The 142,125-nt window shown below is 56.0% G+C and overlaps 6 protein-coding genes and 1 long non-coding RNA gene across 7 annotated transcripts in view; 5 read left to right on the top strand and 2 right to left on the bottom strand.

Annotated features, from left to right (window-relative positions):
* Positions 1-19,021, top strand: part of PHF1 (PHD finger protein 1) — a gene marked incomplete at its 3' end in the record, with an annotated part of 27,144 nt that extends 8,123 nt beyond the window's left edge. Inside the window, exons 5-11 of the mRNA XM_058040525.1 lie at positions 1,336-1,424; positions 3,863-4,011; positions 8,303-8,398; positions 9,957-10,025; positions 13,479-13,602; positions 15,198-15,265; positions 18,778-19,021. Coding sequence (XP_057896508.1) covers positions 1,336-1,424; positions 3,863-4,011; positions 8,303-8,398; positions 9,957-10,025; positions 13,479-13,602; positions 15,198-15,265; positions 18,778-19,021 — 839 coding nt within the window. The remainder of the gene's footprint in view (positions 1-1,335; positions 1,425-3,862; positions 4,012-8,302; positions 8,399-9,956; positions 10,026-13,478; positions 13,603-15,197; positions 15,266-18,777) is intronic.
* Positions 19,022-31,800: 12,779 nt separating this feature from the next.
* On the bottom strand, positions 31,801-40,597 carry LOC131093374 (protein CutA homolog). The gene is made up of 5 exons (XM_058040523.1): positions 40,386-40,597; positions 39,020-39,079; positions 37,105-37,150; positions 35,047-35,096; positions 31,801-31,973 (listed from the first exon to the last, which is right to left on the bottom strand). Exons 1-5 carry the CDS (start codon positions 40,595-40,597, stop codon positions 31,874-31,876), a joined length of 468 nt encoding a protein of 155 aa, XP_057896506.1. The 3' UTR covers positions 31,801-31,873.
* A 26-nt stretch (positions 40,598-40,623) lies between these two features.
* Positions 40,624-55,293, bottom strand: LOC131093465 (uncharacterized). Its single transcript, XR_009115578.1, has 3 exons — positions 55,239-55,293; positions 51,264-51,297; positions 40,624-40,702 (listed from the first exon to the last, which is right to left on the bottom strand). It is a non-coding gene; the product is annotated as an uncharacterized LOC131093465 (long non-coding RNA).
* Positions 55,294-56,009: 716 nt separating this feature from the next.
* LOC131093320 (ras/Rap GTPase-activating protein SynGAP-like) lies at positions 56,010-113,188 on the top strand. The gene is given in 18 exon segments (XM_058040480.1): positions 56,010-56,070; positions 64,095-64,219; positions 64,320-64,403; positions 64,405-64,426; positions 74,847-74,944; positions 78,990-79,111; positions 84,395-84,548; positions 84,657-84,755; positions 89,854-90,408; positions 91,471-91,615; positions 94,358-94,502; positions 94,656-94,892; positions 98,725-98,926; positions 100,936-101,111; positions 102,237-102,278; positions 105,952-106,849; positions 110,488-110,661; positions 113,040-113,188. Coding segments are annotated over 18 exon segments (3,366 nt in total). The 5' UTR covers positions 56,010-56,048; the 3' UTR covers positions 113,106-113,188.
* On the top strand, positions 110,680-113,170 carry LOC131093322 (collagen alpha-3(IV) chain-like). The gene is made up of 7 exons (XM_058040482.1): positions 110,680-111,059; positions 111,363-111,418; positions 111,580-111,664; positions 111,743-112,396; positions 112,465-112,506; positions 112,549-113,039; positions 113,102-113,170. The coding sequence occupies exons 4-6, from the start codon at positions 111,778-111,780 to the stop codon at positions 112,803-112,805; spliced, it is 918 nt and encodes a 305-aa protein (XP_057896465.1). The 5' UTR covers positions 110,680-111,059; positions 111,363-111,418; positions 111,580-111,664; positions 111,743-111,777; the 3' UTR covers positions 112,806-113,039; positions 113,102-113,170.
* An 11,190-nt stretch (positions 113,189-124,378) lies between the features above and the next one.
* Positions 124,379-125,948, top strand: LOC131093321 (uncharacterized). Its single transcript, XM_058040481.1, has 2 exons — positions 124,379-124,552; positions 124,616-125,948. The coding sequence occupies exons 1-2, from the start codon at positions 124,380-124,382 to the stop codon at positions 125,535-125,537; spliced, it is 1,095 nt and encodes a 364-aa protein (XP_057896464.1). The 5' UTR covers position 124,379; the 3' UTR covers positions 125,538-125,948.
* Positions 125,949-133,712: 7,764 nt separating this feature from the next.
* On the top strand, positions 133,713-137,972 carry LOC131093391 (uncharacterized). Its single transcript, XM_058040543.1, has 5 exons — positions 133,713-133,869; positions 134,285-134,586; positions 134,967-135,093; positions 135,515-136,492; positions 136,895-137,972. The coding sequence occupies exons 1-5, from the start codon at positions 133,855-133,857 to the stop codon at positions 137,123-137,125; spliced, it is 1,653 nt and encodes a 550-aa protein (XP_057896526.1). The 5' UTR covers positions 133,713-133,854; the 3' UTR covers positions 137,126-137,972.
* The last annotated feature ends 4,153 nt before the right edge of the window (positions 137,973-142,125 follow it).

The following is a 142,125-nucleotide window of genomic DNA, read 5'->3' as shown; positions in this document are numbered from 1 at the left end:
AATGGGAGTGGGAAAATTGGGAATTGAGGGGGAAAATGGGAATTTTAATGGGAAAATGGGAATTTTAATGGGAAAATGGGGGGGAATGGGAAAAATGGGAGAATCCCCTCAAAAGTGGGAAAATGAAGGAAAAAATTGGAAAAAATGGGATTGGGGTGGGAAAATGGGAGTGGGAAATTGGGAATTGAGGGGAAAAATGGGAATTTTAATGGGAAAATGGGAGAATCCCCTCAAAAGATGGAAAAATGGATAAAAAATTAAAAATAATTGGATTTGGGTGGGGAAATGGGAGTGGGAAAATGGGGGGAAAAGGGAACTAAAGGGGGAAGGGTGGGAAAAAAAATGGGAATTTTGGTGGGAAAATGGGGGGGAATGGGAAAAATGGGAGAATCCTCTCAAAAGATGGAATAATGGAGAAAAAATGAAAAATAATTGGATTTGGGTGGGGAAATGGGGGGAAAAGGGAATTGGGATGTGATGGGTGGGAAAATGGGAATTTTAATGGGAAAATGGAGGGAAATGGGAAAAAAGGGAGAATCCCCTCAAAAGTGGGAATAATGGAGAAAAAATGAAAAATAATTGGATTTGGGTGGGGAAGTGGGGAGTGGGAGTGGGAAAATGGGGGGAGAGGGAATTGAGATGGGATGGGTGGGGAAAATGGGAATTTTAATGGGAAAATGGGAATTTTAATGGGAAAATGGGAAAATCCTCTCAAAAGTGGGGAAGTGGAGGGAAAATTGGGGAAAATGGGATTGGGGTGGGAAAATGGGGGAATGGGAATAGAGAGTGGGGAAAACGGGAAAAGAGTGGGAAAATCCCCTCAAAAGGGGGAAAAATGTGAAAAATGGGGGGGAAAAATGGGATTGGGATTGGAAAATGGGAATGGGAAAAGTGGGAATTAAAGGAGGAAGGGTGGGGAAAATGGGAATTTTATTGGGAAAGTGAGGGAGGGGTGGGAAAATCCCCTGAAAAGTGGGGAAAATGGGGAAAAACCGGGATTTGGGTGGGAAAGAGGATGGAAAATGGGGAAAACCCGGGATTTGGGTGGGAAAATGGGAGAAGTGGGAAAGAGGATGGAAAATGGGGAAAAACCGGGATTTGGGTGGGAAAATGGGAGAAGTGGGAATGGGGGTGGAAAATGGGGGGAAAAACCCGGGAGGAACGGGAAAAATATAGGAAAAATGGGGGGGGGAAAATGGGGAAAAAAGTGGATTTTGGCCAAAAAACCACCCAAAAAAAGGGGAATAATGGTGGGTGAAGAGGGGGAGGGGCTGTGGGTGCGGAATTCCCGGAATTCCCGGAATTCCCGGAATTCCCGAATTCCCGAATTCCCAGCGTACCACCAGCGCTGCCACGTGCCCCCGGCCCCGGGCGGCGCCGGCCCCTGGAGCTGCCGCCGCTGCGTCTTCGCCGTGGCCACCAAGGTGAGGCCAAAATTGCCAAAACATCCCCCAAAAAATTGCCCAAAAAAAATTCCCCCAAAAAATTCCCCCCAAAATTGCCCAAAATTTCCCAAAAAAAATCCCCCAAAAAATTCCTCAAAAAATTGCCCAAAAGATTCCCCAAAAAATTGCCCAAAAAATCCCCCAAAAAAATTGCCCAAAAAATCCCCCAAAAAATCCCCCCAAAAAATTGCCCAAAAAATTGCCCAAAAATTGCCCAAAAAAATTCCCCAAAAAATTGCCCAAAAAAATCCCCCAAAAAATCCCCCAAAAAATTGGCCAAAAAATTCCCCAAAAAATCCCCCAAAAAATTCCCCCAAAAAAATTCCCCAAAAAATTCCCCAAAAAATTGCCCCAAAAAATTGCCCAAAAAAATTCCCCAAAAAACCCCCCAGAAAATTCCCCCAAAAATTCCCCCCAAAAATTCAACAAAAATTTAAAAAAATAAAATTTCCCCAAGAAGTTGCCAAAAAACGTCCTGAAAGTCACTCCAAAATTCGACAAAAAATAAAAAAGAAATTCACGAAAAAGTCCCCAAAAATTGCCCCAAAAAGGTGCTGAAAATCCCCAAAAACTCCCCCCAAAATTAGACAAAAATAAAAAAATAAAAAACCAAAAAGTCCCCAAAAATTCCCCAAAATGTAACAGGTTTTTCCTGCTGATTCCCGCTGGAATTCCCGGGTTTTCCCCATTAATTCCCGCTGGAATTCCTGTTAATCCCCGGTGTTTATTCCCGTTCATCCCCACTGGAATTCCCGTTCATCCCCACTGGAATTCCCGTTAATCCCCACTGGAATTCCCGTTAATCCCCAGTGTTTATTCCCGTTAATCCCCGCTGGAATTCCCGTTAATTCCCAAAGGAATTCCTGTTAATCCCCGGTGTTTATTCCCATTAATCCCCACTGGAATTCCCGTTAATCCCCACTGGAATTCCCGTTAATCCCCACTGGAATTCCTGTTAATCCCCGCTGGAATTCCCGTTAATTCCCGGTGTTTATTCCCGTTAATCCCCGGTGTTTATTCCCGTTAATCCCCACTGGAATTCCCGTTAATCCCCGGTGTTTATTCCCGTTAATCCCCACTGGAATTCCCGTTAATCCCCGGTGTTTATTCCCGTTAATCCCCACTGGAATTCCCATTAATCCCCACTGTTATTCCCATTAATCCCCACTGGAATTCCCGTTAATTCCCGGTTTTTATTCCCGGTGTTTTTCCCAGTGAGGTGACACCACTCCCGGTGTGAATTCCCGGTGTTTATCCTGGTTTTTCCCAGTCCAATTCCCATTTTTATTCCCGTTTTTCCCAGGGGGGCGGGGCCCTGAGGCACGGCCATTCCCGGTGTAATTCCCGCTGTAATTCCCGGTGTTTATTCCCATTTTCCCCGTTTTTCCCATCCCGGCAGGGCGGGGCCATTCCCGCTGTAATTCCCGGCATTTATTCCCATTTTCCCAGCGGAGCTCTCCGGGTGGGGCCATTCCCGGTGTGAATTCCCGATGTTTATTCCCATTTTTTCCCATTTTTCCCATTTTTTCCCCATTTCCAGCGCGGCGGCGCTCTGCGGCGGGGCCATTCTGTGTGAATTCCCAATGTTTATTCCCATTTTTTCCCATTTTTCCCATTTTTATCCCCATTTTTCCCAGCACGGCGCCGCTCTCCGGCGGGGCGATGCTGAGGATGCAATTCCCGGTGTTTATTCCCATTTTTCCCATTTTTTCCCATTTTTCCCCCAGCGCGGCGGCGCTCTCCGGCGGGGGCATTCCCGGTGTGAATTCCCGGTGTTTATTCCCATTTTTTCCCATTTTCCCCGTTTTTTACCCAGCGCGGCGGCGCTCTCCGTCGGGGCCCGCAGGCTGTGGATGCAATTCCCGCTGTTTATTCCCATTTTTTCCCATTTTTCCCGTTTTTCTCCCAGTTTTTCCCCAGCGCGGTGGCGCTCTCCAGCGGGGCGATGCTCGGGATGCAATTCCCGCTGTTTATTCCCATTTTTTCCCATTTTCCTCGTTTTTATCCCCATTTTCCCCAGCACGGCGGGGCTCTCCGTCAGGGCCCACAGGCTGTGGATGTTTATTCCCATTTTTTCCCATTTTTTTCCCATTTTTTCCCATTTTTCCCATTTTTATCCCCGTTTTTCCCCAGCGCGGCAGCGCGCTCCGTCGGGGCCCGCAGGCTGGGGATGTTTATTCCCATTTTTTACCATTTTTTCCCGTTTTTCCCGTTTCTATCCCCATTTCCAGCGCGGCGGCGCGCTCCGTCGGGGCCCGCAGGCTGGGGATGTTTATTCCCATTTTTTCCCATTTTCCCCGTTTTTTCCCCATTTTTCTCCCCAGCGCGGCGGCGCTCTCCGTCGGGGCCCGCAGGCTGTGGATGTTTATTCCCATTTTTTCCCATTTTCCCCGTTTTTTCCCCGTTTTTCTCCCCAGCGCGGCGGCGCTCTCCGTCGGGGCCCGCAGGCGCGGGCGATGCTCCGCATGAAGTCGGTTCTCCCGTACGCGCTGGGGGCGCTGGACTGGGACCCCCCGCACCTGCACAACCTCCAGCACTGCTACTGCTACTGCGGCGGGCCCGGACAGTGAGTGAGAACCCCGAAATTCCTGAAATTCCCCCAAAAAATCCCGGAATTGCCAAAAAAATCCCACCCGAAATAACCCCAAAATGGCCACAAAACCCCAAAATCTGCCCCAAATTCCCCCTGCACGACCTCCAGCACTGACACTGCCCCTGCGGCGGGCCCGGACAGTGAGTGAGAACCCCAAAATCCCTGAAAATTACCCCAAAAAATCCCGGAATTCCCAAAAAAATCCTGAAATTCCCCCAAAAATCCCACCCGAAATAACCCAAAAATGGCCCTGAAACGGCCCCAAACCCACAAAATCTGCCCCAAATTCCCCCTGCACGACCTCCAGCACTGCTACTGCTGCTGCGGCGGGCCCGGACAGTGAGTGGGAACCCCGAAATTCCTGAAAATTACCCCAAAATCTCGGAATTCCCAAAAAAATCCTGAAATTCCTCCAAAAATCCCACCTGAAATAAGCCAAAAACGGCCCCAAAACCCCAAATCTGCCCCAAATTCCCTCCAGCACCGCCCCAAAACTGCAGGGAGTTTGAACAGTGAGTGACGGTCCTGAAAATCCTGAAATTCCCCAAAAAATCTGGGAATTCCTAAAAAATTCCTGGAATTCCCAAAAAAATCCCACCCGAAATAACCCAAAAATGGCCCCAAAACCCCAAAATCTGCCCCAAATTCCCCCTGCACGACCCCCAGCACCGCCCCGAAACTGCAGCACTGAGGGTCCCAAAAATCCTGAAAATCCCCCCAAAAAATCCCAAAATTCCTCAAAACGAAATTCCTGAAAATCCCAAAACTCCCCAAGAAATCCCCAAAATCTGCCCCCCAAAAAAATCCCGAAATTCCCCCAAAAATTCCACCCAAAGTGCCCCCAAAAAGGGCTGGAAAGGCCCAAATCCCCCCAAAGTTCCCCCAAATCCCCCAAATTTCCTCCAAATCACCTCAAATCCCTGAAATTTCCCCAAATTCCCTCAAAATCCTCCCAAATCCCCCCAAAAATGCCCCACACAAATCCCCACGTTTCCCCCAAAGTTCTGGAATTCCGTGCCCTGGGTGCTCCCAATAATCCCCCAAAATTCCTCCCAAAAAACCCCAAAATTTCTCCCCCAAATGCCTCAAAAATCCCCCCAGAAAAATTCCTGAAATTCCCAAAATTACCAAATCCCAGCTGGAAAATTTTTTTTTTTTCCTGAAACCTGAGGGTGTTCCCAGGGTTCCCCCACACCTCCCAAAATCCCCCGAAAATCCCCAAAATCCCATAAAAATCCCAAATTTCCCAAAACCCCCTGAAAATCCCTTTAAAACTCCCCAAACTTCCCCCAAATCCCATAAAAATGTCCCCCCAAAATTCCCTGAAATTCTCAAAATCCCCAAAAATTCCCCCAAAACCTCTGAAATTCACCCCCGAATTTTCCCAGCTGGAACCTGAACATCGCTCCCGGTGCTCCCCCAAAGCCCCTCCAAAAACCTGAAAAATCCCCCATGAAATCCCCCAAATTTCCCCCAAATCACCACAAAATTCCCCAAAATCCCATAAAAATCCCAAATTTCCCAAAATCCCCGAATTTTCCCCCAAATTTCCCAGCTGGAACCTGAAGATGCTGCAGTGCCGGGGGTGCTGCCACTGCTCCCGGGGCTCCCCAAATCCCATAAAAAATCCCATAAAAATTCCCTAAAATCCCCATAAAATTCCCCAAAACCCCATAAAATCCCCCAAATCCCATAAAAATCCCAAATTTCCCAAAATCCCCGAATTTTCCCCCAATTTTCCCAGCTGGACCCTGAAGCTGCTCCCAGCGCTCCCCCAAACTCCTGAAAAATCCCCCCAAAATCCCCTGAAAAAATGGCCCAAAATCCCCCAGAATTCCCCAAAAATCTCCAGAAAAATTCCCATAAAATTCCCCAAAATCCCCTAAAATCCCAAATTTCCCAAAATCCCCGAATTTTCCCCCAAATTTCCCAGCTGGAACCTGAAGCTGCTCCCAGCGCTCCCCAAAACCCCTGAAAAAATCCCTTCAAATCCCGCTTGAAATGGCCAAAATTTACCCCAAATCCCCTAAAATTCCCCCCAAATTTCCCCTAAAATCCCCCAAAATCCCCTAAAATCCCAAATTTCCCAAAATCCCCGAATTTCCCCCCAATTTTCCCAGCTGGACCCTGAAGCTGCTCCCAGTGCTCCCCCAAACCCCTGAGAAATCCCCCCAAAATCCTCTGGAAAATTCATGAAAATTCCCCAAAATCCCCCAGAATTCCCCAAAAATCTCCGGAAAAATTCCCATAAAATCCCCCAAAATCCCATAGAATTCCCAAATTTCCCAAAATCCCCGAATTTCCCCCCAATTCCCAGCTGGAACCTGAAGATGCTGCAGTGCCGGGGGTGCTGCCGCTGCTCCCGGGGCTCCCCAAATCCCATAAAAATCCCCCAAATTTCCATAAAAATCCCCATAAAATCCCCTAAAATCCCATAAAAATCCTAAATTTCCCAAAATTCTCGAATTTCACCCCAAAATCCCTGACTGGAACCTGAAGCTGCTGCAGTGCTCCCCCAAACGTCTGAGAAATCCCCCCAAAATCCCCTGAAAAAATGGCCCAAAATCCCCCAAAATTCCCCAAAAATCTCCGGAAAAATTCCCAGAAAATCCCCCAAAATCCCATAAAAATCCCAAATTTTTCCCAAATCCCGAAATTTTGCCCCAATTTTCCCAGCTGGACCCTGAAGCTGCTCCCAGTGCTCCCCAAAACCCCTGAGAAATCCCCCCAAAATCCCCTGGAAAATTCATGAAAATCCCCCAAAATCCCCCAGAATTCCCCAAAAATCTCCGGAAAAATTCCCATAAAATCCCCCAAAATCCCCTAAAATCCCAAATTTCCCAAAATCCCGGAATTTCCCCCCAATTCCCAGCTGGACCCTGAAGATGCTGCAGTGCCGGGGGCGCTGCCACTGCTCCCGGGGCTCCCCAAATCCCCCAAAATCCCGCAAAATTCCCTAAAAATCCCCATAAAATCCCCCAAAATTCCCCAAAAATCTCCAGAAAAATTCCCAGAAAATTCCCCAAAATCCCATAAATTCCCAAATTTCCCAAAATCCCCGAATTTCACCCCAATTTCCCAGCTGGAACCTGAAGATGCTGCAGCGCTGGAGGAGCTGCCGCTGCTCCCGGGGCTCCCCAAATCCCCCCCAAACCCCTGCAAAACCCCCTAAAATCCCCCCAAATTCCCCCCAAACCCCCCCCAAAATCCCATAAAATCCCCAAATTTCCCAAAATTCCCGAATTTTGCCCCAAATCCGCCAGCTGGACCCTGAAGCTGCTCCCAGTGCTCCCCCAAAACCCCTGAGAATTCCCTCCAAAATCCCCCGGAAAAATGGCCCCAAATCCCCCAAAATGCCCCAAAAATCTCCGGAAAAATTCCCAGAAAATCCCCCAAAATCCCATAAAATCCCAAATTTCCCAAAATCCCCGAATTTTCCTCCAAATTTCCCAGCTGGAACCTGAAGCTGCTCCCAGTGCTCCCCCAAACCCCTGAAAAATTCCCATAAAATTCAAGAAAATCCCTCAAAATCCCTGCGAAACCCCCTAAAAATCCCCAGAAAATCCCCCAAATTTCCCCATAAAATCCCCCAAAATCCCCTAAAATTCCCAAATTTCCCAAAATTCTCGAATTTTCCCCCAATTTCCCAGCTGGAACCTGAAGCTGCTCCCAGTGCTCCCCCAAACCCCTGAGAAATCCCCCCAAAATCCTCTGGAAAATTCATGAAAATTCCCCAAAATCCCCCAGAATTCCCCAAAAATCTCCGGAAAAATCCCCAGAAAATTCCCCAAAATCCCATAAAAATTCCAAATTTCCCAAAATTCCCGAATTTTCCCCCAATTTTCCCAGCTGGAACCTGAGGCTGCTCCCAGTGCTCCCCAAAACCCCTGAGAAATCCCCCCAAAATCCACCAGAAAATTAACGGAATTTCCCCAGAATCCCCTAAAAATCCCCCAAATTTCCCCATAAAATCCCCCAAAATCCCATAAATTCCCAAATTTCCCAAAATCCCCGAATTTCACCCCAAATCGCAGCTGGAACCTGAAGATGCTGCAGTGCCGGGGGCGCTGCCGCTGCTCCCGGGGCTCCCCAAATCCCCTGAGAAATCCCCCCAAAATCCCCTGGAAAATTCATGAAAATTCCCCAAAATCCCCCAAAATTCCCCAAAAATCTCAGGAAAAATCCCCATAAAATCCCCCAAAATCCCATAAATTCCCAAATTTCCCAAAATCCCCAAATCCCCGAATTTCCCCCCAAACCGCAGGTGGAACCTGAAGATGCTGCAGTGCCGCCGCTGCCGGCAGTGGTTCCACGAGGCCTGCACGCAGTGCCTGACGCGGCCCCTGCTCTACGGGGACAGGTCGGGTTTGGGGGAATTTGGGGATTTGGGGTGAACTTGGGGATTTTGGGGGGAATTTGGGGTTTTGGGGGTGAATTTGGGATTTTTGGGGGTGAATTTGGGGTTTGGGGGGATTTTGGGGTGAATTTTGGGGATTTTGGGGTGAATTTGGGGGTTTGGGGAATCTTGGGGATCAATTTGGGGTTTTTTGGGGTGAATTTGGGGATTTTGTGGGTGAATTTGGGGTTTTTGAGGGAATTTTGGGGTGAATTTGGGGATTTGGGGATTTTGGGGGAATTTGGGGTTTTCGGGGTGAATTTGGATTTTTTGGGGGTGAATTTGGGGTTTTGGGGATTTTGGGGGATTTTGGGGTGAATTTGGGGTTTTGGGGTGAATTTGGGGATTTTGGGATTTTGGGGATTTGGGGATTTGGGGGATTTGGGAATTTTGGGGTGAATTTGGGGTTTTGGGGGGATTTTGGGGATTTTGGGGATTTTGGGGATTTGGGGAAAATTTGGGCGATTTCGGGGTTTTTGGGGGTGAATTTGGGGTTTTGGGGTGAATTTGGGGCATTTGGGGGATTTTGGGGATTTGGGGATTTTGGGGTGAATTTGGGGATTTTGGGGGATTTTGGGGGATTTGGGGATTTGGGGGATTTTGGGGTTTTTGGGGTGAATTTGGGGTTTGGGGGATTTGGAGATTTTGGGGATTTGGGGAAAATTTGGGGATTTTGGGGAATTTGGGGGAAAATTGGGGGATTTCGGGATTTTGGGGGATTTTGGGGGATTGTGGGGGTGAATTTGGGGGTTTTTGGGGTGAATTTTGGGGATTTTGGGGTGAATTTGGGGGATTTTGGGGTTTTTGGGGTGAATTTGGGGTGAATTTGGGGATTTTGGGGATTTGGGGATTTTCGGATTTTCAGGATTTGGGGGAAAATTTGGGGCATTTGGGGATTTGGAGTTTTGGGGTGAATTTGGGGTTTTGGGGTGAATTTGGGGATTTGGGGATTTGGGGATTTTGGGGATTTTGGGGTGAATTTGGGGTTTTTTGGGGTGAATTTGGGGTTTTTTGGGGTGAATTTGGGGTTTTTTGGGGTGAATTTGGGGGTTTTGGGGATTTTGGGGGGATTGGGGGAAAATTTGGGGAATTTGGGGATTTTGGGGATTTGGGGATTTTGGGGATTTGGGGGAAAAATTGGGGGATTTCGGGATTTTGGGGGATTTTGGGGGATTGTGGGGGTGAATTTGGGGTTTTTTGGGGTGAATTTGGGGTTTTGGGGAAAATTTTGGGATTTTGGGGATTTGGGGATTTTGGGGATTTTGGGGTGAATTTGGGGTGATTCTGGCTGATGTTGGGGTGGATTTGGGGGTTTATTTTGGGGTGATTCTGGCTGATTTTGGGATGGATTTTGGGGTGATTCTGGCTGATTTTGGGGCGATTTTGGGGTGATTTTGGGGTGATTCTGGCTGATGTTGGGGTGGATTTGGGGGTTGATTTCGGGGTGATTCTGGCTGATGTTGGGGTGGATTTTGGGGGTGATTTCGGGGTGACTCTGGCTGACGTTGGGGTTCCCGTGCAGGTTTTACGTGTTCGAGTGCAGCGTCTGCCGGGGCGGCGCCGAGAGCGTCCGGAGGCTGCCCCTGCGCTGGTGAGGGGAGACCCCAAAAAACACCCCAAAATAACCCCAAAAAAACCCAAAAATAACCCCAAAAATACCCCCAAAATACCCCAAAACACCCCCAAAAATATCCCTAAAAACACCCCAAAAACAACCCCAAAAACACCCCAAAAATAACCCCAAAAACACCCCCAAAACAACCCAAAAATACCCCAAAAGTACCTCAAAAATAACCCCAAAAATACCCCAAAACACCCCAAAAATAACCCAAAAAAACCCCCCAAAATACCCTCAAAAACACCCCAAAACCACCCAAAAATACCCCAAAAGTACCCAAAACACTCCAAAATAACCCCAAACCCACAACAAAACCACTTCAAAAATAACTCAAAAACACCCAAAAAATACCCCCCAAAACACCCAAAAATACCCCAAAAACAACCCCAAAACCAACCCCAAAACACCCCAAAAATACCCCAAAACCACAACAAAAATACCCCTAAATACCCCAAAAATACCCCAAAAAAACCCCCAAAACACCCAAAAAATACCCCCAAAATACCCCCAAAGCACCCTAAAAGTACCCCCAAAAACACCCCAAAACATCCCCAAAAATATCCCAAAAATACCCCAAAAATACCCCCAAAATACCCCTAAATAATCAAAAAATACCCCAAAAATACCCCCAAACCACCCCAAAAATAGCCAAAAAACCCTCAAAGCACCCCAAAAATACCCCCCAAACACTCCAAAAATAACCCCAAAACCACAAAAAAATACCCCCAAATACCCCCAAATACCCCAAAACCACCCCAAAAAAATCCCAAAAATCCCCCAAAATACCCATAAAATACCCCTAAATACCCCAAACCACCCCAAAAAACCTCAAAATCCCCCAAACCACCCCCAAAAAAACCCCAAAACCACAAAAAAAAACCCCCCAAAATACCCCCCAAAACTCCCCAAAAAATACCCCAAAAATAGCCCAAAACCACAAAAAAAACCCCAAATACCCCTAAACAACCCAAAACCACCCCAAAAAAACCAAAAATCCCCCAAAACACCCCAAAAATCCCCCAAACCCCCAACCCCCCAAACCATTTCCCCCCATTTTTTTCATTTCTTCCCAGTTCCCCCTCCCTTTTTTTATTTTTTATTTTTTATTTTTATTTCCCCATTTTTGCCCCATTTCCCCCCACGGTTTTTGTACTTTTCCCAAATTTTCCTCCTTTTTTCAGCTTTTCCTCATTTTTCCCATTTCCCCTCCATCCCCGGGTGTGATGCCCCCAAACCCCCCATCCCTCCCCATTTTATTCTGGATTTTCCCCTTTTTTTTCCCTTTTTTTTTTGGATTTTTCCCTTTTTGTCTCATTTATCCCATTTTCCCCATTTTTCCCAATTTTTCCCCCATTTTTTCCCCATTTTTCCCCATTTTTTCTCCATTTTTTCCCAGTATTTTCCCAATTTTTTCCCATTTTTCCCCATTTTTCCCCATTTTCCCCCCATTTTCCCCCAGTTTTCCTTGGATTTCTCTACAATTTCTTCCATTTTTCTTTTTGCATTTTCCCTTCATTCCTGGCTTTTTCCCCATTTTTTTCCCATTTTTTGCCCTTTTTCCCCCATTTTTTCCATATTTTCCCCCATTTTTTCCATATTTTCCCCCCATTTTTCCTCATTTTTCCCCATTTTTCCCCATTTTCCGCCATTTTTCCCCCATTTTTTTCCCCATTCTTCCCCATTTTCCCCATTATTTTTGTATTTCCTCTCTTTTTACTTCTCATTTTTTCCCATTTTTAAATCTTTTTCCCCATTTTCCAGGATTTTCCCCCAATTTCCCATCGATTTCTCTGGAATTCCAGCCCCCCTCTTTTTTTTGTTAATCCTCCCCCTTAAAAAAAAAAAAAAAAAATCGAATTTTCCCCCCGTTTTTCCCCCATCTTTGCCCATTTTACCTCATTTTTTCCCCATTTTTTCCCATTTTCCCCATTTTTGCCATTTTTTCGCCATTTTTCCCCATTTTTGCACCATTTTTCCCCATTTTTTGTCATTTTCCCCCCTTTTTTTTTTGTCATTTTTTCCCCGTTTTTTGCCATTTTCCCCATTTTTAGCTTTTCCCCATTTTCCCAGGATTTCCCCCAGTTTTCCATTGGTTTCTCTGGAATGCTCCCCATTTTTATTTTTGCATTTTCCCCTTTTTTCCTGTTTTCCCCCCATTTTTTCCCATTTTTGGCACATTTCACCCCATTTTCCCACTTCCCCCAATTTTCCAGTGATTTCTCTGCAATTCCTCCCCCCTTTTTTTGGATTTTCTTCTCTCCCCCCTTTTTTTTTTTTTTTTTTAATTTCCCCCATTTCCCCCCAATTTTTCCATTCTTCTCCCAATTTCTTCCATATTTTTAATTTTCCCCATTTTCCCAGGATTTCTCCCCAGTTTTCCATTGATTTCTCTGGAACTCTCCCCCATTTTTTAGATATTTTTCCCCATTTTCCCCACCTTTTTTTTTCAATTTCCCCCCTTTTTTGCCAATTTTCCTCCTTTTTTTTTCTGATGTTTTCAATTTTTCCCCATTTTGGTGAATTTCCCCATTTTCCCGTGTTTTCCCCAATCCAGGGCTGGCCGTGTCTCACCCAACCCTCCATTCCTGCCCCATTTTAATTTACATTTTCCCCATTTTTCCCCCATTTTTTGACCATTTTCGCCCATTTTTTCTCATTTTTTTCCCATTTTTATTCCCAATTTTTCCCATTTTTGTTCATTTTCCCAATTTCCCCATTTTTCTCCCCAACCCAGGGCTGACGTCGCCCACCTGCTGCTGTGCCCCAATTCCCCCTTTTTATTTTATTTTTTCCCTGTTTTTTTTTTTTCTTTTTTTCCCCCATTTTTCCCCATTTTTTCCATTCTTCTCCCAATTTTCCCAATTTTTGTTCATTTTTCCCAATTTCCCCATTTTTCTCCCCAACCCAGGGCTGATGTCGCCCACCTGCTGCTGCACCCCAATTCCCCCTTTTTGTTTTCTATTTTTCCCAGTTTTTTTCCTTTTTTCCCCCATTTTCCCCCATTTTTCCCCAATTTTCCATTCTTCTCCCAATTTTTTCCCATTTTTTTTCCCAATTTTTGTTCATTTTCCCAATTTCCTGATTTTTCTCCCCATTCCAGGGCTGACATCGCCCATTTCCTCCTGTACCCCAATTCCCCCTTTTTGTTTCTACTTTTTTCCCCATTTTTCCCCAATTTTTTCCCCATTTTTCCCCATGTTTTCCATATTTTCAATTTTCCCATTTTCCCAAGATTTCCCCCAATTTTGCACGGATCCCTCCCCCATTTCCCCTGATTTCTGCCCCATTTTTTTTAATGTTTTCCCCATTTTTCCCCATTTTTCCCCAATTTTTTCCGTTCTTCTCCCAATTTTTCCCAATTTTCTCCAATTTTTTCCCAATTTTTTGTTCATTTTCCCAATTTCTGGATGTTTCTCCCCATTCCAGGGTGGACGTTGCCCACCTCCTCCTGTACCACCTCAGCGTTTGCTGGCGGCGCAAATATTTCGACCTGGAGCGGGAGATCCTGCCCTTCGCCAACCGGCACTGGCACGCGCTGCGCCTCGGAACGGTGAAAATTGGGGAAATTTTGGGAAAAAAAATCAAATTTTGGGAAAAAATGGTAAAATTGGGATTGGGGGTGATAAGGAAAAAATTGGGGGGAAAAAATCGGAATTTTTAGGGGAAAAAAATCGGAATTTTGGGGGGGAAATTCTGCCCCTCGCCAAGCGGCACTGGCACGCGCTGCGCCTGGGAACGGTGAAAAAATGGGGAAAAAAAATCAAATTTTGGGAAAAATTCAAATTTTGGGGAAAATGGGGAAATTGGGATTGGGGGGAAAGGAAAAAATTGGGGAAAAAAATCAGAATTTTGGGAGGAAATTCTGCCCTTTGCCAAGCAGCACTGGCACGCGCTGCGCCTGGGAACGGTGAAAAAATGGGGAAAAAATCAAATTTTGGGAAAATTGGCAAATTTGGGATTGGGGGGAAAGGAAAAAAATTGTGGAAAAAAATCGGAATTTTTAGGGGAAAAAAATCGGAATTTTTGGGGAAAATTCTGCCCTTCGCCAACCGGCACTGGCACGCGCTGCACCTGGGAACGGCGAGAGAAAAATGGAGAAAAAAATCAAATTTTGGGAAAAATGGGAAATTGGGACTGGGGGGCGAAAGGAAAAAATTGGGGAAAAAATTGGAATTTTGGGGGGAAATTCTGCCAAAAAAAAAAAAGGGAATTTCCACTCACAAAATTCGGGGTTTGACCCCAAAATTCGGAGTTTGGATTTCAAAATTCCGGGTGTAGACACCAAAATTCCAGGTTTAGACCCCAAAATTCGGGATTTGCGCCCCAAAATTCGGGGTTTGGATCCCAAACTTTGGAGTTTCGACCCCAATTTTGGGGTTTTTTCCCCAGAAATTTGGGGTTTTTTTCCCCCTGAAGTTGGGATTTGTCCCCAATTTTGGGTTTTTTCCCCAGAATTTTTTTGTTTTCCCCAGTTTGGGGTTTTTTTCCCCCCAATTTTGGGATTTTCCCTCAATTTTGGGTTTTTCCCCCCCCAGAATTTTGGGATTTTACCCAATTTCGGGATTTTTCCCTCCAGAATTTTGGGGGTTTCCCCAATTTTGGGGGTTTTCTCTCCCAATTTTGGGTTTTTCACCCCAGAATTTGGGATTTTTTCCCCAGACTTTTGGGGTTTTCCCCCAGAATTTTTGGGTTTTCCCCAGTTTCGCGTTTTCTCCCCAGAATTTGGGTTTTCCCCCAATTTTGGGGTTTTTTCCCTCCAGAATTTTGGGGTTTTCCCCCCAATTATGGATTTTCCCACCAGAATTTGGGGGTTTTTTTTCCTCAATTTTGGTGTTTCTCCCCAGAATTTTGGGTTTTCCCCCAATTTTGGGGTGTTTTTTCCCCCAGATTTGGGGTTTTTCCCCAATTTGTTGATTTTCCCCAATTCCCGTTTTTTCCCCAATTTGTTGATTTTTCCCCAATTTTGGGATTTTCCCCCAATTTATTGATTTTTCCCATTCCCGTTTTTTCCCCACTTTGTTGATTTTCCCCCATTCCCGTTTTTCCCAATTATTGATTTTCCCCAATTTATTGATTTTCCCCAATTTATGATTTCCCCAATTTATTGATTTTCCCCAATTTATTGATTTTTCCCCCTTTCCGCAGCTCTCGGCCACTCCGCGCTCGCAGCGGCAGCGCCGCCTGCTGGGGGCGCTCAGCAGCCACAAGGACCGGTCAGACACGGGGGGGGACCCCAAAAACCCCGAAAAGCACCCCAAAAAACGGGACAGGGACCCCAAAAACCCCGAAAAGCACCCCAAAAACCCCGAGAAACACCCCAAAAACGGGGACAGGGACCCCAAAAACCCCGAGAAACACCCCAAAAACCAGAGAAACAGCCCAAAAACCGCCCCAAAACCACAGAAAACACCCCAAAAACCGGGCAGGGACCCCAAAAACTCCAAAAAACACCCCAAAAACCGGGCGGGGACCCCAAAAACGGGAACAGGGACCCCAAAAACATGGAAAGCACCCCAAAAACCAGACGAGGACCCCAAAAACCCCACCCCAAAACCACCCCCAAACTGGGCAGGGACCCCAAAATTACAAAACCGCCCAAAACCCGAGGGGGCCCCAAAAACCGGGCGGGGACCCCAAAATCCAGAGAAAACGCCCCAAAAACCCCAGCCCAGAACGGCCCAAAAACCCCAAACCGAAGGGGGACCCCAAAACTGAGAGGGGACCCCAAAGGGGGAGGGACCCCGAAACCGGGGGAGGGGGACCCCAAAAACCACAGAAAACACCCCAAAAACCGGAAAGGGACCCAAAAACCCGAGAAACACCCCAAAAACCGGGCGGGGACCCCAAAAACTCCAAAAAACACCCCAAAAACCAGAGAAACACCCCAAAAATGGGGACCGGGACCCCAAAAACCCAGAAAACACCCCAAAAACCGGACAGGGACCTCAAAAATGGGAAAAGGGACCCCCAAAATGGGACAGGGACCCCAAAAACCCCGAGAAACACCCCAAAAACCGGGCGGGGACCCCAAAATGGGGGGACCCCAAAAACCCCACCCAAAACAGCCCAAAAATGGGGATAGGGACCCCAAAAATGGGGATGGGACCCCAAAATCAGGGGGGGACCCCAAAAACGGGGACAGGGACCCCAAAAACATGGAAAGCACCCCAAAAACCGGACGAGGACCCCAAAAACCCCACCCCAAAACCACCCCCAAACTGGGCAGGGACCCCAAAATTACAAAACCACCCCAAAACCCGAGGGGGCCCCAAAAACCGGGCGGGGACCCCAAAATCCACAGAAAACGCCCCAAAAACCCCAGCCCAGAACGGCCCAAAAACCCCAAACCGAAGGGGGACCCCAAAAATGGGGAGGGGACCCCAAAATCAGGGGGGGGGACCCCAAAACCCCACCCCAAAACAGCCCAAAAACCCAAAACCCACCCCAAAAGCAGAGAGGACCCCAAAACCGCGAAAAACACCCCAAAAACCGGGCGGGGACCCCAAAAATGGGGACAGGGACCCCAAAAATGGGGACAGGGACCCCAAAAATGGGGGGGATCCCAAAAACGGGGCAGGGACCCCAAAAACATGGAAAGCACCCCAAAATTGGGGACAGGGACCCCAAAAACCCAGAAAAACACCCCAAAAACCGGACGGGGACCCCAAAAACCCCACCCCAAAACCACCCCCAAACTGGGCAGGGACCCCAAAATTACAAAACCGCCCCAAAACCAGAGAGGGACCCCCAAAAACCGGGCGGGGACCCCAAAAATGGGGACAGGGACCCCAAAAACATAGAAAAGCACCCTAAAAACGGGGCAGGGACCCCGAAAATGGGAAAAGGGACCCTCAAAATGGGACAGGGACCCCAAACACCCAGAAAAACACCCCAAAAACCAGGACAGGGACCCCAAAAATGGGGACAGGGACCCCAAAAGTTGGGGGGAACCCAAAAACCGAGAGAAACACCCCAAAAACAGGGACAGGGACCCCAAAAATGGGGGGACCCCAAAACCCCCACCCAAACCAGCCCAAAAACCCCAAAACCCCCCCCAAATCCCAGGGGGGACCCCAAAACCACCGGGGGAGGGACCCCAAAACTGGGAGGGGACCCCAAAACCGGGGGGGGTGGGGGAACCCCAAAGAGGGGAGGGAGAGACCCCAAAATCCCAGAAAACGCCCCAAAAATCAACCCCAAAACAGCCCAAAAACCCCAAAACCGAAGGGGGACCCCAAAACTGAGAGGGGACCCCAAAACTGAGAGGGACCCCAAAAATGGGGAGGGGACCCCAAAATCGGGGGGGGACCCCAAAATCCCACCCCAAAACAGCCCAAAAACCCCAAAACCCACCCTGAAATCCCCCCCAAAAATCCCCCCAAACTCCAAATTTCCCCCAAAATTGCCCCAAATCCCCCCAAAATCCACTCAAAATCCCCCAAAATCCCCCCTAAATCCCCCTAAAATCCCCCAAAATCCCCAAAATCCCCCCAAAATCCCCCCAAAATCCCCCCAAATTTCCCCCAAAATCCCCCCGAAATCCCCCCGAAATCCCCAATTTTTTCCCTCAAATTCCATCGAAACCTCCCCAAATCCCCTCAGGACCCCCCAAATCCCCTCAAATTCCCCCCAAAATCCGATTTTTTCCCCCCTTATTCCCCCTCAAATCCTCCCCAAATCCCACCGGGACCCCCCAAAACCCCCCCAAAATTGACCTCGGCATCCCTGAAACCCCCAAAATCCCCCAAAATCCCCCAAAATCCCCCCAAATCCCCCCAAATCCCCCCAAAATTCCGATTTTTCCCTCCCAAATCCCCTCAAATCCCCCAAAATTCCCCCCAGGACCCCCCAAAATCCCCCCCAAAATCCCCTCAGGACCCCCAAAACCTCCCCAAACCCCCCCAAATCCACGCAGGACCCCCTAAATTGCCCCCGAAATCCCCTCGGGACCCCCCAAATCCCCCCCAAAATCCGATTCTCCCCCCAGAAATCCCCCTCAGATCCCCCCAGGACCCCCCAAATCCCCTGAAGCTCCCCCCAAAATCCCCCCAAAAACCCCAAAATCCCCTCAGGACCCCCCAAAATCCCCAAAATCCCCCTAAATTCCCACAGGACCCCCCAAAATCCTCCCCAGATCCCACCAGGACCCCCCAAAATCTGCCCCAAATCCCACCTGAAGTGCCCCAAACCCCCCAAATCCCCCCAGGACCCCCCAAATCCCCCCAAATTCCGATTTTTCGCCCCCAAATCCCCTCAAACTCCCCCCAAAAATCCTCCCAAACTCCGATTTTTCCCCCCCAAATCCCCCCAAAATGGCCCCAAATCCCATCGAAACTGCCCCAAATCCCCCCAAATCCCCCCAAAATCCTCCCCAAAATCCCCCAAATTTCCCCCAAATCCCCCCAAAATCCCCCCCAGGACCCCCCAAATTCCCCCCAAACCCCTCAGGAACCTCCAAATCCCCCCAAAATCCGATTCTCCCCCCAGAAATCCCCCATAAATTCCCCCAGGACCCCCCCAAATCCCCTCAAATTCCGATTGTTCGCCCCCAAATCCCCTCAAACTCCGCCCAATAATTCCTCCCAAACTCCGATTTTTCCCCCCTAAACCCCCCCAAAATCGCTCCAAATCCCATCGAAACTGCCCCAAATCCCCCCCAAACCCCTCAGGACCCCCCAAAAATCCCCAAAATCCCCAAATCCCCCCAAAATTTCCCAATTTCCAGGTTCGTGTCGGGCCGGGAGATGAAGAAGCGCCGGGGGCTCTTCGGGCTGCAGAGCCGCGCCCCGCCCCCACTGCCCCCGGGGCTGGGAGACCCCGCCCACTGCGAGACAGGCCACGCCCACTGTGAGACAGGCCACGCCCACAACGGGACAGGCCACGCCCACGAAGGGACAGGCCACGCCCACAGCGGCACAGGCCACGCCCACAGCGGGGCAGACCCCGCCCACAGCGGGACAGGCCACGCCCACGAGGGCACAGGCCACGCCCACAGCGGCACAGGCCACGCCCACGCCCCAGGGACAGGCCACGCCCACACCGAGACGGGCCCCGCCCACAACGGGACAGGGGGCGACAGGTGAGCGGGGGGGAGAGGGAAATTTGGGGAGATTTTTGGGGTCCCGGGTGGGATTTTTGCGGTTTTGGGGAGATTTTGGGGGGATTTTGGGGAGATTTGGGGGATTTTGGGGGTCCTGGGTTGGATTTTGGGGAGTTTTGAGGGGATTTTGGGGGTCCCGGGTGGGATTTTGGCGGTTTTGGGGGCATTTTGGGGCGATTTGGGGGAATTTGGGGGGGTCCTGGGTGGGATTTTGGGGGTGATTCGGGGGATTTGCGGGAGTTTTGGGGGATTTTGGGAGATTTACGGATTTTTGAGGGGGGTTTGGGGGGTCCCGGGTGGGATTTTGGCGGGTTTGGGGGGATTTGGGGGGATTTGGGGGAATTTGGGGGGGATTTAGGGGGTTTTAGGGGAGATTTTGGGGAATTTGGGGAGGATTTGGGGGATTTGGGGGAGATTTAAGGGGATTTGGGAGAGATTTTGGGGTCATTCGGGAGGATTTGGGGGGATTTTGGGGTGATTTTGGGGGGATTTGGGGGATTTGGGGGAGATTTTGGGGGGATTTGGGGGATTTTGGGGTGATTTTGGGGGGATTTGGGGGAATTGGGGCCGTTTCCTGGGGTTCCGGGAGGATTTTGGGGGGGCTTTAAGGGGATTTTTGGGGGGACATTTTGGGGTTCCGGAGGGATTTTGGGGGGGATTTTGGGGGAGTTTGGGGTTTTCGGGGGGATTTTGGGGTTTTGGGGGGGATTTTGGGGAGATTTGGGGGGATTTTGGGGGATCAAAGGGGGATTCTGGAGCGATTTGGGGGAATTTAGGGGGGCTCGAAGGGGATTTTGGGGGGTCCTGGGTGGGATTTTGGGGGTGATTTGGGGCGGATTTGGGGGAATTTTGAGGAGGATTTGAAGGATTTGGGGGATTTGGGGGATTTTGGTGAGAATTTGGGGCCATTCTGGGGGGATTTGGGGGGATTTTGGGGATTTTTGGGAGATTTGAGGGGATTTGCGGGATTTTGGGGGGGATTTTTGGGGGGTTTGGGGAGGATTTGGGGGGCTCAAAGCGAGGATTTGGGAGGTTTTGGGGCCATCTGGGGGAATTTTTGGGGGGCTTCTGGATTTTGGGGGGCTTTGAGGGATTTGGCGAGAATTTGGGGGCATTTTGGGGGGATTTTGGGGGGGGATTTGGGGGGAATTTCGGGGAATTTTGGGTGAATTTGGGGGGATTTGGGGGGGGATTTTGGGTGGATTTTGGGGAATTTGGGGGATTTTGGGGAATTTGGGGGATTTTGGGGGATTTTGGAGGAATTTTGGGGGGATTTTTGGGGATTTTGGGGGATTTTGGAGGAATTTTGGGGGGATTTTTGGGGATTTTGGGGGATTTTGGGGGGATTTGGGGGTGATTTTGGGGATTTTGGGGGGATTTTGGGGGATTTGGGGCCATTTCCGGGCGGTTTTGGGGCTCCCCCATTCCCATTCCCCCCGGGGGGGTCCCCGAATGTTTTTGGGGTCCCCCCCCAACCCCTCCCCTCCCCCCCCGCAGCCTCCGGGCCAGGCGGCGCCCCTCCCCCCGCGGGGCCCAGGTGAGACCCAAAAACCCAAAAAAATCCCAAAAAATCCCCAAAAACCCCCCAGAAAATCCCCCAAAAATTCCCCCAAAAAACCCCCAAAAAAATCCCCAAAAAAACCCAGAAAATCCCCCAAAAATCCCCAAAAAAACCTCAGAAAATCCCCCAACAAATTCCCCAAAAAAACCCAAAAAAAGCCCCCAGAAAATCCCCCAAAAAAACCCCCAGAAAATCCCCAAAATGTCCCCAAAAAATCCCCCCCAAAAAACCAAAAAAACCCCAGAAAATCCCCCAACAAATCCCCCCAAAAAAACCCAAAAAACCCCCAGAAAACTCCTAAAATATCCCCAAAAAGCCCCAAAAAACCCCAAAAAATCCCCCAAAAAAACCCCCAGAAAATCCCCCAACAAATCCCCCCAAAAAACCCAAAAAATCCCCAAAAAACCCGCGGAAAATCCCCCAACAAATTCACCAAAAATCCCCAAGAAAACCCCCAAAATTCCCCAAAAAATCCCCAAAAGAACCCCCAGAAAATTCCCCAAAAAACCCCAAAAAACCCCAAAAATCCCCCCTAAAAATCCCCAAAAATCCTCCAACCCCCCCCTAAAAAAACCCAAAAAATCCCAAAAAATCCCTCAAAGCCCCCCCCTAAAAAATCCCTAAAAAACCCCAAAAAATCCCCCAACCCTCCCCCTAAAAATCCCAAAAGAAATCCCCAAAAATCCCCCAAAATCCACCCTAAAAAAAATCAAAAAACCCCAAAATCCCCAAAATCCCCCTAAAAAACCCAAAAATTCCCAAAACACCAAAAAATCCCCAAAAATCCCCCAAACCCCCCTAAAAATCCCCAAAACTCACCCAACCCTCCCTAAAAAAAACCAAAAAAAAACAAAAAATCCCCGACCCCCCCCTAAAAAAACCCAAAAAATCCCCCCCAAAATCCCCCCAAAAACCCAAAAAATCCCCCAAAATCCCCAAACCCCCCTAAAAATCCCCCAAAAAATCCCCCAAAATCCCCCAACCCCCCCTAAAAAACCCCAAAAACCCAAAAACATCCCCAAAAATCTCCCAAAACCCCCAAAAATCCCCAAAAAATCCTCAAAAATCCCCCCCAAAACCCCAAAAATCCCCCCTAAAAAAAAAAAAAACCAAACAAAAATCCCCCCAAAAATGCCCCAAAGCCCCCCCAAAAAAACCCAACCCCCCCCCCCCAAATCCCCCAAAACCCCCTCTAAAAAACCCCAAAAATCCCAAATCCCCCAATCCGGGGTCCCCCCAAATCCCCCCAATATTTTGGGGTCCCCCCAAATCCCCCCAATGTTTCGGGGTCCCCCCCCAAATTCCCCCAATAATTCGGGGTCCCCCCAAACCCGGGTTCTCCCCCAAATTCCCCCAATATTTCGGGGTCCCCCCATTAATTCGGGGTCCCCCCCAAATCTCCCCAAACTCGGGGTCTCCCCAAACCCCCCAATGTTCCGGGGTCCCCCCCAAATCCCCCCAAACCCGGGGTGCCCCCCAAATCCCCCAATAATTCCGGTCCCCCCAAATCCCCCCAATATTTTGGGGTCTCCCCCAGATTCTCCCAAACCCGGGGTCCCCCCAAATCCCCCCAATATTTCGGGGTCCCCTCTGATCCCCCCAATGTTTCGGGGTCGCCCCAAATCCCCCCAATATTTCGGGTCCCCCCAATATTTCGGGGTCCCCCCCAATATTTCGGGTCCCCCCAATATTTCGGGTACCCCCAATGTTTTGGGTTCCCCCCAATATTTCAGGGTCCCCCCTGATCCCCCCAATGTTTCGGGATCTCCCCTGATCCCCCCATGAATTCGGGGTCCCGCCCCCAAATCCCCCCAATATTTCGGGTCCCCCCAATGTTTCGGGGTCCCCCCCCTTTAATTCGGGTCCCCCCAAATCCCTCCAATGTTTCGGGGTCCCCCCCAATATTTCGGGGTCCCCCCAGATTCCCCCCAATGTTTCGGGGTCCCCCCCTTTAATCCGGGTCCCCCCAATGTTTCGGGGTCCACCCTGATGTCCCCGATGTTTCGGGGTCCCCCCCCTTTAATCCGGGTCCCCCCCAATGTTTCGGGGTCCCCCCAAATCCCTCCAATATTTCGGGGTCCCCCCAATGTTTCGGAGTCCCCCCCCAATATTTCGGGGTCCCCCCCCAATGTTTCGGGGTCCCCCCAATATTTCTGGGTCCCCCCCAATGTTTCGGGGTCCCCCCAATCCCCCCAATGTTTTGGGTTCCCCCCAATATTTCGGGATGCCCCCAATCCCCCCAATGTTTCGGGGTCCCCCCAATGTTTCGGGTCCCCCCAATATTTCGGGGTCCCCCCCAATATTTCGGGGTCCCCCCAATCCCCCAAACCCGGGTCCCCACAATCCCCCCAATGTTTCGGGGTCCCCCTAATTCCCCCCAAACCCGGGCTCCCCCACAAATCCCCCCATTAATTCGGGGTCCCCCCCTTTAATTCGGGGTCCCCCCCTTTAATCCGGGGTCCCCCCCCAATATTTCGGGGTCCCCCCAATATTTCGGGGTCCCCCCAATGTTCCGGGGTCCCCCCATTAATCCGGGTCCCCCCCGATGTTTCGGGGTCCCCCAGGCGCCCCCCGGCGGCCGCTGCAGCTCCGGGCGGAGCCGGGCCCGGACCCAGCGCGGGTGAGAGCGGGGATGGGGGGGATGGGGGAAATTCGGGGATTTTGGGGAAAATTCGGGGAAAATTTGGGGATTTTGGGGGATTTGGGGAAAATTTGGGGATTTGGGGATTTTGGGGATTTTGGGGAAAATTTGGGGGAAAATTTGGGGATTTGGGGGATTTTGGGGGATTTGGGGGATTTGGGGGATTTGGGGATTTTGGGGATTTTGGGGAAAATTTGGGGGAAAATTTGGGGATTTTGGGGATTTTGGGGGATTTGGGGGATTTGGGGGATTTGGGGATTTTGGGGATTTTGGGGAAAATTTGGGGGAAAATTTGGGGATTTGGGGGATTTCGGGGATTTGGGGATTTGGGGGATTTTGGGGATTTGGGGGATTTTGGGGAAAATTTGGGGATTTTGGGGATTTTGGGGATTTGGGGATTTGGGGATTTTGGGGATTTGGGGATTTTGGGATTTGGGGATTTGGGGATTTTGGGGGATTTGGGGCATTTTGGGGATTTTGGGGGATTTGGGGGAAATTTGGGGATTTGGGGGATTTTGGGATTTGGGGATTTTGGGGGATTTTGGGGAGATTTTGGGGATTTGGGGATTTTGGGGCATTTTGGGGGATTTGGGGGATTTGGGGATTTTGGAATTTTTTGGGGATTTCAGGGATTTGGGGATTTTGGGGGATTTGGGGATTTGGGGGATTTGGGGGAAAATTTGGGGATTTTGGGGATTTTGGGGATTTGGGGTTTGGGGGATTTGGGGATTTTGGGGATTTGGGGAAAAATTTGGGGGATTTGGGGATTTTGGGATTTTTTGGGGATTTCGGGGATTTGAGGTTTTGGGGGATTTGGGGCATTTTGGAGATTTTGGGGATTTTGGGGAAAATTTGGGGATTTGGGGGATTTTTGGGGCTTCTGGGGACATTTTGGGGGAGTTTTGGGGTTTTGGGGGGATTTTTTTGGGGGGAATTTTGGAGATTTTGCTGGGATTTGGGGATTTTGGAGGCATTTTAGGAAGAATTCTGGGGCATTCTTGGGGGGATTTCGAGGGATTTTTAGGGGGGATTCGGGGGATTTTTGGGGTTGTTTTGGGATTTTTTGGGGTTTTTTAGGGGGGTTTTGGGGATTTTAGGGGATTTTTTGGTTTTTTTGGGAGTTTTTTTGGGGGGGGGGTTGTGAGATTTGGGGATTTTTGGGGGATTTTTTGGGGGTTTTTAGGGGGGATTTTGGGGATTTTTGATGGTTTTTTGGGGGGATTTTTTTGGTTTTTTAGGGGGGTTTGGGGGATTTTGCGGGATTTTTGGGGTTGTTTTGGGATTTGTGGGTTTTTTTAGGGGGGGTTTGGGGTATTTTTGGGGATTTTTTTGGGATTTTTAGGGGGGGTTGGGGGATTTTTTGGGGGATTTTTTTTGGTTTTTGGGGGTTTTTTAGGGGGTTTTTTTGGTATTTTGGGGAATTTTTGGGGTTGCTTTGGGATTTTTTAGTTTTTTTTAGGGGGGGTTTTGGGGAATTTTTGGGGTTTTGGGTGAATTTTTGGGGTTTTTTAGGGGCGTTTTGGGGGATTTTTGGTGATTTTTTGGTTTTTTGGGGTTGTTTTTAGGGGGGGTTTAGTGAGATTTGGGGTTTTTTGGGGGATTTTTTGTGGGTTTTTTTGGGGGAATTTTTTTGTTTTTTAGGGGGGGTTGGGGGATTTTTGGGGATATTTGGGGATTTTTTGGGATTTTTAGGGGGGTTGTGGGATTTTGGGGTTTTTTGGGGTTTTTGGGGGTTTTTTAGGTGGGTTTTGGGGGATTTTGGGGGGTTTTTGGGGGGATTCTTTGGGATTTTTAGGGAGGTTTGGGGAATTTTGGGGATTTTAAGGAGTGTTTTGGGGTTGTTTGGGGATTTTTTGTTTCTTTTGGGTGGGTTTGGGGTTTTGAGGGAATTGGGTGGATTTTGGGGGGTTTTGGGTGAATTTTTGGGGTGGATTTTGGGTTTTGGGGGAGATTTTTGGGTGGATTTTGGGGAGATTTGGGGTTTTTGGGGACCGATTTGTGTGGATTTCTGTGGTTTTGGGTGACTTTGGGCATTTCAGGGGGGATTTTGTGTGGATTTGGGATTTTGGGGGGATTTTGGTGCTTTTGGGGGAATTTGGGGGGATTTTGCTTTGCTCAGGGGGTTCTTGGATGGATTTGGGTTTTTTTTTTTTTAATTTTGACCGGATTTGGGGGATTTGGGGGGGATTTTGGGTGGATTTGGGGGTTTTTGGGGTGGGTTTTTGGGTTTCGGGGGGGGTTTTTGGGTGGATTTTGGCAGTTTGGGGTGAATTTTTGGGGTTTTGGGGGTTTTGGGGTGAATTTTTGGGGGGATTTGGGGTTTTTAGGGGTGATTTTGGGGTTTTGGGTGGGTTTGGGTGGGTTTGGGGGTTTTTGGGGTGGATTTTGGGGTGGTTTTTGGGGTTTTGGGTGGGATTTTTGGTGGATCTGGGGTTTTTGGGGTGGATTTTGGGGTTTTTGGGGGGATTTTCATTGATTTGGGGTCCGGGGTCTCTCCCCAGCGCCCCCACCCGCGCGTGCGGCTCCCTGTGCCCCAGAGCGGCCCCGGGTGCGACTGCGGGGACTGGGAGGGACTGGGATAAACTGGGAGGGACTGGGATAAACTGGGAATGAACTGGGAGGGACTGGGACCAAACTGGGACAAACTGGGATCAAACTGAGAGGGACTGGGGGGGACTGGGATCAAACTGGGATGCACGGGGATCAAACTGGGACAAACTGGGAGGGACTGGGAGGGACTGGGAATGAACTGGGACAAACTGGGACAGACTGGGAATGAACTGGGAGGGACTGGGAGGGACTGGGATCAAACTGGGATCAAACTGCGATAAACTGGGACTGACTGGGGGGGACTGGGGGGAACTGAGATCAAACTGGGACAAACTGGGAGGGACTGGGACCAAACTGGGAGGGACTGGGATCAAACTGGGACAAACTGGGAATGAACTGGGAGGGACTGGGATGGTCAAACTGGTTTGGGCTGGGGCCATACTGGGAGCACTGGGATGGACTGGGAGGGGTCCACACCGGTCCACACCGGTCCATACTGGTCCATACTGGTCCATACTGGTCCATACTGGTTTATACTGGTTTATACTGGTCCGTACTGGTTTATACTGGTTTATACTGGTTTATACTGGTCTGTACTGGTTTATACTGGTCCATACTGGTTTATACTGGTTTATACTGGTTTATACTGGTCCGTACTGGTTTATACTGGTCCATACTGGTTTATACTGGTTTATACTGGTCTGTACTGGTTTATACTGGTCCATACTGGTTTATACTGGTTTATACTGGTCTGTACTGGTTTATACTGGTCCATACTGGTTTATACTGGTCCTTACTGGTTTATCCCAGTCCTTACTGGTCCATACTGGTTTATCCCGGTCCATACTGGTCCATACTGGTCCGTACCAGTTTATCCCAGTCCATACCAGTTTATACTGGTCCATACTGGTTCATCCCAGTCCATAGTGGTCCATACTGGTCCATACTGGTTTATACTGGTTTATCCCAGTCCATACTGGTCTGTACTGGTTTATACTGGCCCATACTGGTTTATACTGGTCCTTACTGGTTTATACTGGTCCGTACTCATCCATACTGGTCCATACTGGTCTGTACTGGTTTATCCGAGTCCGTACTGGTCCATACTGGTTTATACTGGTCCTTACTGGTCCGTACTGGTCCATACTGGTTTATCCCAGTCCATACTGGTTTATACTGGTTTATACTGGTCTGTTACTGGTTTATCCCAGTCCATACTGGTTTATTCCAGTCCGTACTGGTCCATACTGGTTTATACTGGTTTCTGGTTTCTCCTCCTCCCCAGCTCTCTCACGCCGGACCCTGACGCCGAGGCCCCGCCCATCGGTCAGCCCCCGCCCCCCGGGAAGACCCCGCCCCCTGGACAGACCCCGCCCCCCGGCGAGGCCCCGCCCCCCCGCGTGCTGGCGCGGCGGGTGACGCTGGACGGGACCGTGCAGTACCTGCTGGAGTGGGGGGGCGGGGCCGCGCTCTGACCACGCCCCCTTTATCTGGGACACGCCCCCTTCAAAATCCAGGGGGTGCCACCCAAAACCACCCGAAATTTTGGGTGGAAAATCGACATTTGTGGCACTTTAGGGGGGATGTAGAGAGGGGGAGGGGCCGCTGGTGTGGGCGGGGCCAGCTCTGACCACGCCCCCTTTACTTGGGACACGCCCCCTTCAAAATTCTGGGGGTGCCACCCAAAAATCCCCAAATTTTGGGTGGAAAATCGACATTTTTGGCACTTTAGGGGAGAGTTGAAGTTGAGCTGGGGGCGTGGCCTCTTCTGACCACGCCCCCATATTTTAGGGGACCCCACCCCCCAAAAATGTGGGGTCTCAGCCCCAAAAACCCCGAAATTTTCGGGTGGAATATCGACATTTTTGGCACTTTAAAGGAGGTTTAAAATGGGAGAGAGGCTGCAGGAGGGGGCGGGGCCGCGCTCTGACCACGCCCCCTTTATTGGGACACGCCCCTTCCAAAATTTCGGGGGTCCCAGACCCAAAAATCTCCAAAATTTTGGGTGGAAAATGGACACTTGTGGCACTTTAGGGGAGATTAAATGTGGGGGAGGGGCCGCAAGTGTGGGCGGGGCAACCTCTTACCACGCCCCCTTTATCTGGGACACGCCCCCTTCAAAATTCTGGGGGTGCCACCCAAAAATCCCCAAATTTTGGTGGAAAATCGACATTTGTGGCACTTTAGGGGGGACGTAGAGTGGGGGAGGGGCCTCTAGTGTGGGCGGGGCCTCTTCTGACCACGCCCCCAATTTTGTGCGAACCCTCCCTAAAAATTTTGAGGTCCCAGCCCCAAAATCCCCAAAATTTTGGGTGGAAAAATCTTTATTTTTGTCACTTTTGAGAGTATTTAACAGGAAAATAGAGAAGGGGCGTGGCTTAAAAGGGGCGTGGCCTCATCTGACCACGCCCCCAATTTTAGGGGACCCCACCCCCAATAATTTGGGGGGTCCCAGCCCCAAAATATCCCGAAATTTTGGGATAAAAATCTTTATTTTTGTCACTTTTGAGGAGATTTCAGGGTTAAATAGAGGAGGGGGCGTGGCCTGGAGGGGCGTGGCCTTGTGTGACCACGCCCATAATTTTTAGGGGACCCCACCCCCAATAATTTGGGGGTCCCAGCCCCAAAATATCCCAAAATTTTGGGATAAAAATCTTTATTTTTAGAGATGATAGAAGAGATACAGAGAGAAGGGGCGTGGCCTGGAGGGGGCGTGGCCAACTCTGACCACGCCCACGAATTTTAGGAGCCCCACCCCAAAAAATTTTGGGGGTCCCAGCCCCAAAACCACCGAAATTTTGGGATAAAAATCTTTATTTTTGTCACTTTAGAGGAGATTTAAGGGTTAAATCGAGGAGGGGGCGTGTCCTGGAGGAGGCGTGGCCTTGTGTGACCACGCCCACAATTTTTAGGGGACCCCCAGCCCCAAAATATCCCGAAATTTTGGGATAAAAATCTTTATTTTTAGAGATTATCGAAGGGATAGAGAGAGAAGGGGCGTGGCCGGGAGGGGGCGTGGCCAACTCTGACCACGCCCACGAATTTTAGGAGCCCCACCCCAAAAAATTTTGGGGGTCCCAGCCCCAAAACCACCGAAATTTTGGGATAAAAATCTTTATTTTTGTCACTTTAGAGATTATTGAAGTGGGAATAAGAGAAGGGGCGTGGCCTGGAGGGGGCGTGGCCAACTCTGACCACGCCCATTATTTTTTAGGGAGCCCCACCCCAAAAATTTGGGGGTCCCAATCCCAAAAACCCCCAAAATTTTGGGTGGAAAATTTTCATTTTTGGCACTTTGGAGCAGCTTGAGGAGGGGGCGGGGCCTCAGGAGGGGGCGTGGCCACCTCTGGCCCCTCCCCCAACATTTGGGGGCCCCTCCCCCACCCCCCAAAATTCCAAATTTTGGCGGGAAATTTTTGAATTTTCTCATTTCCGGGTGGGTTTGGGGTGGGCGTGGCCTCGGTGGGCGTGGCCTGTGTGGGCGTGGCTTCACCCGTTCCTCCAATAAACGGCTCCCGCAGCGGCTCCGCTTCATTTTTGGGGTTCATCCCCAAATTTTGGGGTCCCCCCCCAATTTTAGGGACGCCCCTCCCCCTCCTTTTAGCCCCTCCCCCACAAATTTGGGGTTCCCGCCCTTTTCCTCCCCCCCCCCCCCCAAATTTTTGGGGTCACCTCTTGAACTTTGGGGTTCCCGCCAAAATTTTGGGGTTCCCGCCCTTTCCCACCCCCCCCCAAATTTTTGGGGTCTCCCCCTGAATTCCCTCCTCAAGTTTGGGGTCTCTCCCTCTCCCCCCCCCCCTACAAATTTTTGGGGTCACCTCCCAAATTTTGGGGTTCCCGCCATTTTCTATCCAAATTTTGGGGTTCCTGCCCTTTTTCACCCCCAAATTTTGGGGTTCCCGTCCTTTACCCCCACCCCCCCAAAAAATTTTGGGGTCCTCCCATTCCATTCCCCCAAAATTTTGGGGTCCCCTTTTCACATCCCAATTTTGGGGTTCCCCCCATTTAATTCTCCACAAATTTGGGGGTCCCCCCCTTGATTCCCCCCCAAATTTTGGGGTTTTTCCCCTTTGACCTCCCCAAATTTTGGGGTTCCCGTCCTTTTTACCCCCCCAAAATATTTTGGGGTCCCCTTTTCACTTCCCAATTTTGGGGTCCTCCCCATTTAATGCTCCATAAATTTGGGGTTCCCCTCCTTTACCCCCCCCCCCCCCAAAATTTGGGGTTTCCCCCCTCAAATCTTCCCAGATTTTGGGGTCCTGTCCTTGATCCCCCCCAAATTTTGGGGTCCCCCCCACTTCAATCCCCCCAAATTTCGGGGTCCCCCCGACCCCAAACAAATCCCCCCCAAATTTGGGGTCTCTGCTCTTTATTGCCACACCCGGCCCCTCCCCCCTGCGGATTTTGGGGTCCCCCTGGAAATTTTGGGGTTTTGGGGTTTTTTGGGGGAATTTTTTTTTCTGATTTTGGGGGATTTTGGGGTTTTTTGGGGGGATTTTGGGGATTTTTTTGGGGGTGTTTTGGAGGGGATTTTGGGGGGATTTTTGGGAGGTTTTGGGGGGACTTTTCGGGAGATTTTTGGGGAGAGTTTTGGGGATTTTGGGGGGATTTGGGGTTTTTTGTGGGGAATTTTTTTGGGGTTTTGGGGGGATTTTTTTTGTTTTTGGGGGGATTTTTGGGGCCTTCTGGGGGAATTTTGGGGATTTTTTGGGGGGTGTTTTGGGGGGACTCTGGGGAGATTTTTGGGGAGATTTTTGGGGGGACTTTTGGGGGATTTGGGGTTTTTTGTGGGGAATTTTTTGGGTTTTTTGGGGGATTTTTTGTTTGTTTTTGGGGGGATTTTGGGGGGATTTTTGGGGCCTTCTGGGGGAATTTTGGGGATTTTTTGGGGGTGTTTTGGGGGGTTTTGGGGAGATTTTTGGGGAGAGTTTTGGGGATTTTGGGGGGATTTGGGTTTTTTGTGGGGAATTTTTTTGGGGTTTTTGGGTTTTTTGGGGGAATTTTTTTCTGTTTTTGGGGGGATTTTGGGGGGATTTTTGGGGCCTTCTGGGGGAATTTTGGGGATTTTTTGGGGGTGTTTTGGAGGGGATTTTGGGGAGATTTTTGGGGAGATTTTTGGGGATTTTGGTGATTTTGGGGTTTTTTGTGGGGAATTTTATGGGGGGCTGTTGGGGTTTTCTGGGGCATTTTTGGGAGGTTTTGGAGGGATTTTTTTTGTATTTGGGGATTTTTTGGGGGGTGGGTTTGAGGTGGGTTTTGGGGGGTTTTGGGGCTGTTTTTGGGGTGTTTTTTGGCTGTTTTTTTGGCTGTTTTTTTGGCTGTTTTTCGGGTGTTTCAGGGCTGGTTTTTGGGGTGTTTTTGTGCCATTTTTGGGGTTTCTCAGGGGCGCTTTTTTGGGGGGTTTTGGGGATGTTTTGTGCTGTTTTTGGGGTGTCTCAGGGGTGCTTTTTTGGGGGGTTTTGGGGCTCTTTTTGGGGTGTCTCGGGGGATTTGGGGCGGGTTTTGGGGTGTCTCGAGGGCGGTTTTTGGGCTGGTTTTGGAGTTGTTTTTGGGGTGCCCCAGGGGCGCTTTTTTAGGCTGTTTTTGTGCCGTTTTTGGGGTGTCTCGGGGGGATTTGGGGCTGGTTTTGGGCTGTTTTTTGGCTGTTTTTAGGGTGTCTCAGGGGTGGTTTTTGTGCAGTTTTTGGGGTGTCTCAGGGGCGGGTTTTGGGGTGTTTTGGGGCGGTTTTTGGGGTGTTTTGGGGTGTTTTGTGCCGTTTCTGGGGGGTCTCAGGGCGGGATTTGGGGCTGGTTTTGGGCTGTTTTTTTGGCTGTTTTTAGGGTGTCTCAGGGGCTGTTTTTGGGGTGTCTCGAGGGCGGTTTTTGGGGTGTTTTGGGCTGTTTCTGGGGTGTCTCAGGGGCTGTTTTTGGGGTGTCTCAGGGGCTGGTTTTGGGGTGTTTTGGGCTGTTTTCGGGCCGTTTCTGGGCCGTTCAGGGGGGCACGCTGTCGCGCACCCAGCGCAGGTACGGGGGGTTCCCCTGCGCCACCGGCAGCGCCACCACCTCGGGCACCTCGTACGGGTGGTGGCTCCTGGGGACACAGAGCGCCAAAAACACAACTCAGGAACCCCAAAATCCCAAAAACACAACTCAGGAACCCCCAAATCCCCAAAAACACAACTCAGGAACCCTGAAATCCCAAAAACCCAACTCGGGAACCCCAAAAACCCAACTCGGGAACCCCAAAATCCCAACTCGGGAACACCAAAATCCCAACTCGGGAACCCCAAAAACCCCCAAAATCCCCCAAAATCCCCCTCAAAATCCCCAAAATCCCCCCAAAAACGGCCCCCAAACCCCCTTGGGCACCTCGTACGGGTGGTGGCTCCTGGGGACACAGAACGCCAAAAACACAACTCAGGAACCCCAAAATCCCAAAAACTCAACTCAGGAACCCCGAAATCCCAAAAACACAACTCAGGAACCCCAAGATCCAACTCGGGAACACCAAAAACCCCCAAATCCCCAAAAATCTCCCTCAAAATCCCCCCAAAAACCACCTCCCAAACCCCCTTGGGCACCTCGTACGGGTGGGGGCTCCTGGGGACACAGAACGCCAAAAACACAACTCAGGAACCCCAAAATCCAAATCGGGAACCCCAAAATCCAAATCGGGAACCCCAAAATCCAACTCGGGAACCCCAAAAAACCCAAAAATCCCAACTCAGGAACCCCAAAACTCAACTCAGGAACCCCAAAATCCCAGCTCGGGAACCCCAAAGTCCCAAAAATCCCAACTGAGGAACCCCAAAACCCAACTCGGGAACCCCAAAAATCCAACTCGGGAACCCCAATACCCAAGTTGGGAACAGCAAAAACCCCAAAATCCCCAAAATCCCCCTCAAAATCCCCCCAAAAACGCCCCCCAAACCCCCTCGGGCACCTGGGACGGGTGGGGGCACCTGGGGACAAAAATCCAACCCAGGAACCCCAGAAAACCCTAAAATCCCAAAAACCCAACTGAGGAACCCCAAAACCCAAATCGGGAACCCCAAAAACCCCAAAATCCCCCTCAAAATCCCACCCAAAAACGGCCCCCAAACCCCCTTGGGCACCTCTTAGGGGTGGGGGCACCTGGGGGACAAAAATCCAACCCGGGAACCCCAAAAATCCAACCCGGGAACCCCAAAACCCAAGTCGGGAACAGCAAAAACCCCAAAATCCCAAAAATCCCAACTCAGGAACCTCAAAACCACAACTCAGGAACCCCAAAATCCCAAAAATTCCCCCCAAAATCCCTCAAAATTCCACCCAAAAACGCCCCCCAAACCCCCTCGGGCACCTCTTAGGGGTGGGGGCACCTGGGGGAGCCCAAAAATCCAACCCGGGAACCCCAAAAATCCCAAAATCCCCCCCAAAAATCCCCAAATCCATCCCCAAAACCGGCCCCCAAACCCCCCTGGGCAACTGGGGGACCCCAAAATCACCTCAGTCACCCCAAAATCCCAAAAATCCAACTCAGTCACCCCAAAACCCAACTGAGGAACCCCCAAAACCCCAGAATTCAAGCCAGGAACCCCAAAATCCCCCCCCAAATCCCAAATATCCCCCCCAAAAACGGCCCTGGGGGACCCCAAAACCACCTCGGTCACCCCAAAATCCAACTCGGGAACCCCAAAATCCAACCCGGGAACCCCAAAAAGTCCCCCCAAAATCACCCCGGGACCCCCAAACCCCCAACCAGGACCCCCCAAAAATCCCCTCTGGGACCCCCAAAATCTGCTCTGAATCCACCCAGGACCCCCAAAAATCCCACCCGGGACCCCCAAAATCCCCCCAGGACCCCCAAATTCCACCCGGGACCCCCCAAATCCCACCCGGGACACCCCAAAACCCCCCAGGGACCCCAAAATCCTCTCTGGGACCCCCCCCAAATCTGCCCCAATTCCCCCCCCCCACCCCGGACCCCCAAAATCATCCTGGGACCCCCCAAATTCCCCCCAAATCCCACCGAGGGCCCCCCAAAATCTGCCTCAATTTCCCCCCAGGATCCCCCAAATCCCCTCTGGGACCCCCAAAATCTCCCCAAAATCCCCTCAGGAACCCCCAAATCCCACCTGGGACCCCCCAAAAATCTCCCCAAAATCCCAGCACCCCCCCAGGACCCCCCCAGATCCCTCCAGGACACCCCAAAATCCCCCAAGGAGCCCCCAAAACAGCCCTGGGACCCCCCAAAATCCTCTCTGGAACCCCGAAATCCCGCCTGGGACCCCCCAAAATCTCCCCAAAATCCCACCTGGAACTCCCAAAACAGCCCTGGAACCCCCCAAAACCCCCCAGGAACCCCCAAAGCCCCCCAGGACCCCCCAAAAATCCCCCCTGGGACCCCCCAAACCCCCCAGGACCCCCCAAATTCCACCTGGAATCCCCAAAACAGCCCTGGGACCCCCAAAATCCTCTCTGGAACCCCCAAATCCCACCTGGGACCCCCCAAAATCTCCCCAAAATCCCCTCTGGAAACCCCAAAAACAGCCCTGGAACCCCCAAAATCCCCTCAGGAACCCCCAAATCCCACCTGAGACCCCCCAAAAATCTCCCCAAACCCCCAGCACCCCCCCCAGGACCCCCCAAATTCCACCTGGAATCCCCAAATCTCACCTGGGACCCCCCCAAATCCCGCCTGGGACCCCCCAAAATCCCACCTGGAACTCCCAAAACAGCCCTGGGACCCCCCAAAACCCCCCAGGAACCCCCCCAGGACCCCCCAAAATCCCCCAAGGACCCCCCCCAAAGGCCCCCAGGATCCCCCAAAATCCCCCCTGGGACCCCCAAAACAGCCCTGGGACCCCCCAAAATCCCACCTGGAACTCCTCAAATCCGACCTGGGACCCCCCAAAATCTCCCCAAATCACCCCTGGAACCCCCAGAACAGCCCTGGGACCCTCCAAAATCTCCCCAAACCCCCAGCACCCTCCCCAGGACCCCCCAAAATCCCCCCAGGACCCCCCAAAATCCCAGCTGGAACCCCCCAAAGCCCCTCAAGGCCCCCCCAAAAATCCCACCTGGAACCCCCAAAACAGCCCTGGGACCCCCCAAAATCCCCTCTGGAACTCCCCAAAGTCCCCCAGGACCCCCCAGGCCCCCCCATCCCGTCCCGTCCCCACCGCACGAAGTCGCTCAGCGCCGGCACCCGGGAGCTGCGGGTCTTGATCATCTGGGGACACAGGGACAGTGAGGGGACATCAATGGGGACACTGGGGACACTGGGGACATTGTGGGTGTTGGGGACACCTTGGGGACATTGGGGACAGTGGGGACACTTTGGGGACAGTGGGGACATCAGTGGGGACAGTGGGGACACCTTAGGGACACCTTGGGGACATTGGGGACAGTGGGGACATCAGTGGGGACATCAGTGGGGACAGTGGGGACACCTTGGGGACACCTTGGGGACATTGGGGACACTGGGGACATCAGTGGGGACATTGTGGGTGTTGGGGACACCTTGGGGACATTGGGGACAGAGAGGACACAGTGGGGACACATTGGGGACATTGTGGGACATCAATGGGGACACATTGGGGACACTGGGGACATTGGGGGTGTTGGGGACAGAGGGGACACTGGGGACACCTTGGGGACATTGGGGACATCACTGGGGACATTGGGGACAATGGGGACACCTTGGGGACACATTGGGGACACATTGGGGACATTGGGGACATCAGTGGGGACATTGGGGACACAGTGGGGACACCTTGGGGACATTGGGGGGACATTGTGGGTGTTGGGGACACTGGGGACATTGGGGACATCACTGGGGACACTGGGGACATCATTGGGGACACCTGGGGGGGGACATTGGGGACACACTGGGGACATTGTGGGACATCACTGGGGACATTGGGGACACTGGAGATGTTGGGGACACATTGGGGACAGTGGGGACACATTGGGGACATTGTGGGTGTTGGGGACATTGGGGACACTGGGGACACCTTGGGGACATGGGGGGATTGGGGACATTGGGGACACCCCAGGGACATTGGGGACAGTGAAGGGACATCATTGGGGACATTGCTGAGGACACCTTGGGGACACTGGGGGCACCTTGGGGACAACACTGAGGACATTGCAGGGGACAGTGGGGACACCTTGGGGACATTGGGGGACATCACTGGGGACACTGGGGACATTGGGGGGACTGGGGACATTTGGGGACATTGGGGACATTGGGGACATTGGGGACACCCCAGGGACATTGGGGACATTGGGGACATTTGGGGACATTGGGGACATTGGGGACATTTGGGGACATTTGGGGACATTTGGGGACACCCCAGGGACATTTCGGGGACACTGGGGACATTGGGGACAGTGAGGGGACAGTGACAGGACATCGTTGGGGACACCACGGTGACATTGGGGACATTGAGAGGACACCTTGGGGACATCACTGGGGACACCTTGGGGACATTGGGGACACGCCGGGGACACTTTAGGGACAGTGGGGGACATTGGGGACACCTTGGGGACATTTGGGGACATTTGGGGACACCCCAGGGACACCCTTGGGACATTGTGGGGACCTCAGGGACACCTTGGGGACACCTTGGGGACACTGGCGGCACTCTGGGGACACACTGGGGACATTGGGGACACACTGGGGACACCACTGGGACAATGGGGACACTGTGGCAACATTGCGTGGACACACTGGGGACAGTGGGGACAGTGAGGGGACATCATTGGGGACACCTTGGGGACATTGGGGACATCGCCGGGGGGATTGGGACAGTGAGGGGACATTGGGGACATTGAGCGGGACATGGGGGACATTGGGGACATCCTAGGGAACATTGGGGACATTTGGGACACCTTGGGGACATCACTGGGGACACTGAGAGATTGGGGACACATTGGGGACATTGGCGGGGGACATTGTGGGGACATCATTGGGGACATTGGGGGGGCACCGGGGACATTGGGGGGGGACATCATTGGGGACACTGAGAGATTGGGGACACATTGGGGACATTGTGGGGGGACAGTGGGGACACACTGGGGACATTGTGGGGACATCATTGGGGACATTGGGGACACCTTGCAGGGATCAAGGACATTGAGGGCACCTTGGGGACATTGGGGGGATTTGGGACATCACCCTGGGGACACCCTGGGGACATTTGGGGACATTTGGGGACACTGGCGCTGTCACTCACCAGCAGGACCTCGCTGTCCTCCTCCAGCTTGCCCTGCCACGTGTACCTGGGGACAGCGGGGACAGTGGGGACACCGTGGTGGCACCGCCCCGCGCCCTGTCCCTGTGTCCCCAATGTCCCCAACACCTTCAATCCCCCAGTGTCCCCCCAATGTCCCCCCAATGTCCCCCAGGCCCAAATGTCCCCCCAGTGTCCCCCGTGTTCCCTCAATGTCCCCAGTGATGTCCCCGATGTCCCCTCAATGTCCCCCTGTCTCCTCAGTGTCACCCCCACTGTCCCCAATGTCCCCCTGTCCCTGTTCCCAGTGTCCCCAATGTCACTGTGGTGTCCCCAATGTCCCCAGTGTCCCCAATGTCCCCCTGTCCCCATCCCCAGTGTCCCCAATGTCACCGTGGTGTCCCCAGTGTCCCCGTGCTGTCCCCGCTGTCCCCAATGTCCCCCTGTCCCCAATGTCACCGTGGTGTCCCCAATGTCCCCCAACATTCTCCATGTCCCTGCTGTCCTCGATGTCCTTGATGTCCCCTCAGCGTCACCCCCAGTGTCCCCAATGTCCCCTCAATGTCCCCTCAGTGTCCCCAATGTCCCCAGTGTCCCCTCAGTGTCCCCCCTCTGTCCCCCTGTCCCCAATGTCACCGTGGCGCCCCCAGTGTCCCCGTGCTGTCCCTGCTGTCCCCAATGTCCCCCTGTCCTCCCTGTCCCTGCCCCTCAGTGTCCCCATTGTCCCCCAACTGTCCCCAATGTCCCCAATGTCCCCCCAGCTGTCCCCAATGTCCCCAGTGTCCCCCCAGCTGTCTCCAATGTCCCCAGTGTCCCCAGTCCCTGTTCCCAGTGTCACCAATGTCCCCTCAATGTCCCCAGTGTCCCCCTGCTGTCCCCAGTCCCTGTCCCCTGTGTCCCCAATGTCCCCCTGCTGTCCCCACAATGTCCCCTCTGTCCCTAATAGCCCCAGTGTCCTCCCATCTCCCCAGTGTCCCCAGTGTCCCCAATGCCCTGAATGCCCCCAGTGTCCCCCCACTGTGTCCCCACTGTGTCCCCCAGTGTCCCCCAGTCCCCCGGTGTCCCCCAGTGTCCCCCCGCTGTCCCCACTGTCCCCGCTGTCTCCAGTCCCTCCTGGTGTCCCTGCTGTCCCCACTGTCCCCCAGTGTCCCTCAATGCCCTGAATGTCCCCAGTGTCCCACCAGTGTCCCCGCTGTGTCCCCAATGTCCCCCAGTGTCCCCCATTGTCCCCAGTGTCCCCGCTGTGTCCCCATTGTCCCCCCAGTGCCCCCATTGTCCCCAGTGTCCCTCAATGCCCTGAATGTCCCCAGTGTCCCACCAGTGTCCCCGCTGTGTCCCCAATGTCCCCCAGTGTCCCCCATTGTCCCCAGTGTCCCCGCTGTGTCCCCATTGTCCCCCCAGTGCCCCCATTGTCCCCAGTGTCCCTCAATGCCCTGAATGTCCCCAGTGTCCCACCAGTGTCCCCACTGTGTCCCCCATTGTCCCCACAGTGTCCCCGCTGTCCCCAATGTCCCCCAGTGTCCCCCAATCCCCTGAATGTCCCCAGTGCCCCCCCACTGTGTCCCCACTGTCCCCAGTGTCCCCCCGCTGTCTCCAGTGTCCCCCAATCCCCCGTTGTCCCCAATGTCCCCGTGTCCCCACTCTGCCCCCGCTGTCCCCAATGTCCCCAATGTCCCCAGTGTCCCCCAATGTCCCCAGTGTGTCCCCCCGCTGTCCCCAATGTCCCCCAGTGTCCCTCATTGTCCCCAATGTCCCCCTGCTGTCCCCCTGCTGTCCCCAGTGTCCCCCTGCTGTCCCCCAATCTCCCATTGTCCCCAGTGTCCCCCAGTGTCCCCCCAATGCCCTGAATGTCCCCACTGTCCCCACTGTCCCCACTGTCCCCAATGTCCCTCAGTGTCCCCCCGCTGTCCCCACTCACACCGAGGTCACTCCAGGGATGACGTTCACGCAGGCGGCCAAACGGCGCTGCACCAGGGACCTGGGGACAGGGACAGTGTCACCTGAGTGTCACCTGTGTGTCACCTGAGTGTCACCTGTGTCACCTGTGTCACCTGTGATATCTGTGTGTCACCTGTGTGTCACCTGTGTCACCTGTGTCACCTGTGTCACCTGAGTCACCTCTGTGTGTCACCTGTGTCACCTGTGTCACCTGTGATATCTGTGTGTCACCTGTGTCACCCCCTGTGTCACCAACCCCACCCAAACGCTGCTGCACCAGGGACCTGGGGACAGGGACACCTGTGTGTCACCTGTGTGTCACCTGAGTGTCACCTGTGATATCTGTGTGTGTCACCTGTGTCACCTGTGTCACCTGTGTCACCTGTGATATCTGTGTGTGTCACCTGTGTCACCTGTGTGTCACCTGAGTGTGCCACCCTGTGTCACCAACCCCACCCAAACGCTGCTGCACCAGGGACCTGGGGACAGGGACACCTGTGTCACCTGTGTCACCTGAGTGTGTCACCTGTGTCACCTGAGTGTCACCTGTGTGTGCCACCCTGTGTCACCTGTGATATCTGTGTGTCACCTGTGTCATCTGTGTCACCAACCCTGCCAAACGCTGCTGCACCAGGGACCTGGGGACAGGGACACCTGTGTCACCTGTGTCACCTGAGTGTGTCACCTGTGTCACCTGTGTGTCACCTGTGATATCTGTGTGTGTCACCTGTGTCATCTGTGTCACCTCACTGTGCCACCCTGTGTCACCAACCCCACCCAAACGCTGCTGCACCAGGGACCTGCGGGGACACCTGAGTGTCACCTGTGTCACCTGTGTCACCTGAGTGTCACCCTGTGTGTGTCACCTGAGTGTCACCTGAGTGTCACCTGTGAGTGTCACCTGTGTCACAAACTGCACCCAAACACCGCTGCACCAGGGACCTGGGGACAGGGACACCTGTGTCACCTGTGTCACCTGAGTGTCACCTGAGTGACCTGTGTGTCACCTGTGTCACCTGAGTGTCCCCCTGGTGTCCCCATCTGCCCAGCTCGGTGTCCCCAATGTCCCCTCAGTGTCCCCATTGTCCCCGTTGGTGTCACCTGGCCAGCTCGGTGTCCCTGTTGTCCCCTCAGTGTCCCCCCGCTGTCCCCTCAGTGTCCCCACTGTCACCTGGCCAGCTCGGTGTCCCCAGTGTCCCCGCTGTCCCCTCAGTGTCCCCACTGTCACCTGGCCAGCTCGGTGTCCCCGCTGTCCCCTCAGTGTCCCCTCAGTGTCCCCATTGTCACCTGGCCAGCTCGGTGTCCCCTCAGTGTCCCCAGTGTCCCCTCAGTGTCCCCATTGTCACCTGGCCAGCTCGGTGGCCACGCTGAGGTTGGGGCAGGTGACGAAGGCGGCCGAGAGCTCCCCGGTGTCACCCGCGCTGTCACCCGCGGTGTCCCCTCTGTCACCCCCGGCGGTGCCGTTCCCGGAGCCACAGCCACCGCCCGCGGCTGTCCCTGCTGTCCCTGCTGTCCCTGCTGTCCCTGCTGTCCCTGCTGTCCCTGCCGTCCCCTCCATGGTGGCAGCGGTGGCAGTGGTGCCCTTGGTGGCCGTTGTCACCGTCGCTGTCACCGTCCCCGTCGCTCTCCGGCCCAGCCCCGGCAGCAGCAGCAGCGACAGCGCCTGAGGGAGAGAGAGAGAGAGAGGGGATATCGGCCTGTCGCGATAGCGGTGACACCGGCCTGTCGTGATACAGGTGACACTGGCCTGTTGCGATAGCGGTGACACCGGCCTGTCATGATAGTGCTGACACTGCCCTGTCGCAATAGTGCTGACACCGGCCTGTCACAATACCGGTGACACCGGCCTGTCGCGATAGTGGTGACACCGGCCTGTCACGATACCGGTGACACTGGCCTGTCGCGATAGTGGCCTGCTGTGACAGTGGCCTGTCACGACATTGTTGGCCTGTCGCAATATCAGCCTGTCACAATACGGGCAATATCAGCCAGTCCTGCCAGCAGCCTGTCGCGACAGCAGCAATGTCGGCCTGTCACGATAGTGCTGACACTGGCCTGTCACGATAGTGCCTTGTCGCGATATCGGCCTGTCATGATATTGCCGATACCAGCCTGTTGTGATACTGGCCTGTTGCAATAGAGCAGTACTGGCCTGTCGTGATATCAGCCCGTCGCGATAGTGCTGACACCGGCCCGTTGCGATAGTGGCCTGCTGTGACATTGGCCTGTCACGACAGTGGTGACAGCGGTTTGTCACAGTACAGGCAATATCAGCCTGCTGCGATATCGGCCCGTCGCGACAGTGACGATATCGGCCCGTCATGTCGCGTGACACAGAGGATGTCGCAATAGCAGCGGTAGTGGCCTGTCACGATAGCAGTGACACAGCCTGTTGTGATATCGGCCTGTCACGATAGCAGTGACACAGCCTGTTGTGACACCGGCCTGTCGCGATAGCGGTGACACAGCCCGCCACAGTGTCAGCCCGATATCGCGACACTGGCGACATCAGGCTATCACAACAGCGGCCTGTCACGATACTGGTGACATCGGCCTGTCGCAATATGAGCAATGTTGGCCCGTCACGACAGTGCCCCATCGTGATATCGGCCTGTCGCGATAGTGGTGATACCGGCCTGTTGCAATATCAGCCTGTCGCGATAGCGGCAATACCGGCCTGTCGCGATAGTGGCCTGTCGTGATAGCAGTGATAGCAGCCTGTTCCGATAGTGGCCTGTCACGATAGCGGTGATACCGGCCTGTCGCGATAGTGCCCTGTCACAACAGCAGCAGCACCGGCCTGTCGCGATAGCACCCTGTCGTGATATTGGCGATAGCAGCCTGTCACGATAGAGGCTCATCGTGAGATCAACCTGTCGTGACAGCGGCAATACCAGCCTGTCACGACAGAGGCCTGTCAGGGTAGCGGCAACACCAGCCTGTCACGATAGCAGCCTGTCGCGACAGAGGCCTGTCGTGATAGTGACGATAGCGGCCTGTTGCGATATCGGCCTGTTGCGATAGTGGTGATAGCAGCCTGTCATGATAGTGGCCTGTCGCGATAGCGGCCTGTCGCGATAGTGACGATAGCGGCCTGTCGTGATAGTGGCCTGTTGTGATAGTGACGATAGTGGCCGGTCTGACAGTGACGATAGCGGCCTGTCGCGATATCGGCCTGTCGTGATAGCGGCCTGTCGCGATAGTGACGATATCGGCCTGTCGCGATAGCGGCCTGTCGCAAACCCCAGAACTCACAGAATTCAGGGAATTCCCAGAACTCCCAGAGTCACAGAACTCACGGATTTTACAGAATCACAGAATTCCCAAAATTCCCAGAATCACAGAATTTACAGAATCACTGAATTCACGGAATTCCCAGAATTCCCAGAATTTATAGAACTCACAGAATTCCCAGAATTCCCAGAATTCCCAGAATCACTGAATTCAGGGAATTCCCAGAATCCCAGAATTCCCAGAATTCCCAGAATTCTCACAATTCAGACAATTCACAGAATCCAGAGAATTTACAGAATTCCCAGAATTCCCAGAATTTATAGAACTCACAGAATTCCCAGAATCCCAGAATTCCCAGAATTCCCAGAATTCCCAGAATTCCCAGAATCACTGAATTCCCAGAATCCCAGAATTCCCAGAATTCCCAGAATTCTCACAATTCAGACAATTCACAGAATCCAGAGAATTCCCAGAATCCCAGAATTCAACTGAATGACAGACGGCGCCAGCCCCTTCTGCAGATCATCAAAAATCACATTAATATTAATATAAACATTAATATTAATATTAATATTAATATAAACATTAATATTAATATTAATATTAATATTATCATTAATATTAATGATATTAAACTGACTAATGAACGGCTCAATCCCCTCATCCACGTCATCAATAACGATATTGATATTGATATTAATGATATTAAATTTACTGACAGACAACGCCATCCCCTCCTCCGCGTCATTAATAATGTTATTAATATTAATATCAATATTAATATTAATGATAGCAAACTGACCAATGAGAGGCTCAATCCACTCATCCATGTCATCAATAATGATATTGATATTAATATTAATATTAATGATATTAAATTTACTGATGGACGATGCCATCTCCTCCTCCAGATCATCAATAATGATATTGATATTGATATTAATATTAATAATAATGATAATAAATTTACTGATGGACGACGCCATCTCCTCCTCCAGATTATCAATAATGATATTGATATTAATATTAATAATATTAAATTTATTGATGGACAACGCCGTCCCCTCCTCCAGATCATCAATAATGACATTGATATTAATATTAATATTAATAATATTAAATTTACTGATGGACGACGCCATCTCCTCCAGATGATCAATAATGATATTGATATTATTGATATTGATATTATTGATATTAAACTGACTAATGAACGGCTCCACCCCCCCATGCACGTCATCAATAACGATATTGATATTAATACTGATATTAATGATATTGAACTTACTAATGACAGACTCAATCCCCTCCTCCAGGCCATCTGGAATGCAATTAATATTGATATTAATAGTAATATTAATGATATCAAACTGACCAATGAAAGGCTCGATCCCATCTGTGTTATCACTAATGATATTAATATTAGAAGTAATATATTATTTATTAATGAAGGGCTCCATCCCCTCATCTGCATTATTATTATTGATATTAATAGCAATAATGAGAGTAACAGTAATATTATTATATTAACATTAATATTTTTATATTAATACTAATATTAATGATATTAAACTGACCAATGGCAGGCTCAATCCCCTCATGCGTGTCATCAATACCGATATTAATATCGATATTAATGATAACAAACTGACCAATGGCAGGCTCGATCCCATCTGTGTCATCAATACCGATATTAATATCGATATTAGCGATAACAAACTGACCAATGGCAGGCTCGATCCCATCCCTGTCATCAATACCGATATTAATATCGATATTAGCGATAACAAACTGACCAATGGCAGGCTCGATCCCATCCCTGTCATCAATACCGATATTAATATCGATATTAGCGATAACAAACTGACCAATGGCAGGCTCGATCCCATCCCTGTCATTAATAACGATATTAATATCGATATTAGCGATAACAAACTGACCAATGAACGGCTCGATCCCACCCGTGTCATCAATAACGATATTAATATCGATATTAGCGATAACAAACTGACCAATGGCAGGCTCGATCCCATCCGTGTCATCAATACCGATATTAATATCGATATTAGCGATAACAAACTGACCAATGAACGGCTCGATCCCACCCGTGTCATCAATAACGATATTAATATCGATATTAGCGATAACAAACTGACCAATGAACGGCTCGATCCCATCCATGTCATCAATAACGACATTGGTATTGATGTTATTATTAATGATATTAAATTTCCTAATGAAAGGCCTGATCTCCCAATCTGTGTAATCAATGACGATATTGATTAGCAATATTGAGCTGACTAATGAGTCACTCAATCCCTTAATCCGTGTCATCAATAACGATATCAATATTAATATTAATATTAATATTATTAATATTAATATTAATAATGTTAAACTAATGAGCCACTCAATCCCTTAATCCGTGTCATCAATAACGATATCAATATTAATATTAATAATGTTAAATGACTAATGAGCCACTCAATCCCTTAATCCGTGTCATCAATAACGATATCAATATTAATATTAATATTAATAATGTTAAACTAATGAGCCACTCAATCCCTTAATCCATGTCATCAATAACGATATCAATATCAATATCAATATCAATATTAATATTAATAATGTTAAACTAATGAGCCACTCAATCCCTTAATCATGTCATCAATAACGATATCAATATTAATATTAATAATGTTAAACTAATGAGCCACTCAATCCCTCCATCCGTGTCATCAATAACGATATCAATATTGATAATATCGTATTTACTGATGAAGGGCTTGATTCCCTCATCTGCGTAATCAATAACGATATCAATATTGACATTAATAATATTAAACTGACTAATGAACGGCTCGATCCCCTCACCCGTGTAATCAATAATGAAATTGATATTGATATTAATGATTAAACTGAGCAATGGAAGGCACGATACCATCCCTGTCATTAATAACGATATTGATACTGATATTGATATTATTATTAATATTGATATAAATATTAATGATTAAACTGACCAATGGAAGGCACAATACCATCCCTGCCATTAATAACGATATTGATATTGATATTGATATTAATATTATTATTAATATTTATATTAACATTAATGATTAAACTGACCAATGGAAGGCACGATACCATCCTTGTCATTAATAACGATATTGATATTGATATTAGCGATATTAATGATATTAAAGTGACCAATGGAAGGCACGATACCATCCTTGTCATTAATAACAATATTGATATTGATGTTGATATTGATGTTAATATTAATGATTAAACTGACCAATGGAAGGCACAATACCATCCCTGTCATTAATAACGATATTAATATTGATATTGATATTGATATTGATATTAATATTAATGTTAATGATATTGAACTGACCAATGGAAGGCACGATACCATCCCTGTCATTAATAACGATATTGATATTGATATTGATATTAATGATATTAAACTCACTAATGAAAGACTGAATCCCTTCATCCTCGTCATCAATATCAATATTGATATTAATGATATTAAACTGACCAATGGAAGGCACGATACCATCCATGTCATCAATAATGATATTAATATTGATATTGATATTGATATTAATGATATTAAACTGACCAATGGAAGGCACAATAACATCCCTGTCATCAATAACGATATTGATATAATTGATATTAATATTAATATTAATGATTTTCAATTGACAAACGAAAGGCTCGATCCCCTAATCCGTGTCATCAATAACAATATTGATATAATTGATATTAATATTAATATTGATTTTAAATTGACAAATGAAAGGCTCGCTCCACTAATCTGCATCATCAATAATGATATCGATATTATTGATATTGATATTAATGATTTTAAATTGACAAATAAAAGGCTCGATCCCCTAATCTGCATTATCAATAACGATATCGATATTATTGATATTGATATTAATGATTTTAAATTGACAAATAAAAGGCTCGATCCCCTAATCGATGTCATCAATAACGATATTGATATAATTGATATTGATATTATTAATTTGAAATTGACAAACGAAAGGTTTGATCCCCTAATCGATGTCATCAATAATGATATCGATATTATTGATATTGATATTGATATTAATGATTTCAAATTGACAAATGAAAGGCTCGATCCCCTAATCGATGTCATCAATAACAATATCGATATTATTGATATTGATATTAAAGATTTTAAATTGACAAATAAAAGACTCGATCCCCTAATCAATGTCATCAATAACGATATTGATATTATTGATATTGATATTGATATTAATGATTTTCAATTGACAAATGCAAGGCTCGATCCCCTAATCGATGTCATCAATAACAATATTGATATTATTGATATTGATATTAATGACATTAAATTGACAAATGAAAGGCTCAATCCCCTAATCTGTGTCGTCAGTAACGATATTGATATTATTGATATTGATATTGATATTAATGATTTTAAATTGACAAATGCAAGGCTCGATCCCCTAATTGATGTCATCAATAATGATATTGATATTATTGATATTGATATTAGTGATATTAAATTTACTAATGCAAGGCTCGATCCCCTAATCCATGTCATCAATAACGATATTGATATAATTGATATTGATATTATTAATTTGAAATTGACAAACGAAAGGTTTGATCCCCTAATCGATGTCATCAATAATGATATTGATATTATTGATATTGATATTGATATTAATGATTTTCAATTGACAAACGAAAGGCTCGATCCCCTAATCTGCGTTATCAATAACAATATCGATATTATTGATATTGATATTGATATTGATATTAATGATTTTCAATTGACAAACGAAAGGCTCAATCCCCTAATCAATGTCATCAATGATATCGATATTATTGATATTGATATTGATATTAATGATTTTCCATTGACAAACAAAAGGCTCGATCCCCTAATCCATGTCATCAATAACGATATTGATATTATTGATATCGATATTGATATTAATGATTTTCAATTGACAAATGAAAGGCTCGGTACCCTAATCGATGTCATCAATAACGATATCGATATTATTGATATTGATATTGATATTAATGATTTTCAATTGACAAAAGGCTCAATCCCCTAATCGATGTCATCAATAACGATATTGATAATAACATCAATATTGCTATTAACGATAATAAATTCATTAATGAAGGGCTCGATCCCCTCGTGCGCGTCACCGGTAACGAAGCGGCCGCAGCTCAGAGCCCCGGGGACACCTGGGGACAATGGGGACATTGGGGACACCTGGGGACAGCTGGGGACACCTGGGGACAGCTGGGACAGCTGGGACAGCTGGGACAGCTGAGAGACACCTGGGGACATTGGGGACACCCAAAATACACCTGGGGACACCTGGGGACACCTGGGGACACCTAAAATACACCCGGGGACACCTGGGGACACCTGGGGACACCTGAGAGACACCTGGGGACACCCGGGGACAGCTGAGAGATACCTGGGACACCTGGGGACACCCAGGGACAGCTGGGACAGCTGGGGCACCTGAGAGACACCTGGGGACACCTGGGGACAGCTGGGGCGGCTGCAGCGCTGGCCTGTCGCAATAGAGGGATATCGCGATATCGGCCTGGGGGGGACAGAGGGATATCGTGATATTGGCCTGTCACAATGGAGCGATATCGCGATATCGGCCTGTCGCGATAGAGGGATATGGCCATATCGGCCTGGCACATTGGAGGAATATCGTGATAATGGCCTGGGGCGACAGAGGGATATCGCGATATCGGCCTGTCACAACAGAGGGATATCGTGATATCAGCCTGGTGCAGGAGAGGGATATCGCGATATCGGCCTGTTGTGATAGAGGGATATCGCGATATCGGCCTGTTGTGATAGAGGGATATCGCGATATCGGCCTGTTGTGATAGAGGGGCATATCGCGATATTGGCCTGTCGCGGTAGAGGGATATCATGATATCGGCCTGAGGGGATAGAGGGATATCGCGATATCCGCCTGGCATGATAGAGGGGGATATCGCGATATCGGCCTGTTGTGATAGAGGGGCATATCTCGATATCGGCCTGGTGCAGGAGAGGGATATCGTGATATCGGCCTGTTGCCATAGAGGGATATCGCGATATCAGCCTGGTGTGGTAGAGGGATATCACGATATTGGCCTGGGGGGACAGAGGGATATCACGATATCAGCCTGTCGCGACAGAGGTGTATCGCGATATCAGCCTGGTGTGACAGTGGGATATCGCGATAGCAGCCTGTCGCGATAGTGGCAATAGTCCTCTGCTGCGATATCAGTGGGTTGCAATGGAGGTGTGTCGCGATATCAGCCTGTGCGATAGAGGGATATCGCGATATTGACCTGTCACGATAGAGGGGTATCGTGATAGCGGCCTGTCGCGATACCAGCCTGCCGTGATAGAGCTCTATCGCGATATCAGCTGCCACAGTACCCGTCTGTCACGATATCAACCCATCGCACCGGGCACACACTGTGATACCGGCCTGTCGCGACAGAGATATATCGTGATAGCAGCCTGTCACGACACCAACGACGCCGGCATGTCGCGATAGCGGCTGTCACGATATCAGCACATCGCCGGCATGTCGCGATAGCGGCTGTCACGGTAGCTGCTCTGAGATTGGCATGTCGCGATATCTGTGCCGCGACATTCACGTCGCGACACCGGCGCGTCGCGATAGTCACGACGCAGCCCCGGTGTGCCGAGGTGTTTGTTTCACGATATTCCTGTCGCGACAGTCGTGTCGTGATATCCACACTGCGATACGTGTGTCACGATAGTCCCGTCGTCATATTCCCGTCGTGATATTCCTGTCGCGATAATCACGTTGCGATATTCACACCCTGATAACTGTGTCGCGATATTCACGTGACATTCACGTCGCGACGCTCACGTCGCGATACTCATGTCGCGATAGTCGCGTCGTGACAGCTCCGTTGCAATATTGGCGCTGTGGGAGTCGCGTCGGGATATTCCTGTCGCGATATTCCCGTCGCGATATTCCCATTGCGAGGTTCATGTCACGACATTCACGTCGCGATATCGACGCCACGACGTTCATGTCGCGATAGCCCTGCCTGTCCCAACAGCCACGTCGCGATAACCCGCCATGTCGCGACATTCACGTCGCGATAGTCACATCGCGACGCGCCGCGTTTGTGTCGCGATATCCAGGTTGCGACGTTGCGACATTCGCAGCGCAACGTTCACGTCGCGACATCTGAGCTGCTGCAGCCACGTCGCGATATCCATGTCGCGATATCCATGTCGCGATATCCATGTCGCGATATCCATATCACGATATCCATGTCACGACGGTCCCGTTGCGTCGTTCACATCGCGATATCTGCGTTGCGACAGTCCTGTCACGACATTCACCCTGCGATGTCACCCGAGCCAGGTCGCGACAGTCCGGTCACGACAGCCATGTCACGATATTCATGTCGCGATATTCATGTCGCGATATCCATGTCACGATAGTCACACCACGACGTTCACATCGTGATAACCCGGCATGTTGCGACATGGCCACGTCGTGACGGTCATGTCACGATATCGCGATATTGGCGTTGCGACGGTCACGTCACGACATTCATGTCACGATAGTCCTGTCGGGACCTTCACGTCACCACGGTCATGTCACGATATTCACGTCGCGATATCCGTGCCGTGATATCCGTGTGACGATGCTCATATCGCGATATCCGCGTCGCGACAGTCATGTCACGATACTCCTGTCACGACAGCCCCGCGTGTCGTGACAGACACAACGTGTGGCGTTACGCGTATCGCGATATCCCTGTCACGACATCAGCCCTATCGCGATATCCCAGTCGCGATACCGGCCCTATTGTGATATCCCTGTCACGACATCAGCCTTATCACGATATCCCTGTCACGATATCAGCCCTATCGCGATATCCCTGTCACGACATCAGCCCTATCGCGATATCCCTGTCGCGATACCGGCCCTATCGCGATATCCCCGTCACGACATCAGCCCTATTCCGATATCCCTGTCGCGATATCGGCCCTGTCACGATATCGGCCCTGTCGCGATATCGGCCCTGTCGTGATATCGGCCCTGTCGTGATATCAGCCCTGTCGTGATATCAGCCCTGTCGTGATATCGGCCCTGTCACGATATCGGCCCTGCCCAGTCACGATATCCCCCCGTATCACGATATCCCAGTCCCCATATCGTGATACCCCTCCCCTATATCGCAGTGTCCCTTCCCCGTATCGCGATATCCCCCCCATATCGCGATATCCCCCCATATCACGATATCCCTGTCCCCATATCGCGATACCCCCTCCCACATCACATCCCTTCTGTCGTATCGCGATATCCCCCTCCTGTATCGCGATATCCCCCTCGCATCCCAATATCCCCATCCCCGTATCGTGACACACCTCATCATGTCACGATATCCCCTCCCCATATCACGATAACCCCCATATCGCGATATCCCTCCTCCACGTTGCGATATCATCCCCATGTCGCGATATCCCCAGCCCCATGTCGCGATATCCCTCCTCCACATCCCAACATCGCCCCCACATCGCAATATCCCCCCCATATCACGATATCCCCTCCATATCGCGATATCCCCTCCATATCGCGATATCCCCCCTATATCGCGATATCCCCTCCCCCATATCATGATATTCCCTCCCCCATATCGCGATATCCCCTCCCCCATATCGCGATATCCCCTCCCCATATCGCGATATCCCCTCCCCATATCACGATATCCCTTCCCCCCATATCGCGATATCCCCCCCATATCGCGATATCCCCTCCCCATATCACAATGTCCCCTCCCCATATCACGATATCCCCTCCCCCATATCGCGATATCCCCCCTATATTGCGATATCCCCTCCCATATCGCGATATCCCCTCCCCCCCTATCGCGATATCGGCTCTCACCGCCCAGGCCGCTCTCATTGGCCGATGGCTCCTCCTGGGGGGGGGGAGGGGTCAGAGCCCAAAGGGACCCAAAAACCCCAAAACGGCCCCAAAACCCCAAATCTGACCCCAAAAACCCCAAACCTGACCCCAAAATGGCCCCAAATAACCCAAAACGGCCCCCAAAACCCCAAAATGGCCTCAAAATTCCCAAAATGGCCCCAAAACCCCCAAAATCGCCCCAAATCTGACCCCAAAAGGCCCCAAAAACCAACAAATGGCCCCAAAATTTCCAAAATGCCCCCAAAAAAACCCAAACCTGACCCTAAAATGGCCCCCAAACCCCAAAATGGCCCCAAAATTCCCAAAACCCCAAAATGGCCCCAAAACCAAAAAAATGGCCCTGAAACCTGACCCCAAAATCTGACCCCAAACCCCCCAAAAACACCCCAAAAAACCCAAATTCACCCTCAGCCCCAAAAACCCCAAATCCGACCCCAAAACCCCCAAACTTTGACACCAAAAACCCCCAAATCCGACCCCAGAACCCTCAAAATCTCACCCCAAAATCCTAAAACCTGACCCCAAAAACCCCAAAATGTCCCCAAAACCCCAAAATCTGACCCCAAAATCCCCCCCCAAAATCTGAACCCAAACCCTCAAATGGCCCCAAAAATAAAAAATGGCCCCAGAACCCCAAACCTGAGCCCAAAATCACCCCAAAAATGCCCCAAAACCCCAAAATGGGCCCAAAACCAAAAAATGGCCCCAAAAATGCCCCAAAAACCCAAAATGGCCCCAAAAATAAAAAATGCCCCCCAAAAACCCCAAAATGGCGCCAAAACCAAAAAAATGGCCCTGAAACCTGACCCCAAAATCTGACCCCAATCCCTCCAAAATCACCCCAAAAAACCCAAATTCACCCTCAGCCCCAAAACCCCCAAATCCGACCCCAAAACCCCCAAACTTTGACCCCAAAAACCCCCAAATCCGACCCCGGAACCCTCAAAATCTGACCCCAAAACCCCAAAATCTGACCCCAAAAACCCCAAAACGGCCCCAAAACCCCAAAACAGCCCCAAAACCCCAAAATCTGACCCCAAAATCACTCCAAACCCTGACCCCAAAGCCCCCAAACTTGACCCCAAAATCTGACCCCAAACCCTCCAAAATCACCCCAAAAACCCAAATTCACCCTCAGCCCCAAAAGCCCCAAATCTGACCCCAAAACCCCCAAATTTTGACACCAAAAACCCCCAAATCCGACCCCAGAATTCCCAAAACTTGACCCTAAAATCCCCAAAATCTGACCCCAAATTCTGACCCCAATCCCTCCAAAATCACCCCAAAAAAACCCAAATTCACCCCCAGCCCCAAAACCCCCAAAATCTGACCCCAAAATCTCTCCAAAAACCCCAAATCTGACCCCAAAACCCCCAAATCACCCCAAATTCCCCAAAATCTGACTCCAAATCAACCCCCAAGCCCCCCAAAAGTGACCCCAAAATCCGACCCCAAATGCTCCAAAATCGCCCCAAAATCCCCAATTTACCCCAGCCCCAAAATCTGACCCCTAACACCCCAAAATTGCCCCAAAACCTCCAAATTCACCCCAAAACCCCCAAAGTGACCCCGAATCCCTCCCACCCTTAGGACCCATCACCCGACCCCAAAATTACCCCAAAACCCCCAAAGTGACCCCAAAAATCGCCCCCAGCCCCAAAACACCACCCCAAAATCCCCCAAAGTGACCCCAAAATCCCCAAAGTGACCCCAAAAATCGCCCCAGCCCCAAAACACCACCCCAAAATCCCCAAAGTGACCCCAAAATCCCCCAAAGTGACCCCAAAACCCCCAAATCCCGACCCAGCCCTAAAATTACCCCAAACCCCCCAAAATGACCCCAAAACCCCTCCCCAAAATCACCCAAAAGTGACCCCAAAATTGCCCCAAATTCCCCCAAAACCCCTCCAGACCCCAGCCCCAAAATCCGAACCCAAAATGACCCCAAAATCCCCAAAGTGACCCCAAAAATCGCCCCCAGCCCCAAAACCCGACCCCAAAATGACCCCAAAACCTCCAAAGTGACCCCAAAACCCCCAAAGTGACCCCAAAACCGCCCCCAGCCCCAAAACCTGACCCCCAAAATTGCCCCAAATCCCCCAAATTGACCCCAAAACTCCCCGAGACCCCAGCCCCAAAACCCGACCCCAAAATTACCCCAAAATCTCCAAAGTGACCCCAAAACCTCCCCCGGCCCCAAAACCCGACCCCAAAATCCCCCAAAGTGACCCCAAAACCCCCAAATCCCGACCCAGCCCCAAAATGACCCCAAACCCCCCAAAGTGACCCCAAAACCCCTCCCCAAAATCACCCAAAAATTCCCCCAAACTGATCCCCCCAAATCCCCTCCCAGCCCCAAACCCGACCCCAAAATTGCCCCAAATTCCCCCAAACCCCCCTAGACCCCAGCCCCAAAATCCCAACCCCAAAATGACCCCAAAACCCCCAAAGTGACCCCAAAACCTCCCCCAGCCCCAAAACCCCACCCCAAAATTGCCCCAAACCAACACCAAAATTACCCCAAAACCCCAAAGATCACCCAAACCCCCCGAGACCCCAGACCCAAAACCCGACCCCAAAATTGCCCCAAACGCCCCCAAAATAATCCCAACCCCTCCCAGAGACCCCAGCCCCAAAACCTGACCCCAAAATGACCCCAAAACCCCCAAAGTGACCCCAAAAATCACCCCCGGTCCCAAAACACCACCCCAAAATTGCCCCAAACCCCCCCAAAACCACCTCAAATCCCCGAGACCCCAGACCCAAAACCTGACCCCAAAATCCCCAAAGTGACCCCAAAAATCGCCCCCTCCCCAAACCCGACCCCAAAATGACCCCAAAACCTCCAAAGTGACCCCAAAACCCCCAAAGTGACCCCAAAACCGCCCCCAGCCCCAAAACCCGACCCCCAAAATTGCCCCAAACAACAACAAAATTACCCCAAAACCCCAAAGATCCCCCAAACCCCCCCTGAGACCCCAGCCCCAAAATCCCAACCCCAAAATGACCCCAAAATCCCCAAAGTGACCCCAAAAATCACCCCCAGCCCCAAAACACCACCCCAAAATCTCCAAAGTGACCCCAAAACCCCTCCCCAAAATCACCCCAAAATTCCCCCAAACTGACCCCCCCCAAATTCCCCCCCCAAAATCACCCAAAAGTGACCCCAAAATTGCCCCAAATTCCCCCAAAACCCCCCAGACCCCAGCCCCAAAATCCCAACCCCAAAGTGACCCCAAAACCCCCAAAGTGACCCCAAAAATCGCCCCCAGCCCCAAACCCGACCCCAAATCCCAAATAACCCCCAAATCCCCCCAAATTCTGCCCCGAATTCTCCCAGAATTTGCCCCCTCCCCAAAATTCGCCCCAAAATCTCCCCAAAATCGCCCCCTCCCCAAATTCCCCCCAAATTTCCCCAAAATCTCCCACAGAGCCGTCCCTAAGTCGCCCCCTCCCCAAATTCACCCCAAACATCTCAAAATCGCCCCCAAACTCGCCCCCTCCCCAAAATTCCCCCCAAATTTCGCCCCAGGCCGCGCCCCCTCCCCAAACTCACCCCAATTTCGCCCCCTCCCCAAATTCACCCCAAAATCTCCTCCCGATTTCGCCCCCTCCCCAAATTCAGCCCCGGAACGGCCCCGGCTCCGCTCAGGCCCCGCCCCCTCCCCAGACCCGGCCCCAGGCCCCGCCCCCTCCCCAAATTCCCCCAAACTCCGCCCCCGCTCGCGCCCCCTCCCCAAATTCCCCCCAAATTCCCGCCAACCCCCCCCCGGATCTCCCGCCAAAACCCCCAAATTCCCGCCAAACCCCCCCGGATCTCCCGCCGGATCTCACCAGGCCCCGCCCCCTCCCCAAACCAAGCCCCGCCCCTTCCCCTCCCCCCGCGCCCCCTCCCCAAATTCCCCTCCCCCCCCGCCCCTCCCCCCCCCTCACCGCTCCCGCGCTCCGCTCGCGCCGCCGCCGCCCCCACGTGACCCGCGGGGCCCCGCCCCCGCCCCGTGACGTCACCGCCGCCGCCGCCGGAAGCGACCGGGGGTGGATGAGGGGGGAGGGGGGAGGGGGAGGGGGGGAGTCCCCGCCCCCCCTTTTTCCCCTCTCTCCCCTCCCCCACGCCCCCCCCCTCCGTTCGCCGCCCCTCCCCCCCCGGGGCTCCCTGGCCTCGCCCCGCCCCCACCCCAGCCCCTCCCCACCATAGCCCCGCCCCCTCGCTCCAGGCCACGCCCCCTCCCCGCTTTAGCCCCGCCCCTCCCCTGGCCCCTCCCCCATTCCCCGTCCCCCCCCCTCCCCTCCCCCCGCTCCGGTTCCCCGTTCCCGATCCGGCCCCTCCCCCACCTTTAGCCCCGCCCCCCTCACCGCGCTGACCACGCCCCCTCCCCGCTATGACCACGCCCCCTCCCCGCTTTAGCCCCGCCCCCTGCACTCCCCACCCCCATTCCCGTTTCTCCCCCGCTCGGTTCCCCCTCCCCCCTTTAGCCCCGCCCCCCCTTTAGCCCCGCCCCCTCCCTCCCTCTGGCCCCGCCCCCCTCCCCCGCGGCCCCGCCCCCATTCCCGGTCCTCCCCCCCCTCCCCCGTTCCCGTTCCCGCTCCGGCCCCTCCTCCCTTTAGCCCCGCCCCCATCCCCGGCCCCTCCCCCCATTTCCGGCCCCTCTCCCCTCCCCCCCCGCGGCCCCTCCCCCCCTCCCCCTCCCGCCCCTCCCCCCGCCCCTCCCCCCGCCGGGGGTGTCGCGCGCCGCTGGTGGCACCATGTCCTATGTCCCCTTCCGAGGTACGGCCCCGCCAACTGGGAGCACTGGGCGAACTGGGAGCGCGGGGAGCGGCGAACTGGGCAAACTGGGAGCGCGGGGAGCCCCAACTGGGCAAACTGGGAGCGCGGGAGGGGCGGACTGGGAGCGGGGGGGACGCGGACTGGGAGCGCTGGGAGCGGGGGAGGCCCGGACTGGGAGCGGGGGCGGCTCCGGCTGGGCGGACTGGGAGCGGGGAGCGGGGTTACTGGGGATACTGGGAGCGGGGGAGGCGCTTACTGGGCAAACTGGGAGCGGGGAGCGGGGTTACTGGGGATACTGGGAGCGGGGGAGGCGCTTACTGGGAGCACTGGGAGCGGGGGTGGCTCTTACTGGGAGCACTGGGAGCGGGGGATGCGGTTACTGGGCAAACTGGGAGAGGGGGATGGGGTTACTGGGCAAACTGGGAGCGGGGGAGGCTCTTGCTGGGCAGACTGGGAGCGGGGGTGGCTGTAACTGGGAGCATTGGGAGCGGGGCGCGGGGTTACTGGGAGCACTGGGAGCGGGGGAGGCTGTAACTGGGCAAACTGGGAGCGCGGCGCGGGGTTACTGGGAGCACTGGGAGCGGGGGAGGCCCGGGCTGGGAGTGGGGGTGGCTGTAACTGGGAGCACTGGGAGCGCGGCGCGGGGTTACTGGGAGCACTGGGAGCGGGGGTGGCTGTAACTGGGCATACTGGGAGCGGGAGAGGCCGGGACTGGGAGCACTGGGAGCAGAGGCTGCTGTAACTGGGGATACTGGTGCGGGGGAGGCCGGGACTGGCAGCGGGGGAGGTTCGGACTGGGCATACTGGGAGCAGGGGCGGCTGTTACTGGGCATACTGGTGCGGGGGAGGCCGGGACTGGGACCGGTACCGTGCCTGGGGGCGGCTTTACTGGGCATACTGGGAGCGGGGGATGCGGTTACTGGGCATACTGGGAGCGGGGGATGCGGTTACTGGGCATACTGGGAGCGGGGGAGGCACCGACTGGGGCCGGGGGCGGCTCTTACTGGGAGAGCGCGGGGCTTTACTGGGCAGACTGGGAGAGGAGGATGCGGTTACTGGGCATACTGGGAGCGGGGGCGGCTCTTACTGGGCATACTGGGAGCGGGGCATGCGGTTACTGGGGATACTGGGAGCGGGGGCGGCTGTTACTGGGCATACTGGGAGCGGGGGATGCGGTTACTGGGCATACTGGGAGCGGGGGCGGCTGTTACTGGGCAGACTGGGAGCGGGGGCGGCTCTTACTGGGCATACTGGTGCGGGGGAGGCGGCGCTGGGACCGGTGCTGCGGCCGGGGGCGGCTTTACTGGGCAAACTGGGACTGGCGGCTGCCGTTACTGGGCAAACTGGGACTGGCGGCTCCCGTTACTGGGGATACTGGGACTGGCGGCTGCCGTTACTGGGCATACTGGGACTGGCGGCTCCCGTTACTGGGGATACTGGGAGCAGGCGAGGCCGGTACTGGGAGCACTGGGAGCAGTGCGGGGCCCGGGGGCGGCTTTACTGGGCAGACTGGGAGCGGGGGATGCCGGTACTGGGCAGACTGGGAGCGGGGGTGGCTCGGACTGGGCATACTGGGAGCGGGGGATGTGCTTACTGGGGATACTGGGAGCAGGGGAGGCCGGTACTGGGCATACTGGGAGCGGGGCGATGCCGGTACTGGGGATACTGGGAACAGGCGATGTGCTTACTGGGGATACTGGGAGCAGGGGAGGCCGGTACTGGGCAGACTGGGAGCGGGGGATGCCGGTACTGGGGATACTGGGGCCAGTACTGGGGCTGGTGGTGGCGGTTACTGGGGATACTGGGAGTGAGGGATGCCCATACTGGGCATACTGGGAGTGGGGGAGGCTCTTACTGGTTAGACTGGGACTGGGGGTGGCTGTTACTGGGGATACTGGGAGCAGTACTGGGGCTGCTGGTGGCTGTTACTGGGGATACTGGGATTGGGGGCTGCTGTTACTGGGGATACTGGTGTGGGGGATGCCCATACTGGGGATACTGGTGTGGGGGATGCCCATACTGGGGCTGGTACTGGGGCCGGGGGTGTCTCTTACTGGTGATACTGGAACTGGGGGAGGGGGTTACTGGGGATACTGGGCTGCTGTTACTGGGCATACTGGGATTGGGGGCTGCTGTTACTGGGCATACTGGGATTGGGGGCTGCTGTTACTGGGCATACTGGGATTGGGGGCTGCTGTTACTGGGCATACTGGGATTGGGGGCTGCTGTTACTGGGGATACTGGGAGCGGGGGCTGCTGTTACTGGGCAGACTGGGAGCAGGGGCGGCTGTTACTGGGCATACTGGGAGCGGGGGCAGCTGTTACTGGGCATACTGGGATTGGGGGTGGGTGTTACTGGGCATACTGGGAGCAGGGCTGGCTGTTACTGGGCATACTGGGAGCAGGGGCCTTGTACTGGGAGCACTGGGATTGCCGCTGGAGGATACTGGTGCTGGCGGGGGCGGTTACTGGTTAGACTGGGACTGGGGGAGGCCCTTACTGGGACTGGGGGCTGCTGTTACTGGGCATACTGGGATTGGGGGTGGGTGTTACTGGGCATACTGGGATTGGGGGTGGGTGTTACTGGGCATACTGGGATTGTGGGTGGGTGTTACTGGGACTGGGGGCTGCTGTTACTGGGCATACTGGGAGCAGGGGTGGCTGTTACTGGGCATACTGGGAGCAGTACTGGGCCCGGGGGTGTTTCTTACTGGTTAGACTGGGACTGGGGGAGGCGGTTACTGGGAGTTACTGGTTTGTGGTGATGCTGTTACTGGGAGTTACTGGTTTGCGGTGATGCTGTAACTGGGAGTTACTGGTTTGTGGTGATGCTGTTACTGGGAGTTACTGGTTTGCGGTGATGCTGTTACTGGAGTTACTGGTTTGTGGTGATGCTGTTACTGGGAGTTACTGGTTTGTGGTGGTGCTGTTACTGGTCATACTGGTGTCACTGGTGCTGTTACTGGTGATACTGGTGCTGTTACTGGTGATACTGGTGTCGGTGAGGGTTTTACTGGGCATACTGGGACTGGTGGAAGCTGTTACTGGGCATACTGGTCCCAGTGGATGCTGTAACTGGGAGTTACTGGGATGTGGGGGTGGTTTAACTGGGAGTTACTGGTTTGCGGTGATGTTGTTACTGGGAGTTACTGGGACATGAGAACGGTGTAACTGGGAGTTACTGGGGGTTACTGGGAGACTGGGATGCTGTTACTGGGAGTTACTGGGATGTGGGATGCTGTAACTGGGAGTTACTGGGAGACTGGGATGCTGTTACTGGGGCTTACTGGGAGATGAGAACGGGGTTACTGGGGGTTACTGGGAGATGAGATGCTGTAACTGGGACTTACTGGTCCCAGTGGGTGCTGTAACTGGGAGTTACTGGGAGACGGGGATGGTGTTACTGGGAGTTACTGGGAGTTACTGGGAGATGAGAACGGGGTTACTGGTGGTTACTGGGAGATGAGATGCTGTAACTGGGACTTACTGGTCCCAGTGGGTGCTGTAACTGGGACTTACCGGGATGTGGGGATGGTTTAACTGGGAGGCACTGGGACAGGGGGATGCTTTAACTGGGTGATACTGGGGCTTACTGGGAGACGGGGATGGTGTTACTGGGGCTGACTGGGAGATGAGAACGGGGTTACTGGTGGTTACTGGGATGTGGGATGCTGTAACTGGGAGTTACTGGTCCCAGTGGGTGCTGTAACTGGGAGTCACTGGGAGACTGGGATGGTGTTACTGGGAGTTACTGGGAGCAGTGGATGCTGTAACTGGGAGTTACTGGGACATGAGAACGGGGTTACTGGGGGTTACTGGTGGTTACTGGGAGATGGGGATGGTGTAACTGGGAGTTACTGGGAGCAGTGCCTGCTGTTACTGGGAGTTACTGGGAGATGAGCTGGTGTAACTGGGAGCTACTGGGAGACGAGCTGGTGTAACTGGGGGTTACTGGGAGCAGTGCCTGCTGTAACTGGGAGTTACTGGGAGATGAGCTGGTGTAACTGGGAGTTACTGGGAGTTACTGGTGCTTTACTGGTGCTTACTTGGGGTTACTGAGGTTACTGGTGGCTACTGGGTGTTACTGGGTGTTACTGGGAGTTACTGGGTGTTACTGGGAGTTACTGGGTGTTACTGGGAGTTACTGGTTGTTACTGGTGCTTACTGGTGGTTACTGGGAGATGGAGATGTTGTAACTGGTTGTTACTGGTTGTAACTGGTTGTTACTGGTGCTTACTGGTCATTACCGGTGCTCACCGGTTCTTACTGGTCGTTACTGGGGTTACTGGGTGACAGGGACGGTGTTACTGGTGCTTACTGGTCCGTGCTGGTGCTTACTGGTCGTTACTGGTGTTACTGGTGCTGACTGGGGTTACTGGGAGATGGGCATGCTGTAGCTGGTTCTTACTGGTTCTTACTGGTGGTTACTGGTGGTTTCCGGTGGTTACTGGTTGTTACTGGTGTTTACTGGTTGTTACTGGTGGTTTCCGGTGGTTACTGGCGTTTACTGGTTGTTACTGGTGCTGACTGGGGTTACTGGGAGATGGGGATGGTGTTACTGGTTGTTACTGGTGGTTACTGGGGTTACTGGGAGATGGGGATGGTGTTACTGGTGTTTACTGGTTGTTACTGGTGGTTACTGGAGGTTACTGGTTGTTACTGTTGGTTACTGGTGCTTACTGGTTTTTACTGGCGCTTACTGGCGCTTCCTGATTCTTACTGGTGCTTACTGACTCTTACTGGTTGTTACTGGTGGTTACTGGTGGTTACTGGTCCATGCTGGTGCTTACTGGCGCTTACTGGTCCGTGCTGGTTGTTACTGGTGGTCACTGGCGGTCACTGGTGCTTACTGGTCGTTACTGGTGGTTACTGGTGGTAACCAGGGGCAACCAAGGGTTACTGGAGGTCACTGGTGCTTACTGGTGCTTACTGGTGGTTACTGGTGCTTACTGGTGGTTACCAGTGGTTACCAGTCATTATTAGGGGTTACTGGTCGTTACTGGCGGTCACTGGTGGTTACTGGTCGTTACTGGTTGTTACTGGTGTTACTGGTTTATGATGGTGGTTACTGGTGTTACTGGTCCATACTGGTGTTACTGGTTTATGATGGTGGTTACTGGTGTTACTGGTCCATACCGGTTGTTACTGGTCCGTACTGGTTGGTTACTGGTTGTTACTGGTTGTTACTGGTTGTTACTGAGAGATAGGGATGCTGTAACTGGTGGTTACTGGTGGTTACTGGTTATTACTGGTTATTACTGGTTGTTACTGTTGGTTACTGGTTGTTACTGGCTGTTGCTGGTTGTCACTGGTTTATGATGGTGGTTACTGGTGTTACTGGTCTATACTGGTTGGTTACTGGCTGTTACTGGTTATTACTGTTGGCTACTGGTTGTTACTGGTGTTACTGGTTTATGATGGTGGTTACTGGTTTATGATGGTGGTTACTGGTTGTTGCTGGTGGTTACTGGTTGTTACTGGTTTATGATGGTGGTTACTGGTTGTTACTGCTTGTTACTGGTTTATGATGGTGGTTACTGGTGTTACTGGTCCATACCGGTTGTTACTGGTCCATACTGGTTGGTTACTGGTTGTCACTGGTTTATGATGGTGTTACTGGTTGTTACTGGTTGTTACTGAGAGATAGGGATGCTGTAACTGGTGGTTACTGGTTGTTACTGGTGGTTACTGGTGGTTACTGGTGTTACTGGTCCATACTGGTTGTTACTGGCGGTTACTGGTTGTTACTGGCTGTTACTGGTGGTCACTGGTTTATGACGGTGGTTACTGCTTGTTACTGGTCCATACTGGTTGTTACTGGTTTATGATGGTGGTTACTGCTTGTTACTGGTTGTTACTGGTTTATGACGGTGGTTACTGGTGTTACTGGTCCATACTGGTTGTTACTGGTGGTTACTGGTTTATGATGGTGGTTACTGCTTGTTACTGGTGGTTACTGGTTTATGATGGTGGTTACTGGTGTTACTGGTCCATACTGGTTGTTACTGGTGGTTACTGGCTGTTGCTGGTTGTCACTGGTTTATGACGATGGTTACTGGTGTTACTGGTCCATACTGGTTGTTACGGTCCATACTGGTTGTTACTGGTCCATACTGGTTGTTACTGGTCCATACCGGTTGTTACTGGTCCATACTGGTTGTTACGGTCCATACTGGTTGTTACGGTCCATACTGGTTGTTACGGTCCATACTGGTTGTTACTGGTCCATACCGGTTGTTACTGGTCCATACTGGTTGTTACTGGTCCATACTGGTTGTTTACTGGTCCATACTGGTTGTTACTGGTCCGCACTGGTGCCAGGACCCCGGTCCAGCCCATTCTGTGGCTGTGTGGGGGGGTTTGGGGTCCCCCGGGTGTTTTTGGGGTCCCGGGGCTGCTGAATTCCCGGGGGGGGGGGGGGGATTTGGGGACCCTCTGGAATTTGGGGCCCCCCTAAAATCCCCAAAATCCCCAAAAAACCCAAAATCCCCAAAAAAACCCAAAATCCCCAAATTTGGGACACCGGGACAGCCCCACCAACGGAGCTGGGGGCGCCCCGGATTTTGGGAATTTTGGGGGTTCCCGGGGGGGATTTTTGGGTTCCCGGGTGCAGTTTTGGGGTTCCCGGGCAGAATTTTTGAACTTTTGGCTTTCTGGGGGGAATTTTGGGGTTATCGGGAAGGAATTTTGGGGTTATTGGGAAGGAATTTTGGGGTTATTGGGGAAGGAATTTTGGGGTTCCCAGGTGGGATTTTCGTGGCTTCCAAGTGGAATTTTGGGTTTCCAGGAGGGATTTTGGGGTTCCCAGGTGTGATTTTGGGTTTCTGGGGGGAAATCTGTGGGTTGCTGGGTGGAATTTTGGGGTTCCCGTGTGGATTTTTGGGGTTCCCGTGTAGATTTTTGGTGTTCCCAGGTGGAAGTTTTGGAGTTCCCTTGTGAATTTTTGGGGTTCCTGGGTGGAATTTTTGCGTTCTCAGGTGGAATTTTGGGGGTCCAAGGTGGAATTTCGGGGTCCCTGGGAGGAATTTTGGTGTCCCCGGGTGGAATTTTTGGGGTTCCCGTGTGGATTTTTGGGGTTCTCATGTGAATTTTGGTGTTCCCGTGTAGATTTTTGGTGTTCCCGTGTGGATTTTTGGTGTTCCCGTGTGAATTTTTGGGGTTCCCGTGTGGATTTTTGGGGTTCCCGGGTGGAATTTTTGGGGTTCCCGTGTGGATTTTTGGGGTTCCCGGGTGGAATTTTTGATGTTCCTGGGTGGATTTTTGGTGTTCCCGTGTGAATTTTTGGTGCTCCAGGGTGAAATTTTTGGTGTTCCCGTGTAGATTTTGGTGTTCCCGTGTGGATTTTTGGGGTTCCCGTGTGGATTTTTGGTGTCCCCGTGTGGATTTTTGGGGTTCCCGTGTGGAATTTTTGGTGTTCCAGGGTGAAATTTTTGGGGTTCCCGTGTGGATTTTTGGTGTTCCGGGTGGATTTTTTGGTGTTCCCGTGTGGATTTTTGGTGTTCCCCGGGTGGATTTTTTGGTGTTCCTGGGTGGAATTTTGGTGTTCCTGTGTGGATTTTTGGGGTTCCCGTGTGGATTTTTGGGGTTTCTCGTACATCAGGCCAACACCCATCCATGGCTGCCGGGGGGGGTCACCCCTTGATTTTGGGGGGGGTCACCCAGGGGTTCCAGGGCGTCCCCACGAGTTCCCCGAGACCCCTCCCCAAAATTTGGGGCGCCCCCCCACCCCCACCGTGCCCCCCCCCATCCTTTGGGCCCCGGTGCCGGGGGGGGTCCCGCAGTGCCCGGGGGGGGTCCCGGGGGTTCCCAACCCCCCCCCATGATTTGGGGACCCCCCCCGGTTGGGGGAATTTCGGGTTCCGTGGGCCGCGGTTGCCGGAGCAACGCGGGATGCGGGCGGAGGATGCGGGCGGAGGATGCGGGTGGGCCACCGGGGGGGGGGGGGGGGGGGTTCCCGGGAGGGGATTTTTGGGGAGGGGGCGCTCCAGATGTGACCCCGCCGCCCCCCCCCCCCGTCCCCCCAGATGTGCGAGGAGCCCCCCCCTGGGCCGCGGGCCCTACGCCCCCCTCCCCGTACGAGCGGCCCCCCTGGAACCCCCGGTTCTGCATCATCTCCGGCAACCAGCTGCTGATGCTCGATGAGGAGGAGGTGAGCGCGCCGAGGAAGGCTCGGGGGGGGGGGTTCGGGGGGGGTTCGGGGGTGGGGGGGGTCCCCCCAAATCTCTGATCCCCCCCCGTGGTTCCCGCAGATCCACCCGCTGCTGATCCGGGAGCGGCGGGGGGAGCCGTGCCGGAGCAAGCTGCTGCGCAGGACCGTCAGCGTGCCCGTGGAGGGGCCGCCCGCACCCCGAGCACGGTAACGCCGCTGGGGGGGGTCCCCAAAACCCCCCCCCGAACCCCCCGGACCCCCCCCCGGGACCCCCCTTTGGTGTTTTTTTTTTGGGGGTGGGGGCGGGGCGGATCTGCCCCCCCCCCCCCCCATTCCCCCCCCCCCCCACCCGCGCCGCGGGAGCCATGGTGATCCGGCCATCCCATAATGCTCGCGGCGGCGCTGCCGCGCTGCCATGGCCACGGTTGCCATGGAGACGGGGACACGGGGCCCCCCCACGCCCCCCCCCATCCCCCCCCCCCCGTTCGGAGGAGGCGCCGCCCCCCGGGGGGGGGAGGGGACAGCGGGGGGGGGGGGGAGGGGCGGGAGGGGACACGAGGGGGACACAAAGGGGGGGGAGGGGGGGAGGGGAGGGGAGGGGGGTGGCACCGGCCCCCGCCCCCATCACCCATCACCCATCACCCACCCCGGGCTGCGGTTTGGGGGAAAAAAACGGGGAAATTGGGGCTGGGGGGGGACAGGGGGACAGGATGGGGACAGAGGGACAGAGGGACAGAGGGACAGAGGGACAGAGGGACAGGATGGGGACAGAGGGACAGGGATGGGGACAGAGGGACAGGATGGGGACAGAGGGACAGGGATGGGGACAGGATGGGGACAGAGGGACAGAAGGACAGAGGGACAGGATGGGGGACAGGATGGGGACAGAGGGGACAGGATGGGGACAGAGGGACAGGATGGGGACAGAGGGACAGAGGGACAGGGATGGGGACAGAGGGACAGGATGGGGACAGAGGGACAGGATGGGGACAGAGGGACAGAGGGACAGGATGGGGACAGGATGGGGACAGAGGGACAGGGATGGGGACAGAGGGACAGAGGGACAGAGGGACAGGATGGGGACAGAGGGACAGGATGGGGGACAGAGGGACAGGATGGGGACAGAGGGACAGAGGGACAGGATGGGGACAGGATGGGGACAGAGGGACAGGGATGGGGACAGAGGGACAGAGGGACAGAGGGACAGGATGGGGACAGAGGGACAGGATGGGGACAGAGGGACAGAGGGACAGGGATGGGGACAGAGGGACAGGATGGGGGACAGAGGGACAGGATGGGGACAGAGGGACAGAGATGGGGACAGAGGGACAGGGGGACAGGATGGGGACAGAGGGACAGGATGGGGACAGAGGGACAGAGGGACAGAGGGACAGAGGGACAGAGGGACAGGATGGGGACAGAGGGACAGAGGGACAGAGGGACAGAGGGACAGAGGGACAGAGGGACAGGATGGGGACAGAGGGACAGAGGGACAGAGGGACAGAGGGACAGAGGGACAGGATGGGGACAGAGGGACAGGATGGGGACAGGGGTTTCAGGGGTGCCACCAGTGCCAGCAGCGCTATTGGGGTCAGGGGACAGCAGTGCCACCATCATGGCTGGGGACAGGGACAGGGACACTGGTGCCAGCCTTGTTGGGCACAGCAGTGCCACCAGCGCCACCCCGCCTTCATCGGGGACAGGGACAGCAGTGGCAACTGCCCTCACTGGGGACAGGGACAGCAGTGCCAGGGGACAGCAGTGCCACAGTGCCACCCTCACTGGGGACAGGGCCAGCAGTGCCACCCTCACGGCTGGGGACACCAGTGCCACCAGGGTCACCCTTGCTGGGGACAGGGTCACCAGTGCCAGGGGACAGCAGTGCCACAGTGCCACCCTCACTGGGGGACAGGGTCACCAGTGCCAGGGGACAGGCAGTGCCACAGTGCCACCCTCACTGGGGACAGGGGTCACCGGTGTCACCAGCAGTGCCAGGGGGCACCGGTGCCGCCGCTGTCACCTCCCCGGTGCCACCCCCAGTGTCCCCGTGCTGCCAGCCACCCCCCCCAGTGCCACCCCTGCTGTCACCCCCTCCCTGATGCCACCAGTGCCACTGGGGACAGGGGACGCCGGTGCCACCGGTGCCATTGTCACCATCCAGCGCGCCACCACCGCTGCTGCCATGCTGTGCTGCTGCCACCGCTGCTGCCACCACCCAGTGCCACCAGTGCCCCCACCATCAATGTCACCGCTGCCACCATGGCTGCCACCACCCAGTGCCAACCAGTGCTCAAACCAGTGCTGTTGTCACCATCCGCTGCCATAAATGTCACCAGTGCCACCCTCACCTGTGTCACCTGTGTCACCTGTGCCATCAGCGCCGCCCCTGTCACCTGTGCCACCAACGGTGCCACCAACGGTGCCACAGTGCCACCATCCCCGGTGTCCCCAGTGCCACCATCCCCGGTGTCCCCAGTGCCACCATCCCCGGTGTCACCACTCGCCACTGCCACTGTCCTCAGTGCCACCTGTGCCACCAGTGCCCCCGGTGTCCCCAGTGCCACCTGTGCCACACCATCCCCAGTGTGTCCCCAGTGCCACCATCCCCAGTGCCACCAGTGCCACCGGTGCCACCATCCCCAGTGTGTCCCAGTGCCCCCCAGTGCCCCCAGTGTTACTGGTCTCCATCCCCTCTGTGCCCAGTGTCCCCCGGTGCCACCAGTGCCCTCCCAGTGTGTCCCAGTGCCACCATCCCAATGTGCCCCACTGTCCCCCATTCCCAGTGTCCCCAGTGCCACCAGTGCCACCTCTGTGCCCTCTCAGTGTGTCCCAGTGTCCCCAATGTCCCCAGTGCCACCAGTGTTACTGTGTCCATCCCCTCTGTCCCCAGTGTCCCCGGTGCCACCATCCCCAGTGCCACCTCTCACCACTGACACTGTCTCCAGTGCCACCAGAGTGTCCCTGTGCCCCCAATGTCCCCAGTGCCACCATCCCCAGTGCCACCAGTGCCACCAGTGCCACCAGTCTTACTGGTCTCCATCCCCTCTGTGCCCAGTGTCCCCAGTGCCACCATCCCCAGTGCCACCTGTCACCACTGACACTGTCCCCAGTGCCACCACAGTGTCCCTGTGCCCCCAATGTCCCCAGTGCCACTGGTCACCCTCCCAGTGTGTCCCAGTGCCCCCAGTGTCCCCGGTGCCACCAGTGCCACCTGTCACCCCTGACACTGTCTCCAGTGCCCCCAGTGTGTCCCAGTGTCACCGTCCCGGTGTGTACCCGGTGCCACCATCCCCAGTGCCACCAGTGTGTCCCAGTGTCACCGTCCTGGTCTGTACCCAGTGCCACCAGTGCCACCAGTGTGTCCCAGTGTCACCGTCCTGGTCTGTACCCAGTGCCACCATCCCCAGTGCCACCTGTCACCTCCAGTGTGTCCCAGTTCCAGCATCCCCTCTGTGCCCGGTGCCACCAGTGCCACCATCCCCAGTGTCCCCAGTGCCACCAGTGTCACCGTGCCCAGTGCCACCACTCGCTGCTGCCATGGTCCTTGGTGTCCCCAGTGCCACCGGTGTCACCGTGCCCAGTGCCACCGCTCACCGCCGCCACGGTCCTTGGTGTCCCCAGTGTCACCAGTGTCACCGTGCCCAGTGCCACCGCTCACCGCCACCATGGTCCTTGGTGTCCCCAGTGCCACCAGTGTCACCGTGCCCTGTGTCCCCAGTGCCACCATCCCAATGTGCCCCACTGTCCCCATTCCCGGTGTCCCCAGTGCCACCGTGCCCCGTGTCACCTCTTGTCCCCAGTGCCACCGTGCCCCGTGCCACCTCTCACCAGTGCCTCCATCCCCGCTGCCACCACCAGTGCCACCACTCTACCCCCCGTGTCCCCATTCCCAGTGTCACCAGTGTCACCAGTGCCACCCTCCCAGACCGTCCCAGTGCCCACAGTGTCCCAGTGCCACCTCTCACCACTGCCACCATCTCCAGTGCCCCCAGTGTGTCCCAGTGCCACCATCCCCACTGGCACCAGTGTCCCCATTCCCAGTGTCACCAGTGCCACTGGTCACCCTCCCAGTCTGTCCCAGTGTCCCCAGTGCCACCATCTGCAGTGCCACCAGTCACACCCCAGTGTGCCCCAGTGTGTCCCAGTGCCACCATCCCCAGCGTCCCCACCATCCCCTGTGCCACCGGTGCCACCATCCCCGGTCTGTGCCAGTGCCACCATCCCAGTGTCCCCAGTGCCAGCAGTGCCACCAGTGCCACCATGCCCAGTCTGCCCCAGTCTGTGCCAGTGCCACCAGTGCCACCATCCCCAGTCTGTGCCAGTGCCACCATCCCCGGTCTGTCCCCACCATCCCAGTGTCCCCAGTGCCACCAGTGCCACCAGTGCCACACTGCCAGCCTGTCCCAGTCTGTGCCAGTGCCACCAGTGCCACCAGTGCCACCATCCCCAGTGCCACCAGTGCCACCATCCCCAGTCTGTCCCCACCATCCCAGTGTCCCCAGTGCCGCCATCTCCAGTGCCACCAGTCTGTCCCAGTCTGTCCCTGTGCCACCCTCCCAGTGTCCCCGGTGTGTCCCCAGTGCCACCCTCCCAGTCTGTCCCAGTCTGTCCCAGTGTCCCCAGTGCCACCCTCCCAGTGTGTCCCAGTCTGTCCCAGTCTGTCCCAGTGTGTCCCCGCTGTGTCCCCGCTGTGTCCCCAGTCTGTCCCAGTCTGTCCCAGTCTGTTCCAGTGTCCCCAGTCCATTTTTTCCCACGGCCCTCAGGCCCCGCCCCTTTCCCACGCCCCCGCCGTGGGCGTGGCCTCCCCCCGTATGGGCGTGGCCTCTCCCATTTCGGGGCGTGGCCTCTCCATTTATGGGCACGTCCCGCCTCCCCGTGGGCGTGGCCTCCCCGCTTCGGGGCGTGGCCTCCCCCGCACGCCGCGCGCGCCCCCGGAGCGCGGTGGGCGTGGCCAGGGGGACGCCGTGGGCGTGTCCCGAGCGCGGTGGGCGTGGTTTGAGCGCGGTGGGCGGGGCCTGCCGAGCGCGGGGCGGCGGCGGCGGCGCCGGGTGAGTGGGGGGGGGGCGAGTGTGCAAGGGGGGGGGCGAGTGTGCAAAGGAGGGGGGGGGCGCGTGTGAGAGAGAGGGGGGCGCGTGTGCAAAGGGGGAGGGGCGAGTGTGTCGGGGGGGGGAGGGGGAGCGGGGGGAGGTGGGGGAGGGGCGGCGGGGGCGGCGCGCGCGGAGCCGCGAGCGGGGGGGGAGGGGGAGGGGAGGGGAGGGGGAGTGAGTGTGCAAAACGGGGGGGGGGAGGGGAGAGAGCGCGTGTGCAACGGGGGGGGGGGGGAGGGGGAGCGTGCAAGGGGGCTCGGGTGAGCGTGAGTGTGCAAGGGGGGGGGACGGGTGTGCGGGGGGGGCTCCGGTGAGTGTGCAAGGGGGAATCGGGGCGAGTGTGCGAGGCCGGGGGGGCTCAGAGTGTGAGTGTGCAAGGGTCGGGTGAGTGTGCGGGGGGGGGGCAGAGGCGTGCAAGGGCCGGGGGCACAGTGAGGGTGAGTGTGCAAGGCCGGGGGCACAGTGGGGGTGAGTGTGCAAGGCCGGGGGGATTTGGGGTCAGGGCAGGGCCTGGGGGGGCTCAGGTGTGCAAGGGGGGCTCGGTGAGTGTGCAAGGCCGGGGAGGCTCAGAGTGTGAGTGTGCAAGGGTCGGGTGAGTGTGCGAGGGGGGGTTTGGGGTCAGTGCTGGGCAAGGGGGGCTCGGGTGAGTGTGCAAGGCTGGGGGGGTCACAGTGAGTGTGCAAGGCCTCAGGTGTGTCTGAGCCCCCCAGGTGAGTGCGTGAGTGCGTGCGCCCCCCCCAGGTGTGTCTGACGCCCCCCCCCAGGTGTGCCCAGGTGTGCCCGTGCCCCCCCCAGGTGTGTTTGACCCCTCCCAGGTGTGAGTGTGACACCCCCGCCCTTCTCCCTCAGGTGTGTGCCCCCCCCCCCACCCAGGTGTGCCCGTGCCCCCCCTCAGGTTTGCCTGACCTCCCCCCCAGGTGTGCCCAGGTGTGTGTGAGACACTCCCCTCCGGTGTACTCAGGTGTGCCCAGGTGTGCCCGTGCCCCCCCCAGGTGTGTGTGCCCCCTCCAGGTGTGCCCAGGTGTGTCTGAGCTCCCCCCAGGTGTGTGTGCCCCCCCCCAGGTGTGTGTGGCGCCCCCCAAGGTGTGCCCAGGTGTGCCCGGCCCCGCCCCCCAGGTGCGCCTGGCCCCGCCCCCAAGGTGTGCCTGGCCCCGCCCCCCCGGTGTGTCTGTCTGACCCCGCCCCCCCAGGTGTGTGTGTGCCCCCCCAGGTGTGTCTGACCCCGCCCCCCCCCGGTGCGCCTGGCCCCGCCCCCCCCGGTCTCAGCCGTGTCTGACCCCGCCCCCCCAGGTGTGTGTGCCCCCCCCGGTGCGCCTGGCCCCGCCCCCAGGTGTGCCTGGCCCCGCCCCCCCGGTCTCAGCCGTGTCTGACCCCGCCCCCCCAGGTGTGTGTGCCCCCCCAGGTGTGTGTGCCCCCCCCAGGTGTGCCTGGCCCCGCCCCCCAGGTGTGCCTGGCCCGCCCCCCCGGTCTCAGCCGTGTCTGACCCCGCCCCCCCAGGTGCCCCCCCCGCCGCCCCCCCCCGATGCTCTCCGGGGTCTCCCGGGCCCCTCCGGGGGGGCTCGGGGGGGCCCCTCCCCCCCGGCCGCTTTAGCCCGCCCCCCATGTGGGGCCCCGCCCCCGCCGCGCCCCCCCCCCGCACCCCGGGGTCCCCCCGGAGCCTCCGCGGCCCCCCGGGACCCCCCGGGCCCCCCCGGGCACCTGCAGCACCCTGGCCGGTAGGAAACCGTTAATTAACTCATTAATTGATTGATTAATTCATTGATTGATTGATTGGGGAGGGGCTCACAGGGCGCCTGCAGCACCCTGGCCGGTAGGAAACCGTTAATTGATCATTAATTCATTAATTGATTGATTGATTGATTGGGGAGGGGGCTCACGGGGCGCCTGCAGCACCCTGGCCGGTAGGAAATGGTTAATTAACTCATTAATTGATTCATTAATTCATTAATTGATTGATTGATTGATTGGGGAGGGGGCTCACGGGGCGCCTGCAGCACCCTGGCCGGTAGGAAATCGTTAATTGATTATTAATTGATTGATTAATTCATTGATTGATTGATTGGGGAGGGGGCTCACAGGGCGCCTGCAGCACCCTGGCCGGTAGGAAATGGTTAATTAACTCATTAATTGATTGATTAATTCATTGATTGATTGATTGGGGAGGGGGCTCACAGGGCGCCTGCAGCACCCTGGCCGGTAGGAAATGGTTAATTAACTCATTAATTGATTGATTAATTCATTGATTGATTGATTGGGGAGGGGGCTCACAGGGCGCCTGCAGCACCCTGGCCGGTAGGAAACCGTTAATTGATCATTAATTGATTGATTGATTCATTGATTCATTGATTGATTGATTGGGGAGGGGGCTCACAGGGCGCCTGCAGCACCCTGGCCGGCAGGAGAGCATTGATTCATGAATTCATTAATTGATTCATTAATTCATTAATTGATTCATTAATTGGGGAGGGGGCAAAGGGGGGAATTTGGGAGGGGGGAAGAGTTCGAGGGATCCCAAAATTCTGGGGAGGAGGAGCTCGGATTTGGGGAGGGGGCTCCGGAGGGGGGGAGGGGGCTCGGATTTAAGGACGGGGCTCCAAACTGGGGAGGGGCTCGGATTTGGGGAGGGGCTCTGAAATGGGGAGGGGTTAGAGGGGATTTGGGGAGGGGGCTCCAAACTGGGGAGGGGGCTCGGATTTGGAGCCCCTCCAAACTGGGGAGGGGGCTCCAAACTGGGGAGGGGGCTCGGATTTGGGGAGGGGGCTTGGATTTGGGGAGGGGGCTCCAAACTGGGGAGGGGGCTCTGGACTGGGGAGGGGTTAGAGGGGATTTGGGGAGGGGGCTCCGGACTGGAGACGGGGCTGGAATTTGGGGAGGGGGCTCGGGGGAGAAAAGTTCCGGGGACCCCCAAAATTCTGGGGAGGGGATTGGAGAGGAGGAGCCGGAAATTTGGGGAGGGGTCCTCGGGGTTCAAGGGGATTTGGGGGAGGGGGGAGAATTTTGGGAGGGGGATTGGGGGGCCCACAATTAAAGGGACCCCCAAATTTGGGGAGGGGGTTTGGGGTTCAAGGGGATTTGGGGAGGGGGAAGAATTTTGGGGGGCAAAAGTTCAAGGGACCCCAAAACCGGGGGAGGAGGAGCTCGAAATTTGGGGAGGGGGCTCAGAATTTGGGGAGGGGCTGGAATTTGGGGGGCCACAATTAAAGGGACCCCCAAAATTTGGGGAGGGGGCTTGGGGGAGAGGATTTGGGGGGAGGGGGAAGAATTTTGGGGGGATTTTGGGGGTCCACAATTAAAGGGACCCCCAAATTTGGGGAGGGGGTTTGGGGATCCAAGGGGATTTGGGGGGAGGGGGAAGAATTTGGGGGGGATTTTGGGGGGCCGGAATTGAAGGGACCCCAAAATTTGGGGAGGGGGTTTGGGGTTTAAGGGATTTTGGGGGGGGGGGGGATTAGAGAGATTTTTTGGCGTCCCCCCCAATTTTGGGGTGACATTTGGGGTCTCCCCATATTTTGGGGTGGGATTTTGGGGTCCCCCCGGGTTTTGGGTGGGATTTTAGGATCTCCCCAGGTTTTGCGGTCCCCCTGCATTTGGGGCTGGGATTTTTGGGGTCCCCCCCAGGTTTTGGGATGGGATTTTGGGGTCTCCCCCATTTTGGGGTGGGATTTTGGGGTCCCCTTGGGTTTTGGGGTCTCCCCCATATTTTGGGGTGACATTTGGGGTCTCCCCCAGGTTTTGGGGTGGGATTTTGGGGTCTCCCCATATTTTGGGGCTGGGATTTTGGGGTCCCCACATATTTTGGGGTGGGATTTTGGGGTCCACCTGGGTTTTGGGGGTCTCCCCATATTTTGGGGTGGGATTTTGGGATCTCCCCGTATTTTGGGGTGGGATTTTGGGGTCCCCCTGGGTTTAGGGGTGTCATTTTAGGATCTCCCCAGGTTTTGGGGTCCCCCTGGATTTGGGGCTGGGATTTTGGGGTCCCCCTGGGTTTTGGGGAGGGATTTTGGGGTCTCCCCATTTTTTGGGGTGGGATTTTGGGGTTCCTCTGGGTTAGGGGTGTAATTTTGGGGTCCCCCCCCAGGTCGAGTTTGGGATTTTGGGGTCCTGCTGCGTTTTGGGGTGGGATTTTGGGGTCTCCCCCATTTTTTGGGGTGGGATTTTGGGGTCTCTCCAGGTTTTGGGGTCCCCCTGGGTGAGGGGTGTAATTTTGGGGTCTCCCCGGGTTTTGGGGTGGGATCTGTGTTCCCCCGGACTTTGTGGTGATATTTGGGGTCCCCTCGGGCTTTGGGGTGACATTTTGGGGTCCCGTTACGTTTTGGGGTCACATTTGCGGTTCCCCCAAGTTTTGGGGTGGGATTTTGGGGTCCCCCGGGTTTGGGGTGGAATTTGGAGTTCCCGCGGGTTTTGGGGCTGGGATTTTGGGGTCTCCCCATTTTTTGGGGTGGGATTTGGAGTCCCCGCGGGTTTTGGGGCTGGGATTTTGGGGTCTCCCCATTTTTTGGGGTGGGATTTTAGGGTCTCCCCAGATGAGGGGGTGGGGATTTTGGGGTTCCCCCCCAGGTTTTGGGGTGCGATTTGGTCTCCCAGGTTTTGGGGTGAGGTTTTGGGGTCCCCCCAGGTTTTTGGGGTGGGATTATTGTTTCTCCTGGATTTTGGGGTGGATTTTGGGGGTCCTGCTGCATTTTTGGGGTGGGGTTTTGGTTCCTCACCAGTTTTGGGGTGGGGTTTTGGGGTTCCCTCAGGTTTTGGGGTGCAACCCGAGGTTTCCCCCCCCAGGATTTGGGGTGCAATCTGGGTTCCCCCGGGTTTTGTGGTGGAGTTTGGGGTCCCTGTGGGTTTTAGGGTGGGATTTTGGGGTCCCCCCGGGTTTTGGGGTGGGATTTCGGTTTCCCCGGGTTAGGGGGGTAATTTTGGGGTCCCCCCCTGGGTTTTGGGGTGGATTTTGGGTTCTCCCCCTGGGTTTTGGGGTGGGATTTTGTTCTTCCCCAAGTTTTGGGGTGGGTTTTGGGGTCCTGCTGCATTTTGGAGTGTGATTTTGGGGTCTGGGTTTTGGGGTGGGATTTTGGGTTTTCCCCCGGGTTTTTTGGGGTGTGATTTTGGGGTCTGGTTTTTGGGGTGGGATTTTCTCTTCCCCTGAGTTTTGGGGCTCCCTGACCCCCGTTCCCCCCCTGGGTTTGGGGTGGGATTTTGGGTTCTCCCTGGATTTTGGGGTCTGGGTTTGAGGGCTCCCCCCGGGTTTTGGGGTGTAATTTTGGGGTCTGGGTTTTGGGGGTGGGAGTTTGGGGGTCTGGGTATTGGGGTGGAATTTTGGGGTCTGGGTTTTGGGGTGTAATTTTGGGTTTTCCCCCCGGGTTTTGGGGTGTGATTTTGGGGTCTGGGTTTTGGGGTATCATTTTGGGGTCTGGGTTTTGGGGTGGAATTTTGGGTTCTCCCCCCGGGTTTTGGGGTGTGATTTTGGGGTCTGGTTTTTGGGGTGTGATTTTCTCTCCCCCCGGGTTTTGGGGCTCCCTGACCCCCCTTTTCCCCCCCCGCCCCACTCCCAGATTACCACGGCGGCCGCTCCCGCAGGAAGAGCGTTCCCGGGGGGAAGCAGTTCAGCATCAACATGGACGCGCCGCCCGCGCCGCCCTTCCGGCCCTCGGTGAGCGCCGGCGCCACGGCAACCGCCGCCTGACCGTCACCATGGCAACCATGACCTGACTGTTACCATGGCAGCCGCGGCCTGACTGTTACCATGGCGACCGTGACCTGTCACCGTGGTGACCATGGCCTGACCGTCACCCATTGCCGCGGCAACTGCGGCCTGACCGTCACCATGGCAACCGCGGCCTGTCACCATGGCAACCGCGGCCTGTCACCATGGCAACCGCGGCCTGACTGTTACCATGGGAACCGCAACCTGTCACCATGGCAACCGTGGCCTGAACGTCACCATGGCGACTGCAGCCTGACTGTTACCATGGCAACAGCGACCTGTCACCATGGTGACCATGGCCTGACCGTCACCCGTTGCCGCGGCAACTGCGGCCGGACCAGCACCATGGCAACTGTGCCATCACCATGGCAACCGCAGCCTTACCATCACCATGGCAACCACGGCCTGACTGTTGCTGTGGCAACTGCGGCCTGACCATCACTGTGGATACCGTGATCCCCCCCCATCATGTGTTGCTATGGTTGCCGTTGTCATCCGTTGCCATGGTTACCGTCCCCCATTGCATCAGTTACTGTCGTAAAACCCATCATCCGTTGCCATGGTTATGGTTGTCATCGATCGTCCATATCCATGGTTACCATTGTCATCTATAATCCGTTGCCGTGGTTACCGTTGTCATCTATCATCTGTTGCCATGGTTACCATGGTGGTTCCCTCCCCATCGTCCATTGCCATGGTTACTGTTGTCACCCATCATCCGTTGCCATGGTTACCCTTCCCATCTATCATCCGTTGCCATGGTTACCACGATCCCCCCCCCCCCACGTGCCTGTTGCCATGGTTGCCATTGTCATCCGTTGCCATGGTTACCATGGTACCACGCTCCCCCTGTCATTCCATTGCTTTGGTTACTGTGGTCCCCCATGTGCCCGTTGCCATGGTTATCATGGCATGGTCACTGATTATCTGTTGCCATGGTTACGATGGTCCTGAGCACCCCCTGTTGCCATGGTTACCATTGTCATGCTCCCCCCCACATTGCCATGGTTACCAGGCTATTTTCTATTTTCCCCCCTTCCCCCACCTGTTGCCTTGGTTATTCGGGGTATCCGTTGCCATGGTTACCGTGGTTGGTCCCAATCCACCCGTTGCCATGGTTACCCCATTGCACACCCATTGCCATGGTTACACCGTCACACACCCGTTTCCATGGTTACCAATTGCCCAGCCCCTGTTGCCACACTTACACTGGGTGCTCAGCTGTTGCCATGGCTACCCTGGTCCCTGCTCCCGTGTTACCATGGTTACCCACCACCACCCATTGCTGTGGCGACCCCATCACACACCCGTTGCCATGGTTACCGCGCTGCACACCCGTTGCCAAGGTTACTGTTGTCCTCCATCACACATTGCCATGGTTACCATGGTCCCCTTTCCATGTTACCATGGTCACCCCATCACACACCCGTTGCTGTGGTTACCCCGTCACACACCCGTTGCCATGGTTACCCCATCACACGCCTGTTGCCAAGGTTGCCATGGTCCTCCATCACACGTTGCCATGGTTACCATCCCGTTTCCACGCTGCCATGGTTACCGCTGTCCCCACGTGCCCGTTGCCATGGTTACCCCATCACACACCCATTACCATGGTTACCAAGTACACAGCCCCTGTTGTGACGCTTACACTGGTTCTCAGCCGTTGCCATGGTTACCGTGTTCCCTGTCACCCGTTGCCATGGTTACCCTGGTCCCTGTTTCCATGTTACTGCGGTTACCACAGTCGTGCATCACCTGTTGCCATGGTTACTCCATCACACACCTGTTGCCATGGTTACTGTGATCCTCCAATGCACGTTGCCACGGTTACCATGGTCCCTTTTTCCATGTTGCCATGGTTACCACAGTGCCCCCCCCCCCAATCACACACCCGTTGCCATGGTTACCAAGTGCCCAGCCCCCGTTTCCACGTTTCCACAGGTACTCCGCCATTGCCATGATAACCCTGGTCCCTGTTCTGTGTTGCCATGGTTACCGCAATCCTGCATCACCTGTTGCCATGGTTACTCCATCACACACCCGTTGCCATGGTTACTGTGTTCTCTGTCACCCGTTGCCATGGTTACCCTGGTCCCTGTTTCTGCATTGCCACAGTACCTCAACACCTGTTGCCATAGTTACTCCACCACACACCTGTTGCCATGGTTACTGCGGTCCTCCATCACTCGTTGCCGTGGTTACTGAGGTACCCAGGCAACTGTCACCATGGTTACCATGGCCCAGCACATCCCTGTCGTTGTGGTGGTTATGGTCCTGCCTGTTGCCATGGTTACCTCATTGCACACCTGTTGCCATGGTTACTGCACCCCCATCACTCGTTGCCATGGTTACCGTGGCCTGACACATCCCTGTTGTCATGGTTGTTGTGGTCCTGCCTGTTGCCATGGTTACCGTGGTCCATCATTCCTGTGTTGTCATGCTTACCCCATCCCAGGCCTGTTGCCATGGTTACCCTGGTCCAGCCCGTCCCCGTTGCCATGGTTACCATGATCGCACCTGTTCCCATGGTAACGGTGACCCATTGCCTCCCCGTTGCCATGGTTACCGTGACCCCTGTGGTCTCTGTGATGCTTCGCTGCCCATCACCATGGCAACCGCAGCCCTGTGGTACCTGTTACCATGGTAACCGGGTAACCTGGGGCCTAACTCTCCTGTTTCCATGGCAACCATGGCCCTGAATGACCCGTTGCTATGGTAACCAGGTAACCACACACACACTCCCCTCCCCCTCCCCCAGGACAGGATCCAGGTTACCTGGTTACCATGGTAACGGGTTTTTGCAGACCCAGGTGACCCAGAATAACCTGTTACCATGGTAACCAGGTCACCACCCCCCCCACCCCCCCCCCAGGTCTGAAATCATTCATTGCCATGGTAACCAGGTAACTGGACCTGGACTGACCTGTTGCCATGGTAACAGGACAACCCAGGTAGTGAATGGTCTGTTGCCATGGTAACCAGTAACCCAGGTCCTGAATTACCCGTTGCCATGGTAACAGAGTAACGCCCACCCATCCCCCCCCCACCCCACACCTGGGTTCTGAATAGTCCGTTGCCATGGTAACCTGGGTCTGGAATAACCCGTTGCCATGGTAACCAGGTAACCTACATCCTGAGTGACCAGTTGCCATGGTAACCGTGCAACCTGGATCTGGACTAACCCGTTGCCATGGTAATGGGGTCACCCTGTGCCTGAGTAGTCCGTTGCCGTGGTAACCGGGTACGCAGGTCCTGTGCTGCCTGTTGCCATGGTAATCATGCAGCCCACACACACTGAGTGACCCGTTACCATGGTAACCACTTTGACCTGGATGTGGAATAACCCGTTGCCATGGTAACCGGGTAACTGACATCCTGTGTGACCCGTTGCCATGGTAACCGGGTCCCCCTGTGCCTGAGCAGTCTGTTGCCATGGTAACCGGGTAACTCAGGTCCCGAGCAGTTTGTTGCCATGGCAACTGCTGCTCGTCCCCATGGAAACCGTGACCCAATGACCACGTGGTGACCTTTTGGTGACCCCTGACCCCTCAGTGAACCCTTGACCTCAATGACCCTGTGACCCCTGGGTGACCTCTTGACCCCAATGACCCCTGGATGACCCCTTGACCACCCGGAGCCCAAGGACCCCAATGACCCCTTGGTGACCTCTGACCCCCAATGATCCCAATGTCCCCTGACCCCTGCCTGACCGCTGACCCCTGGTGACCCTGCGTGACCCCTGGGTGACCCCACCACCCCTGGGTGACCCCTGACCCCTGAGTGACCCCATGACCCCTTTGTGACCTCCATGTGACCCCATGACCCCGGTGTCCCCAGCGAGGCTCCCTGAGCTGGTGCCTCAAGGGACTCCCTGACCCCTGGGTGACCCCTATGACCCCTGACCCCCGGGTGACCCCCGAGTGACCCCCGGGTGACCCCTGGGTGACCCCCGGGTGACCCCCGAGTGACCCCGTGACCCCGGTGTCCCCAGCAAGGCTTCCTGAGCCGGCGCCTCAAGAGCTCCATCAAGCGCACCAAGAGCCAGCCCAAGCTGGACCGGACCAGCAGCTTCCGGCAGATCCTGCCCCGCTTCCGCAGCGCCGACCACGACAGGTAAATACACCTGGGCACACCTGGGCACACCTGGGCACACACCTGGGGCATTGGGGATACACCTGGGCACACCTGGGGCAGCTTCCGGCAGATCCTGCCCCGCTTCCGCAGCGCCGACCACGACAGGTAAATACACCTGGGGCACACCTGGGCACACCTGGGCACACCTGAGATACACCTGGGGCATTGGGGATACACCTGGGGGCACCTGGGCACACCTGAGACACACCTGGGGCATTGGGGATACTCCTGGGCACACCTGGGGCAGCTTCCGGCAGATCCTGCCCCGCTTCCGCAGCGCCAATCACGACAGGTGAGACACACCTGGGCACACCTGGGCACACCTGAGATACACCTGGGGCATTGGGGATACACCTGGGTACACCTGGGTACACCTGGGTACACCTGGGGCAGCTTCCGGCAGATCCTGCCCCGCTTCCGCAGTGCCGACCACGACAGGTGAGACACACCTGGGCACACCTGGGGGCACCTGGGGGCACCTGAGGCACACCTGGGCACACCTGGGGCATTGGGGACACACCTGGGTACACCTGTGCACACCTGAGACACCCCTGGGCACACATCTCGTACACCTGGGGCATTGGGGATACACCTGGGCACACCTGGGGCAGCTTCCGGCAGATCACGACAGGTAAATACACCTGGGCACAGGTGAGACACACCTGGGCACACCTGGGGGCACCTGGGATACACCTGGGTACGGCTGGGCACACCTGGGGTACACATCACACACCTGGGGCAGCTTCCGGCAGATCCTGCCCCGCTTCCGCAGCGCCGACCACGACAGGTGAGACACACCCGGGCACACCTGGGACACTCCTCATACACCTGGGATACACCTGGGGCATTGGGGACACACCTGGGGACAGCTGGGCTCACCTGAGATACACCTGGGTACACATGGGTACACCTGAGATACACCCGGGTACAGCTGAGATACACCTGGGGTACACCTGGGGCATGGGGATACACCTGGGGTACACATCATACACCTGGACACACCTGAGATACACCTGGGTTACACATCCTACACCTGAGATACACCTGGGATACACCTGGGTTACACATCCTACACCTGGACACACCTGGGGCACACCTGGGGTACACCTGGGGTACACCTGAGACACACCTGGGGTACACATCACACACCTGAGATACACCTGGGGCACACCTGGGGCAGCTTCCATCAGACCCTGCTGCACTTTGGCAATGCCGGCTACAACAGGTAAATACACCTGGGGTTCACCTGGGCACACCTGGGGTACACCTGGGCACACCTGGGGCACACATCATACCCCTGAGACACACCTGGGCACACCTGGGGTACACCTAGGATACACCTGGGCACACCTGGGGTACACCTCATACCCCTGAGACACACCTGGGCACACCTGGGCACACCTGGGCACACCTGGGGCACACCTGGGCACACCTGGGTACACCTGGGGGCACTGGGGTCACACCTGGGGCAGCTTCCAGCAGATCCTGCTGTGCTTCAACAGCACCAACTACAACAGGTAAATACACCTGGGGACACTGGGGACACACCTGGGATACACCTGGGGACACCTGGGGCGTTGGGGACACACCTGGGGGCACTGGGGACACACCTGGGCACACCTGGGACACACCTGGGATACACCTGGGTACACCTGGAGCCATTGGGGACACACCTGGGCACACCTGGGCACACCTGGGGCATTGGGGACACACCTGGGGCAGCTTCCAGCAGATCCTGCTGCGCTTCGGCAGCGCCAACCACAACAGGTAAATACACCTGGGGGCACCTGGGGGCAATGGGGACACACCTGGGGGCACCTGGGTACAGCTGGGCACACCTGGGGGATTGGGGACACACCTGGGGGCATCTGGAGCACACCTGGGGACACCCGGGGGCACACCTGGGGACAGCCATGGGCACACCTGGGCACACCTGGGGACACACCTGGGGTCACCTGGGGTCACCTGGGCACACCTGGGGGATTGGGGACACACCTGGGCACACCTGAGGGAGTTTGGGGGCACCTTGGGATACCTGGGCACGCCTAGGACACACCTGGGGACACACCTGAGGGATGCCTGGGCACACCTGGGGTCACCTGGGCACACCTGGGGTCACCTGGGCACACCTGGGGACACACCTGAGGGAGTTTGGGGGTACCTGGGGACACCTGCAAACACACCTGGGACACACCTAGGAGACCCGGACACACCTGGGGACACCAGGGCACACCTGGGGACACCACGGGGGCATTTGGGGACATGTGGGGGCACTGGACCAGCAGCTCCCACAGCGCCGAGCGTGACAGGTACCGGCAACACCTGGGGCACACCTGGGCACACCTGGGCACACCTGGGGGCACCCCGGGGGGATCTGGGGCTCCCACCGGGGGAGGGGCCCTGAGTTCCGCCAGGAACTGCCCAAAATTCCCCAAAAATCCCCCCAAAATTCCCCCCAAAAATCCACGAAAATCCCCCCCAAAATTCCATAAATATGCCCCAAAAATGCCCCCCAAAATTCCATTAATATGCCCCAAAAATCCCCCCAAATTTCCCCCAAAAATCCATGAAAATCCCCCCAAAATTCCATAAATATGCCCCAAAAATTCCCCCCAAAATTCCCCAAAAATCCCCCCAAAATTCCACCAAAACCCCTCCAAAATTCCACGAAAATCCCCCCCCCAAAATTCTCTGAAAATCCCCCCCAAAATTCCATGAATATGCCCCAAAAATCCCCCCAAATTCCCCCAAAAATCCACGAAACCCCCCCCCAAAATTCCATGAATATGCCCCAAAAATCCCCCCAAAATTCCCCCAAAACCCCTCCAAAATACCACGAAAACACCCCCAAAATTCTCTGAAAATCCCCCCCCCAAAATTCCATAAATATGCCCCAAAAATTCCCCCCACCAAAATCCCCCCAAAAATTCCCGGGAAATCTCCCCAAAAGTCCCCCCCGAAATTCCCCAAAAATCCCTCCCAGGATGCCCCCAGAAATCCCCCCAAAATCCCCCCAAAAATCCGCTCCGATTCCCCAAAAATCTCCTCAAACGCCCCCGAACCCCCTCAGATCTCCCCAAATCCCCTCAACCCCCCCAAAATCCCCTCAAACAGCCCAGAACCCCCCAAACCTCCCCAAACCCACCAAAATCCCCCCAAATTCCCTCCAATCCCTCCCAAAATCTCTTCCCAACCCCTCCAATCTTTGCCAAACCCCCCCCGAATCCTCCCTAAATCCCCCCCAAATCCCCCTCCCCAAATCCCGAATTCCCAAAATTCCCAAATCCCCCAAAATCCCCAGACCCCCTCAGGGTCCCCCCCAATTCCTGAAATTCCCGACCCCCCCAAATCCAGGGCGGAGCTTTAAAGAGTCACACTGGCACGACCCTCCCCAAAATGGCCCCAAATCTCCCCAAAATGGCCCCAAATCCCCCCAAAATGGCCCCAAATCCCCCCAAATGGCCCCAAATCTCCCCAGAATGGCCCCAAATCCCCCCTCAAATCCCCCCCTAGGCTCCCCCAGACCCCCCCAAATTCCCCAAAAATCCCAAACCCCCGCGATCCAGGGCCTGGCTGATGCAGAGATTCAAAGAGTCGCGCTCGCACAAAATCCCCCCAAATCCCCCCCCAAAATGTCCCCAAATTCCCCAAATCCCCCCCAAAATGTCCCCAAATCCCCCCCAAAATGTCCCCAGATTCCCCCAAATTCCCCCCAAAATGTCCCCAAATCCCCCCAAAATGTCCCCAAATCCCCCCTAATCCCCCCCAAAAATGTTCCCAAATCCCCCCAAAATGTCCCCATATTCCCCCAAATCCCCCCCCCAAAATGTCCCCAAATTCCCCCCCAAAATGTCCCCAGATTCTCCCAAATCCCCCCCAAAATGTCCCCAAATTCCCCCCAAAATATCCCCAAATTCCCCCAAATCCCCCCCAAAATGTCCCCAGATTCCCCCAAATCCCCCCCAAAATGTCCCCAAATTCTCCCAAATCCCCCCCCAAAATGTCCCCAGATCCCCCAAATCCCCCCCAAAATGTCCCCAGATTCCCCCAAATCCCCCCCAAAATGTCCCCAGATCCCCCAAATCCCCCCCAAAATGTCCCCAGATGCCCCCCCAGGCCCCCCCCGATAGCCCCCAGCCCCCCGGGATCCCCCCGAATTCCCAAAATCCCCAAATCCCCGCAATCCGGGGCGCGACCGATGCAGGAGTCGCATTCGCAGAAACTCCCCCGAAATACCCCCAAAATGGCCCCAATTCTCCCCAACCCCCCCCCCCCAAATGTCCCTAAATCCCCCCCCCGGACCCCCCCAGCCCCCCGAATTCCCAAAATTCCCAAATCCCCGCAATCCAGGGTGCGGCTGATGCAGAGCTCTAAGGAGTCGCACTCGCACAAACCTCCCCCAAATTCCCCCAAATCCCCCCCAAAATGGCCCCAATTTTCCCCAAAATGGCCCCAAATCCCCCCCAAATCCCCCCAGATCTCCCCCAGCCCCCTCATCCCCCCCGGATCCCCCCGAATTCCTGGCGTTCCCGCGGCAGGGCGCGGCTGATGCAGAGCTGTAAGGAGTCGCACTCACACAAACCTCCCCAAAGTGCCCTGAACACCCCCAAAATGGCCCCAAATCCCCCCAAAATGGCCTCAAATCCCCCCAAAATGGCCCCAAATCCTCCCCGGACCCCCCCAGCCCCCCGAATTCCCAAATCCCTGCAATCCAGGGCGCGGCTGATGCAGAGCTGTAAGGAGTCGCACTCGCACAAACCTCCCCCAAATTCCCCCAAATTCCCCCAAAATGGCCCCAAATCCCCCCAAAATGGCCCCAAATCCCCCCCAGCCCCCCCAGCCCCCCGGATCCCCCCGAATTCCCGGCGTTCCCGCTGCAGGGTGCGGCTGATGCAGAGCTGTAAGGAGTCACACTCGCACGAGCTCCCCCAAATTTCCCCAAACCTCCCCAAAATCCCCCAAAATGGCCCCAAATCCCCCCAAAATGGCCCCAAATCCCCCCAGAATGCCCCCAAATCCCCCCCAGCCCCCTCATCCCCCCCGGATCTCCCCGAATTCCCGGCATTCCCGCTGCAGGGCGCGGCTGATGCAGAGCTGTAAGGAGTCGCACTCACACAAACCTCCCCAAAGTGCCCTGAACACCCCCAAAATGGCCCCAAATCCCCCCAAAATGGCCTCAAATCCCCCCAAAATGGCCCCAAATCCCTCCCGGACCCCCCCAGCCCCCCGGATCCCCCCGAATTGCCGGCGTTCCCGCTGCAGGGCGCGGCTGATGCAGAGCTTTAAGGAGTCGCACTCGCACGAGTCGCTGCTGAGCCCCTCGAGCGCGGCCGAGGCGCTGGAGCTGAACCTGGACGAGGATTCCATCATCAAGGCCGTGCACAGCAGCATCCTGGGCCAGGAGTTCTGCTTCGAGGTGCGCCCGCCTTCCGGAACCTTCCGGAACCTTCCGGAACCTCCCGGGGGCGCCTCCCCGGGGGGGGGGGGGGCGTGGCTCACCTGGGGCTGGGGGCGGTGCCCGCAGGTGACGACGGCGTCGGGCACCAAATGTTTCGCCTGCCGGTCGGCGGCCGAGAGGGACAAATGGATCGAGAACCTGCAGCGCGCCGTGAAGCCCAACAAGGTGGGGGAGGGCGGGGGGAGGGGCTGGGGGGAGGGGCTGAAGGATGGGGGAGGGGCTAGTGGGAGGGGGGAGGGGCAACTGGTTGGGATGGGGTTGGTCAGTGGGGTTTGGTGGTCAGCTGGTTATGGGGAGAGTCAGTGGGTCATGGGGATGGTCAAATGGTCATGGGGATGGGTAATTGGTCATTGGGGTGGTCAATGGGTCATGGGGATGGTCAGCGGGTCATGTGGTTGGTCAACTGGTCATGGAGATGGGTAATTGGTCATTGGGGTGGTCAACTGGTCATGGGGATGGGTAATTGGTCATTGGGGTGGTCAATGGGTCATGGGGATGGTCAGCGGGTCATGTGGTTGGTCAACTGGTCATGGAGATGGTCAGCGGGTCATGGGAGTGGGCAACTGGTCATGGAGATGGTCAGCGGGTCATGGGAGTGGGCAACTGGTCATGGGGATGGTCAGCGGGTCATGGGAGTGGGCAACTGGTCATGGAGATGGTCAGCGGGTCATGGGAGTGGGCAACTGGTCATGGGGATGGGCAACCGGTGGGGATGGGGATGGTCATTGGAGTTTGATGGTCAACTAATGTTCAATGGTCAGTTGGTGTTCAATGGGCAATTGGTCATGGAGAGGGTCAGCGGGTCATTGGGGTGGTCAACGGGTCATGGGGATGGTCAGCGGGTCATGTGGTTGGTCAGCTGGTCATGGAGATGGTTCGCGGGTCATGGGAGTGGGCAACTGGTCATCGGGATGGGCAACCGGTGGGGATGGGGATGGTCATTGGAGTTTGATGGTCAACTAATGTTCAATGGTCAGTTGGTGTTCAATGGGCAATTGGTCATGGGGATGATCAGCGGGTCATGTGGTTGGTCAACTGGTCATGGAGATGGTCAGCGGGTCATGGGAGTGGGCAACTGGTCAATGAGGGTTGGCAACTGGCCATGGGAGTGGTCAACTGGTCATGGGGACGGGCAACTGGTCATGGAGATGGTTCGTGGGTCATGGGAGTGGGCAATTGGTCAATGGGGGTTGGCAACTGGCCATGGGAGTGGTCAACTGGTCATGGGGATGGGCAACCGGTGGGGATGGGGATGGTCGTTGGAGTTTGATGGTCAACTAGTGTTCAATGGGCAATTGGTCATGGCGATGGTCAGCGGGTCATTGGGTTGGTCAACGGGTCATGGGGATGATCAGTGGATCATGTGGTTGGTCAACGGGTCATGGAGATGGGCAACTGGCCATGGGAGTGGTCAACTGGTCATGGGGATGGGCAACCGTTGGGGATGGGGATGGTCGTTGGAGTTTGATGGTCAACTAGTGTTCAATGGGCAATTGGTCATGGAGAGGGTCAGCGGGTCATTGGGGTGGTCTATGGGTCATGGGGATGGGCAACTGGTCAATGGGCGTTGGCAATTGGTCAATGGGGGTTGGCAACTGGTCAATGGGCGTTGGCAATTGGTCATGGGGTTGGTCAATGGGTCATGGAGATGGACAACTAGTCATGGGGATGGGCAACTGGTCATGAGGATGGGGGTCATTAACTGGTGTTTGATGGTCACCTGGTCATGGGGATGGGGGTGGTCAGTGGTGTTTGATGGTCAGCTGGTTATGGGGAGAGCCAGCTGGTCATGGGGATGGTCAGCTGGTAATGGGGATGGTCAGCTGGTAATGGGGTGGGCAACTGGTGGGGACATGGGTGGTCAGTGGGGTTTGATGGTCAGCTGGTTATGGGGAGAGTCAGCTGGTCATGGGGATGGTCAGGGGGTCATGTGGTTGGTCAATTGGTCATTGGGTGGGCAACTGGTGGGGACATGGGTGGTCAGTGGGGTTCGATGGTCATCTGGGGTTCGATGGTCAACTGGTCATGGTGGTGGGCAACTGGAATTGGGGATGGGCAACTGGTCATTGGGTGGTCAACGGGTCATGGGGATGGGTAACTGGTTGGGATGGGGTTTGTTAACTGGTGTTCGACGGTCAACTGGTGTTTGATGGTCAATTCTTCATGGGGATGGGCAACTGGTCATGGGAGTGGGCAACTGGTCATGGGGGTGGGCAACTGGTCATGGGGGTGGGGCTCATTAACTGGTGTTTGATGGTCAGCTGGTTATGGGGAGAGTCAATGGGTCATGGGGGTGGGCAAGTGGTCATGGAGATAGGGGTGGTCAGTGGGGTTTGATGGTCAGCTGGTGTTTGATGGTCAACTGGTGTTTGATGGTCAACTGGGTATGGGGAGTCCATGGGTGATGGGGGTGGGCAACTGGTCATGAGGATGGGCAAGTGGTGTTTGATGGTCAACTGGTCATGGGGGTGGTCAGTGGTGTTTGATGGTCAACTGGTGTTTGATGGTTGGCTGGTTATGGGGAGGGTCAATGGGACATGGGGGTGGTCAACTGGTCATGGAAGAGGGCAACTGGTCAGGGGGGTGGGCAACTGGTCATGGGGATGGGGATGGCCAATGGGGTTTGATGGTCAACTGGTGTTTGATGGTCAGCTGGTTATGGGGAGAGTCAGTGGGTCATGGGGATGGGCAACCGGTCATGGGGATGGGGGTAGTCAATGGTGTTCAATGGTCAGCTGGTCATGGGGAGGGTCAACCGGCCATGGGGATGGGCAACTGGTCATGGGAAAGGGCAACTGGCGGGGATGACGTTCAATGGTCAATTGATGTTGGATGGTCAACTGGTTATGGGAGATTTAACTGGTCATAAGGGTGGGTGGCTGGTCAAGGGGGTGGGCAACTGGTCATGGAGATGGTCAGCTGGTGGGACGGGGATGGTCAGCTGTTGTTGGTGAGCTGGTCATGGGGGAGTGAACTGGCCATCAGGATGGTGAGGCAGTAGGAATGGAAATGGTCAGCTGGTGTCGATGATTAACTGGTCATGGGAATGGTCAGCTGGTGGAGATGGTCAGTTGATGTTGGATGGTCAGCTGGTGGGGATGGTCAGATAGTGATGGGGATGGTCATGGTGTCGATGGTCAACTGGTGATGGAACTGGACAGCTGATGTTGATGATCAATTGTTGATGGAGGTGGTCAGCTGGTGGGGTTGGTCATCTGGTGCCGATGATTAACTGGTGTTTGACGGTAAACTGGTGGTGGTAGTGGTTGACTGGTAATGGAGGTGGTCAACTGCTATTGATGGTCACGTGGGGTGTGATGGTCAGCTGACATCGATGGTCACCTGGTGGTGGGGGTGGTTATGGTGTTTACGGTCAAAAGTTGTCAATGGTCACCTGATGTTGATGGCTAACTGGTGGAGACGAAGATGGTCACTTGGTGTTGATGGTTAATTGGTGGGGTTGAAAATGGTCAGCTGGTGTGGATGGTCATCTGGTGGGGATGAAGATGGTCAGCTGGTGTTGATGGCTAACTGGTGGGGCTGAAGATGGTCAGCTGGTTTGGATGTCAGTGGGGATAAGGATGGTCAAGCAGTGGTGATGAGCCCGGTCAACTGGTCTTGACGGTCACCTGTGCTCGATGGTCAACTGGTGAGGATGAGAATGGTCAAGTGGTGTTGGTGGTCATCTGGTGGGAATGGAGATGGTCCATTGGTGTTGATGTCAGCTGGGCTAGAGATGGTCAAGCAATGGTGATGAGCCTGGTCAACTAGTGTTGATGGTCATCTGGGTGGTCAGTTGGAGGGGATGTTGATGGTCAGTTGATATTGACGGTCAGTCAGCAGGGCATAGAGGTGGTCATGATGTTGATGGTCATCTGCTGTCAATGGTCAGCTGGTGTTGCTGCCAGCTGGTGTTGGTGGTCATCTGGTGTCAGTGGTCAGCTGGTGTTGATGGCAACTGTGCTAAGGATGCCCAAGCCACGGTGATGAGCCTGGTCAGCTGGTGTTGATGGTCAGCTGGTGTTGATGGTCAGCTGGTGAGTATGGGGATGGTCAACTCGTGTTGATGGCCAGCTGGTGTTGATGGTCAGCTGGTGTTGAAGGTGAACTGGTGTTAACAATCAACTGGTGAGTGTGGGGATGGTCAGCTGGTGTTGATGGTCAGTGGTGTAGGTGGTCAACTGGAGTCAATGGTCAGCTGGTGTAGGTGGTAAACGGATGTTAATGATCAGCTGGTGAGTATGGGGATGGTCAACTGGTGTTGATGGTCAGCTGGCATTAGTGATCACCTGGTGTCAGTGAGGATGATCACCTGGTGTTCATGGTCACCTGGTGCTGATGGTCAGGTGGCCTTGATGGTCAGATGGTGTTAACGATCACCTGGTGTCAGTGGGGATGGTCACCTGGTGTTGATGGTCACCTGGTGTTAACAATCATCTGGTGACAATGGGGATGGCCACCTAGCATTGACGGTCAAGTGGCGTTGATGGTCACCTGTCGTTGATGGCCACCTGGTATTAACAATCACCTGGTGTCAATGGGGATGGTCAGATGGTGTTGATGGTCAGTAGGTGTTAGTGGTCACCTGGTGTTGATGGTCACCTGGTGTTAACAATCACCTGGTGGCAGTGGGGATGGTCATCTGGCATTGATGGTCAGTTGGTGGTGATGCTCACCTGGTGATGATGGTCACCTGCCATTGATGGCCACCTGGTGTTAACGATCACCTGGTAACAACGGGGATGGCCACCTGGCATTGATGGTCAGTGGGTGTTGATGGTCAGTAGGTGTTGATGGTCAGTAGGTGTTGGTGGTCACCTGGTGTTGAGGGTCCCCTGGTGTTAACGATCACCTGGTGGGAATGGGGATGGTCACCTGGCATTGATGGTCAGTAGGTGTTGATGGTCAGTGGGTGTTGATGGTCAGTTGGTGTTGATGGCCAGCTGGCATTGATGGCCACCTGGCATTGATGGCCAGCTGGCATTGATGGCCACCTGGTGTTGATGGCCACCTGGCATTGATGGCCACCTGGTGTTGATGGCCACCTGGCATTGATGGCCACCTGGTGTTAACGATCACCTCAAGTCAATGGCGATGGTCAGGTGCTGTTGACGGTCACCTCGAGTCAATGGCGATGGTCAGGTGCTGTTGGTGGCCATGGGGGTGTCCACCCGGCCTTGACGCCCACCCGGCCAAGGCCACCCCGTCGCGGCTCCGAGCCACTCCACGGGCGTCACCACCCCGCGGTGCCCCGCCCCCGCAGGACAACAGCCGCCGCGTGGACAACGTGCTGAAGCTGTGGGTGATCGAGGCGCGTGACCTGCCGCCCAAGAAGCGCTACTACTGCGAGCTGTGCCTGGACGACATGCTGTACGCGCGCACCACCAGCAAGGCCCGCACCGACAACGTCTTCTGGGGCGAGCACTTCGAGTTCAACAACCTGCCCGCCGTGCGCACCATCCGCCTGCACCTCTACAAGGACACCGACAAGAAGAGGAAGAAGGACAAGAGCAACTACGTGGGCATGGTGAGCATCCCCATCGCCAGCGTCACCGGGCGGCACTTCGCCGAGCAGTGGTACCCGCTGAGCCAGCCCAGCGGCAGCAAGAGCAAGGCCGGGTGCCCCGCGCTGCGCGTCAAGAGCCGCTTCCAGACCATGAGCATCCTGCCCATGGAGCTCTACAAGGAGTTCGCCGAGTACGTCACCAACAACTACCGCATGCTGTGCGCCGTGCTGGAGCCCGTGCTCAGCGTCAAGAGCAAGGAGGAGGTGGCCTGCGCGCTGGTGCACATCCTGCAGAGCACCGGCAAGGCCAAGGTGGGAGAGCGGGATGGAATGGTGGGATCTTGGGAGGGTTGGGGTGGTGGGATGGATGGATGGATGGATGGATGGATGGATGGATGGGGGATGGATGGATGGATGATGGATGGATGGATGGATGGATGGATGGATGGATGATGGATGGATGATGGATGGATGATGGATGGATGGATGGATGGATGGATGGATGGATGGATGGATGGATGGATGGATGGATGATGGATGGATGATGGATGGATGATGGATGGATGGATGGATGGATGGATGGATGGATGGATGATGGATGGATGGATGGATGGATGGATGGATGGATGGATGGATGGGGGATGGATGGATGGATGATGGATGGATGGATGATGGATGGATGGATGATGGATGGATGATGGATGGATGATGGATGGATGGATGGATGGATGATGGATGGATGGATGATGGATGGATGGATGGATGGATGGATGGATGGATGGATGATGGATGGATGGATGATGGATGGATGGATGATGGATGGATGATGGATGGATGGATGGATGATGGATGGATGGATGATGGATGGATGGATGGATGGATGGATGGATGGATGGATGGATGATGGATGGATGGATGATGGATGGATGATGGATGGATGGATGATGGATGGATGATGGGTGGATGGATGATGGATGGATGGATGATGGATGGATGATGGATGGATGGATGGATGATGGATGGATGATGGATGGATGATGGGTGGATGGATGATGGATGGATGGATGATGGATGGATGGATGGATGATGGATGGATGGATGGATGATGGATGGATGATGGATGGATGATGGATGATGGATGGATGGATGGATGGATGGATGGATGGATGGATGGATGATGGATGGATGGATGATGGATGGATGATGGATGGATGGATGATGGATGGATGGATGATGGATGGATCCATGGATGGATGGATGATGGATGGATGATGGATGGATGGATGATGGATGGATCCATGGATGGATGGATGGATGGATGGAGATGGGACAGAAGGACACCCACCACTGGCCCACACTGACGGTTGTGGACAGGACTTCCTGTCGGACATGGCCATGACGGAGGTGGATCGTTTCATGGACCGGGAGCACCTGATCTTCCGGGAGAACACCTTGGCCACCAAAGCCATCGAGGAGTACCTGAAGCTCATTGGCCAGAAATACCTCAAGGACGCCATTGGTGAGCGCCGGCAGCTCTGGGGGGTGTCAGTGGGGGCGTGGTCTCCTTGTCAGGAGTGTGGTGGGTGGGTGGTCCCACTCATGGCCATGACATGGTTGGGTGGGCCTTTCTTTTGGTCATGAGGTGATTGAGTGGTCCCCACTCATGGCTATGAGGTCATTGCATGGTGCCCATTCATGGCTAGGTTCCACCACCACCATCATGAGACCATTGGGTGGTCCTCACTCATGGACAGGTTCCATCACCGCCATCATGAGATGGTTGGGTTGTCCCTTCTCATGGCCATGACGTGGTTGGATTGTCCCTACTCATGTCCATGACAGTTTTTGAGGTCCCACACATGACCAATTACATCACAACCATCATGAGATCATTGGGTGGTCCTCATTCATGGCCAGGTTCCATCACCACCATGATGTCATGGCCAGGTTCCATCACCACCATGATGAGATCCTTGGATTGTCCTTCCTCATGGCCATGACATGGTTGGGTTGTCCCTTCTCATGGCCATGACATTGTTTGAGGTCCCACACATGACCAGGTTCCATCACCACCATCATGAGATCGTTGGGTTGTCCCTTCTCACATCCACAAGAGATTTGGGTGGTTTCTACTCAAGGCCATGACATGGTTGGGTGTTCCTTGATGTGGTCATGGGATGTCTGGGAGGTCCCTGCTCACAGCCTGGTTCCATCACCACCATCATGAGATCGTTGGGTTGTCCCTTCTCATGGCCATGAGATCATTGGGTGGTCTCTTTTCATGGCCGTGTCCCCACTAGATGGTTCTGGGATGGTTGGGTGGTCCCTACTCACGATCAAGTTCCATCACCTTCATCAATGAGATGGTTGGGTGGTCTCTTCTTGTGGCCATGTGACTTTGTGTGGTCCCTGCTCATGGTCCTGACGTGGTTGGGTGGCCCCTTCCTGTGGTCATGAGATGGTTGGGAGGTCCCCACTGATAGCCTGGTTCCATCAACATCATCAGGAGATTGTTGGGTCGTTCCTTCTCATGGCCACGAGATCCTTGGGTGGTTCCAGGTTCCATCACCACCATCATCATGAGATCTTGGGTGGTCCCCACTCATCACCAGGTTCTATCACCACCATCATGAGATCATTGAGTGGTCACTTTGCATGGCCATTATAGGGTTGGGTCCCTTCTTGTGGTCATGGCATGGTTGGGTGGTCCCCACCAATGACCAGGTTCCATCACCACCATCACGGCATCGTTGGGTGGCATCCACTCATGGCCATGAAATCATTGGGAGGTCCCTTCTTGTGACCATGAGATCTTTGGGTGGCCAGTTCTCATGGCCATGACATGGTTGGGTGGTCCTCACTCATGGCCATTAGGTCATTGGATAGTCCCCATTCATGGTCATGAAACCATTGGGTGGTTCCCACTCATGGCCATGTTCCATCCCCACCATCATGAGATCATTGGGTGGTCCCCACTCATGGCCGTTAGGTCATTGGATGGGTCTCCACTCAAGGTCATGTTCCATCCCCACCATCAGAAGGTTTTTCAGTGTTCCCTTCTCACATCCATGACATGGTTGGGTGGTCCATCTCAAGGCCATGTTCCATCTCCTCCATCATGAGTTCATCCATGACATGGTTGGTTGGTCCACCTTAAGGCCATGTTCCATCTCCACCATCATGAGTTCATTGGGTGGTCCCCACACATGGCTGTTAGATGATTGGATGGGTCCTCACTCATGGCCATGTTCCATCCCCACCATCATGAGATCTTTGGGTGGTCCCTTCTCACATCTATGATACGGTTGGGTGATCCCCACTCGTGGCCATTCGGTCATTAGATGGGTCCCCACTCATGGCCATGAAAGCATTGGATGCTACCCACTCATGGCCATGTTCCATCACCACCATCATGAGATCTTTGGGTGTTCCTCACTCACAGCCATGTTCCATCCCCACCATCATGAGATCTTTGGGTGGTCCCCACTCACGGCCATGTTCCATCCCCGCCACCATGAGATCTTTGGGTGGTCTCCACTCACGGCCATGTTCCATCACCGCCATCATGAGATCTTTGGGTGTTCTTCACTCATGGCCATGTTCCATCCCCACCATCATGAAATCTTTGGATGATCTCCACTCATGGCCATGTTCCTTCACCACCATCATGAGATCTTTGGGTGTTCCTCACTCACGGCCATGTTCCATCACCACCATCATGAGATCTTTGGGTGGTCCCCACTCACGGCCATGTTCCATCCCCGCCACCATGAGATCTTTGGGTGGTCTCCACTCATGGCCATGTTCCATCACCGCCATCATGAGATCTTTGGGTGTTCTTCACTCATGGCCATGTTCCATCCCCACCATCATGAGATCTTTGGGTGGTCCCATTTCATGTCTATTAGGTCATTGGATGGTCTCCACTCATGGCTAGGTTCCATCCTTGCCATCATGAGATCTTTGGGTGGTCCCTTCTCATATCCATGAGATCTTTGGGTGGTCCCCACTCATGGCCATGACATGGTTGGGTGGTCCCCAGTCAAGTCATGTTCCATCACCACCATCATGAGATATTTGGGTGGTCCCATTTCATGTCTATTATGTCATTGGATGGTCTCCACTCATGGCCATGTTCCATCCCCACCATCATGAGATCTTTGGGCAGTGCCTCCCCCCCTCCATGACGCATCCGGGTCCCTTCTCCCCCCGCCCCCCGGTGTCCCCCCGGTGTCCCCTGGCTGTCCCCGCCGTGCCGCAGGCGAGTTCATCCGCGCGCTCTACGAGTCGGAAGAGAACTGCGAGGTGGACCCCATGAAGTGCTCGGCCTCCACGCTGGCCGACCACCAGGCCAACCTGCGCATGTGCTGCGAGCTGGCACTCTGCAAGGTGGTCAACTCCCACTGGTGAGTGCGGGGATGTCCCTGGGGTCCGCGTGACACCGTGTGACGTCCCGCCGTGTGACGTCCCGCCGTGTGACGTCCCGCCGTGTGACACCGTGTGACGTCCCGCCGTGTGACGTCCCGCTGTGTGACGTCCTGCCGTGTCCCGCCGTGCAGCGTGTTCCCGCGGGAGCTGAAGGAGGTGTTCGCCTCGTGGCGGCTGCGCTGCGCCGAGCGCGGGCGCGAGGACATCGCCGACCGCCTGATCAGCGCCTCGCTCTTCCTGCGCTTCCTGTGCCCCGCCGTCATGTCGCCCAGCCTCTTCGGCCTCATGCAGGAGTACCCCGACGAGCAGACGGCGCGGACGCTGACCCTCATCGCCAAGGTCATCCAGAACTTGGCCAACTTCACCAAGTGAGGGCGGGGACGGCGGCGGGAGGGAGCGGGGAGGGGCGGGGGTGGATGATGGATGGATGGATGGATGGATGGATGGAGGAATGGATGGATGGATGATGGATGGATGGATGATGGATGGATGGAGGGATGGATGGATGGAGGGATGGATGGATGGATGGATGATGGATGGATGGATGATGGATGGATGGATGGATGATGGATGATGGATGGATGGATGATGGATGATGGATGGATGGATGATGGATGGATGGATGGATGGATGATGGATGATGGATGATGGATGGATGGATGGATGATGGATGGATGGATGAATGGATGGATGGATGGATGGATGGATGGATGATGGATGGATGATGGATGGATGGATGGATGGATGGATGGATGGATGGATGATGGATGGATGGATGGATGGATGGATGGATGATGGATGGATGATGGATGGATGGATGGATGGATGGATGGATGGATGGATGGATGATGGATGGATGGATGGATGGATGGATGAGGGATGGATGGATGGATGGATGGATGGATGGATGGATGGATGGATGAGGGATGGATGGATGGATGGATGGATGGATGGATGGATGGATGATGGATGGATGAATGGATGGATGGATGGATGGATGGATGGATGGATGGATGGATGATGGATGATGGATGGATGGATGATGGATGATGGATGGATGGATGGATGGATGGATGGATGGATGGATGGATGGATGGATGATGGATAATGGATGGATGATGGATGATGGATGGATGGATGATGGATGGATGGATGACGGATGGATGATGGATGGATAAGGGATGGATGGATGGATGGATGGATGGATGGATGGATGGGTGGATGATGGATGGATGGATGGATGATGGATGGATGGATGGATGATGGATGATGGATGGATGGATGGATGGATGGATGGATGGATGGATGATGGATGGATGGATGGATGATGGATGGATGGATGATGGATGGATGGATGGATGGATGGATGGATGATGGATGGATGGATGATGGATGGATGGATGGATGATGGATGGATGATGGATGGATGGATGGATGGATGGATGGATGGATGATGGATGGATGGATGATGGATGGATGGATGGATGGATGGATGATGGATGGATGGATGGATGGATGTGGATGGATGGATGGATGATGGATGGATGGATGGATGGATGATGGATGGATGGATGATGGATGGATGGATGGATGGATGATGGATGGATGAATGGATGGATGGATGGATGGATGGATGGATGTGGATGGATGGATGGATGATGGATGGATGGATGGATGGATGATGGATGGATGGATGGATGGATGGATGGATGGATGGATGGTGGATGATGATGGGTGATAACAGTTGTTGATGATGATGGATGGATGCATGGATGGATGGATGGATGGATGATAACAGTGGTTGACGACGATGATGATGATGATGATGATAATGATGATGGATGATGGGTCATGATGGATCACAGATGATGATGGAAGGTCGATAATGATGGATGATGGCTGATGATGGATGGTGCATGACAGATGATGATGGATGCATGATGGATGGTGACCATGGATGATGATGGATGATGATGGATGGATGGATGGATGGACAGGTGATGATGGATGATGGCTGATGATGGATGGTGCATGACAGATGATGAAGGATGCATGATGGATGGTGACCATAGATTATGATGATGACAATGGATGACAGATAACCACGGATGACAGATGATGATGGATGGTGGATGATGGCAATGGATGATGATGGATGATGGATGATGGATGACAGATGATGAGGGATGGATGATGGATGGTGACAATGGATGACGATGGATGATGGATTATGATGGGTGATAGCAGTGGTTGCGGATGATGATGATGGAGGGTGCGTGACGGATGACAGATGACGGATGACGGATGACGGATGACGGATGACGGATGATGATGTATGGTGGCTGATGATGGATGACAGAGGATGATGATGGATGGTGGATGATGACAATTGATGATGATGATGACAATGGATGACAGATAACTATGGATGGCAGATCACCATGGATGACAGATGATGATGGATGACGGATGATGGAGGACGGATGGATGATCCATGATAACAGTGGTTGATGATGATGATGGATAGTGGATGTTGGATGACAGATGATGATGGATGGTGGGTTCTGATGGATGACAGATGATGATGCATGGATGGTGGATGATGACAATGGCTGCCGATGGATGATGGATGACAGGTGATGATGGATGGATGGATGGATGGATGGATGGATGGATGGATGATAGATGGATGGTGGATGATGATGGGTGATAACAGTGGTTGATGATGATGATGGATGACAGACGATGATGCATAGATGCTGGATGATGACAATGGCTGCCGATGGATGATGGATGACAGGTGATGATGGATGGATGATGGATGGTGACAACGGATGATGATGGCTGATAGGGGACAATGGATGATGGATTATGATGGGTGATAACAGTGGCTGATGATGGATGGATGGTGGATGATGTCTATTGATGATGATGACGATGATGACAATGGATGACAGATAACCATGGATGACAGATGATGATGGATGAAGGATGATGACGGATGATGAAGATGACAATGGATGAAGGATGACGATGGATGACAGATGATCAAGGATGATGGATGATTGATGGATGGATGATGGATGATGACAGTGGTTGATGATGATGATGGATGATGCATGATGGATGATGGGTCGTGATGGATGACAGATGATGATGGACGATGGATGACAAATGTCCATGGATGATGATGATGATGATGATGGATGGATGGACAACAATGGATGACAACAGATGATGATGGATGATGATGAAGGATGATGAAGGATGATGATGGATGAAGGATGACAATGGATGAAGGACGATGATGGATGGATGATGGCTGATGATGACGACGATAGACAACAATGGATGACAATGGATGATGGATGGTGATGGAGGCTGACAATGATTGAAGGATGATGATGATGGTTGATGATGATGATGATGATGGATGACAATGGATGACAACAGCTGATGATGGATGATGCACAACCCCCCTTCCCACCCTTCCCCACCCCTCACCTGCCAGGTCCCACCCCACCCTCACACTGGGGACACCCTTCACCTGCCAGGGCCCACCTGCCGGCCCCACCCTCATCTCCTGGGGCATGTTCCTGCCCACCTGCCTGCCCCACCTTCACCTTTTGGGGGGAGATGTTCCCACCACCTGCCGGCCCTGCCCTCACCTGTTAGGTGTCCCCACCCACCTGGTGGCCCCACTCTCACCTGCTGGGGGATATTTCTGCCCACCTGATGGCAGCAGGTGTCCCTGTCCACCTGTCAGCCCCACCCTCACCTGTTGGGTCCACCTGCCAGCCCCACTCTCACCTGTTGGGGATGTCCCCGCCCACCTGGTGGCCCCGGGCTCACCTGAGTTCACCTGCGCAGGTTCGGGAGCAAGGAGGAGTTCATGGTGTTCATGAACGAGTTCCTGGAGCTGGAGTGGGCCAGCATGCAGCAGTTGGGTGTCCCCGCTCACCTGCCGGCCCCGCCCTCACCTGTTGGGGGTGTCCCTGCCCAGCTGCCAGCCCCGCCCTTCACCTGCTGGGGCCCACCTGGTGGCCCTGTCCTCACCTGTCAGGAGGTGTTCCTGCCCACCTGCCGGCCCCACCCTCGACTATTGGGCGTCCACACCCATGTGCCGGTCCCACCCTCACCTGTCAGGAAGTGTCCAGACCCACCCGGTGGCCCCGGGCTCACCTGAGCTCACCTGCGCAGGTTCGGGAGCAAGGAGGAGTACATGGCGTTCATGAACGAGTTCCTGGAGCTGGAGTGGGCCAGCATGCAGCAGTTCCTGTACGAGATCTCCAACCTGGACACGCTCACCAACAGCACCAGCTTCGAGGGCTACATCGACCTGGGCCGCGAGCTGTCCACGCTGCACGCGCTGCTCTGGGAGGTCATGAGCCAGCTCAGCAAGGTAACGCACCTGGGGCGCACCTGGGGAACCCACCACGGCCTCACCTGTGCCGTGACAGCCTCACCTGTGCACCCATGGCTTCACCTGGGGGGTGGCGATGGGGAGGGACATCCTGCCTGAGCTGCTGTGGGAGGTCATGAGCCAGCTCAGCAAGGTAACGCACCTGGGGTGCACCTGGGGAACCCGCCATGGCCTCACCTGTGCCGTGGCAGCCTCACCTGTGCAGCCACAGCCTCACCTGGGGTCACCTGGGGGTAGCCATGGGGATGGTGCACAAGGTGCTCTGGGAGGTCATGAGGCAGCTCAGCAAGGTAGCGCACCTGTGAGCCCCTCACCTGTGCAGCCATGGCCTCATCTGTGTGGGCACAGCCTCACCTGTATGGGCACAGCCTCACCTGGGTGTGGCCATGGCCATGGTGACCCCCCCAGCCTCCGCAGGTGTTCCCCCCCCACAGTGGGATCTTCCTGGGCTCCCCCCAGGTGAGGTCCCAAGGGTCCCAGGTGAGCTCCCCAGGTGTGCCCAGGTGTGCCCAGGTGTGCTGAGTGTCTCCTGCAGGAGGCGCTGCTGAAGCCGGGCCCTATCACAGTCATTGGGGTAACCCTGGATGCGGTCCCAGGTGTCCCCAGGTGTCCCCAGGTTTGCTCAGGTGCGCTCAGGTGCTCTCACTTGTCCCGCAGGAGGCGCTGCTGAAGCTGGGCCCCATTGCGGTCACTGGGAGATCAATGCCCTGGTACCCCTGGATGAGGTTCCAGGTGCACTCAGGTGTGCCCAGGTGGGCTCAAGTGTTCCCAGGGGTTCCCAGGTGCTCTCAGGTGTGCTCAGGTGTGCTCAGGTGCCCTCACCTGTCCCTCCACAGGAGGCTCTGCTGAAGCTGGGCCCCATTGCAGGCGCTGTGTTTCCCCTGGATAAGGTCCCAGGTGTCCCCAGGTGTGCCCAGGCACACTCAGGTGCTCTCAGGTGCACTCAGGCACACTCAGGTGCCCTCACCTGTCCTGCAGGAGGCGCTGCTGAAGCTGGGCCCCATTGCAGTCAGTGAGGTTGCTCTAGTTGAGGTTCCAGGTGCACTCAGGTGTCCCCAGGTGCACTCAGGTGCTCTCACCTGTCCCCCCCTCCCGCAGGAGGCTCTGCTGAAGCTGGGTCCCACTGCAGTCATTGTGTCTCCCCTGGATAAGGTCCCAGGTTTGCTCAGGTGCCCCCAGGTGTGCCCAGGTGCTCTCAGGTGTGCTCAGGTGCCCTCACCTGTCCCCCCACAGGAGGCTCTGCTGAAGCTGGGCCCCATTGCAGGCACTGTGTTTCCCCTAGATAAGGTCCCAGGTGTCCCCAGGTACCCCCCAGGTGCACTCAGGTGCCCTCACCTGTCCCACAGGAGGCGCTGCTGAAGCTGGGCCCCATTGCATTGATTAGAGTTGCTCTAGTTGAGGTTCCAGGTGTGCTCAGGTGCATTCAGGTGTGCCCAGGCACACTCAGGTGCCCCCAGGTGCCCTCAGGTGTTCCCAGGTGCACTCAGGCACACTCAGGTTTGCTCAGGTGTGCTCACCTGTCCCCGCAGGAGGAGCTGCTGAAAGTGGGCCCATTGCAGTCATTGGGAAATCAATGAGGTACCCCTAGTTGAGGTTCCAGGTGTGCTCAGGTGCTCTCAGGTGTGCCCAGGCACACTCAGGTGCTCTCAGATGTGCTCAGGTGCACTCAGGTGCTCCCAGGTGTGCCCAGGTGCACTCAGGTGCCCTCACCAGTCCCACAGGAGGCGCTGCTGAAGCTGGGCCCCATTGCAGTGATTAGGGTTGCTCTAGTTGAGGTTCCAGGTGTGCCCAGGTGCTCTCAGGTGTTCCCAGGCACACTCAGGTGCTCTCAGGTGTGCCCAGGTGCGCTCAGGTGCCCTCACCTGCCCTTGCAGGAGGCGCTGCTGAAGCTGGGCCCCATTGCAGTGATTAGAGTTGCTCTAGTTGAGGTTCCAGGTGTGCCCAGGTGCTCTCAGGTGTGCTCAGGTGCCCTCCCCTGCCCCTTGCAGGAGGCGCTGCTGAAGCTGGGCCCGCTGCCCCGCCTGCTGACGGACATCAGCGTGGCGCTGCGGAACCCTCACCTGCAGCGCCAGCCCAGCCAGGGCGAGCGGCTGCCGCCCAAGGGGCTGGTGCTGCGCGGGCCCTCGGCCGACCTGCAGCCCTACCTGGTGCGCGACCTCAACAGGTGAGCGCGCCGGCCCGGCCGCGCCCTCCCCGTCGTGTGCCCTTGCGTGGCCAAAGCGTCCTCCTGTCCCACCTGGTGACCGCTGATCTCACCTGGGGCTGTCACTCCCCGAGTTGTGTCTGGTTGTGTGGTCAAGGTGTCCTCCTGTCCCACCTGGCCTCACCTAGGGTGGTGCCACCCACCTGTGACCCCCCCCCCCCCACCCCGTGTCTGGTCGTGTGGCCAAGGTGACCCCTCCATCTCACCTGGTCTCACCTGGTGGCCCTTGGTCTCACCTGTGATCCCCCGGTCGTACCCCCTTCTGTGGCTGAGATCTCACCTGGGCTGGCCCCACCCACCCGTGACCACCCCATCGTGTCCGGTTGTGTGACCGAGGTGTCCCCTACATCTCACCTGGCCTCACCTGGAGTAGCCCCACCCACCTGTGAGCCTCCCTCATGTCCCCCTGTGTGGTTCAGGTGTCCCCTTGTCTCACCTGGCCTCACCTGGTGGCCCTGGGTCTCACCTGGGGTGGCCACACCCACCTGTGACCCTCTTCCCCATGTCCCCATGGTGACCCCAAATACCTGCAGGACCTTCACATCCCACCTGTGACCCCAATGTCACCTGTTGTTGCTGGGTCTCACCTGGGGTCTCACCTGTCCCCCCTCATGTCCCCTCGTGCCCCCACCTGTCCCAGGTGTCCCCAGGGGTGTCACTTGTCCTGCTCTGGTGTTCCCCAATGTCCCCACCTGTCCCAGGTGGCCCTGGGTCTCACCTGGGTCTCTCACCTGTCCCCCCCCATCCATGTTCCCTTGGTGTCCCTGGGTGTCACCTGGAGGTCTCACCTGGGGTCTCACCTGTCCTGCCCCAGTGTCCTCCCAGTGTCCCCACCTGTCCCAGGTGTCCCCAGGGGTCTTACCTGGGGGTGTCACCTGTCCTGCTCTGGCGTTTCCCACCTGTCCCAGGTGTCCCCAGGAGTGTCACCTGTCCGGCTCTGGTGTCCCCACCTGTCCCTGGAGGTGTCACCTGTCCTCCTCTGTGTCCCGCCCCATGTCCTCACCTGTCCCAGGTGTCCCCAGGTCTCACCTGGGGGTGTCACCTGGGTCACACCGGGCTCTCACCTGTCCCCCACCTGTCCCACAGCTCCGTGGATCTCCAGTCCTACATGGTCCGGGGGCTCAACAGGTGAGGGGCGTGGCCTGGGAATTTGGGGGTTGGGATTGGGGGGATTTGGGGTTTGGGAATTTGGGATTTGGGGGATTTGGGGGATTTGGGGGATTTGGGAATTGAGATTTGGAGTTTCGGGTCTGGGGTTTGGGAATTTGGTGTTTGGGAATTTGGGATTTGGGATTTTTGGGGTTTGGGAATTTGGGAATTTGGGATTTGAGATTTTTGGGGTTTGGGGTTTGGGAATTTGGGATTTGGGATTTTTGGGGTTTGGCGTTTGGGAATTTGGTATTTGGGATTTTTGGGGTTTGGGAATTTGGGATTTTTGGGGTTTGGGAATTTGGGATTTGGGATTTTGGGGGTTTGGGGTTTGGGAATTTGGGATTTGGGATTTTGGGGGGTTTGGGAATTTGGGAATTTGGGATTTGAGATTTTTGGGGTTTGGGGTTTGGGAATTTGGGATTTGGGACTTTTGGGGTTTGGGAATTTGGGATTTTTGGGGTTTGGGAATTTGGGATTTGGGATTTGGGATTTTTGGGGTTTGGGGTTTGGGAATTTGGGATTTGGGATTTTTGGGGTTTGGCGTTTGGGAATTTGGGATTTGGGATTTTTGGGGTTTGGGATTTGGGAATTGAGATTTGGAGTTTTGGGTTTGGGGTTTGGGAATTTGGGATTTTGGGGTTTGGGATTTGGGAATTTGGGAATTTGGGAATTTGGGGTTTGGGAATTTGGGATTTTGGGGTTTGGGAATTTGGAATTTGGGATTTTTGGGGTTTGGGGCTTGGGAATTGAGATTTGGAGTTTTGGGTTTGGGGTTTGGGATTTGGAGTTTGGGAATTTGGGGTTTGGGAATTTGGGATTTGGGATTTTTGGGGTTTGGGATTTGGGATTTTGGGGTTTGGGGTTTGGGAATTTGGGATTTGAGGTTTGGGGAATTTGGGATTTGGGATTTTTGGGGTTTGGGAATTTGGGATTTGGGATTTTGGGGATATGGGGTTTGGAGTTTGGGGGATTTGAGATTTGTGGTTTGGGGAATTTGTGGTTTGGGGAGACTGGGAACTGGGGTTTGGGGTTTGGGATTTGGGGGATTTGGGGTTTGGGAATTGGAGATTGGGGTTTGGGATTTGAGGTTTGAGGTTTGTGGTTTGGAATTGGGATCAGGACGGAGATTGTGATTGGGATGGGGATGAAACTGGGATCGGGGACAGGGATGGGGACGGGAACACTTGGGACGGTAACGTTCAACACGGGGATGGGAACGTTCGGGATGGGAACGTTCAGGACGGGGACGGGAACACTTGGGATGGGAACATTCGGGACCGGGACATTTGGGGTGGGAGTGGGAATGTTTGGGACGGGGACATTCAGGATGGGGATGGGAATGTTTGGAATTGGATGGGAATGTTTGGGATGGGGACATTTGGGATGGGGATGGGAATGTTTGGGATGGGATGGGAATGTTTGGGATGGGGACATTCAGGATGGGGATGGGAATGTTTGGAATGGGATGGGAATGTTTGGGATGGGAATGTTTGGGATGGGAATGTTTGGGATGGGAATGTTTGGAAATGGGATGGGAATGTTTGGGATGGGAATGTTTGGAAATGGGATGGGAATGTTTGGGATGGGAATGTTTGGAAATGGGATGGGAATGTTTGGGATGGGGACATTCAGGATGGGGATGGGAATGTTTGGAATGGGATGGGAATGTTTGGGATGGGAATGTTTGGAATGGGATGGGAATGTTTGGGATGGGGAGGTTTGGAATGGGAACATTCGAGATGCGGGCGGGAACATTCAGAATGGGAACATTTGGGATGGGGACAGGAATATCCAAGATGTTCGGGATGGGAACATTTGGGATGAGGATGGGAACGTTCGGGATGGGAACGTTTGGATGGGAACGTTTGGGATGGGAGTGTTTGAGATGGGACGGGAATGTTCGGGATGGGGACATTTGGGGTGGGGATGGGAACGTTTGGGATTGGAACATTTGGGATGGTGGGGGGGGGAATGTTTGGGATGAGAACATTTGGGATGAGGATGGGAACGTTCAGGATGGGAACGTTTGGGATAGGAACGTTTGGGGTGGAGACGGGAACATTCAGGCCAGGGATGGGACAGGGACAGGGACAGGAGCGGGACAGCGATCCCAGAGATGGATTTGGGGCCGTGTCCAACCGCCCTCACCCGCTGTGTGTGTGTGTGCTCCCCATCCCGTATCCCGTGTCCCCTCATCCCCTGTCCCCTGTCCCCAATCCCATGTCCTCTCCATCCCTCGCTATCGCCCCATCCCATATCCCGTATCCCATCCCATATCCCCATATCCCATATCCCCATATCCCCATATCCCATCCCATATCCCATATCCCCATATCCCATATCCCCATATCCCCATATCCCATATCCCCATATCCCATATCCCCATATCCCATCCCATATCCCCATATCCCATATCCCATATCCCATATCCCATCCCATATCCCATATCCCACATCCCATCTCCCATCTCCCCATCCCATATCCCACATCCCACATCCCATATCCCATATCCCATATCCCATATCCCATATTCCATCTCCCCATATCCCATCCCATATCCCACATCCCACATCCCACATCCCATATCCCATATCCCCTATCCAATATCCCATATCCCATATCCAATATCCCCATCCCATATCCAATATCCCATATCCCATATCCCGTATCCCCATCCTGTATCCCTCATCTCCCCACCCCATATCCCTCGCCCCATTTCCCCCTCTCCACCCCACATTGCCCACCCTGTACCTCACATGCCCATACACCCCATCCTTCCCCACATCCCACTCCACATCCCCCCCAATATCCCTATATCCCATACCCCCCATCCTGCCCCACATCCCACCCCACATCCCACCCCCATCCCTCCCTACATGCCCCAATATCCCCATATCCCATAACCCCCATCCCCCCCACATCCTGCCCCATACCCCATAACCCCCATCCCTCCCCGCATCCTGCCCCATATCCCATAACCCCCATCCCTCCCCACATCCTGCCCCATATCCCACCCCCACATCCCACCCCACCCCCCATCCCCCCATCGCTCCCCACATCCTACTCCACATCCTCCCCAATATCCCTATATCCCATACCCCCCATCCTGCCCCACATCCCACCCCATCCCACCCCACATGCCCCAATATCCCCATACCCCATATCTTCATCCCATGCCCCATCCCTCCCTGCATCCCACCCCATACCCCACCTCCCACCCCACATCCCCCCCAATATCCCCACACCCCCGTACCCCCTATCCCCCCGCATATCCCCATACCCCATTACTACATCCCGCCCCACATCCCCGTATCCCAAACCCCACCCCAAATTCCCGTGCCCCACACCCCCGTACCCCATATCCCTCCCCGCACCCCTGTACCCCCATCCCACCCCACATCCCCCCCAATATCCCCCACATCCCATACCCCCATCCCCGTACCTCACACCCATGTACCCCCATCCCTCCCCACACCCCCATACCCCCATCTCTCCCCACCTCCCACCCCACATCCCCCCCAATATCCCCACATCCCATACCCCCATCCCTCCCCACACCCATGTACCCCCATCCCTCCCCACCTCCTACCCCATATCCCCCCCCCGTCCATCCCCTGTCCGTCCGTCCGTCGGTCCGTCCGTCCCGCAGCTCCATGGACGTGCCGCGCCTGCCGTCGCCGCCGCAGGAGAAGGGTCCGCCGGAGGTGCTGGTGCTGAGCCGCCCGCCGCTCGCCCGCTCCTCGCCCGCCTACTGCACCAGCAGCTCGGACCTCACCGAGCCCGAGGGCGGCCGCGGCGGCGCGCTGGGCGTGGGCAAGAGCGTCTCCATGCTGGACCTGCAGGACGGACGCGTGGACAGCATCCCCAGCCTGCCGGCCGAGCTGCTGGCCGGGGGCGCGGCGCCGGGGGGCGCGGGCCAGGGGGGGCTGCGGCCCGGGCGGCTCTCGCAGGGCAGCGCCTCCAGCCTGGCCCCGCCGCGCCTGGGCGTGCCCGAGCCCGGCGGGCCGCAGCTGCGGGTGCCGCTCTCCTTCCAGAACCCGCTCTTCCACCTGGCCGCCGACGGGCCCCTGCGCGGCCCCGACGGGCCCGGAGGAGGCGGCGGCGGCGGCGGCGGGAGGGGCGAGGGGGGCGGCCCGCCGGACGGGGGACACTACGTGGGGGGAGTGGCCCCGCCGCCGCTGCACGGCTACAGCAAGAGCGAGGAGCTGGCGACCCCTCCCCAAAAACACATCACGCACAGCCACAGCTACAGCGACGAGTTCGGGCGGCCCGGGGGCGACTTCGGGCGCAGGCAGCTGTCGCTCCAGGACACGCTGGCGCCGCCCCAGATCACCATCGGCGCGCCCCCGCCGCCCACCCCGCGGGGGTCGCGGGCGGGCAAGGGGGGCGGGGGGCCCCAGGCGCTGGGGGTGCCCCAGAAGCCGCGCCCGGCCAGCGGGAACCTGCTGGCATCGCCCGAGCCCGCCTACGGCCCGGCCCGCTCCCGCCAGCCCTCGCTGGCCAAGGAGGCCTCGGTGGCCGGCATGAAACCGCCCGTCACCAAACAGGTGAGGGGACAGCGGAGGGGACAGCGGGGGGGACAGCAGAGAGGGGACAGCAGAGGGGACAGCGGAGAGGGGACAGCGGAGAGGGGACAGCGGGGGGAACAGCAAAGGGGGGACAGAGGGGACAGAGGGGACAGCAAAGGGGAGACAGCAAAGGGGGGACAGCAAAGGGGAGACAGCAAAGGGGGGACAGCAAAGGGGGGACAGCAGAGGGGGGACAGAGGGGACAGCGCGGGGACAGTGCCGGGACAGAGGGGACAGCGGGGAGAGAGAGGGGATTGCAGGGAGAGAGGGGACAGCAGCTGGGATAGCGGGGACAGAGGGGACAGCGCGGGGACAGCAAAGGGGACGGCAGAGGGGATAGAGGAGACAGAGGTGGGGACAGCGCGGCGACAGCGCGGGGACAGAGAGGACAGCGGGGACAGAGGGGACTGCAGGGATAGAGGGGACAGAGGGGACAGTGCGGGGACAGAGGGGACAGAGGGGACAGAGGGGACAATGCTGCGACAGCAGCGGGGACAGAGGGGACAGCGCGGGGACAGCGGGGAGAGAGGGGTCGGCGGGGACAAAGGGGACAGCACCGAGGACAGCGCGGGGACAGCGGCGGGGACAGAAGGGACAGAAGGGATAGCGGTGGCGACAGCGGGGACAGAGGAGAGAAGGGACAGCGGGGACAGAGGGGACAGCGGCGGGGACGGTGACGGGGACGGGGGGAACAGTGGGGACAGAGGGGGACAGCGGGGATGTGGGGGGACGTGGGGAGGTACGGGGAGCTGGGGATATGGGGACATGGGAGACGGGGGGACATTGGGGACAGTGGAACATTGGGGGGTGTGGGGGACATTGGGGACAGCGGGACATTGGGGGGTGTGGGGACATGTGCAGGATTTGGGGAGATGTGCAGGGTGTGGCGAGGTGTGAGGACATGGGGACACAGGGGACGTGGGGGGATGTGAGGACATTGGGGACATTGGAGGGTGTGGGGGACATTGGGGACAGGGGGGACATTGGGGACATTGGGGCTTGGGGATGTGCAGGATGTTGGGGGAGGTTGTGGGGGCATGGGGACACTGGGGGGGCACTGGGAATTGTAGGGGACATTGGGGACACCGAGGGATGTATGGGATATGGGGACATTGGGACACAGCGACATTGGGACATTGGGGACATTGGGGGTGTGGGGAGATATGGGGACATTGGGGGCATTGTGGACATTGGGGGACATGTGGACATTTGGGGGCATTGGGGGACATGGGGACATTGGCATGTGAGACACGGGGACACGCTGGGGACAGGGTGGTGAAGGGGGAACCGAACTCATCTTTGTGTCCCCCTCTGTCCCCCCCTGTCCTCCTGTGTCCCCACATCCCTGTGCCCTCTGTGTCCCCATGTCCCCACATCCCCATGTCCCCATGCCTGCCCGGTGTCCCCAATGTCCCCAATGTCCCCCTTTATCCCTGTGGCACCCGTGTCTGCCATCTCTTCCATATCCCCATATTCCGACTGTCCCTGTGTCCCCTCCCTGTCCCCTCCCTGTCCCTTTGTGTCCCCTGGGTGTCACCATGTCCCCACTGTCCCCATGTCCCTGTGTCCCCATGTCCCCTCACTGTCCCCACTGTCCCCATGTCCCCTCACTGTCCCCACTGTCCTCATGTCCCCACACTGTCTCTTCACTGTCACTGTGTCCCCATTGTCCCCATGTCCATCTGTCCTTGTGTCCCTTTGGTATCCCTCTGTCCCCTCCCTGTCCCCTCCCTGTCCCCGTGTCCCCGCACTGTCTCCACACCCCCTCACTGTCCCTGTGTCCCACTGTCCCCACGTCCTCTCACTGTCCCCTGTCCCCATTGTCCCCGTGTCCCCACACTGTCCCCTCACCGTCTTGGTGTTGCCACATTGTCCCCTCGCTGTCCCCCTGTGTCCCCATGTCCCCTCACTGTCCCCATGTCCCCTTCCTGTCCCTGTGTCCTCTCCCTGTCCCCTCACTGTTCCTATGTCCCCATGCTGTCCCCTTATCCCCACGCTGTCCCTGTGTCCCCTCTGTGTCCTCTGGATGTCGCCCATGTCCCCACGCTGTCCCCTCACTGTCCCCATATCCCCCTGATGTCCCCGTGTCCCCTCATGTCCCCCGTGTGTCCCCTCCCTGTCCCCGTTTCCCTTCACTGTCCCCATGTCTGTCTCCAATGTCCCCTCACTGTCACTGTGTCCCCACTGTCCCTATGTCCATGTCCCTCCATGCCCCTCCCTGTCCCCGTGTCCCCTCCCTGTCCCCCCATGTCCCCATGTCCCTTCACTGTCCCCATATCTCCATATTCCCCTCCCTGTCCCTCCATGTCCCTTCTTGTCCCCATGTCCCTGATGTCCCCTGTGTGTCCCCTTGGTGTCCCCGTGTCCCCTCACTGTCCCTGTGCTGCCATGTCCCCTCCCTGTCCCCATGTCCCCGTGTCCCCTCACTATCCCCATGTCCCTGGGCTGTCCCCATGCCCTCACTGTCCCCATGGCCCTTGTGTGTCCCCATGTCCCTGGGCTGTCCCTATGTCCCTGGGTTGTCCCCTTGCTGTCCCCATGTCCCTGGGCTGTCCCCATGTCCTCTCACTCTCCCCACATCCCCACGTTCCCCTGATGTCCCTGTGTCCCCTCCCTGTCCCCATGTCCCTTGCTGTCCCCATTTCCCTGGGCTGTCCCCATGTCCCCAATGTTCCCATGTCCCCTCACTGTCCCCATGTCCCTTGCTGTCCCCATGTCCCTGGGCTGTCCCCATGTCCTTCCTTGTCCCCATGTCCCTCCCTGTCCCCATGTCCCTTGTGTGTCCCCATTTCCCTGGGCTGTCCCCATGTCCCTGATGTTCCCATGTCCCCTCCCTGTTCCCATGTCCCCTGTGTGTTCCCATGTCCCCTGTGTGTCCCCATGTCCCTTGCTGTCCCCATGTCCCCTCCCTGTCCCCATATTCTCAAATTGTCCCCATGTCCCCTCCCTGTCCCCATGTCCCCTCCCTGTCCCCATATTCCCAAATTGTCCCCATGTCCCTTCCTGTCCCCATGTCCTCCCCTCCCTGTCCCCATGTCCCCAATGTTCCCATGTCCCCTCCCTGTCCCCATGTCCCTCCCTGTCCCCCATGTCCCTGGGCTGTCCCCGATGTCCCCATGTCCCTCACTGTCCCCATGTCCCTCACTGTCCCCTGGTGTCCCCGATGTCCCCATGTCCCTCACTGTCCCCATGTCCCCATGTCCCCACTGTCCCCTGGTGTCCCCGGTGTCCCCATGTCCCTGGGCTGTCCCCCCAATGTCCCCATGTCCCTCACTGTCCCCATGTCTCTGGGCTGTCCTCATGTCCCCATGTCCCTCCCTGTCCCCCATGTCCCTGCTGTCCCCCCGGTGTCCCCATGTCCCTCACTGTCCCCGTGTCCCTCCCTGTCCCCATGTCCCCATGTCCCCGCTGTCCCCATGTCCCCATGTCCCTGCTGTCCCCCCGGTGTCCCCATGTCCCTCACTGTCCCCGTGTCCCTCCCTGTCCCCGTGTCCCCATGTCCCTCACTGTCCCCATGTCCCCATGTCCCTGCTGTCCCCCCGGTGTCCCCATGTCCCTCACTGTCCCCGATGTCCCTCACTGTCCCCATGTCCCCGCTGTCCCCGGTGTCCCCGCAGGCGTCGCAGACGCCGTCGACGCTGAACCCGGTGCTGCCGGCGTCGGAGCGCACGGTGGCCTGGGTGTCCAACATGCCGCACCTGTCGGCCGACATCGAGAGCGCGCACATCGAGCGCGAGGAGTACAAGCTCAAGGAGTACTCCAAGTCCATGGACGAGAGCCGGCTGGACCGGGTAGGGCAGGTGTGACTGCCACAGGTGTGACTGAATGATACAGGTGTGCCCAGGTGTGCCCAGGTGTGTGACTGGTACAGGTGTGTGAGGGATCCAGGTGTGAGGGGTACAAGCTCAAGGAGTGCTCCAAGTCCATGGACGAGAGCCGGCTGGACCGGGTAGGGCAGGTGTGACTGCCACAGGTGTGACTGGGACAGGTGTGACTGACACAGGTGTGCCCAGGTGTGATCAGGTGTGTGACTGGTACAGGTGTGTGACTGGTACAGGTGTGTGAGGGATCCAGGTGTGAGCGGTACAAGCTCAAGGAGTGCTCCAAGTCCATGGACGAGAGCCGGCTGGACCGGGTAGGGACTCAGGTGTGAATGGGACAGATGTGCCCAGGTGTGTGAGTGACACAGGTGAGCTCAAATGTGAGTGGTACAGGTGTGTGAGGGATCCAGGTGTGAGGGGTACAAGCTCAGGGAATGCTCCAAGTCCATGGACGAGAGCCGGCTGGACTGGGTGGGGCAGGTGTGAGTGCTCAGGTGTGCCCAGGTGTGCCCAGGTGTGTGAGTGACCCAGGTGTGCCCAGGTGTGACTGATACAGGTGTGCTCAGGTGTGCAACTGGTACAGGTGTGAGCGGTACAAGCTCAAGGAGTGCTCCAAGTCCATGGACGAGAGCCGGCTGGACCGGGTAGGGACTCAGGTGTGACTGCCACAGGTGTGCCCAGGTGTGACTGAATGATACAGGTGTGCTCAGGTGTGTGACTGGTACAGGTGTGTGAGGGATCCAGGTGTGAGGGGTACAAGCTCAAGGAGTACTCAAAGTCTATGGATGAGATCCGGCTGGACCGGGTAGGGCAGGTGTGAGTGCACAGGTGTGACTGCCACAGGTGTGCTCAGGTGTGCCCAGATGTGCCCAGGTATGACTGGTACAGGTGTGACTGAGTGACACAGGTATGACTGATACAGGTGTGAATGATACAGGTGTGCTCGGATGAGCCCAGGTGTGCAGGGATCCAGGTGTGCAGGGATCCAGGTGTGCTCAGGTGTGAATGACACAGGTGTGCTCGGACTGAGCCCAGGTGTGCAGGGATCCAGGTGTGCTCAGGTGTGAATGGTGCAGATGTGCACAGATGTGCCCAGGTGTAGTGATCCAGGTGTGCTCAGGTGTGTGTGGTACAGGTGTGCTGAGATGTGCTCAGGTGTGCAAGGATCTGGTGGACGATGCTGGTGGAGCTCAGGTGTGCTCAGGTGTGCAGGGATCCAGGTGTGCAGATATTCCAGTATCCAGGTGTGCCCAGGTGTTCAGGGATCCCTGGGATGGTCCTGGTGGAGCTCAGGTGTGCAGGGATCCAGGTGTGTGCAGGTGCCAGGAGATGATCCTGTGGACTCTGGTGTCCCTGGATCCAGGTGTGCCAGGATCTAGGTGTGCTGGGATCCAGGTGTGCCCAGGTGTGCCGGGATCTAGGTGTGCTGGGATCCAGGTGTGCCCAGGTGTGCCAGGATCTAGGTGTGCTGGGATCCAGGTGTGCCCAGGTGCGCAGGCATTCAGGTGTGCAGGGACACAGGTGTGCCCAGGTGCGCAGGCACTCAGGTGCGCTGGGATCCAGGTCTGGAGATGTTCAGGTGCACAGGGATCCAGGTGTGCTGGGATCCAGGTGTGCCCAGGTGTGCCAGGATCTAGGTGTGCTGGGATCCGGGTGTGCCCAGGTGTGCAGGGATTCAGGTGCACAGGGACACAGGTGTGCCCAGGTGCGCAGGGATTCAGGTGTGCAGGGACACAGGTGTGCCCAGGTGCGCAGGGATTCAGGTGTGCCCAGGTGTGCCAGGATCTAGGTGTGCTGGGATCCAGGTGTGCCCAGGTGCGCAGAGATTACGGTGTGCAGGGACACAGGTGTGCCCAGGTGCGCAGGGATTCAGGTGTGCTGGGATCCAGGTGTGCCCAGGTGTGCAGGCATTCAGGTGTGCAGGGACACAGGTGTGCCCAGGTGTGCCAGGATCTAGGTGTGCTGGGATCCAGGTCTGGAGATGTTCAGGTGCGCAGGGATCCAGGTGTGGAGGGATCCAGGTGTGCCCAGGTGTGCAGGGATCCAGATGTGCTGGGATCCAGGTGTGCCCAGGTGCGCAGGCTCCAGGAGATGACCCCATGCACCTCAGGTGATGATGCTGGTGGATCTCAGGTGTGCCCAGGTGCCCCCAGGTGTGCCCTGTGGCAGGTGGGGAGTATGAGGAGGAGATCCAGGTGTGTCAGGCGTCCCCAGGTGCATCAGGTGTCCCCAGGTGTCACCAGGTACCGTAGGTGTGCCCAGGTGTGCTCAGAATTGCCTGTAGCTGGGTGTAGGTGGTACCCAGGTGTGCCCAGGTGTGCCAGAGCCCTGCAGTGTCCCTTTGGCAGGTGAAGGAGTACGAGGAGGAGATCCAGGTGTGTCAGGTGTGCCCAGGTGTCACCTCTGGCAGGTGAAGGAGTGCGAGGAGGAGATCCACTCACTGAAGGAGCGGCTGCACAGGCACAGGGGGTGTGACAGGTGTGCCCATAGCTGTGCCCAGGTGCGACAGGTGTGCCCATAGCAGGGTTGTAGCTGTACCTAGCTGTGCCCAGGTGTGACAGGTGTGCCCATAGCTGTGCCCAGGTGCGACAGGTGTGCCCATAGCAGGGTTGTAGCTGTACCTAGCTGTGCCCAGGTGTGACAGGTGTGCCCATAGCTGTGCCCAGGTGCAACAGGTGCGCCCATAGCGGGGTGTAGAGCTTCCCATGTGTGACAGGTGTGCCCGTAGCTGTGCCCAGGTGCAGCCAGGTGTACCCAGGTGTGACAGTATGCCTATAGCAGGGTTGTAGCTGTACCCAGCTGTGCCCAGGTGTGACAGATGTGCCCATAGCTGTGCCCAGGTGCGACAGGTGCGCCCATAGCGGGGTGTAGATGTTCCCATGTGTGACAGGTGTGCCTGTAGCTGTGCCCAAGTGCGGCCAGGTGTGAGAGGTGTGCCCATAGCAGGGTTGTAGCTGTACCCAGGTGTGCCCAGGTGTGGCCAGGGCCCTGCAGTGTCCCTTTGGCAGGTGAAGGAGTACAAGGAGGAGATCCCCTCGCTGAAGGAGCGGCTGCACAGGGACAGGGGGGTGTGACAGGTGTGCCCATAGCTGTGCCCAGGTGTGACAGGTGCGCCCATAGCAGGGTTGTAGCTGTACCCAGCTGTGCCCAGGTGTGACAGGTGTGCCCATAGCTGTGCCCAGGTGCAACAGGTGCGCCCATAGCGGGGTGTAGAGGTTCCCATGTGTGACAGGTGTGCCCGTAGCTGTGCCCAGGTGCAGCCAGGTGTACCCAGGTGTGACAGTATGCCTATAGCAGGGTTGTAGCTGTACCCAGGTGTGCCCAGGTGTGACAGGTGTGCCCATAGCTGTGCCCAGGTGTGACAGGTGTGCCCATAGCAGGGTTGTAGCTGTACCCAGCTGTGCCCAGGTGTGACAGGTGCGCCCATAGCGGGGTGTAGAGGTTCCCATGTGTGACAGGTGTGCCCGTAGCTGTGCCCAGGTGCGGCCAGGTGTGAGAGGTGTGCCCATAGCAGGGTTGTAGCTGTACCCAGGTGTGCCCAGGTGTGCCCAGGTGTGGCCAGGGCCCTGCAGTGTCCCTTTGGCAGGTGAAGGAGTACGAGGAGGAGATCCACTCGCTGAAGGAGCGGCTGCACAGGGACAGGGGGTGTGACAGGTGTGCCCATAGCTGTGCTCATGTGTGCCCAGGGGTGCCCATAGCGGGGTGTAGAGGGTTCCAGGTGTGCCCAGCTGTGCCCAGGCGTGGCCAGGGCCCTGCAGTGTCCCTTTGGCAGGTGAAGGAGTACGAGGAGGAGATCCACTCGCTGAAGGAGCGGCTGCACATGTCCAACCGCAAGCTGGAGGAGTACGAGCGGCGCCTGGTGACGCAGGAGGAGCAGACCAGCCGCATCCTCCTGCAGTACCAGCAGCGCCTGGAGCTCAGCGAGAAACGGCTCCGGCAGCAGCAGCAGGAGAAGGACTCGCAGATCAAGAGCATCATCGGCAGGTGAGGGACACACGGGGACAGCGGGGACACCCTGGGGACACGGGGACAGATGGGGGACAATGGGGACAGACAGGGACACACCGGGACACACAGGGACATGGGGACAAACGGGGACTCGCAGATCAAGAGCATCATCGGCAGGTGAGGGACACACGGGGACAGCGGGGACACCCTGGGGACACGGGGACACACAGGGACACGGGGACATGGGGACAGACAGGGACACAAAGGGACACAGGCGCACAAGGACTCGGAGATCGAGAGCATCATCGGCAGGTGAGGGACACACGGGGACAGCGGGGACACCCTGGGGACACGGGGACAGATGGGGGACATGGGGACACACCGGGGCACACAGGGACTCGCAGATCAAGAGCATCATCGGCAGGTGAGGGACACACGGGGACACCCTGGGGACACGGGGACATCGAGGGGACATGGGGAGAGACAGGGGACATGGGGGCATGGCTACACAAAGGGACATGAGGACACACAGGCACTCGCAGATCAAGAGCATCATCGGCAGGTGAGGGACACACAGGGACATTGGGGACAGACAGGGGACATGGGGACACACAGGGACATCAGGGACACACAGGGACATGGGGACAGACAGGGTACACAGGGATACAGGAGTGCAGGGACACACAGGGACATTGGGGACAGACAGGGGACATGGGGACACACAGGGATATGGGAGTGCAGGGACACACAGGGACATGGGGACAGACAGGGGACATGGGGACATGGGGGGACAGGGACATACACGGGCACACAGTGACTCGTAGATCAAGAGCGTCATTGGCAGGTGAGGGACACATGGGGACAGCGGGGACACCCTGGGGACACACAGGGACATGGGGACAGACAGAGACATTGGGGACACACAGGGACATGAGGATACAGAGGGACACACAGGGACATGGGGACACACGGGGACAGTGGGGACAGACAAGGACACACAGCGCCACGGGGACTCGCAGGGACACGGGGACTCGCTGATCAAGAGCGTCATCGGCAGGTGGGGGACACACGGGGACAGTCTGGGGACACGGGGACAGACAGGGGACAGATGGAGACAGACAGGGACATGGGGACACAGAGAGTCGGGGGCGCAAAGAGACTCATAGAGCAAGAGGATCATCAGCAGGTGAGGGACAAACAGGGACAGCCTGGGGACACAGGGACATGGGAACATGGGGACAGACAGGGACATTGGGACAGACAGGGACAGACAGGGACAATGGAGACATGGGGACACACAGAGATATGGGGGTACAGGAACACACAGGGACATGGAGACAGATGGTGACATTGGGGACACACAGGGACTTGCAGAACAAGAGCACCATTGGCAGGTGAGGGACACACAGGGATACGCAGGGACACTGGGGACAGACGGGGACTTGGGGACACAGAGGGGACACGGGGATATAGGGGTACAGAGGGGACATGGGGACACACAGGGACTTGCAGAACAAGAGCATCGCTGGCAGGTGAGGGACACACAGGGATACACAGGGACACTGGGGACAGATGGGGACATGGGGACACACAGGGGACATGGGGATATAGGGGTACAGAGGGGACATGGGGACACAGAGGGGACACGGGGATATAGGGGTACAGGGACAGCTAAGGGACACAGGGGCACACAGGGACACGGGGACACACAGGGACTTGCAGATCAAGAGCATCATCGGCAGGTGAGGGACATGCGGGGACAGCCTGGGGACACGGGGACATTGGAGACACTGGGGACACACGGACATGGGGACAGACGGGCACATGAGGACAGACAGGGGACACAGGGACACACAGGGGCATACAGGGGCACAAAGGGACTCACAGGTCAAGAGCATCACTGGCAGGTGAGGGACACGCGGGGACAGCAGGGACAGCCTGGGGACACACTGGGACACTAAGGAACATGGGGACAGACAGGGGACATGGGGTACACAGGGACATGGGGACACACAGGGATATGGGGGTACAGGGACACACAGGGACATGGGGACAGACAGGGATATGGGGGTACAGGGACACACAGGGACATTGGGGACAGACAGGGGACATGGGGACACACAGGGACATGGGGACACACAGGGACATGGGGACAGACAGGGTACACAGGGACATGGGAGTGCAGGGACACACAGGGACATTGGGGACAGACAGGGGACATGGGGACATGGCGGGACAGGGACATACACGGGCACACAGTGACTCGTAGATCAAGAGCGTCATTGGCAGGTGAGGGACACACGGGGACAGCGGGGACACCCTGGGGACACACAGGGACATTGGGGACACACACAGCTATGGGGACGGAGGAACAGACGGGGCTATAGGGGACAGACAGGGACACAGAGGGACACAGGGACAGGGGCACACGGGGACTCGCAGATCGAGAGCATCATCGGCAGGTGAGGGACACACGGGGACAGTGGGGACACCCTGGGGACACGGGGACATTGGAGACACTGGGGACACGCAGGGATATTGGGACACACAGGGACACTGGGACATGGGGACAGACAGCGATATGGGGGTACAGGGACACACAGGGACACATTGGGAACATACAGGGACATGGGGACACACGGGGACATGGGGACACACAGGGACACTGGGACATGGGGACAGACAGCGATATGGGGGTACAGGGACACACAGGGACATTGGGAACATACAGGGACATGGGGACACACAGGGACAGAGGGACACACAGGGACATGGGGACACACAGGGACAGAGGGACACACAGATCAAGAGCGTCTTCATCAGATGAGGGACACACGGGGACAGACTGGGGACACGGGGACACACAGGGATATGGGGACACACAGGGACATTGGGACATGGGGACAGAGGGACACAGGGACATGGGGACACAGAAACTCACAGATCGAGTGCATCATCGGCAGGTGAGGGACACATGGGGACAGACAGGGACAGCAGGGACATGGGGACAGACAGAGACTCTGGGGACAAACAGGGGTATGGGGACATGGGGACAGATAGGAACACCAGGACACAGGGACATCGAGGGGACAGTGGGGACACGGGGACTCACAGATCAAGAGCATCATGGGCAGGTGAGGGACACACGGGGACAGCGGGGACAGACAAGGACATTGGGGACAAGGGGACACGCAGGGACAATGGGGACATTGGAAACACTGGGGACATCAAGGGGACATTGGGGACAGACACGGCTATGGGGACAAACAAGGATATGGGGACACAGGGACATGGGGACACTGGGGACACAGGGACTCAGATCAAGAGCATCATCAAGAGCAGGTGAAGGACACACGGGGACATGAGGACACTGGGATATGGGGACAGACGGGGACAGCCAGTGGCACGGGGACATGGGGGCACACAGGAACACGGGGACACACAGGGACATGGGGGCACACAGGGATGTGGGTGTACAGGGACACACGGGGACAGTGGGGACAGACATGGGGATGTTGGGGACAGAAAGGGACACAGGGACACGGGGACAGCCAGTGGCACGGGGACATGGGGGCACACAGGGATGTGGGACACACAGGGACAGCCAGGGGACATCAGGGACACGGAGGGGGACACAGGGACATCAGGGCTACAGGGACACAGGGGACACAGGGGACACAGGGACACGGGGGACAGAGGGACACGGGACACAGAAGGACATGGGGATGACACAGGCACACGTAGGACGTGGGTGACACCGAGGTGACAGGGGCCATGGGGACATCAGGGGACATGGGAACACAGTGTGGCCCATGTGTGTCCCCAGGGCGCTCGCATGTCCCCAGGGGTGTCCCCAGGGTGTCCCCGTGTCCCTGAAGGTGTCCCCAGGATGTCCCCGGGTGCCCCTGGGCTGTATCACAAGTGTCCCCATGACCTTGAGGTGTCCCCAAGGTGTCCCCAGAATTGTCCCTGTGGCTCTGGGCGTCCCAAGGTGTCCCTGGGCTGTCCCCGGGTGTGTCCCCCTGTCCCTGGGTGTGTCCCCATGACCCCTGAGGTTGTCCCAGTGTCCCTGGGCTGTCCCCGGGTGTGTCCCCATGTCCCTGGGTGTGTCCCCATGACCCCTGAGGTTGTCCCCATGTCCCTGGGCTGTTCCTGGGTGTGTCCCCCTGTCCCTGGGCTGTCCCTGGGTGTGTCCCCATGTCCCTGGGCTGTCCCCTCTGGCCCGGGGCGTGTCCTTGGGTTGTCCCCGTCCCTGGGCTGTCCCTGGGTGTGTCCCCGGGTGTGTCCCCCTGTCCCTGGGTGTGTCCCCATGTCCCTGGGTGTCCCCGGGTGTGTCCCATGTCTCTGAGGGTGTCCCTGAAGACCGGGGGCTGTCCCTGGCTGTGTCCCCAGCAGTGTCCCCCTGTCCCTGGGTGTGTCCCCATGTCCCCGGGCTGTTCCTGGGTGTGTCCCTGGGCTGTCCCCGGGTGTGTCCCCATGTCCCTGGGCTGTCCCCATGTCCCCGGGAGGTGTCCCTGGCTGTGTCTCCCTGTCCCCGGGGGGCTGTCCCCATGTCACTGGGGGCTGTCCCTGGGCTGTCCCCCTGTTCCCGGGTGTGTCCCCCTGTCCCTGGGCTGTCCCCGGGTGTGTCCCCATGTCCCTGGGCTGTCCCCCTGTCCCCGGGGGGTGTCCCTGGCTGTGTCCCCCTGTCCCCGAGTGTGTCCCCCTGTCCCCGGGGGGTGTCCCTGGGCTCGGCCGGGGATGTCCCCGGGGGGGTGGCAGCATGACCCCGGTGAAGCCTGGCCCCGCAGGCTGATGCTGGTGGAGCAGGAGCTGCGCAGGGATCACTTGGGCGCCCACGACCCATCCGAGGGCCGGCGGCGGCTGCTCGACGCTCAGGTGGAAATTACAATGTCATTGCTCTGCTCCGTGTGACATCGGCCATCCCACGCCGCGCTGGGGGCGGGCTGCGGGTCCCCGGGGGGGCTGGGGGGTGTTTGGGTGTTTTGGGGGCGTTATTGGGGGTCCCTAGGGGGGTATTTGGGGGCGTTATTGGGGGTCCCTATGGGGGTATTTGGGTGTTTTGGGGCGTTATTGGGGGTCCCTATGGGGGTATTTGGGTGTTTTGGGGGGGTTATTGGGGGTCCCTATGGGGGTATTTGGGTGTTTTGGGGGCGTTATTGGGGGTCCCTATGGGGGTATTTGGGTGTTTTGGGGGGGTTATTGGGGGTCCCTGGGGGGTGTTTGGGTATTTGGGGGCGTTATTGGGGGTCCCTATGGGGGTGTTTGGGTGTTTTGGGGGCGTTATTGGGGGTCCCTAGGGGGGTATTTGGGGGCGTTATTAGGGGTCCCTAGGGGGGTATTTGGGTGTTTTGGGGGCGTTATTGGGGGTCCCTATGGGGGTGTTTGGGTATTTTGGGGGCGTTATTGGGGGTCCCTAGGGGGGTATTTGGGGGCGTTATTGGGGGTCCCTATGGGGGTATTTTGGGGGGAGTTATGGCCGTCCCTAGGGGAGTTTGGGGGCGCGATGGGTGTCCCGAGGGGGTTTTGGGGGGATTACTGGGGGTCCCAGGGGGGTATTTGTGTATCTTGGGGGGATTATTGGGGGTCTATGGGGGTATTTAAGTATTTTGGGGGGGGTTATTGGGTGTTCCTAGGGGGGTATTTGGGGGGTTATGGGTGTCCCTAGAGGGGTCTGGGGGTATTTTGGGGGGGTTCTGGGTGTTCCGAGGGGAGTTTGGGTGTCCCTAGGAGGTGTTTGGGGAGGTTTTTGGGGGTTATGGGTGTCCCTATGGGGGTATTTGGGTATTTTGGGGGGGTTATGGGGGTCCCTTGGGGGCTTTGGGGGGGGGTTTAAGGGGTTTATGGATGTCCCGAGGGGGTGTTTGGGGGGTTATTGGGGGTAGTTGTGGATTTTGGGGGTGTTATGGGTGTCCCTAGAGGGGTCTGGGGGTATTTTGGGGGGGTTCTGGGTGTTCCGAGGGGAGTTTGGGTGTCCCTAGGAGGTGTCTGGGGAGGTTTTGGGGGGTTATGGGTGTCCCTGTGGGGGTATTTGGGTATTTTGGGGGGGGGGGTTTAAGGGGTTTATGGATGTCCCGAGGGGGTATTTGGGGGGTTATTGGGGGTATTTGTGGATTTTGGGGGTGTTATGGGTGTCCCTAGAGGGGTTTGGGGGAGTCTGGGAGGGTTTTGGGGGGGTTATGGGTGTCCCTAGGGGGCTCTGGGGGGGTTTTGGGGGATTACGGGGCGCTCTGGGTGTCCCCATGGGGGTATTTGGGGCAATTTGGAGGGTTATTGGGGGCATTTGGGGGAGCGATGGGTGTCCCTAGGGGGGTCTGGGGGTATCTGGGGGGGTCATGGGTGTCCCTAGGGGGGTCTGGGGGTATCTGGGGGGGGGTCATGGGTGTCCCTGGGGGGGGTCTGGGGCAGTTTTGGGTGCCCCAGAGGGGTATCTGGGTTTGGGTGTCCTGGGAGGGTATTTTGGGGGCTTTTGGGGGGGTTATGGTTTCCCGGGGGGTATTTGGGGGGGTTGTGGTGTCCCGGGGGGTATTTGGGGGAGTTATGGTGTCCCGGGGGGGTATTTGGGGGGGTTATGGTGTCCAGGGGGGTATTTTGGGGGGTTATGGCTATGCCTAGGGGGGGTTTGTGGGGGTTTTGGGGGTCTCTGGTTGTCCCCGTGGGAGTTTAGGGGTGTCCCTAGGGGAGTTTTGGGGGGTAATTTGTTGTCTCTGGGGGGCGTTCGGAGATTTTGGGGGGTTTTAGGGGATTTTGGGGTGTTATTTGGGGTCTCTGGGGGTATTTGGGTGTCCCGTGGGGGGTTTGGGGGGGTCTGCGGGGCTTTTGGGGGGGTTATTGGGGGTTTCGGGGGGGTCTGTGGGTGCCCCCGGGGGGTTTTGGGGGGATAATTTGGGGTCTGTGGGGATTTTTTGGGGGTCTTTGGGTGTCCCCGGGGGGATTTTTGGGATTATTTGGGAATTTTTGGGGACCCTCGGGAGGGGCTCCTGTCACCTCTGGGGGCCTTGGGGGGACAGGGCCACCCCCGAGGGGACAATGGGACCCCTGGAAGGGGGGGACAGGGACCCCTGGAGGGGACAGGGCCACCCCCAGAGGGGACAGAGCCACCTCCAGAGGGGACAGAGCCACCTCCAGAGGGGACAGGGCCACCCCCAGAGGGGACAGGGCCACCACCAGGGGGGACAGGGCCACCTCCAGAGGGGACAGGGCCACCCCCAGAGGGGACAGAGCCACCTCCAGGGGGGACAGGGCCACCACCAGGGGGGACAGGGACCCTTGGAGGGGACAACAGGACCCCAAGAGGGGACCTGAGGGGGACAGGGCCACCCCTGGGGGGACAAAGTGACCCCCCATGAAGGACAGGGCAACCCCCCAGAGGGGACAGCGCCACCCCAGTGGGGACAAAGTGACCCCTGGAAGGGACAGGGCCACTCCCGGAGGGACAGGGCCACCCCCGGTTGGGACAAGGCCACCCCTGTGGGGACAAAGCGGCCCCCAGAGGGGACACAGGGCCACCCCTGTGGGGACAGAGTGGCCCCCTCAGGACACAGGGCCACCTCCGGGGTGACACCAGAGGGACATTCAGGGCGGAGGTGACACCGCCCCACGCCCCACGCCAGGGACAGCGCCACCCCCGTGTCCCCAAGGCCACCCCCGTGTCCCCAAGGCCACCCCAGTGTCCCCAAGGCCACCCCCGTGTCCCCAAGGCCACCCAGGTGTCCCCCCCCCCCCCCCAGTGACGGGGCCATTCCCGAGCCCCCTCCTTGGGTTGGGGACACCCCGGGGCCACCCCGGGGCCACCTTGAGGCCACTTCAAGGCCACCTCAGGGTCATCCTGGGGTCACCTCAAGGCCACCCCGGGGTCACCTCAAGGCCACCCCGGGGTCACCTCAGGGGCCACTTCAAGGCCACCCCAAGGTCACTTCAGGGCACCCCAGGGGCCACCTTGGGGCCACCTTAAGGTCACCCCAGGGGCCACCTCAAGGCCACCCTGGGGTCACCTCAGGGTCACCCCGGGGCCACCTCAGGGGCCACCCCAGGGCTACCTCAAGGCCACTTTGGGGCCACTTTGGGGCCACCTTGGGGTCACTTTGGGGCCACTTCAGGGTCACCTCAGGGCCACCTAGAGGCCACTTTGGGGTCACCTCAGGGCCACCCCAGGGCTACCCTGGCGTCACCTCAGGGCCACCTCAGGGTCACCCCAGGGCCACCTCGGGGTCAGCCCGGCCGGGCCGTGTCCCCGCGCGGCGCGGTGGCCGCGGTGGCCCTGATGTCCCCTCCCGTGTCTCTCTTGTCACAGCTGTCCGTCAGGTAGCGCGGCCCGGCCCCGCCAGTGGCACCGGACCCTCGGCCACCGGTGACACCCCAGGTGGGTCCTTGTCCCCTCCCTGTCACCCCCCGGGTCGCACAGGGGGACCCTTGGGGACACGGATCCCACATGTCCCCAAGGCCCTCCTGTGTCCCTGAGGGACATTGGGGACCCTTGGGGACATGGATCTGGAATGTCCCCAAGCGCTCTGCTGGCCCCAAGGGACACTGGGGACACTTCACGGGTGTCCCCATGTCCCTCCCATGTCCCCGTGTCCCTCCCATGTCCTTCAGGAACATTGGGGACACAGATCCAGGTGACCCAAGGGACATTGGGGACCAGTGGGGACACGGATCTGAGATGTCCCCAAGACCCTTTTCTGTCCCCAAGGGACACTGGGGACACTTCACGGGTGTCCCCATGTCTCTCCCATGTCCCCGTGTCCCTCCCATGTCCTTCAGGAACATTGGGGACACGGATCCAGGTGTCCCCAAGGGACATTGGGGACACGGATCTGAGATGTCCCCAAGACCCTTTTCTGTCCCCAAGGGACATTTGAGACCCTTGGGGACATGGATCTGGAATGTCCCCATGTCCCTCCATGTCCCCATGTCCCTCCCATGTCCCTCAGGCTCATTGGGGACCAGTGGGGACACGGATCCAGGTGTCCCCAAGACCCTCTTCTGTCCCCAAGGGACACTGGGGACACAGATCTGGTGTCCCCATGTCCCTCCCGTGTCCCCATGTCCTTCATGGGCATTGGGGACTTTTTGGGGACACGGATCCAGGTGTCCCCAAGGGACATTGGGGTGCACTGGGGACACGGATCCAGATGTCCCCAAACCCTTTTCTGTCCCCAAGGGACATTTGAGACCCTTGGGGACATGGATCTGGAGTGTCCCCATGTCCCTCATGGGCACTGGGGACTCCTTGGGGACATGGATCCAGGTGTCCCCAAGGGATGTTGGGGACCACCGGGGACACAGATCTGAGTGTCCCCATGTCCCTCCCATGTCCCTGTGTCCCTCCCATGTCCTTCAGGCACATTGGGGACATGGATCCAGGTGTCCCCAAGGGACATTGGGAACCACTGGGGACACGGATCCAGGTGTCCCCAAGACCCTTTTCTGTCCCCAAGGGACACTGGGGACACAGATCTGGGTGTCCCCATGTCCCTCCCGTGTCCCCATGTCCCTCGTGGGTACTGGAGACTCCTTGGGGACATGGATCCAGGTGTCCCCATGTCCTTCCCATGTCCCCATGTCCCTCAGCCACATTGGGGAGCACTGGGGACATGGATCTGGGTGTCCCCAAGACCCTTTTCTGTCCCCAAGGGACATTGGGGACACTTGGGGACATGGATCTGGGTGTCCCCATGTCCCTCCTGTGTCCCTGAAGGACATTGGGGACCCTTGGGGACACGGATCTGGGTGTCCCCATGTCCCTCCCATGTCCCTCATGGGCACTGGGGACTCCTTGGGGACACGGATCCAGGTGTCCCCATGGACCCCTTGGGGACATGGATCTGGGTGTCCCCATGTCCCTCCTGTGTCCCCATGTCCCTCCCGTGTCCCTGAAGGACATTGGGGACCCTTGGGGACACACATCCAGGTGTCCCCAAGACCCTTTTCTGTCCCCAAAGGACATTGGGACCCTTTGGGGACATTGATCCAGGTGTCCCCAAGATGCTCATTGTCCCCATGTCCCTCCCATGTCCTTCAGGGGCACTGGGGACACTTGGGGACATGGATCCAAGATGTCCCCGTGTCCCTCCTGTGTCCCCATGTCCTGCAGGGACACAAGGGACCCCTTGGGGACACAGATCAGGGTGTCCCCGTGTCCCTCCTGTGTCCCCATGTCCCTTGGGGACATGGATTCAGGTGTCCCCACATCCCCCCTGCTGTCCCCATGTCCCTCCTTGTGTCCCCATGTCCCCCGGGGACATGGACCGAGGTGTCCCAATGTCCCTCCTGGTGTCCTCCTGTCCCTGCCGTGTCCCTCGCGTGTCACCTGGGCACACGGATCCAGGTGTCCCCTTGTCCCTTCTGTGTCCCCATGTCCTTTAGAGACATGGGGAACCCCTTGGGGACACTGTCCCAGGTGTCCCCATGTCCTTCCTGGTGTCCCCTTGTCCTTCCTGGTGTCCCCATGTCCTTTGTGGACACCGGGGACCCTTTGGGGACGTCACCTCAGGTGTCCCCATGTCCTTCCTGGTGTCCCCATGTCCCTTAGGGACACTGAGGACCACTTGGGGACACTGAGGACCACTTGGGGACACCACACCAGGTGTCCCCATTTCCCTCCTGGTGTCCCCATGTCCCTTGTGGACACTGAGAACCCTTTGGGGACACCACATCAGGTGTCCCCATGTCCCTTAGGGACACTGGGGACCCTTTGGGGACACCACCCCAGGTGTCCCCATTTCCCTCCTGGTGTCCCCATGTCCCTTGTGGACACTGAGAACCCTTTGGGGACACCACACCAGGTGTCCCCATGTCCCTTAGGGACACTGAGGACCCTTTGGGGACACCACCCCCAGTGTCCTCATGTCCCTTCTGGTGTCCCCATGTCCCTCCAGGTGTCCCCATGTCCTTGAGGACACTGGGGACCCTTTGGGGACACTGGGACCCTCTGGAGACACCACCCCAGGTGTCCCCATGTCCCTCCTGGTGTCCCCATGTCCCTTGTGGACACTGGGGACCCTTTGGGGACACCACCCCAGGTGTCCCCATGTCCATTCTGGTGTCCCCATGTCCCTTGTGGACACTGGGGACCCTTTGGGGACACCACCCCAGGTGTCCCCATTTCCCTCCTGGTGTCCCCATGTCCCTTGCGGACACCGAGGACCCTTTGGGGACACCACCCCAGGTGTCTCCATGTCCCTTCTGGTGTCCCCATGTCCCCTGTGGACACTGGGCACCCTTTGGGGACACCACCCCAGGTGTCCCCATGTCCCCTCAGGTGCCACCACCGGCCCTGTCCCCACCCCCTGGAGGTGCCACCATTGTCCCCATTGGTGGGGGGGTGGGGGGGGGGGGTGTTGGGGTGGGGTTGTCACCAAATGTCCCCCAGCGCTGGCGCCGCGTCACCGTCACCATCCTCGTGTCTTGTGTCTGTCCCCATCTCACCGGGGGGGAGGTGACACCCGTGTCCGTGTGCCATGTCCTGTCACCAGGGTGGGTGGGGACAGTTTGGGGCGGGGTTTGGGACAGTTTGGGGGGGGTTGGGGACAATTCAGGGGGGGTGGGGACAGTTCAGGGGGGTTGGGGACAATTCAGGGGGGATGGGGACAATTCAGGGGGGGTGGGGACAGTTCAGGGGGGTTGGGGACATTTTGGGGGGGTTGGGGACAGTTCAAAGGGGGCTGGGGACATTTCAGGGGGTTGGGGACAGTTCAGGGGGTTGGGGACAATTTTGGGTGGGGGTGGGGACAATTTTGGGGGTCAATCTCCTCCATTTTGGGAGGGCGTGGGGACAAACCGAGGGCGCCCCGCCTTCAATTTTTGGGGTTAATTTTGGGGTGAAACTTTGAGGGTCGGGGTTGATTTGAGGGGTTCGGGGTTAAGTTTAAGGGTTCGGGGTTAATTTTAGTGTTAATTTTAGGGGTTCAGGGTTAATTTCAGGGGTTCAGGGTTAACTTTAGGGTTAATTTTAGGGGGTCACGGTTAATTTCAGGGGTTCAGGGTTAATTTTAGGGTTAATTTTAAGGGTTCAGGCTTAACTTTAGGGTTAATTTTAGGGGTTCAGGGTTAACTTTAGGGTTAATTTTAAGGGGTCGGGGTTAATTTTAGGGGGTCGGGGTTGATTTTAGGGTTAATTTGAGGGGTCGGGGTTAATTTTCGGGGGTCAGGGTTAGTTTTAGGGGGTCCGGATTAATTTTGGGGTTAATTTTAGGGATTCAGGATTAATTTTAGGGGTCCGGGGTTAATTTGAGAGGTTCAGGGTTAATTTGTGGGGTTCAGGATTAATTTTAGGGTTAATTTCAGGGAATTGAGGTTTATTTGAGGGGTTCAGGGTTAATTTTAAGGGGTCAGGGTTAATTCTAGGGTTAACTTGAGGGGTTCAGTGTTATCTTTAGGGGTTCAGGGTTAACTTGAGGGGTTCAGTGTTATCTTTAGGGGTTCAGGGTTAACTTTAGAGAGTCGGGGGTAATTTTAGGGGTTCAGGGTTAACTTTAGGGGGTCAGGGTTAATTTTCGGGGGTCAGGGTTAACTTTAGGGCGTCAGGGTTAATTTTAGGGGGTCGGGGTTAACTTTAGGGGTTCAGGGTTTATTTTAGAGCTTAGGGTTATTTTTAGGAGATTTGGGTTAATTTTAAGGGGTGGAGGTTATTTTAGGGGGTCGGGGTTAATTTGAGGGGGTCAGAGTTAATTTTGGGGTTAATTTTAGGGGGTCAGGGTTACTTTGAGGGTTAGGGTTAAATTTAGGAGTTCAGGGTTAATTTTAGAGTTAATTTTAGGGGGTCAGGGTTAATTTTAGAGTTAATTTTAGGGGATCAGGGTTAATTTTAAGGGGTTTGGGTTGATTTTAGGGGGTCAGGGTTAATTTGAGGGGTTCAGTGTTAATTTTCGGGGGTCGGAGTTAATTTGAGGGTTATTTTTAGGGGGTCAGGGCTAACTTTAGGGGTTCAGGGTTAATTTTAGGGTTAATTTTAGGAGTTCAGAGATAATTTTAGGGTTATTTTTAGGGGGTCAGGGTTAACTTTAGGGGTTCAGGGTTAATTTGAGGGGTTCAGTGTTAATTTTAGGGGGTGGGAGTTAATTTGAGTGTTATTTTTAGGGGGTCAGGGCTAACTTTAGGGGTTCAGGGTTAATTTTAGGGTTAATTTTAGGAGTTCAGAGATAATTTTAGGGTTATTTTTAGGGGGTCAGGGTTAACTTTAGGGGTTCAGGGTTAATTTGAGGGGTTCAGAGTTAACTTTAGGGTTAACTTTAGGGGGTCAGGGTTAATTTTAGGGTTAATTTTAGAGGGTCAGGGTTAATTTTAGGGTTAATTTTAGGGGGTCAGGGTTAACTTTAGGGGTTCAGAGTTAATTTTAGGGTTAACTTTAGGGGTTCAGGGTTAATTTGAGGGGGTCAGGGTTAATTTTAGGGTTAATTTTAGGGGGTCAGGGTTAACTTTAGGGGTTCAGGGTTAATTTTAGGAGTTCAGGGTTAATTTTAGGGTTAACTTTAGGGGTCAGGGTTAATTTTAGGGGTTCGAGGTTAATTTTAGGGTTAATTTTAGGGGGTCAGGGTTAACTTTAGGGGTTCAGAGTTAATTTTAGGGTTAACTTTAGGGGTTCAGTGTTAATTTTAGGGGTTCAGGGTTAATTTGAGGGGGTCAGGGTTAACTTTAGGGTTAATTTTAGGGGTTCAGGGTTAATTTGAGGGGTTCTGAGTTAATTTTAGGGTTAATTTTAGGGGGTCAGGGTTAACTTTAGGGGTTCAAGGTTAATTTGAGGGGGTCAGGGTTAACTTTAGGGTTAATTTTAGGGTTAATTTTAGGAGTTCAGGGTTAATTTTAGGGGTTCGGGGTTAATTTTAGGGTTAATTTGAGGGGTTCAGAGTTAACTTTAGGGTTAATTTTAGGGGGTCAGGGTTAATTTTAGGGTTAATTTAGGGGGTCAGGGTTAATTTTAGGGGTTCGGGGTTAACTCCGGGGCGGGTCAGGGATGTTTTTTGGGTGCATTCGCGTTGATTTGGGGCCGGCCCGAGGGCCCCGCGCCGGTGCCGCAGGTGAGTGAGCCCCGCCCGGGGTGGGGCGGGGGACGCTCGGGGACGCTCGGGGACATTGAGGGGACACTGAGGGGACATTGAGGGGACACTGAGGGGACACTCGGGGGACACTGAGGGCGGCGCTGGCCGGGGCGGGGGGGTGAATGAGCCCCCTCGGTGCCTTGCAGGAGAGGCAGCTTTCCGCCGTGGGTGCAGCAGACCCGGGTGTGATTTGGGGGGCCGGGGGGGTCCCCGGGCGGCCCCCGCCTCCGCCCCCGCCACCCCCGATCACGGCCAACGGCTGCGAGCGGCGCGGCCCCGCTGCTGAGCACTGACCCCCGCCCCGGGGGTCGCCGGGACCCCCCCCCCTCGAACCAAACCGCACCCGCACCCCCCCTTGAGTCCCCCCGAAACCCCCCCAGCCCTGGGGGAAAAAAGGGGGAAAGGGGAGGGCGGGGGGGAGGGGGGAACACCCGGAGACCCCCGGGGTGAGGAGGAGGAGGAGGAGGAGGAGGAGGAGGAGGCGAGGGGGGCTCGCGTTTGGGGGGGGGGTCTCTGTCACGCGAGGAATTCGGGGGGGTTTGCGCGAGGAATTTTTGGGGGGGGGGTCCTCGTGCAGCAGATCCTCGTGCAAAGGGCTCCTCGCGCGGGGAAACGGGGGGGGGCGGGCCAGGAATTGGGGGTCCCCGTGCGACAATTTGGGGTCCCCGTGTGAGAATTTTGGGGTCTCCGTGCGAGAATTTTGGGGTCCCCGTGTGAGAATTTTGGGGTCCCCTTGCGGATTTTGGGGTCCTCGTTCCAGGAATTGGGGTCCCCGTGTGACGATTTGGGGGTCCCCATGTCAGGAATTTGGGGTCCCCGTTTGAGAATTTGGGGTTCCCGTGTGAGAATTTGGAGTCCCCGTGTGAGAATTTGAGGTCCCCATGTCAGGAATTTGGGGTTCCCGTTCCAGGAATTGGGGTCCCCATGTGAGAATTTGGAGTCCCCGTGTGAGAATTTGAGGTCCCCATGTCAGGAATTTGGGGTCCCCATGCAACAATTTGGGGTCCTCGTTCCAAGAATTGGGGTCTCTGTGTGGATTTTGGGGTCCCCGTGTGAGAATTTTGGGGTCCCCGTTCCAGGAATTGGGGGTCCCCATGTGAGAATTTGGGGTCCCCGAGCGAGAGTTTTGGGGTCCCCCTGCCAAGGGCCCCTTGTGCCACCATCACCTCATGTCACCAAGAGGAATTTGGGGGGTCCTCGTGTGCCAGAGCCCCCCGAATGTCACCAGCTCCTCACCGAGGGCTCCGAGTGTCACCCTGAGGAATTTGGGGGGCTCCGAGTGCCACCAGCTCCTGGTGTCACCAAGAGCCCCCCGAGTGCCACCACGTCCTCGTGTCACCAAGAGGAATTTGGGGGGTCCTCGTGTGCCAGAGCCCCCCCAGTGTCACCAAGAGGAATTTGGGGGGCTCCGAGTGGCCACCAGCTCCTCTTGTCACCAAGAGCCCCCCGAGTGCCACCAGCTCCTCGTGTCACCAGGACCTCCTGCAGGAGAAATTGGGGGGGGGTCTTTGTGCCACCAGGAGCCCCCCGAGTGTCACCAGGCCTGGCCCAGCGGGTCCCTGGTGTCACCGGGGTCTCTCTGCCCTCGGGCACCCACCGGGACCCCCCCCCCCTCGAGCACCGGGACCCCCGAATTTCACCGTCCTCGTGCACCGGGACCCCCCCCTCAGGACCCATCAGGACCCTCGAGTTTCCCTCCCCCCTCGGGACCACCGGAGACCCCCCCCCCATCAATCAGCGCCGTCACCGAGCACCGGGACCCCCCCCTCGAGCATTGACCCCCACATTGTGCACCGGGACCACCGGAAACCCCCCCCGAATCACCGAGACCACCGGACCCCCCCTCAAACATCGCCAGCCTCGGGCACCGGAACCACCGGAGACCCCCCCCCCCCCTAAATCACCGAACACCGGGACCCCCCCCTCCGTGCACCGGGACCACCAGAGACCCCCCCCCGAATCACCGAGCACCGGAGACCCCCCCGAATCACCGTGCACCGCCCCCCCCTCGTGCACCAGCACCGGGACTGGACCCTCCTCGAGCACCGGGACCCCCCCCGTGCATTGACCCCCCCTCACCGAGCACCGGGACTGGGACTGGACCCCCCCTTGAAACCCGGGACCCCCCCGGGCACCGGGACCCCCCGGGCAGCGCCACCCCCGAGCACCGGGACTGGGACCGGACCCCCCCTCGTGTACCGACCCCTCCCCGAGCACCGGGCCCGGACCCCCCTTTGTGCCCCCCCCCCATCACGGGGGTTCCGCCCCCTCCCTTTTGACCCCCCCGGGAACAGCACCGGGACTGGGGGGGGGGCCCAGAGCGGGACCGGGGGGGCTCCGAGCGCTGGGGGGGCACAGGGGGGTCCCCAGCACCGGGGGGTCCCTTGGGGCTCAATCCTGTGACCCCCCCCTCGTTATCACCAGGGACCCCTCCCAATTTACCGGGACCCCCCCCATTCACTGCCTCCCCCCTTCACCGACACCCCCAAAACGCTGGGACGCCCCCAGTCCATGAGACCCCCCCCCAGTGCGCCAGGACCCCCCACTCACCGCCCCTGCACCATCCATGGGACCCCCACCTCACCGCCCCCCACTCACCAGGACCCCCCAATCCATGGGACCCCCCCCCCACACTCACCAGAACCCCCACACTCACCAGGACCCCCCAATCCATGGGACCCCCCCACACTCACCAGGACCCCCCAATCCATGGGACCCCCCCACACTCACCAGGACCCCCCAATCCATGGGACCCCCCCACACTCACCAGGACCCCCCAATCCATGGGACCCCCCCACACTCACCAGACCCCACCCCCCACTTCGGCACCCCCCGGGCCTCCCCCCCATTGGTTGAACCCCCCCGAAACGACCCCAGCCCCTCCCCTCTCGGCCCCCCCGAGCCCCCGGCCCGCGTTGGGCCCCGCCGGGGCCGGGCTGGCTCCACCCCCCGGGGCCCCCCTGAGTCCCCCCGGGCCCCCCAGGACCCCCCGAGCCCCCCCGGTGGGGCCGGGCTGGCTCCACCCCCCGGGGCCGCCGCTGAGCGGAGCCTTTCAATAAACGCCGATCGGTCTTGTAGCCACGCCCACAGCAGGGCGGGGCCGCGCGGGGTGGCCAATGGGGAGGGGGTGAGCGGGAGGGTTAGATAGGATTATGAATGGGAGCGTGGGAAAAGGGGCGCGGCTCCGGGAGCACCGGCCAATGGAGAGCGGAGGGGGCGTGGCCTGGGAGTGGGCGGGAAGGGGCCGGCAAGGAGTGGGGGCGTGGAAAGGGGGCGGGGCCCCGGGAGCGGCGGCCAATGGAGAGCGGAGGGTGCGTGGGCTGAGTTTGGGCGGGAAGGGGCCGGCAAGCAATGGGGGTGAAATTACCCCGAAATTACCCCCAAAAAAACCCAAATCCCCCCAAACTCCGGTCAAGGACCACGAAATACTCCAAAAATACCCCAAAATTGCCCTCCACCCAAAAAAAAAAAATCGAAACTCCAGTCAGGGACCATATAATGACCCCAAATCCCCACAAAATTGACCCAAATCCAGTCAGGGAGGCTCAAATCCCTGTAGGACCGCCCAGATTTACTCGGGATGCCCAACACCCAGTCGGGACCCCCCAAAATCTCCTCAGGACCCCTTAAAATCTCCCCCCAGATTCCTGCAGGGCCCCCTCCAGATCCCCTCAGGACCACCCAAAATCCCCCTCAAATCCTCTCACAACCCCAATTCTCCATAGCGACCCCCCCAAAATCTCCACAAGCCCCTCCAGGGCCCTCAATTCTCCCTCAGAAGGCCCCCAAATCCACTCCAAAGCCCCTCGGGAACCCCAGTTCTCCCTCAGGACCCCCCCAAATCCCCTCAGCACCCCAAACCCCCACACAACCCCCCTAAACTCCTTCAGGAACCCCGGTTCTCCCTCAGTGACCCCCAAAACCCCTCAGGATCCCCCACATCTCCTCATGACCCCTCACAGCCACTCAGGACCCCCCATTTCCCCACAGAACCCTCCAAAACCCCCCAAATCCCCTCAGATGCCTCCCAAATCCCCTCATGGCCCCTCACATCCACTCAGGACCTCCAGATCCCCTCAGGACCCCCCAGATCCCCTCAGGACTCCCAGTTTCTCCTCAGGAACCCAAATTCTCCCTCAGGACCCCCCAGTCCGCCTCAGAATCCCCCAGATCCCCTCAGGAGCCCCGGTTTTCCCTCAGGAGCCCACAAACCCCCTCATATCGCCCCAAATCCCCTCAGGACCCCCAAATCTCCCTCAGGACCCCCAAATCTCCCTCAGGACCCCACAAACCCTCTCAAGACCTCCCAAATCCCCTCAGAACCTCTCACATCCCTTCAGGAACCCCCCAGTCCCTCTCAGAAACCCCCAAATGCCCTCACGACCCCGGATTCTCCCTCCGGACCCTGCTCAAATCCCCTCAGGACCCCCCAAATCCCCTCACTTCCCCTCACAACCCCACCAAACCCCCTCAGGACCCCCCAGATCCCCTCACATCTCCTCAGCCGTCCCCATTCCCCTCATAATCCCCTCAACCCCCTCCTCACCGCCCCCCCCAGCTCCCGGTGCTGACCGCGGTCGCTGTCGCCCATCCCGCGCTGCCGGGGGGGGCGGTCCCGGGGCTCCCTCGGCGCCCCCAAATTCCCGCCCCGCCCCCCGCGGCCTCGGCCCCGCTGCGCCTCCGCTGGGCCCCACCGGGACCACAATGCCCACAATGCAGCGCGGCTCTGACGACAGCGGCCGCCCCGGGCCGCCGCCTGGGGGGGACTTCTGACTACTTCTGCCAGGCACAGCTTCTGATTGGTCCGCGCGGCTTTTGGCGCTTCTCGCCACAGGTCTCGCGAGAGAATCAGGACGCCAATTTGAGTGACGGCAACTCTGTGGGCTCCTAAATGCGGCCGGGAACGGCGGAATCCGCCTGGAAATGGCGAGATGGAGCCTAAATCCCCTGGGGATGGAGCCTAAACCCCCTGGGATCGAGCCGAAGCAGCCACCCATGCATTGGAGCGGTACCGGAAAGGGCGGGCGGTGACCTCGCCCCGTCCCTTTGGCGCCCCTCGCGCGATTGCTCCGCCATTACCACGGGCACCGCCAGCGGGGCCGGTTCTGTGCCTGGACCGGCGCCTGTCCCGGGACTCGTTCGCCACCCGAGTGTCCCCAAGGTGTCCCCAGTGACGATGGAGCTCCAAGAGGTGCGACAGGAAGGGGGAGAGGTGACACGGAGGGGATAGCGGGGACGGGGTGGGGCGGGGACCCGGCCGGTAGCGGAGACAATGGGGAAGAAGGAACAGTGGGGCATGGGGAGGACACGGGCGGTGGCGGGAGGGGACAGGGGGGCGCAAAGGGGACAGGCGGGAGTGGCAGGAAGGGGGGAGGTGACAGAGGGGTGGAAGGGGGGTACAACAGGGGATGGTGAAAGGGGACAGTGGGGAACGGTGGGGGTGGCAAAGGGGGGACAAAGAGGGGACAAGGGGGTGACAGAGGGACAGAGGGGACAGCAGAGCCCTCCAGGGAGAGGACAAAGGGGAGCCTGGGAGGGCACAGGGGCTACCGTAGGAGGCCGCAAGTGCCACCAGGTCCGTGACACCTCCCCTGTCCCCTGCCCAGCGGTTCCAGGCCCTGCTGCAGCCACGGGTCACCATGCTGTCCATCACGGGGCTGGACACCGCGTTCTACCTAGAGAAGGAGACGCTGTTGCGCAGATTAGAGAGAGAGTGGAAATCGAGCTCCACCAGTGAGCTTCAGAAGCACCTGGTGTACATTGCTGCCACTTGGGGGCACCGCACTGCCGCCTTCGATGGTGATAACCTTGTCGCCTTCCTGAGCGTCTACAAGAGCAACCCATGGGCCTGGCACAGGCGTATGACAGTGGAAGTGGAGGAACTGTTCATGTCTCGACTTCTGTACAGGTGGGTCCAGCTGGCCAGGAAGGCCACCAAGCTCTGCAAAGCCTGCAGGGAGACGGCCACTGAGGTGGCTGCCAGCGAGGCAACAAGGGCCACCATGGAGAGACAGCGGGTGGAGGCGGCCCTGGGGCTGCTGGAGCGCTTGGTGGCCGCGTGTGACGAAGCCACCGCTTTCTCCCCCAAGCTGCAGCGCCTGCTCAGGGACACCAAGACCACTTTTGGGGGTAAAAATAAGTCATCCCGCAAAGTGCGCAATGTCTTGGTGGCCAAGGTGGCCGTGGCCGAGCAGCTGTGGGGGGCTAGTGGCCACCTAGTCAAGGATTTCCTGGAGAGAGCGGTTGACAACATCTCATTGAGTTCTCTTTCACCATTTGTCCCGACAGCTCCCTTGCCTATGATGAGGCTGACTGGTGCCTAAGAGCCGTTGATGACATCCCAAGGCCCCTCCGATCGCCGGAGCGTTCCCAGAGCAACCCCCAGGTGTCCCCAGTGAGCGGGGAGCCCCAGGAGGTGCGATGGGTGGGGGTGGGGACAGGGGGACAGAGGGGACACTGAGGGGGAGGAGGCCATTACTGGGGATGGAGGAAACACGGGGGTGGCAGGAGGGGACAGGAGGTTGCATGGGGGACAGGAGGGAGTGGCTGGAAGGGGGGAGGTGATAGAGAGGGGAAGGGACATGAGGGAGGAGGGTGCAGTGGGGAATGGGGGGGACACGGCAGGGAGGGGACACTGGGGTGGTGGTGGTGGCAGAGGGGACTGCAGGAGGGCAGGGGCTGGGAGAGGTTACGAGGGGAGGGGCAGGGGGTGGCAGAGGGAACAAGAGGCTGACAAAGGGATTGAGGGGACAAAGGGGATCCCTCAGTGGCAGGGGTCACCACAGGGAGCCGTAAGTGCCACCAGGTCCCTGACACCTCCCCTGTCCCCTCCCCAGCTGTCCCCAGCCCTGCTGCTGCCGCAGGTCACCATGGTGGCCATCCTGGGCAAGCAGGCGGACATCCTGCCCAGGCGGGACACAAAGCGGCTCAAGTCCCTAGAGTACCTGTACTCGAAGCTGGTGGACTTCTGCATGAAGCTGGGGGCCACCATGAAGTCCATTCAAGACCCATGGTGGCGCCGCAATGTCACCTCCAACGATAAAGCCCCTCCCGCCTCCCTGAGCATGGCTCTGGCCGCCTACCAGCACACCCAATGGACCAACTGGCGCCATGTGGTACTGGAGGCCTGGCACTGGCTGGGGTCGCTGAACGGGCAATTGGAGAACAGCGCCGAGGTGGCCAGGGCAGCCCCCGAGCTCCTCAGCATCTGCAGGGAATTGGCCGCCGAGGCGGCCACTGAGGAGGCCACCGCCCGGGCCAGGGAGCAGCAGGCACGGGCTGCCCGTTATGGGGCAGCTCGGGAACGCATGGTGGTGGGGCTGGGCAAGGATGAGAGGGCCAGGCGGAAAACCCGGGTGAAGAGAGAGGCCAGGGTGGCTGCCAGCAAGGCAAGAAGGGCCACCATGATGAGACAGCGGGTGGAGGCGGCCCTGGGGCTGCTGGAGCGCTTGGTGGCCGCATGTGACGAAGCCACCGCGTTCCCCCGGAAGCTGCAGCGCAGGGTTGGGGACATTGTGGATGCCCTGGAGAGCATGAACGACGAGCCCCCCAATGTCCCTGAGGAATTGGTGGCCAAGGTGGCCAAAGCCGAGTGGCTGTGGGAGGCCAATGCCCACCTGGCCAAGGGTCACCTGGTGGGGGCAATTGACAACATCACCAAGTTCTTGTCCAATGGTGGTCGTGCCAGCCCCAGTGTCAGTGAGGTGGCCGAGCAGTGCCGAAGAGCCACTGAAGGCATCCCAAGGCTCCTTCAACCCCCGGAGCATCCTCAGAGCATCCCTGAGATGTCCCCAGTGAGCACGGAGCCCCAAGAGGTGCGATGAGGGGTTTGTGGGGGTAGAGAGGGGGACACGGGGCAGGGGAAGGGGCAATAGGGGATGGAGGGGACACGGGGGGTGGCAGGAGGGGACAGGGGATGTCAAAGGGGACAGGAGGGAGTGGCGGGAAGGGGGAGGTGACAGAGGAGTGGAGGGGAAATGGGGGGGAGGGGCAGTGGGGGATGGGGGGAACAGTGGAGAGGAGGGGACACGGGGGCTGGTGGGGAGCGGCAGACAGGACAGTGAGGGGTGGCATAGGGGACAGCAGTGGCCGCAGAGGGGACAAGACGCCGACAAAGGGACAGAGGGGACAAAGGGGAACCCGGGAGGACACAGGGGCCACTCCAGGAGGCCACAAGTGCCGCCACGTCCCTGACACCTCCCCTGTCTCTTCGCCAGCTGAACGTGGCCCTGCTGAACCACAACACTGATGACTCCATCTGTCTCAACTCCGATCTTGCTGACGCTTCCACCTCTCTGTGCCCGGCCCTGGCCACCTACGAGAACACCGCGTTGACCACCTGGGGTGAGAAGGGACCAGGTGACCATGGTGGCCAGCGAGTGGCACAGGTCGGTGTCCACGTTGGAGGACAGCTGGGCCCAGCTGACCAGAGGGGCCATCAAGCATAACAGTGTTCTCCCGTGCCGCCATTTCCGCACTGCTTTGGCAGCCAAGGTGACCAGGGCTGAGTGGCTGTGGGTGGCCAGCAGCCTCCTGGCCAGGGACCACTTGGTGGGGGCACTTGGGGACATCCACACCATCTTCAGGTGTGGTGACACCAATGGCTCCATCGCCCGCGCGGTAGCTGAGCTGTGCCAAAGAGCTGCTGAGGACATCCCGAATCTGCTGCAGGGACAGTGATGTCCCCAATGTGACATCATCAGGGCAGTGACATCATCAGGGACATGGCTGTCCTTTTTTCTGCCTTGCCATGTAGGATTTGAAACAAATATAGGGAATTTTCTGGGAATTTTCACTGAAATTGACCCAAAGCCTGATGGGAATTCCCAGGGTAATGTCACTGGGGACACTCAGGGACATTCTGGGGACACTCAGGGACAGGGGTGAATAAGTCCCATCAAGATCTTCCAGCTTTTCACTGTGCCTGCAGCAGAGATGGGTTATAAACGACACTAACTGGCTTCTGCATTTCTGTATTGGCTTTTCCGCATTGTTATGAATCACCAGCAGTTTGATTATGGAGGGGCTTTGACAGCTGGCCTGCAAGCAAAGCTGAGTTAAGAGAAGAAGTAACAATTGATGGTTACTAAATGTATCCATAGCAAGGGAATGACAAGGCCGTCAGCATGGAAACGGTTTGGAAAAGATAGATGGAAATTTTTGTTAGCTACACTATGTGCCTAAGTACATGTATACGTGCCTTATTAAATTTCTGTAAAACTTTTGCCACTTATATTGACACTACTTGCTTTGCACCAATTAATATCAAGCTTTGTTAAGAGTATATAAACTGGACAACATGCAGAATAAAAAACTTTATCTTCTTGGACCCTGATTACATGTGTGTGACATACACATCCAACCTAATGGTGACATTTGATACTGATATTGATTATCAATGATTCCTTGTAGCTGCTGGTTGGTGCAATATAATCCATCAGTTCATTTGTGCACCGTACAGCCTATTAATTACTAATTAATACCATCTATAAAGACTAGACTGGGCTGATCTGTGCTCTGTGTCAGACACATCACTGACCCCACTGAGAGACGAGTGGTCAATAAATCCATCCCAACATTTCTTGAGGGGAGCACAGCCAGGGAGCTGCTTCAAGGCGCTGTCACAGATATTTCCCTTTGAAAACCCTGGGTGGGATGGAAATACACCCGAGCAGATGGCAAAATTAAAATGATACCAAAGCCTCGTGGAATGTGGGTTAAAACATGGGGTCTCTAAAGCTGTAAATTTGGCAAAGCTTCACCAAGTGAGGCAAAATGATGAATCACGCACTGATTTTTTTAAACAGGTGAAGAGAAACCGCCATCAAATATACAGATGTGGATCCTGAGTCAGTTGATGGCAAAGCAGATCTGGTTTTGTTTTGTGTGGGTCAGGCTTCAAATGATATAAGAAGAAAAGACAAAGGTAGTTCCAGACATGGATAAACTGCTGGAGGTTGCCTGGAAGGTGTTTTGAGACAGGGGCCCAACTGAAAGAGTTAATCCCGACCTAGCAAGAAGGCAACTCAGGAAAAGTGACCCAAGAAAGCTTCCCCTGTGGAGAAGGCTCAGAGTGCATCCTGTAAGAAATGGGGGCATTGGAAAAAGGACTGTCCGGTGCTGAAAGAAAAATCATCAGTCCCTCTTGTAGCAGCGGTGCCCAGCGGGGAATAATGAGCATTGACTCCATGATTGCAGCAGGCTGATCAATCCCTTTGTTATGCCATCCTGTACTACTAAGAAAAACCCATGGCCCTTGCCAGACAGTCACAACACACACGTGGATCCAATTGGCCAATCAAGCCAAACAACCATCGCCAGTGGCCAATTGTTCTGGTTTGAAAGCAAAAGCTGTGAAAGACTCCAAGTCAAAAATACCATTTATTAGAAAAAGGGAACAAACCCAAAATACATGAAATACAAAAGAAAAAGGTGTATAAATGTATAATGTACATATTAATACATAATGTACATACGTATCGGAAAGATATACATATGTACAGAGATATAGATAAATCTAAAATACATAATGAAACTTTACACTCAGTTCTCACTTAAAATTAGTTCTTCTTGTGGTACACAATGGGTTTTCCCGTCCTTCTGCATTATCCACCAAGTGTAACCAGGTCCTTGAGCAAAAACCTTCCTGCTCCAATTTGGGTGCCAAAATTATGTACTAGTTTGAATGCAAAACCACTGAGTGACTCCAAGTCAAAAATACTATTGATTTGGAAAAGGGAAAAAATTCCCAAAATACACGAAATACAAAAGAAAAAGATATAGAAATGTATAATATACATAATAATGTATAGAAAAGATATATAGGTGAAAATATATATAGATATAGATATATATAAAATAGAGAATGAGACTTTACACACAATCCTAACTTAAATTTAGGTCTCCTTGTGATGCATAAGGGGTTTCCCCGTCCTTCTGCATTACCCACCAAGCAGAATCAGGTCCTTGAGCAAAAACCTTGCTGCCCACATTTGGCGCCAAAATTATGTTCTGGTTTGAAAGCAAAACCAGTGTGACACTCCAAGGCAGAGATGCAATTTATTAGGAAAAGGGAAAAAACCCAAAACACATCCAATAGTGCAAAATCAAAGCACTGACAGAGTCAGAACACAACCTGACACCCTGCTAGTTAGTGTGGTGGTAGCAGTCTATATGAAATGGTCTTGTTGAAGTGGTGATCCCATAGAAAAGATCTGGCGGCTTTTGTCCTCTGGAAACCAGTGGGTAAGGGCTGCCTGTTCTGTCCCAAAGCCCAGATGATATCCAGGTGGGGATGCTGAGCTCCTCCCCCTTGGGCGGAGCATCTCCCAATGGGCTGATATCTTTCTGAGTCATGATTGGTCCTTGATTGCCCATCCAACAGAAATGGCTCCCGGAGAGAGTTATCTCTGCATCATGATTTCAGTTAGTCAACCCTCACTAAGATAGGGAGACTTTGCAACTGTCTCTGAAAAATTATTGAATAGAAGAGGTGGACGATTTTAGATTCATTTTGGGAAACATTGCCGCTGTTTTGATAATTACTGTTTTCCTTTCCTCCCAGCTTCACTTGCTCCCCTGCTCTGATTTTCTCTGAAAAGCAATATTGTGTTTACGTAGTAACAGTGGCAAATAAGTTGTCCTCAGCTGTCAAACAGGAAACTACAATTTGTGTGTGACCTGGAAGGATTTCACGGTAACGTCTTTATTGGTTTCGGATTGGAAGGTTGGGGAAGCTGGGAGCAATCTGTGAGATTTTAAACGGGAGCTGCTGCTCAGTGCATTGAATTGATGGGTTCATGTAGGGATAGAATATCAGTAAATAAAGGTAATATAGAAAGTAATCTTACCCCCTAATGAGTTGCAGCTGAGCCAATTATTAGAGATTAGGAGCAGGCCTGACTTTAAGAGGCCACACCTGTAGCCAATAAGGAGAGTGTTATAAAAAGGGTGGATTGGTTGGCTGAGGGAACTGCAGTCAGTTGGCTGCTGCGAGGACAAGGAAGAGTCAGTGCCTGGAGGAGCTGCCTACAGGAAACATCAAGCAGGTACAAAACCCAGGCAATATGGAACCCTTGCAGTGTAATGACAATAGAGCCTTTGCGCTATAATGACAACAACTGGTGACCCCAACGTGATCCTGGAGAAGGATTCGGGATGAAAATATGACCCCACGGATTCGGGAGAAAAAGGACTTCAATACTGAATTATATTACCTCGTGGATTCGGGACTAAACTATATGACCCCATAGGCTGGGGAAACGGGACTCAACTGTATGAGCCTGCGGATTCAGGAAAAAGGACTCCACTATATGACCCCATGAATTCGGAAATGGAAAAAGGACTTAAGTATCAACCAATGTGATCCTGTGGTGATTCAGGAAAAAAGACTTAAACATTAAGCAACGTGATCCCATGGTGATCTGGGTAGAGAAAGCAACTGTCAGAACTGGAAAAAAAAAATAGTTACATTATTCAGTACAACGTGTTTATTGATCGGTAAAATATATCAATTGCAGCTATTAATGTTTGTTAAATAAGAGTATAAAAGATTTTGAGGATAAGTACTTTGGAAATTGAGAAAAGCTGCAAAACTGAACCAACACTTGGAAACATATATATTTGTATTTGTCGCCTTCTGATGCAAGGCGAGGCGACCTGGTTCCGAGGAAATGGCACGGCGACCCAAACTCTCCAGGGTCACTCGGGCCAAGAACACACACAGACACCAGTATGGTGGACGGTTCAAGACCTTTATTGTACCGTCTCGTCGGGTTTTATACTGGGAAAGTTTTTTCTCTACGTCAGGGGGTCTTACTTTACTGTAATTGGTTAGTAAGGAGTAGAAAGTTACTAATGTTAGGGGGGACTACATTCTTGGGTAATCCTTTATCACTAGGCGTTAGGGGGAGAGGAATTCTACTGCTTTCCGTGACATCGTGAGATTTTCCGAGCGCCTGACCCTATCTACTACATGTATTATAATATGTTGTCTCAACATTTGTATAACTATTAGTTCTGAATGAAATATATGAATGTGTCATAATGTTAATTTATTTGCACGTCCTTCTAGAAATGCTGCAACTCCATAATTAAAAGAAAAAGGGGGAATTGTAGGGGGATAGAATCTAAGTAAATAAAGGTAATACAGAAAGTAATCTTATCCCCTAAAGAGTTGCAGCTGAGCCAATCCTTAGGGATTAGAAGTAGGCCTGATGTTAACAGGTCGCAGCTGTGGGCAATAAGAAGAGTGTTATAAAAGAGTGTATTGGTTGGCTGAGGGAACTGGAGTCAGTTGGCTCCTGCGAGGACAAGGAAGAGTGAGTGCCTGGAGGAGCTGCCTACAAGAGACATCAAGGAGGTACGAGACTCTGGCGATATGGAACCTTTGCAATGTAATGACAATAGAACTCTTGCACTATAATGACAACAGGTTCATTAACAGGAG

This window comes from Melospiza georgiana, chromosome 25 (genome assembly GCF_028018845.1).
Source record: "Melospiza georgiana isolate bMelGeo1 chromosome 25, bMelGeo1.pri, whole genome shotgun sequence".
Classification (NCBI taxonomy): Eukaryota; Metazoa; Chordata; class Aves; order Passeriformes; family Passerellidae; genus Melospiza; species Melospiza georgiana.
Note: the sequence above shows the minus strand (reverse complement) of the source record. Positions and strands in the feature narration are given on the sequence as shown.

Excerpts from the sequence above, each read along its gene's own strand:
- LOC131093374 (XM_058040523.1), bottom strand. The coding sequence starts at position 40,597 with ATGGAGGGGACGGCAGGGACAGCAGGGACAGCAGGGACAGCAGGGACA. Across the intron at positions 35,097-37,104 it reads AGGACAGCGAGGTCCTGCTG|ATGATCAAGACCCGCAGCTC; the intron begins GTGAGTGACAGC and ends CTGTGTCCCCAG. Across the intron at positions 31,974-35,046 it reads GCGCTGAGCGACTTCGTGCG|GAGCCACCACCCGTACGAGG; the intron begins GTGGGGACGGGA and ends CTGTGTCCCCAG.
- LOC131093322 (XM_058040482.1), top strand. The coding sequence starts at position 111,778 with ATGTGCCCAGGTGTAGTGATCCAGGTGTGCTCAGGTGTGTGTGGTACA. Across the intron at positions 112,397-112,464 it reads AGGGACACAGGTGTGCCCAG|GTGTGCCAGGATCTAGGTGT; the intron begins GTGCGCAGGGAT and ends AGGTGTGCCCAG. Across the intron at positions 112,507-112,548 it reads TGGGATCCAGGTGTGCCCAG|GTGCGCAGGGATTCAGGTGT; the intron begins GTGCGCAGAGAT and ends AGGTGTGCCCAG.
- LOC131093321 (XM_058040481.1), top strand. The coding sequence starts at position 124,380 with ATGTCCCTCCCATGTCCCTCATGGGCACTGGGGACTCCTTGGGGACAC. Across the intron at positions 124,553-124,615 it reads CCTTGGGGACACACATCCAG|GTGTCCCCAAGATGCTCATT; the intron begins GTGTCCCCAAGA and ends ACATTGATCCAG.
- LOC131093391 (XM_058040543.1), top strand. Across the intron at positions 135,094-135,514 it reads TGAGCGGGGAGCCCCAGGAG|CTGTCCCCAGCCCTGCTGCT; the intron begins GTGCGATGGGTG and ends TCCCCTCCCCAG. Across the intron at positions 136,493-136,894 it reads TGAGCACGGAGCCCCAAGAG|CTGAACGTGGCCCTGCTGAA; the intron begins GTGCGATGAGGG and ends TCTCTTCGCCAG.